The sequence below is a fragment of the Phyllostomus hastatus genome, unplaced genomic scaffold, assembly GCF_019186645.2.
Source record: "Phyllostomus hastatus isolate PE091 unplaced genomic scaffold, TTU_PhHast_1.1 phas_scaffold_78, whole genome shotgun sequence".
NCBI classification, from domain to species: domain Eukaryota; kingdom Metazoa; phylum Chordata; class Mammalia; order Chiroptera; family Phyllostomidae; genus Phyllostomus; species Phyllostomus hastatus.
The window spans coordinates 103,576,908-103,698,803 of record NW_025334041.1 but is presented as its reverse complement, the minus strand read 5'-3'; the positions used below and the strand labels follow the sequence as shown (position 1 = coordinate 103,698,803).

General features: G+C 41.2%; 1 protein-coding gene across 1 annotated transcript; it reads right to left on the bottom strand.

The window, feature by feature from the left end:
• Positions 1-2,348: 2,348 nt before the first annotated feature.
• On the bottom strand, positions 2,349-56,156 carry LHCGR (luteinizing hormone/choriogonadotropin receptor). Its single transcript, XM_045828468.1, has 11 exons — positions 55,993-56,156; positions 34,693-34,764; positions 31,971-32,045; positions 28,845-28,919; positions 26,977-27,051; positions 26,811-26,888; positions 17,478-17,546; positions 12,177-12,251; positions 10,611-10,796; positions 7,856-7,936; positions 2,349-3,495 (listed from the first exon to the last, which is right to left on the bottom strand). Exons 1-11 carry the CDS (start codon positions 56,154-56,156, stop codon positions 2,349-2,351), a joined length of 2,097 nt encoding a protein of 698 aa, XP_045684424.1.
• Between the last annotated feature and the right edge of the window lie 65,740 nt (positions 56,157-121,896).

The following is a 121,896-nucleotide window of genomic DNA, read 5'->3' as shown; positions in this document are numbered from 1 at the left end:
TCTCACATCACTGAGACAAATTCTAGAACCCTAGCTTACAAGAGAAAGGACTGAATCTGAGTAAAGAAATGTAACTAGTTATGGAGTAAAAATGTCAGAAATGTGAAAAACGTATTACAGAGAAGTGATATTTGTAACATTTGTAATCTTTTATAAACTTATTTAGAGTCACTGCACAATGGCATAAAGATTGAAAGCAGGCTAAATGTGTAGAGAATCTAGTTATGACTGTACATTTATTTAATAAAATGTCAAGGAAAAGTTATTTATTAATGGGAGAGTGGAAAACATTGTTATATTTATATAATGGAATCCTATTCAGCAATGAAAAGGAGTGAACTACTGATTCAGGCAATAACATGGATGAATAGCAAAAACATTGGGCTAAGTTAAAGAAGCCTTACACAAAACAGTATATACTGTATGATTCCATTTATATGAAGTTCTACAATATATGAAACTAATCTATGGGGGGGAAATCAGAATTATTGTTACCTCTAGGGAGCAGGGGTGAGGGAATAACTAGGGAGGGGCATGAGGGAACTTTCTGAGGGTAATAGTGTTCTATATCCTCATAGAGGTTTTGGGTTCACATGGGTGTATTCACTTCTCAAAACTCATTAAATGGTATGCTTAGGATGTGTCCATTTTACCATATAGAAATTTAACCTGAAAATGTAAAAAAATGTTGAATCTTGGTTAATGATGTGCATGCTGAAGTGTTTAGGGATGACAAGTACTAATATCTGCAACTTACTTTAAAATGCACCAGAAATGATGCATGGATAAATAATGGATAGATAATTATATAGTTTATAATGGAACCAAGATAGTAAAATGTTGACTTTAATATATGGGTGTGTACTATATAATTCTTTCAACTTTTCTGTATGTTTGAAAATATTCACAATAAAATTTGGGGGGAAATTTAAGGAACTTTGAATGAACCCATGAAACAAATGTTCAAAGGACTGTGATTTGCTGATAGGGAAGCTGGGGTTCTGAATCAGAACTTTGAGTTTGAATTTTATTAGTTGAATATTTTATTAGTTTTGAGAACCTGGGGAAATTGTCATTGGTTTTCTGTACTATAAAATGTGAATAATATCTGCATCATAGAGTTTTATAAAGATTAAATGAGTTAACATATATAAAATACTTATTGTTTAGCATAGCATATGATAAACTTTCCATAAAGTTTATTTTTAAAAGTTGGAGGGACATACAAAAAATATCGCAGTTAAAAACATAATTTCTTTGTCCTATATGAATTAATTCTGATAGATTAAAGTATTTTCTAGCAAATATTGGATATACAAGTATATTTCTTTGCCACCCTCCAAAGGGCAGAAAGTGTGAAAATTAAATATTTTTAAATATTTAAGTATTTCCTTTTACTTAGGTAAATAAAAAGATGGGACCCTTGAAAGGGAAAAAAAAACAATTTTTTCCTTATAGATTTTGTAACTTCAGTGTGGTTCAGCACATTTATTACGTACCAGTGCCAAGATCTTGAACTTTAAGAGACAGGAAAACAACAGTGAGATCAGTTCCTACCCATAAGGAGACTCCATTTCATTTACTCTTTTATTGGTCTTGAGAAGCTAAATACTGAATCAAGAAAATAGGCTGAAAAGTGCCTTTAGATGCTTAACTTACATTAAATGTTAAATAATAGAGCCTAGACAGGGGATGAATGAAAGTCTCTCTAACAGCACTATCCAGAAGAACTTTCTCTGATGCTGAAAATGTTCTGTATCTGTCTTGTCCAATACAGTAACCACTGGGCATGTGAGGCTACTGAGCGTTTGAAATGAGGCTAGTGCAACTGAGGAACTACATTTATAATTTAATTTAATTTAAATTTAGCTACATGTGGCTAGTGGCTACCAGATGGAACAGTGCATCTCTAGAGTGTGTTTCTCAAACTATCTGAAGAAAAGGACGAGTTATTTTAAATTTCAAATCTGTTACAGCTTAATATTTTTTGTAAAATGCAATAAAAACTTGCTACAAAGATTTTGAAATGAGAAAAAAATCAAAGATATGTAAAATGTCACCTAATTTTTTTAATACTAGAGTCAACAGACATAAAATTACTCTGTCAAAATTACTATAAAAGTTTCTAACACTCATCTTCTGTATCATGTATTATCGTGTACCAATGGCAAGTAGTTTTTGGACTGGTAATTGTTATGGACTATACTTCGAACTAGTTCTAGGTCTTTCTTTCCTTAACATGCCTAAGAATAAATAACTTCCTTAAAGCCACCTCTTTGTTAAAATTAGTGGTACAGATAATGTTTTACATATTTAGGTATAGTTCAATGTGGTTACTGATGGAAGAGTTAACACTCTTTACAACAAGTTTCATCAACTGTATAATGACAGTGTAATGTCGTCAGCTTCAAGGTGGACTGGGAAGGCTTATTTGATTCAGTGAAGCCATTTTTGCAGTTGGAGGTATAAGCTAAAAAATCCTTTTTTCTATGAAGTTCAGCCCGATGTCTACAGCAGCCAAATTTGCTCAGCAACAGAAAGAAATCCCTCCGGAATGCCTTTGTGAAAATCGCGTACAGAAATGGATTGGCACAAGAATTGACAGGATAAAAAAGAACCAGTAAAACTTTAGAGTTGGTTACTGTGATAAGGGGCACTTTGAAGGCAGCTGAGATGGCAAAAAAAGAGATAGGTGCCATGCAGGTGAAATCGGTGAAGACGAGAACTGCCATTTTCTTAGCAATCTTTGTATCTTTGTTGGCAGCCATCAGCTCTGGATTTTGAACTGCAAAATAAATTTTAATATAGCAAGCACAAATGATGATGAAGGCCACCACATTGAGTATCAGAATGGTTAATATGTAGACTTGTGAGAGAGTGGTTTCCACATCCATGGGGAGGCAAATGCTAACCTTCATGTAATTGCTCACACCCACAAGGGGCAACATGGCAATTAGAGTAGCAAAGAGCCATCCTCCAAGCATAATCAGAATGGCGTGTCTTAATCGTAGCTTGTGGTCCAGCCGAACAGCATAGGTGATGGTGTGCCATCTTTCTAGTGTGATGACCGTGAGGGTGTAGACAGAAAGTTCACTTGAAAATACAGTGAAGAAGCCAGCAGCGCTGCACCCACTTCCTGTCTGCCAGTCTATGGCGTGGTTATAATACTGGCCTTTGGTTTGGAAATCAACTGAGGCAATGAGCAGCAGATAGATCCCCATGCAAAAGTCTGCAAAGGAGAGATTGCACATGAGAAAACGGGGCACTGTCAGTTTATAACGACTGGTCAGGAGAACAAAGAGGACAGTCATGTTTCCCATGATGGCTAGGACATTAATCAGCCAAATCAAGACCCTAAGGAAGTCATAGCCCATAATATCTTCACAGGGATTAAAAGCATCTGGTTCAGGAGTACATCGGACTGTCTTGGGTGAGCAGATATCATGGTCATAATCCCAGCCTCTCAGTTCACTCTCAGCAAAGATGGCAGAATAACTGTAAGAAGAATATTTAGGCTCAATGTAAACTTAAGGGATTTTCTATGATTCTGATTTTTAAAAAAGAATTTAACAGTCATCCTTAGTGTTTTCTTGAAGCCTAAGAAACAAAAGGAAACAAAGCCACAATAGTCTCAGTCTTACATTTATTTGTTAAATTATCCGAGAACTCTGAATTGATGTAGGAGTTTAAGAAGGGAATATAAAACCATTTAGACTTTTTTTTATATATATAGATTGTATACATTGATGCAAAGACTTAATGAATCTGCTTACAGAGGTGGATTTTCTTTGGAAAACAAATTTATAGATGACAAAGTATACTTGCTTAATCAAAGAGAATCCTTTCTTGGCATTTTCTTAGTTATTTATCCCATTCAGTTGCCACCCAAACTGCTGTGAAGCTGTTTGTGGTAGAACACAAATGGGATTGGAAGGCTCACACTTTTGAATGTAGTCAGCTAGTGGTGCACTCGCTTGCACCTTAGTCCCTGCTAACTGAATAGCCCAGAGAGAAACAGAACCAAGGAATGGATTGCTAGAGCCCTAGAGGCAGAGGAAAAGTATAGTCATGGACAGTAGGAAGAAATTGTGAAAACAGATACTCCTTAGGGGAGTATAAAGGAAATTTAGAGAGTGGATTGAAGAGGGACTCTATCCTGAGTAATGAGACAGTCCCACCTCTGCCACTCCCTTCCTCCCAACCCCCTGCTACTGTTTGAGTTCAGGTTTTCATCTTTTAAGGGACAGTCACATCTGTTTTCTTCCTGGCATCTTTCCTCCAATTTGCCATCCCAGTCCATCTGTACATTCCTCCTGGAATGGCCTCTCTTAAGTACATCTCTGTGCCTCACATTCTTCATTTGCCACGTGAGGATAATAATATCTTCCTTGCTAGGGTCATGCTAAGGATTAAATGCATTAACACATGTAGAATGTTTAGAATAAATCCTGACATATTAAGTGCTCAGTGAACATTAGGGATTCTTATAATTATCTTGTAAATACCCTGTGCCATTGTCCTTTTGGTCACATAAAGTAACTAGTGGCTCTCAGAGTAAGTTCTACTGTTTCATCCTATGTGCTGTTTCTCCTTCCCTTCCTCTCATCTTTCTGATGAATCCCTTCTCATCCTTAAAGAGAAGCTTCTGTTTCTTGATTTTACACCTTCAAGCAGTTTATTACCCCTTCTCTCTGCTATGGTTGTGCTTAGGTATCACTGTAATTGTTAAACCGTATTGTCATTATGTTGCATATGATGCATATCTGTCTTCTTTAATATTTACTAGCTCCTTGAAGGCAGGGGACTAGATTTTATTTATTCCTGAAATCTCGGTGCCTCACACAATTTTGGCTCAGAATATCCATTCAATAAATGTTTGTGGAGTGAGTAAAGCAGAGTAACCCTGGCTCTGAGAGGAACGGAGAGGACACAAGGACACTCACTGCATACAGTATGATGCATGTAGGCTCAACACATTTTCTCTGTGCCCACAGTCTGCTACTATAATCTTGGGTGCTAGAGATTACTGAGCATATTTTTTTTGTCAGGACCATTACAATTACGTATTTCACCTGACGGTTCCTCACACATTAAAAGTATTTTTCTATACTTTCAAAGCTTTAGCTTCTCATGTTCTGTATAAGGAAGTGTGTACCTAATTCAGTGAGTAGATGGAATGATGTATTTGAGCAGTACAGTTACTGAAGGGAAAGAACACAGATTAAAAAAAAAGAAGAAAATAAATCCATGACCCAGGATTTAAAAAGGTGCTGGGAGTCGTAGAAGCCGATTTGGAACTGGGAGGGAAGCTACTGTGCACAGAAGACTGCAGCGGAACCTCCCCTGTTTTATTGTTAAATTAAGTAGCACGTTTGTTTGTCCTCATTTCATGCACATCGATCTAATGATCTATTTTTAATCTTTAAAGCAATAGAGTGGTTATAAACAATGAAAGAAAATAGGTTATTTCTTCACATTAGAAAGGTCTTTAAGAACATCTCATTGAATGCATTTTATTGGCAAGGAAACCAAAATTAAAGCAGGTAAGTGGCTTGCCTAAGGTCCCTCAGGATTAGGCGCTAGTGGCATTGCGAGGTCTTCATACCCACGGTCCAGGGGCCTTCCCTCTGTTCACCATCTCCTCGTCAGTGTTCACCAAAGTGTGGTCCTTGAACCACTTCCATCAGAATCACCAGGGGGGTTGTAAAATACAGATTCCTGGCTTTACTTCAAATCCTGAAACAAACTTTCTAGGGGTAGAGCCCAGGCATCTGCATTTTAAGCAAGCCTCCTAGATGATTACTACAAAATAAAGCCTTTGTTAAATCAAGTGAAAACTTTCCAACTACTGCTGCCTTAATTTTCCTTATTCCTTTCCCCTTTCCAAAACTACTTCAGCTTCTAGAAGCACTAATTCAAATTTCTAAAGCTTCTGCCAGGATTTCTGAATAAATTTAATATCAGTAAGAGGTCAGGCATATCTTCTCTCCCACTCCCCTGGTCCTTTGCCCTTTCTTTTTTCTTTTTGTGTCACTGGGTATATATGTAGCAATTTTCTCCTTGGTGATTCATCTTCAGGCCAAATACCCATCTGCTGCTACTTAACATTTGTGTCCTGGGATGGCTCCTGAGGGCAGCAGCATGCTTACTGACGAAACCCAGCCCGGAGCTGTGGTTAGTACTGAAGCCTTATGCAGGGAATGTGAATGGACTCACAGAGGCTTAACAGTATTGAGTCAAGGGAAGGAGAAGCAGTAGCACCACTGCTCCAGTCACTATGAACAAAGAAAGGAGAAAAGACTAGACAGAATTTTAGGAAAACAATGGGGCCAGCCTTAGCAGTGAGAATACATGGTATCTTGGGGAGAGCAGGTAAGGCTTACTGGCTGGCTCTAAATGTCTAAATTCTAGAGACTCAGGAAGAGCAATCTGGTGGGAAGGGGTGGGAGGGGATTTATCATAAAAATGATTTTGCAGGAAGCACACTTTTTAAAGTTAAATGATATATTTCAGGTAGTTTTGGAGATTCTGGAGATTAGGGGATTTGTTTTAAAGCAGTGTTAGCAAACTTTAAGATTTTATGCTCATCTGGGAAGGCTTGTGGTGGGGGCTAATGAGGATTATTGAGAGGGAGCTGAAGTCTCCCCATTCCCCAAACCATCCCTTGGTGCTACCATCGATTGTACCCAGAAGTGGCTTCCTGTTGAGATGAAAAGCCATACAACTGCAAAAATAGTAATGTGAAAGGAGACTGGTGGAAGGACTATTAGGGAAGAGTGGGAAGGACGAGGAAAAGGAACACTGGAGGCCAGATGCGGACAGACCTAATTAAAAGAAAAAAAAAAGAAGGATACAGGATATAGTGTTCTTTTTTTAGCAACAACTTTCATAGTTCTGAAAGGCAAATAATATTTCTGCTGTCCCTTAGAGATGAGTAAAAAAGGCTCAAAAAAGGCAATTCTTGTCCTGGAATTCCCAGCATTATAGGAACATTTCTGCCAAGGATTCACACCCAAGTCTAAGGAGGCTGGAAGCCCAGGGTCCTGCCATCATACTTCCCTGCTGCCTTTATGTGACTTGTGGATTGATAGGGGGGAAAAGAAGAATAAAGATATACAAGAGGGAATGGAGATTGGGAGGATTTCTTAGGAGGGAATCTGGTTTTGTAGCCTGAGGGACACATGGGGGAAATGATAAGATTTCTAAATTGCAGTAAGCGTGACATGGGGACACGGGGTTATTGTTTGAGGCACGCTTTTTTTTTTTTTTTTTTTTTTACACAGAGGTATGTGAGATGCCGAGGCAGCTAGGAAAAATGTTAAAATATCAGTCAGTAGAATGGAAACATAGCTCCATTCTATGGAGTATATTAGTGATAGCATTAAGGCTGAGTAATTGTAAGCTCCAGAACAGAGTAGTCAAGGTGGCCTAAGTCTCTTTAAAGGAAGTGACTACTTCTAGAAGCTGTGTTGCCATCAGTTAATCTTCATGGAATGTTGACCATATGACTAGTGAAAATTCCTACAAATGAAATTATCATTTAAAGAAGCCCTTAATGACATTAAAATACTTGCAAGTGTAACTTGAATTTCTGAGGAGAATTCTGTATAATTGTAGAATGAACATGTAGGTACTTAGAAAAATTTTTTTCCTTCAACAAGCTGAATGAGATATCTGATCAACTGGATGCCACTTGCAAAGAAAAGTTCTGACTTTAAAGCTATTAAAAATGCTTTGCAAACACTCTCCCCCCAACCAAGACTTTTATCAAAAGAAAATTGTTGCCACTGATAATAATAAGAGGCACATAGAATGAGATGTGGCTTCCTGGGTTTCTTTGCATGCAAATACTTACAACGTTTTATTGTCTGGTTTCCGTGCTGTGCTTTCACATTGTTTGGGAAAGTTTTCAAAAATGGAAAATAAAAAATTCTGCCTGAAAGAGAAGAGGTGGGAAGAAAAAAAGCAGTTGAGCTTTTGGTCTTTAAACTAAATTTGATCATGTCTATTTATGCTTTGTTCATCCAAATTCTTTACCTATTACACCAACTTTGTGTTCTGTACCATTGTCCTAACTGAAATGCTTCCTGGGGAGAGAATAAAGCTTCTGAATTGTCATTAGAGTGCTTCAAGCTTTGATAAAATGCTTCTGAATGTTAAGTGTTTTGTGCAGGCTCTAGAGAGGAAAAAAACCTTAAATTTGTCATATTGAATCACAGGCTTTTCAATGCTCATTAAAAGCCGTCTTTATGGTATATTAAGGTTTGCTCCTCACCACTCTCCTCACTCTCTTTGAATTGTAACTGGGAATCTCTTTTGTAGGGATTTGAAGATACTGGACCTGACATCATTATGTGAATTTTCTGCCTTTTTTTCAGTTATGTGCACAAATATATGTAGGTGCTCCCTTTTCCTTCATCTTTCCCTTTAAGCCTTTAGCCAATAGAAAGGGGGAACATGCTAAGGAATTAAAAGCAGGTCTATACTTGTATTCCTAAAATAAAACCAAGGGGAGGAACAAAGAAAAAGCTGATGAAAAAATAGAAGGGGGAGCAGGCTGTGAGAACCTCAACGTTGCCTAGGGAGGAGAGGAGAAATGAGGCAATCTGAACCAGACATTTCTATACCCTCTTCTTCCACTATATTAACAAGACAATTCCTTTTAGGAATGACTTTGTACAGAAGCAGGGAAGTGGAGAATATATCAGAACTATTCGACCTACTGGACTCACTTTAAAAAATTAATCAGCTTGTTATTTGGGGTGAGGATTACACATCCTGAAATTTGGATCAAATTGTGTGTGTGTGAGAGAGAGAGGGAGAAAGCGAGAGAGATGCTGTCTCTAATCTGACACTGAGAGATTCTTTGTGAACCAATCTACAGTTAACATGAAATGTGGTTGTTTGTGTCCTTCAGATAATAGCACTGGGTTCCGTCTACTCTGTCTTTTTTGAAATTTTAATCAGAGATTGCAAGGAGGTCTTCGGGGCCCTGTGCCCAGGCAGCTGTGAGCATTATCCAGACTTAGCAGCTGCAGGGCAGAGGGGTGATCAGGGATTGCACAAACATCCCACTGGCCCAGCTTCAGGCTCTGCATCCTCACTAGCATCCAAGGTCTCGAGCTTTAGGGGTATGGAAGGAATCAGTTAATCCTAATCGAGACAACCCCTGTGTGACATTCCCATTACACTTTGATTCTGGCCCACAATTGCATAATTTATTTTTTTAATACTCAGAGACAGTCTCTCTCACCAGCTGGAATAAAAAGCCCCTGAAATACAGTTTTCGAAGGCCAATAATTTCAGAAGGGATGTGACCTCTTTGCTACAAAAATGGTGTCCAGAACCTGTGTCTGTATTGTTCTTCTGGTTGGTCTCTCACCAGCTTCGCTCACTTCCAACCCAACCTACATCCTGCTGCCAGAGTGATATTTTACAAAAGGAAATCTGAGTAATTTTGCTTTGAATTCTTCAGTGGTGGCCCATCCTCTGAACAACTGGCCTGGCACTCAGAGCTCATCATGGCCCACCTCTCCCTAATTTCCTCTCCTCATTCACCTTCTTCCCTGTACCCAGAAGTCTTCTGGCTCCAGTTTTTCTGGATCATTTTCATCGCACTGTCTCTTGCCTTTGTGCCTTCACAGGAACTATTTTGCCTTTTTTGCATGCTTTTCCCCCACACCTGTCTATCCCACCTGTTCTTCAAGGCTCAGCAGAAGTCACTTTCTCAGGAAGCCTTGCATAAGCCCTGCTGCCATTTAGAAACTCTTCCTCTGTGCTCCCAGAGCACTCCCAAACAACCAACCAACCAACCATGAAATGAAACAGACTAAAATAGACAAGACAATATCAGAACATATTACACGTAAAAAGTTAAGTATTGCCTTGTTGTATGTCAGTTACATATGTGATGTGAACTGGGTTGCAGTGTAAAAAAGGTATTTTTTACTATGCATCTCAGGAGAAAAAGTGTAAAAAATAATGCTTGAAGGAAAGAAAGAAACACTATATACACTGCCATTCCATTGTGGAATGAAATGAATCTGTCGAATCAGTAAGATGCCCCTCACTGGACACAAACCAGCCAGGAGCTTGTGCCCTGTTTGTTCCCTAAGCCGAGCCTCAGGGAGCTAGGATTTTGTCTGAAACAGAAGATGGTCTGCTGCTGCAAGAGAAATAGCTTAAACAAAGAAAAAAAAAACCCTTCTGTAGGTTTTTTTTGGTCTATTTTTAATTAAAGGTTTAGACATTAGGTAAAATTTGCCCTCTTGAGGCCACTTTCCCACCTCTTTAGAAATTATGCTGTCTGATACGGATTAGAGCTAATTGATCTTCGAGATGCCAGTTTTGTATTCATTCATAGCCTAATAATTTGAGGCTATAATTCAATTAGCTCAAGATAGGATGCAAAGGTCTTCTAGCTGCAGGGTAAGTTGACTATTTGAAATAATTTTCAGGAGGAACCCGGATGGTTCATTTGCTTCCTGTCTATCTGAAAAGGGTCTAGAAGGCAGAGAGTGGAAAGGCGGGGAGCTGTCGGCCAGTTGACTGTTTTGATGTCTGAATTTCTGCCACAGCTCGGCAGGCTTTACCGTTTGTTTTTTACTTACTCTTTTGCTGGCAAGTTTCTAAAAGCACAGCAGTGGCTGGGGTAAGTCAATATGGCATCCTGGAGGTTGGTGAATTTTTCTCTTGGTGGCAATTTTTTTAGATAATAGGATGATGTGGCAATTAGCTTCTGAATGGACTCCAGCCCATAGCTAGGTAGGGTCTGCAGTTCGGTGGAAGAAATATCTCTGAAAAATAAAAGGGAGAAAGGCTTTTTATTTATTTATTTCATACATTTATTTGATTCATAGAATGAAACCTCCTCCGAACAATAGCACCATTCTAGGTTCTGAGGAATCTTTTCCCAATCTTCTTTCCCCTAATTTTGCATTTTAGTTACTACTCTCATTAAGATTTAAATTCAAAAGAGCTAGTCTGTGTTTTTTTCTTATATGCATCCCACTATTCTTTTCAAGGTTGAGTATAATTCCTTGTACCTGCCATACACTCATTAGCATTTCTCTCTCCTCTCCTGGTTCCTTTCTCCCTCTCTTTCTTCCTTTCCTTCTCTCCACTTAGCAGGAGTAAAATAACTACCTGCTTTATGAGACAGCAGGTGCATGCAGTGACATCAGCTTTTGTGCTCTACCCCAGGGGGAATACTCGGGGCTTCAGATGCCTTGTCTTTGATTGATCAAGCCCTGCAGGGTGGGCTTCCATGAAGCACAGGCTGGTTATGTTATTAAGAGCTGCTGTGCAATGTTAGTCATCATCTGCCTGGGAAGCAGAATGCACGTTCTGCAAAGGCAAACTGGATTCAGCAATCCAAAGCGAGCGAACTCAGACATGCAGGCAGACCTGTGTGGAAAGCTCAGGTTTTGTAAACAAAGTCCTGAACGCTTTGGTTTTTCTAGACTTGAGGCCATGTCCAAGAAAACTCCAAACAAGTTAATTGTGTGGGGGAAGAGCCATCAGTGGAAATTTAAAGTCTGCCCATCTTCTAAGTGGCTGCTGCTGATGCCCCATGAAGCTCTCCCAAGCAGTGCAGCTGCCTCCTCTGCACATGAGGCGGCCCCCCACAGCTAGTGTTACAGGTTGAATTGGGTCTCCCCAGATCCATATGTTGAAGTCCCAGCTCCCAGGACCTCAGAATGTGACATTATTTGGAAATAGGATCTTTACAGAGGTAATCAAGTTAGAATGAGCTCATCAGGATGGGCCCTAATCCAGTATGACTGGTATCCTTATTAAAAAGAGGGAAAATCGGGGACACATGCACATACACACACAGAGTCCTGTGTAGAGATTGGAATTATTCTGCCACAACCAGAAGGTACTACCAGCAGTAAGAAGAGAGCCCAGGGACAGACACTTCCCTCATGGCCCTCAGAAGGAACCAACCCTGCTGACACCTTGATTTCAGACTTCCAGCCTCCAGAACTGAGAGACCATTCATTTTCGTTGTTTAAGACACCCAGTGTGTGGTACTTGGTTACAGCAGCCCTAGAGGCTGATGCCCCACAACACAGGCTGGGGGTGTTGTGGCTGGACACCCCTAAGCAGGCCTGTTGGGGTGCACTGGGCAGTGTGCTCTGCGAGGGGAGAGGAGGCAGCACTACTGTACTCACAAGATGGCAGGCCCCGTGGCCCCCTGGAAGGCTCCATTGTGTATCTTCTTCAGGCGGCCATTTCCCTTCAGGTCCCTGTGGGGAAGGACAGTGTCCTTAGTAGAGTTTGCACCGCCTGTGTAACCAGTCATAGCTGTGTGCACTCAGGTTCGGATCAGCCTGTGCGTGGTGCTCAGGCTGAGAGGGCATGAGGTGGGACTGTAGGTAAAGTGGAAAAAGACATGCTAGTGTTTGGCAAAATTGTGAAATGGTGAGTGTGTGTTTGGCCCCACCTTTCCTCTGTGACACCCCCTACTCGATGGAACTCTTGGTCCTACAACTAAAAGTACTCACCCCCTGTCCTGGAGTTATGGATGATTACTATCAGGCAGCTGGGTGATGATGAAAACGCTGCTCCAGTGTTCAAGGCTGAAGGGTAGATGTGCAGCCTGCCCTGTATCAAGGCTCTCAGCTGTCCTGACCTTGGAGGTCTCAGAATTTACTAGTGATATACTGAGGTTTGCAAATACTGTACTTAAGAAAGTAGGGTTCATTCAAAGTTACTCCTTTCATCATGCTAATTGCACTCTTTTTTTCCCCCCAAATATGCGTTTCTACGTGGGTGAGAAAGGGAAGTACAGGCTGTGCAGAAAATTGTCCCATAACCTGAGTGCCCTGCTGTTCTGTGCTGTGTGTGTGATGATCACCAGGTGTACATGTTATGGAAACAAAAGGGTTTAGGGCCATGGCCCTTAAGCCGGTGGCAGGAGCCCAAAGCTGCTAAGGCAGTGGCTACCTGGGGGCTTCTGTTCCCTTTGACTCAAAGTAGCTCAGGGTGAACTGCTCAGGAACAGCTCAGGCTGGCCCTGCAGAATTGCCTCCTGCCTGGGCCCGGATGCTGGCATCTCCAAACACAGGCTCTTCTCTGGGTGGACAAGGGAGCCGGGAGAGGAGTCCCTGGGTGCAGACTTGCCAGTCTTCTTTTCAGCACTTTCTTTTTATAAGAGAAGGGTGGTGACTCAGAGATCCTTCTGCAAACTGTGGACACTGGGCACAGTACACGTCCATTATTGGTATGATTTTGCACATGGCAACGTGATTCTTCTGCATCATGTTACAGCATTACATGGCAAACCGACACACCGAGACCCAGGCCCCCTCCCTTGCAGGGTGCCTAGGTAATTACTGGGCTCACCTAGTGGTATTACATCTTCTCCAGCATCTTTCTGCACGTCTCCATAGCACACCTGCCATTTAAAAACTGCAGAAGCCCCTGCATTTCCCTCTCTGGGTAACTTTTCCACATGCTTCTACTAAGCGTTCTCCTTGAAATCCCTCAGCCCTTTAATCAAAATGCACCTGTCAGTCTCACATTGTCTCATGCTCTGGGTGTATTTCCATTTTCAAAAGGATGAGGCTGTCAGAGACAATCGCTGTTTAAAATCTAAATCAAAAGAATTTTTTCTTCCTGAGCTTCCATGGCTCTTCTTCCTGATTTGGTTTGTTTTAATTATGTTCAGTTATGGTCACAAATCTTTGAAACTGGGCTCCGTGAACAGATAATCCTCATGTCGGCCAGGTCAAATTAATTTTTCAAATTTCATGACAGTACTTTGCATGTTATATTAAAACCTGGATCTTTTGGTATACTGATGACTCTGCATTGTGCAACTTGGTCAAAAATAAATCAAATTTGTCTGCCACATTTTTTTGGGAGTGTCATTTTTGGGAACTTTCCCAGGTGACGTGATCCTCTGGGGGTAAGAAGCACAGGCAGGATGACCTTTTGAAGCACCATGGGAGAACCACCAAATGCCACCCAAAGCTTTCCAACTGGGGTGCTCTGAGAACGATGGGAACTGACTCTCAGACCCCTGGAGGTGTCTGAGGACAACTTCCAGTGCTGCTCCTCACCACCCTGTCCTGCCTTAGTAAGTAGTGTGTTTGAGAACTTGGCTGAGCTTTGGTGCCATTGTTCTGAACAACTTTGGACAGGCTTATTTATGAGGAAGGTGTTAGGTGCTGGGCTGAATGTAGATTTTGAAAATTTTGCTTGACAATCTTGAAAACTCCTCTTCCTTCTGTGTTTACACCCTTCAATGGGTCTTCTTGTTCTTAGAAGACAATTTGGACTCCTTTCCATGGCCTTTCTGTTCTGCATGATGCGCTCCTGCTCCATCCCCAGGTCTGTCTCACACCAGTCTTCCCCTTGCTGACGGCCCTCCAGTACACTGGCCTCCTCTTAATTCCTGGAGCTTATAAACTTCTTCCTCCAACCCCAACTCAGGACCTTTGCCCACGCTGTTGCTTCTTTCTGAAACACTTCTCTTCATTATTGCCATGGTGGACTCCCTGTCATCTTTTAGGCTCAGCCTAAATGTCTTATTCTTGTTGGGGCTATGACCTATCCTATAGTCAGTTGTCCCTCTGTATTCTCACAGGTCTCAGTGATAAGTTTTCTTCATAGTATACAGGGTCTGGCTGAAGTAACGCCATTGAGTGTGGTTGGTGGGGTACGTGAATGTACTGCATGAGATGGACAGCAATTTGAACATGTCACCTAAAATGCCATGTGGTGTGCTTGAGTGTGGACTTGTTATGTTACAGAATGACATGCTTATGATTTTGTGATAAAAGATTTGGTATAGATTACCAGCTCATAAAAAGGGGTGTTATTTGTGCTGGACCCCATATATCACTACCTGCAAGAATTTACTTTTTGTCTGTCTTTTATTCTAGAACAGAAACTTCATGAGGGCAGGGACTGTTTCTACTCTACCATTGCGACCCAGCACTTAATGTATTGGTGATGCTTAATCAATTGGTGATGCTTAATATAATATGTACTGACTGAGTAAATGAGTGAAATTGGTTTGTGTTCTTGGTTTCCACTTTCTCCCAACAAAGGGTGGAGGACACAGAATCTTGACTAATTGTACTTTTTGAAGCCCACACACATTTTGGTTTCTCTGAAGCAGCTGAGACACTGCTGGCCCAGGCCCTTCCTCCTGCAGTCCTGTCTTTCTGACCTCCCAAAGGATGTCCTCTGCTGGTTTTCCTTCCACCTGTTTGCTTTTGCTTGGCTTCTCTTCCCCGTGCCTTGTTTTCCCTCAATTTTATATTCAGTCCTCCTATTTTTCCCCCTTGTCCAGGTGACCTCAGTCACAGAGGACTTCAGCTGCCCCTCTATTCAGATAATCCTGATGTCTGTGTCTCTAGCTCTGAACTGCCCTTTCCAACCTTCTGTCCTTCCTGCTGAAAGACGACTCTTCTCTAAGCACCTCTCTCATACTTCCCTTCCCAGAACTTCTCATTTTCTACAGAAGAGAGTCCTAATTCTTTATTCTGACACCTAAGACACTTCTTGCTTTGTCCCTATCCTATAACTAGAACTTTCTAGAAGGTACTATTTGCTGGTCTATGAATGTATCTCAGGCTTCCTCCCTGGGCCATTCTTTCTGTTGTCCTCTACCTGGAGTGCATTTTCCTTCTGTCTTTGCATGGCTAAGTCAGGCCCAGCTCAAGGCCTGCCCCTGTCACAAGGCTTTCTCTGATTTTCTTCTTCCTGTCTTCTGTTTTGGTTACTCCTTGGTGTACAGTTTACATACCATTTGGAGATGGTTCTTCCTAGGCTGTCAGCTCTTGTGGGCCAAACACCAGGGCTTATTCATGTTCATTTTCTCTCAAAATACAGCATGGTCCCTTAAACACAGCTGTTGCTTGGCAGACACTTGTTGAGTGAATAATGGAATGAGGCATCTGAGAGGACTGTGCCAGGAGAGGATATGCCTCTGATTTAAATTTGTCAGAAACAGATTCAGTTGGCTAGAGCGAACCCTTCATTAAATTCAAGTCAGCAAGAAAATGACAGAAAATTTACTCCATGATAGGAAGGACAACTTTTAAAAAGCTACTGTTTCTAGAGTGCTTAGAATGTGCCAGACCTATACTAAAAGCATAAAAATATAATATTATTATATTATTATTTATTCATTCATAGTTAATTAACTATGTAATGTACTAAATAATAAATGAGCACCTACTCTGTGCCAGGTACTGTATTAAGTATAGAGGATGCAAAAATAGACCTTTTTATTTTGGGGGGTTATCCTCAAAACAAGCCTATTAGTGGCTCTATTTTATGAATGAGAACACTGTAGCTTAGATAGGTTATGTAGCTTCTCCAAGATAGCTGATAAATAGTGAGATTAGAGATCTGTTCTCTTAGCTACCAAACTATATAGCATGGTATCAATATAATAGGGTCTTTGGTTGATATCTATAGTTAAAATAAATATATAGTATGAGAGTATTAGATAGACTTATGCTTTTCAACTTCAGACTGGCAACATCAGCATCTCCTGGGAGCTTGTTAAAATCTCTATCTTAGGCCCATTGAATCAAAGTCTCTGAGGGCAGGGCTGAGGAATCTGTGTTTTAAGAATTCACGTTATCCTTATGTGTGTTAAAGTTTGAGATATACTGGTGTAGACCATAGTTTATATGATCTATTTATCATAAAATTCTTTTTACTTATTTTCCTTAATTTTGACTTTAGTTGAGGTTTTCATGTACTCTTAGTTTTTATGACAGAGAGTGGTAGTGTGATCATCACTTCACCTCATACCTGTTAGGGTTCAAACAGTCCTCGCCCTGCATGCCTTGTGAATGAACCACTCTTGTACAAATGGAGCCATACAAATAGAGAGGTTGAGAGTAATGAAGGAATCAGTTGGTTGGGATGCTCCTCTTGATTTAAAAGCTGTTAACACTGGGGACTTGAGTAGGGTGTGGTGAAAATTCAAGGTTCCTTCACTCCGTGGAAAATAAGCAACCTATTTCCTGTTCCTTCTGTCCAATCCCCCCCCCCCCCCCCCAGGCCCCCACCACTCAGGCAGCAGGGAGATGGGACTCTGAGTTGGTCTGTTGTGGCTGAGTAGCTGCTAAATGGTGTTACCCAATTTCTCTGCAGTGGGGCCAATGGGAAGACTTCCTTTGCTAAAATCATGCTGCCTCTAATGCACCCTCCACCTGTGCAAGGGGCCTAGAGAGGGAGACCGTGAGATGGCAGAGCCTAAAGTAGGGTGTCGAATATTTCAGTGAACTGTCAACTTCAGTGTATGCAGGCTGCATCTATCTTTGAAATCTGGGTGCTCTGGTATCTCCAGCCGACCAGTTGCCTAGTAACATGCATGAAACATGGAGGACTAGCCACTTGAAAGTGTATTTTTGTCCTGAGTTAGTTGCTGAAAATTGAATGTAATCTGGTAGCCAGAGCAGTATTTCATTTGTATTCATGAGCTCAGAAATAAGCATACTTACAGGGCAATCAGCGTTGTCCCATTGAATGCATGACTTTGTATTTCTTCAAATCCGTTTTCATATAGTTTGCTGAAGAGGGAAGAGAGAGGGTTTAGGATAGAAAGAAACAGTTTGGAATTACACATTCTTCCTCATGTGACATTTATTACTAAGATAATTGCTGGTATTCATAATGTCTATCTTTGTTTCTCTAACATTTTAGATTCTAAATGTTAGAATCTGGTAAAATAAAGCTATTCTTTTTGCTCCAGTTTTCCTCCACCTCCACCATTATTACCTCCAACCACCATCAATTTTAAGTGTTTGTTAAGTATCAGATACTTAACCAGCCATTCTACATATATTTTGTGATTTAATCTTCATCATCATTTCCTTACTATCCTGATAAGTAACTCAAGCCTCACTGTTCTTGTGTAGCTTGCTTAAGGTCAAAGAAAGCAGGGGCAGAACTGGGATTTGAAGACAGAGCTAACCAGCAAGTCTTGTCTCTGGTTGTGCAGGACTGTGGGCATTTGGGCGGTGTTCTAGGATGCTGAAAGCTGAGGGCAGAGGAAGGAAGGCTCCCGTGCGGAGTTACCTATCCTTTTTCTTGAATGAGTATGTGGCTTTGGTGATGTCATATCTGGCTTCACAACCAAGAAGATTTCAATATCTGCAAACAGTTCTTTAAGACCCATTAGTGGATAATGAAATCAATTTAGTTGGGTGCAGTCAGCATTTAAAAAAACAAAATAGAAGTGATTAGAACAGAATGGAAAATATTAGCATATTGCATGTAATTAGGACAGTACTGTTTATGAATTTTTCCATAATTTTGCATGTTATATACACATAAGTATATATACATATGTACATATATACACATATACATATGCATACATGTCTACCCAGAATAAGACATCAGAGGCTTCTTAGAACACAGATGCTGGGAAATGCTGGAACCAGAAAGGACTTTGGAGAGAATCAAGCAGCACGCCTTCATTTTGCAAAGAAGGAAATAGGATCAGAGAGTAAAGTGACTTGTCTAAAGCCAACAGGTGGCAAAAATGGGACCAGAACACACTTTGTCTGTAGCTACTTCTTGCTCATCAGTTTTGCTGGTGGTTTTTACTTTTCTTCCCTGAGGTGACCCCCTCTCCTTCTTCCTGCAGGGCTGTGTTTGATTCACAGCGTAACCTTTCTTGGCTGCTCTGTTTAAACTACCAGCCTCCTGTCCCCCAGCATCTCAGCATTCCCTAGCTCCCTTCTCTGATTTTTCCTTCTGTTGCTTTAGCATCGTCTGACCCATGATTATATTATACTTGTTCATTGTCTACCTCCTCCAGTAGAATGTAAACTGTTCTGTTTGTTGCAGAATCCTCTGCATCTGGAACAGTGACTGGCATCTGGGATGATGACCGTCAGTATATGTTAAATGAATTGGATGAATAAGTGGGTCTATGGAAGGTGAATTTCTTAATATAAATTATAGTCAAATGCATTTGAGAGCCAGTCTTACATAGAAATATTTGTGTAAATTCTTCATGAACAAGGATGTAAGGCTCAAGTGAGAAAGAGCTGTGGTAAAATAATTTAACTCCTGTGTCTGGCAGGACCCTAGCTTCCCTTCCCGAGGTTGCTGGCAGCTGCGTGGCCATGTCAGGAATGGTTTGGGGAACGTGACTTGTGAAACAGTTTAGGCACATTCTCCACCTGCTCTCACTCCATATGGCTGTTAGCTGACTGGTTCCCCTAATCTTTGTTTAATAAAACAACTGTGGAATTTTATCTCGGAATTTATGTATGTGTGTAGTGTACATGTGTGTAATACTTATGTACTTTTTTTGTGTGTGTGGCTTCTTTCCATCAACCCAGAGCACACCTGAGACAAACCAGCATGTAAATAAATAGAAGTGGGGCTCATGTTGAAGCATGGTATTTGAACACTGAAATTCAGAAAGCACAGAGGTAATGAAATACTTTGTAAAGTCTCCTTATTAGATTGAGTTCAAAGAGGGCAGGGGAACATGTTTAATTCATTCCATGAAACCCTCAGGCCTCTCATAATGCCTGCTGCCTCGCAGGAGCTCCGTCGTCAGGCCGGGTAGAGCAGGAGCTGAGTCCGGCCATGGGAGGAAGAGCCTTCCCCGGCTCCCCCCATTCCCGTGTGGTTTGTTCCGGGAGTCTTCTGAATTTGAACTTCACTTGCCAGCTCTTAACTATATTCTGTAGTTGATTATTGTATGCCATTTTTTTCAATAGTTTTCCTTCTCCATTTGTATTGTACCATCTGAGGGGATACATAATTGGTTTATACTTGTTGTCTTATATAATTATAAACAACCTTCTGGCCTCTTTAGCACTGAGTTGCATGGGAATTGTATTTTTCATTTTATACTTAGAATATTATTCTTTGGCAGTATCTTGTCATTTAGAGCAATCTCTATTCGTTAACAGAATCATACCTGTCTTTTCTCTGAACCTCTTTGAGACTGGATTTCTTAGAGTCTAGGCTAGGCTTCATCAAAGCATTCTCTTCCATCTACTGAATCAGAGTCACCTGGATGCTTGCCAAAAATGCAGACTCAGACCTACTGGCCAGGGGCTCCACAGACCTTCAGAATCACACTCTGGTAATGGCATCCAGGAACATGTGCTTTTTAGCAAGCTTTCCCAGTGAGCCTTGGGTGTGCCACTTTGGGACCCCTTGCCCTAGGGTATGTCATAGGCTGATGCAGTTCTCATCATTTCCACAGTGCACGTCGGGTAATCTGTTGGCCAGAACTGAGTTGAGTCTAGTCTTCTTATTGCTTCCTCTGCCTTGCAAGTGAGAAAGCTGCATGTGTAGTGGATCAAGGAAAAGTAGCCCCTACTTTGATTTTGGCACAGCAGTTGTCTGGATGCCATTTCCCAGCACTGCTAGGTGCTGCCCTGATGATCCTAGTTTTGATACATATTAGGACTTTGTACTTTTTTTGTACAATGTTCTTAATACCACCTCAAAGTTAAGTCTGCAAGCTTATGAGCTGAATTTACTTTGGAGAAGCTACTTAATCACTCTGCGTCTCAATTTCCTAATCTGAAAATAGGGGTGATAATAATAGTATTGACCGCAAGGCTATTGTGAGGATTAAAACAGTAAACATGTTGAAGACTTAGAAACAGGTTCTGGAACACAGTAAATACGTAATATGTTCCTCCTATTACTCTTGTATTTGGCAGTGGCCTCCAGCTTCCTGACCAGAATGGGGTAAACAGTCTCCCTTTCTATGTTCTGTACAGAATTTTCATGAAATGCAGCCACCTGTTTAAACGAACTCCACAGGGGTAGGGTCGTTCTGTTCCCAGGTGGAGCAGGTCGGTTCAGTGGCCAGGGCTGCCCCAAATGTACTCACTCTCTGAAAGCCCTCAGCCACCTTCAGTCTGGGTTGGCATCATTGACATTTTTGCATTTGGACATTGTTCATGTCTTTTTTTTTTAATAGCTTGAGTCCTGTGTGTGCCAGTTTTCCAAAGAATATGGCTCATTGTTTCCTTTTCAGCAGCTGCTCTGCATCTCCGTTCTTACCAGACTCACACAATAGAACGCACTGCATTGTTTTGATTAAAAGACTGGCTTCCTTAGTCCAGAGAAATTACAAATGCAAGTGGGAGACCTCATGTTGTCAGGCCCGTACAATGCTTTATGCCCTTTAAAACATCTGGAGAGTCACTTCAGATAACTTTTTTCCCAAAACCTCATGGTGTTGGAAGGGCCTCCTTTGCCTTGAGGATGCTGTCACAGGCACAGAAATGAATTTCCCCCTCCTCTCCTCTATTATAACAGTTGCACTTTACTTTAAAGCATTGTCTGGGTTCTCTATTCAAATGTCAGTAACTGTGATTCAAACAGAGAGAATGGCACCTTTTTATTCAAAATAATATTCAGATTTTAGAACTTAACCACAGATGACACTTTCATTCTGAACGCTGCCTTGTAAAAAACTCCAAATATTCATGGGGCTGTGAAAGCATTTCTGGGGTGATATTAATATTCTGCCATAGTTCTCTCTTGGATTATGTAGACACCTAGTTTTGGGTGATTTCAAAGAAGAAAGCTTAATTTATGTTTACAGCCTCTCAGGGTCTCAAAAAGTGGCCCCCATTTTTGAAGGGCAAAGCATACTATTTTAGAATATATGCCCCATGGTGCTATATCTATAAGCAAATTTTAATCAAACAACTATACAAACACAATCTCAAAGAAGGGAGATCCTAAATTCCCCACGGTCTTCTTCATGTGGTACTTGGTTGAAGTCCTTTTATATTTGAATAATTCCTCATGCATAAAAACATTTCTCTAGTGGCTACCCTGGCAGTGGTTTTATGGATAATTGTCACCGGTCACTACTATCTGCTGCCAGGACACTAGTTCTGAGTGTTCATCAGAACTCCCCTATTTCTGTGGGGTTTGCAGCCTCTATGGCAGGAGATCTCTCTATGATTTGGTGGTGCCTCCTGCTTTTCAACAGCAGTTGAATTCTTGTGTTTCCTTCTGCCTCAGTCAAGTCCTTGTCAACTTAGATGACTTTGTCATATGTAATAGTAAAAAGATGACAGATATTCAAGAAATGCTGACAACAATGGATTATAATGTATTGAATAAAATTTTTTTAAAAATCCACATTCCATATTTAAAAAGAGAAAGCAAAAGAGAGTGAGAGATAAAAGGAAGGAAAAAGAAACCTCTTTTTTACAGAAGAGTGCTGGCTAATAAATGTAGAGGAACGGCATACTTTAAAATTACCATCTTGTCATTCCATATCTAATAGCTGAATAATCAGTAGATGCTGAAACCATTGCATGAAAGGTTTTTGGCCATGGCATAGTCACACAAACTCAAAATGATCCCAGCACAATTTACTTAGTAATGACAAAGCGAAATATGTACCCTTATGATTGTGGGACTGTCAGTCACTAACTACCTTAACTAAATGGCCAAGAGGTGGCACAGGGGGACATGATGTGCCTCCTGGTTTGATGCAGTGGGAGAGACATAACATCTTTGTTGTGTTCTTGCAGAAATGTTGACCTGAATCTAGTCATGACAATATAGTCAGATGAGGCCAGACAATTGGCCTGGGCCCCTCAAAGGATTCAGTGTCATACAGAACAGAAGAAGGCAGGGGTGTAGAGCTTGGAGGTAGGGTGGGAGGTGAGGTTTGGAGGACTAGGGACATATCAGTGAAAGTGCAATGCAAAAGCTTTGATTAGATTCTGAGTTTAACAAACTATAAAAGACATTTTCATTTGAATATGGACTGTGGGTTGGATAACGCCATTAAATTCATGTTGATTTTCTTAAGTGTAATGGCATTGTAGTTATGTAGAATGTCCCTGTTTTGGGGAGATACATGCTGAAGTATTTAGGTATGTGGCATCATGATGTCCACAAACTTCTTTGGATGGCTTGGCAAGAGGGAAATGTGTTGTATGCAGTGACATATAAAAAAAATGGAGCAGGTGGGGCAAGCTCTTAATAGTAGGTGAATCTAGGTAAGGTATATAGAGAAGTTTATTGTACTGTCCTTTCCATTTGTCAGTGGGAAGACATGGAGAGAGACTCCAATTATCAGTTAAAATTTCAAATAAAAATATTTAGAATGAGATGATGTGATGCAGTGTTTTCATGATGGTCTAAAACAGCCCGGCTTGCTGAATGTTGGCTTTTAATTGTGATGGTGCAGTGTAGACGTAGATGGTGATTGAATTTGCACAAGAAGGTATTAATAATCCTGTTGGACAGACAGAGACAGAGGTATGAGGTGATATGACTTGACTAAGGCTGGCTGCACACAGAGCCAGGACCAGAACCCAGGCTTTCTATTGCAATGCCAAGTATTTTCTCTACTGTGGCTTGTCACAGGCACAACCTGAAATCTTGTCATCTTCACCGGTCATCTTTTCTCTAAAGGGCTTTAGGGAATTACTTGCTGTGACCTTTCCTTCTCTTTGTGGAGTTTAGATGTGAATCAGGGTTATCAACTTTTTGAGATTGGTATGACCAGTGATCTAGAATATTTTAAAGGCTGTGCAGCCAAACAAATCCTGCTTACCCAGGAGGGCATTTCAAAGTGGCCTCTTGAGGAGATTCAGTGAAAGGCCAAACGGCTATAAAGGGACACCGGAGTGTAATGTGTAGTTTTAGCGTTAGCCCCACTCAGCTTCTCCGGCATCCAGTGAAGTGTTTTGTTTTCATTAAATAAGCTCACAGCTGGTACAGATTTGGGTCAGGGAGGGCAGGAAAGGTTCCACAAAAAACAAAATCTTCAAAACTACTACTCACGAAGAGAGAAGGCTTGCCTTTTTTTTTTTTTTTATAATTAGGGAGTAGAACTTCATTAGGTGAGAAAATCAGGCTTTCCTCTTTAACTGTAATAACCTTATTCAGCAGGGTGCTCCACATGATTCTTTGCTTACAAAAGGGCCCATTCAGCTGAGAACAAGTGCCAAACAAATGACTGACCTCTCCCCTCGAAGATGCAGGGTTGAGAGTGAGGAGGGGATGTAGCTCAATGCCCCCACAGGCTCTTTGGGGGAGAAGGATGCACAACCCTCATTAACTTCAGAGGTGGGGCAATTACACCCTGCTGGTAGGCACTATTCATCTTAAAATCATTACTAACATAACGCAATAGTCCCAAAATAAAACTACTATGTAGCTGTTGTTTACACATGCTGAAATGTGATGTGTGAAAAGGAATCTTTGGTTGTTCTGTGAAGTTCGGTGGGTGGCCCAGTCTTGTGAGCTTGTCAGTAAGAAAATAACAATCCACGGGGGTATTCCTCCAAGTCTTCTGCCCTTTCATTCCTATTCCACTCCACTCCCATCATTATACATATGTCTCCTCACCTATTAGTTCCTGATTATTTTTAGGTCAAAATCAAAGGAAGTCATGGCTATTTGTGATCTTCAAATAAAGGCTATTCTATTGGGTGGTTTCTTCTTAATACCTTTTTTTAAAGACTATTATTTTTAGAAAGAGGGGAAGGGAGGAAGGGACACATCAACATATGGTTGCCTCTTACACGCACCCTACTGGGGACCTGGCCCATAACCCAGGCATGTGCCCTGACTGGGAATCGGACCAGTGATCCTTTGCTTTGTAGGCTGGCGCCCAGTCCACTGAGCCACACCAGCCAGGTGTTCTTACTACTTTTATTCGGTTGCTTCTAAGCCTTTAACCCCTTATCCCAGCATTCAAGACCCTCTGTAATCCACCTCCTTTCTACTCCTTTTTATGTATAGATATTTATCTAAATGTATTTCCCATTCCTTAAGCAGGATGTTTACTCCCAGTGAGTATGCCTCATCCCGTTTTCCTCCTCCCACAGCCATGCTTTTGCTCATGCTGTCCCCTCACTTGGATTATTTAACCTCTCAGTACCTTCGTTTCTGCATCTAAAAATGCGGGTAATAGTCCCTACCTCAAAGGGTTGCTGTGAGACTTAAATGTGTTTTTTTAAGTAATTAAAAACAGTGCAGATACTTAATAAATGCTATCTAAATACTAACAAAGGTTGTTGGGTCTATGAGGTCTGAGTCAAGTCTCAGTTCTACTCTGCAGTCTCCTCTGATTTCTCTAGCCAAAGAGGACTTCTCCAAGATTTCTTATTTCTGTGTACCACATACTGTAACAGTGAATATCTACTGGCTTATATTATTCTTTTATTATTTCATGTTTTTTCCCCATTGAGATTATGAGCTACTCAAGAATAAGGATCTTATATGTCTTTTGTGTTCTCAATAAAGACATTGGGAAGACACCCAATCCTAACACATGCAGTACACCTCCACTCAGTATTTTCTCTGTGATACCCGTTTCTAACAGGAGGCATGATGGAGACGAGTAGTTGCAGATCCACGTGTAACAGTGAGTCAGAGACACTGTAAACAGCTAGAAGAGCTGTGGTGTGTGAGGGAAGTGGGGGAGTAGAAAGACTGTGGAGAGGTTTTTCCAGGATCTACAGTTGCCTTCCAGGTGTTTAGGAACTATAGGTAAAAAATTTTACTTACTTTGAAATTTTTGTTTCTTTGCTCTGTATTCTTTTCATTGAAATACTGAGCTGGGGCCACAACTTTGTAGCATAACAATTATATGTGTTGGATTATGCCTACACAAAGTAAAACTGCTATACAACTGCAGCGTACCATTGATACCAATTTTTAGAATCCACTGATATAAAAGAGAGTCCCCTGAGACTGTCTGTCCTCTCGCTTCACAGCTACTTTATTTCAGGGTCATCCAATCCATTCTCTCTGTCTGTCCGTCTCCCTCTCTCTAAGGGCAAGCTCACTTATTGCCTCATTACAGTCCTGCCATGGGCTATAACCACAAAGTGAGAGAGAGGGATATGGATGTGTAGAGCAGAGCTGAATATGGGTCCAGGGCATTGGAAATAAATGAGAAGTGGTGTCCAGGATGCTGCTTCTGAATGGTGGGTCAAAGGAAGGCACCCTATGTGAAGATGGCAAGGATCACAGAGGGAAGGAAGTCAGGCAGGTGTACAGTGAAGAGAATGACTTGTGTTACCTTAGTACAATGCCCACTCAAACTTTAATGTGCACATGAATCATTTGGGATCTTGGGAAAATGCAGATTCTGAGTTAGTAGGTTTGGGATGGCCCTGAGAGTTTCCATCTTCTGAGTAACCAGCCCTCAGAAGATACTGATGATGCTGGTCCATGGACCATACTTTGAATAGCAAGACCTTAGGAAAGAGCATGAAAGGGTCAGGGCCTTTGGGCCTAATAACTTGATGAGTGATGGTCAAATAAGAAGATATTATTTTCAAATGTAATATTAAGGGGTTTAGGGAATGGGCATGGATGGTGTTGCTTCACAAACCAAGATATCCAGGGGGTGAAAAATCAGAGAGAGAGGGAGAAGAAAGAGAGCAGGGTCCATTGATCAACTACTCTACCTACTTGGAGAATATCTTTCCAAGTTCTTCTCTGATGAAACTTGAAATTTCTGTGCTCTCTTTTAAGCACTCCCCTTCAGGCTGTCTCTTTGCAGCTTCAAAGCATTCCACTGATGCATGGAACAATTTCATCAATTGGAAATGCGGGTTCTGTAAATCCTCAGGGCCCATTTGATTAATTTGAAATGGAATGGGTTGCTTGGTTATCATGTGAACATATGACCCAGCTTCGATTCCACACAACTCCTCTCACCTTTGGCACTTGAGGTCAAAAAGAATGTCACCCGAGAGTGAGGGACATGGTAAAAGACAAGAAAGAGATCGCCTTTTGCTAGAAATGAGAATAGCAGGGGGCTCTGTGGCAGAACATGAATCTGGGAGTTTACTCACAGTGTTGTGGACTCATTAGTCATCCCTTGAAAAGCATTTCCTGGTATGGTGGTTATGTGTACATTATCACAAATTTCCCTTGAGGAATGAAATGAGAAATATTTACTTTCCAAATTTTAGCTGCAAATAGAAAACTGTTATGTATAGCAATCAGCCTGGTACTTACAGAATGAAATTAAATTCAGAAGAGAAGATCTTTGTAACATCTGGAAGCTTTCGAATGCCAGTGTTACAGATGCTCCTGTGATTCGGGGGCAAGGTGGGGATGTGTGCAGAGAATGAGTACAAGCCATTGTTATTAAGGCATGAAGATAAAAACACAGAAAGGCATCTTGCAAATACTATTACATTTAAAAATATTGAGTTTGACTTCAGTCATGCTTTTAGCTGTGGAAGGCTGTGAGAATTTAAAAGCCCAGGACACTGTGGGACAAGTTGCACTAATGATTCCTATTTAGAGGCCTAGGGGCTGAGACCAAGCTTTCAGGTCTTTTTCATTTATATTTACTTCCACCCTGTTTTTACCTATCACATCACTTGCACTTTCACATTATATCAGGAAGTTCTTCCTTGTATCTCACTGAAATCATTAAACATTCTTTGATTATCTGAGCTACTCAAGTCTCCTTTTCCCTCCACCTTTTACTTAAACTTCAAAGAAGAGAGAGGCTGCAGTGGTAGGTCAAATTGGAGGGTATTTTATCATACAAGAATGGGATTCCTTTAGGGGAGCCTTGGCACCTGAATTCCCCCCAACCAAGTTTTAAATTCACCAGTCATGGACTCTGGACAACTGATATGCACCGCCTGGCATTTTGGTGACGATGAAGGGAAGCCTGGGTTCTCGTTCAGCTCTCTCTGGTCCTCCTCCTGACCCATTACCCCAGATCACACTGAGTCCTTACCCTGTCTGTGGCTTGTGGTAGCAGCATGGGCTTAGACTGCAGTGTGTACTGGGGTTGAGGGGATGTCACTTTTTTAATGGGGAGGTGAAAACGCTATTTAATAAAGACACTGATTCTTAGATAGCAAGGGGCTGTAGTCAGTAATTTCTGTTCCAGCATTTCCTTATATTTTTCCAAAGTGGTTAATGCTGAGGTGTTTATGTGTGCTATAGACCTCTTGAATGTTTGGAAAAGCAAAACACCTGGGTTTGGAGTTCTCTAGCACTGGAGCTGCCAAATGAGCCACCCTACTGCCAGCAGCAGCTCCCCTAGGGGCTCCAGAGCCAGACCGCACAGGTGGCATTGAACACCAGAGAAAATGTCCTTCTTCTCTCTTTCCTTTTTTTTTTTTTGTAGATTTTGTGTCCTCTGGAGATTTTATGAAATTTAACTTATCAGGAAGAAGAGACAGAGGACATCTATATCAGAGGGATTTAAATTTTTCTGTGTGAGTACTTGATATGTGAGAAGACCCAGAGTGATATATTTATAGATTGTATCAGATTTCAGGAATTTTGGTTTTGTTGGCAAAGCAGTGAATCTGCAGGGCTACAGTGGTGCTCACCTGACAATTCTACCTAGTGGACTTCATCAGACTTACTGGGAATTAGAAAATAATGGTTTAGTTTATATGACACAGTGCCTACCTGAAAGCAATACGTAAAATGTTTTCGCTTATGAATGAATGAAGAAATGAGATAAAGGAGATCAGTAATTCTCAGTCAGAGGTCGGGGGTCAAATCAGGACTGCCTTTCCCACTTTCGCCTATCCTCTTTCCACATCACCACCTTGACTTAGGGATTCTGATTCACCCTTTTAAAGTGTCATGACCCCTCGCCCCCTTCCCACCGCCCATTTGAAAATGACTGCAAAGAGTGATTCGGCACAGACAGTGTTGAGAACCACTTACAGGTATGTCAGCATAGTGGCTGACAAGAAATGCTAAATTAACTCGGAGAACTGAAGACGGAAATGCAAATAATGCTAAGTATATGGTTAAAAACTTTTTTTCCAACCTTGGAATTGTTCTGATTTCTATCAGATGCCCACCTTCCCCTTCCCAATTGCTTAAAAAGGGAAATTCCTCACAAGTATTTTAACCGGGGGAGATTCGTAAACGCTCCAGGCTCGATGTATGCCAGGTTTTTGGTGTTCTGGATCAGTCTGTAAAGAGAGAAGGGAAAACAGGCAGCGGTTTACTAGATATGTATTGTTTGGCACACATGACAGCATGGTCACCAGAGGTTGCTGGCTGAAAACAGCATCAATAAAATCAAGTGCTTGAGAGGAGCTCCTGAGACCCCGGGATGGAAACAGCATGGTGTGAGCCAGTGGCCATTTCCAGGAAGCTCTGCTCTCAGTATTCTGCCAAGGCAGGTGCATCATAGCTGGGAGTCTGTTCAACTCCCCTTCACCCTGGTTCCACCTCCTCCTCCCCTCTTTGCCTCCAGGAGGCATCAATATCCAGGGCTCCTGGCCAAGTAGGTCCTGTCACACCGTGGAGCCCACACACTGGGGCGGTGGGAGATTCTGCTCCTAGGAGAGATGAGCAAATTAGCTACTCTCCCCTGCAGGTAACCCTGTGTCTCTTCTTATTAGACTGGCAGCCACACTGACCAGTTATCCAGATGGTCACCCAATCTGTGGAACAGCAGGGCAGAGTCCAGGGGCTTGGATTTTGGGAATTTTATGTTCATTCTGTAGATAGTTTGTTGTGTGATGAGGCGCAGTCTCCTAACTTCTCTGAGCTAGTGTTCCCTTCTGTAATATTGGAATAATAATGCACACTCTTTGTACTTCACAGGTTGATAAGTAATAATAGAACTTGTAGAGATAATGTACAAGGCAGGGCTTTGCAAACTGTAAAAGTAGAGCCATAACATCACAGTGGTGTTACTGTCCTTCTCCCTAGTTCCACCAGTGATTTTGACCCTTGAGAGGAGGCCACAGTTGCTGTGTCCTGTCTACTCTGGATTCAATAAAAGGCCAGTAAATGCCATTGAACAACCACCTGAGGAAACAATAATTACTCTTGTGTAGAGGAAATATGGTTAGGTGGGTAGTTTCTGGAGTTAATTTGCTTTCACACCCTGGTTTTACTAATTGTATGACCTTGGATATATCACTTACATCACAGTTTCCTCATAGGGTGGTCAATGATTTAAAGCACAGGTGGCAAACACAAGGCCCGAGGGCCGAATCCAGTCCTTCACCTTATTTTATCCAGCCTGGCACCTTGTTTCTACCTGGCGGTAGCTCTGAGCTCTCACTTAACTGTTAAGGAGCAGGCTCTGAGCTCTCACTTAACTGTTAAGGAGCAGTTACATTTATGCAGTCCTAAAGTTACATTCGGCCCTTTGAAGGCAACTGCGGGGCCGGTGTGGCCCCCGGTGAAAATGAGTTTGACACCCCTGAATTTTAAAAGAATCAATGTGTGTGGTTCACTATAAAGCTTCAACCAATGTTCACAATTATTATCATAGTTAATGAAGTCAGGAAATTGAATGATTTGTCTGAGAAATAGCAGAATTTGGAGGTGAACCCTTTTCTTCTGAGTCCAGGTCTAGTGCGCATTCCTTTTTACCATATTTACCCACCATTGGTGCCTAATCTTGTATGTCCTTTTGATTGTTTAAAGGTGAGTGACATTTTGTTGTACTTATTTTTACAATGGAATCAAGCAATTGTGGGCCATATGTGGGTGTGATGGAAGGGACTTTTATCTTTTAAGGATGTTTTGGGGTTTGACCTTAAACCACTTATCTAACCATTCATTCATTCAACGAACATTTATTGAGCTCCCGCATGCGCCGAACACTGTTTGGATGCTGGGGACCCAGCTGTGAGCAAAGCGAAAAGGACCTGTGCAGAGCTAACACCCTAATCTCAGGGCCTTCCTTGGGAAGTCTATGCAGTTTCCCTTAGAGCACTTCATTTTTCTTCCTGTTGATAAATGTTGCTTTGCCTCATGAGAAGCTTTGTTTACCTCATGTTGTTTTTGTAGTTCTCAATGTAAGCTGTGTTGAATCAGCATCACTTGGGAAGTGTGTTTAAATTGCAAATTTCTAGGTCTGGGATAGGACTGTCTTCTACAGTTGTAATGTGGACCTCACGAAGTTCTACCCCACAGACAAGTTTAGACTATACCTTTAGTACTTAAATACCTATTATTTTGGATTTCCCATAATTGTTTGGTGAGTTATTCTCACTTCCCTGGCTACACTATCATCATACTGATCAATTAATTCTCTTCAGATAATTGCTAATTAGACCATTCACAGTGAGGTCTTCTGGTATAGTGGAAAATGCACAAGCATTGAAGAAAGGCAGGCTGGGCTTGCATCCAAGCCCGGCCGTTGCCTAAGGTGCTGCATTGGTCACGTTACCTCTCCGAGCCTTCTAGAGAAAATAAGTACCAAGCACAAGCACTTAAAAACTATTTGTTGGTAACATATTTTCCCCTTCCCTTAACTTTCCAAACTCCTATGCAGGGGAAGTTTGTAAGAGCTCAGGTTTGGGCCCAACCAGGCAGCAGTAAGAGGTCCAGTTTAGGAGTTACATGACCTGATTTACAGTCCCAGCTGACTTGCTTACTGTGTGACATCAGGTAAGTCAGTTAACTTCTTTGGGATACAAGTTTGTCAACTAAAAAGTGAATTAAGCCAGTCTTCTCCCATCCTTTTTGTAAATTGGAGAAAGAGGATGATTTGGAAAGGATACTTTTTAAGAATCAATTTTAAAACATCACAATAACAACAACAAACCCTACAAATGCATGTGCAATACAGGGCTTTCACGTGATAGGTGTTCAAGAACCATTTACTGAATGAATGAATATGTCCAAACAGTTCCCAATGAACTAATTCATAATCTCCAAGCTCCTTTCCCAATTTTTCCACTGGCCCAAGTATTTCATACCCTCCCTTCCTTAAGGTAAGAGCTACTTGGCAGGACTCCACAATGTCAATTTTAATTTCCATCTTGGTGTTGTGATGTTTCAGAGTTTATACAACTCTCAGGGAGAAGCAGTTGTCACCATGGCAACCTCGAGGCCACTGCAGTGAGAGAAATTAGTGCCTGCCCAGACCTGGTAATTGCTGTAGTCTTTTCCTCTTGGATTCCTAGCACTGGATGCTTCAATACAAAAACTGAGTGGGCTTCAGCCAGTGAGAGTAATAGCGTATAGCAGTGAATGATCTGTTAGCTGATGCTTACATTTCAGACAAATTGAGGAGGTTGTCAAAGGCATTAGCTTCTATCTTTTCCAGGGAATCACTCTGAGAAATTTCACTAGGGCAGAGAGAGAGGGAAAAAAAAGAAGAAACATGAAATAAATGACTGTGTCTGCATCATAAGGAGTTGTGCACGTGGCCCAACAACTGGGCGCTCCAGTGTGTTCCTTTAGAAAAAGAACATGGGTGCCTTCAGCTCTCCTCACGCCACACAGTGCTACCATCTCCCTTTAGGAGCACTGATGGGCACCTACACCCCAGGTGCTGTTGAAATGCAAATTTCAGTAACCCCTGTTTTTTTCTTCCTTGTTCATTATGACACAGCATCATAGATTATTAGAAGTGGACAGTCCCTTTGAGAAAATGTATTCAGATTCTCTTGTTTTGCAGCTCTGAAACTTGAATGTCTAAGAAGAGAGTCACCTAGTGTTTTTCTTCCATCTACATTTTATTTATACCCATATATTTCCTTTAAAATTTTTTCCGTGCAGTTTATGTTCAATATTATTTTGTATTAGTTTCAGGGGTACAACACAGTGGTTAGACAATCATATACTTTACAAGTGTTTGCCCCCACCCAGCACCATACATTGTTATTGGAATATTATCAATTATATTTCTTATGCTGTACTTTACATCCCCATGACTATTTTATAACTACCAATTTGTATTTGTTAATCATTTCACTTTTTTTCACCCAGTCCCCCAACTTCCTTTCCTCTTTCAACTATCAATCCATTCTTTGTCTCTGAGTCTGTTTCAATTTTGTTTGTCCATTTATTTTATTCTTTAGACTCCACGTATAAGTGAAATCATATGGTATTTCTCTCTCTCTGGCTGATTTATTTCACTCAGCGTAATACCCTCCAGGTCCATCCACACTGTCACAAATGGTAAGTTTTCATTCTTTTTTATGGCCAAGTAGTATTCTACTGAGTAAATGTATTATACAGCTTTTTAATCCTCTCGTCTATTGAGAGGCACTTGGGTTGCTTCCATATCTTGGCATTGCTGCAGTAACATAGGGGTGCATTTGGATGTATACCCAGAAATGGGAACGGTAGGTCATAAGGCAGTTCCATTTTTAACTTTTTGAAAACCCTTCTACTGTTTTCCATAGTGGCTGCTCCTCTAGCATCTAGTGTTTTTAGGGTAGTTTCAGGACCAGGATCAGGCTATCTGGGTTCCCAACTCCATTATTCTAGGGAGGTTTTAATTTGGGTTGAATTTATTGTTTCATAACATCCCCTTCCCCCAAATCCTGTTCTGAGGCAATTGCAATGCTGTCAACTCCTGCACATAGTGTCCTCCTTGGATTCTATTTCTTTGACTGTTTTTTTTTTCCACTCTTTTAGCAAACTGAGGACAAGGAGTATGTCCCATTCACTTCTGAACCCTGGTGGCATCATAATGCCTGGCACAATGGGAATAAATGAATGAATGGATTAATGAATGAATTGATTTTTTTAAAAAGACACAAAGTAAAGGAAACAGTTTTGCCATATACCACCCCTGAGCATGTAGGTAATGTCAATGTTATTCTAAACCCCTAACATAAGCTACCATTTACTGCCAGCTGAGAAAAAAGTCTCAAATTCACCAATTGTCCATTTGCACGTTTTTAAGGTTAACATTCACGGAAGGCTTCAGACTTGATGAGAGCTTTAGCTCACAGAAAGGCCGAGCCTAAGGCAGTTGATGTCTTTTGTGACAACACAGTAATGGATTGGTTCCTGGGCTGATTCATCCTATTCCCACTAATGGTTTGTTCATTTAACCGTGGCTGCTTCTCACCAGGAGGTCTTAAAATTCCCAAAACTCAACATTTAAACTTGAGAAAAGAAGAGTAAGAATTAGGTTTAAGCAGACTGATATTTCTGTAACCTGCAGTGAATTTCTTATAATATACACTAATTCTTAGGGAATTATTTTTTTCCTATGCTCATTGCTTGCTAATATCCTGAAGAGCAGTCAGAGGTTCCTGTAGGAGCTACAACTGCTTTGAAAGCCCAGTGGATTGTTAAGATCAGAGATGTTCTCTGGAAACTAAAAGTCCCCTTACGTTCCTTTGACTCAGACTGACATTAAGGAGGATGCAGGAGTCCTGGAGTACTGAGAGAGTTCTCTCTTCGTGTATGGAGTCTTAGGCCACAGAACCTGAGCCCCAGGGCAAAGGATTGAAGTTACATCTGACATGAAAGTGAGATCACACTGCCTTATTAGGCTGCTCTACACTTTGATAAATGCCTTTTATCAGTAAGGCTATAAATATTGTATTTTTGTCTTGCGCTTATTATATTTTAGATACAAAGATTATCTTCTCATGCACAATAAACTTCTGACACATTTTCTTCTATGTGGGTGTTATCTAAAAATATGACACAAGGGAATAGCTGCTCTAGCAGGAGAATTTTTATGAGTGGAATCTCTCATCTTTTCTACTTGAGAAATTTATCATCACTTAATCAAAATGCATTCAGTTCATTGAAGCAAGGTTAATTATCTAGATTTTAATGACTCTTGAAAACCATACCTTTCTTTAAAGGTCCCTAGATATTATTTGTATTAAAAAAGATAAAGTATTAGGGGTTTCCCAAATACAGTTGCTCTCCTAGAAAAATTATCCCCTTTCAAATATGATTTCTCTGAGAAAAAATGTATTATTCCAATTATGAATGTCTTTTGATATGCAGTAGCTTACTTACATTTTTATGACCTCATTAAGTCCTCTGAAAGCTTGAGGTGGAATTACGTTGATAGGGAGATAGCCAAGTGATCTAGAAAAGAAAGAAGAAAGGCCAAGAGTTTAAGATTTAAGATTGGGTGCCTTTTACATTCATGAATAAAATGTGGGGTGTGTATGTGCATGTGAGACTACAGAGTTCTCAACAACTGAATTTAGCTTGAGAATTTCCAACTTACATCCATAAAAAGATGTGCTATGACTTATTCTTGCTCTCTATCAGTGTGTGATTTTTGGATTAATATCTTGAACTTTGGGATCAGACACACCCACGTTCAAATCCCCACTCTCTACCTGGCTATGTGACCTTTAGCATGTTATTTAAGCACTCTGTTTCAGTTTCTTCATCTGCAAAGTGGAAATAATAATTCCAATTTCAGAGGATTGTTATGATGATTAATCAAGGTAATGCATTTAAAGAACAGGGCTTGGTACTAAGTAAATAGTTAATACGTTGTTCTATAGCAGCCCTATAGGTTTGGCTGGGAGGATAGAAAAGAAGCTTTCTTGGGTAGAGTGGAGAAATGAATGGTGAAAATACAATTGAAAATCAGGCAGACAGGAGAAGGGAAGATTCATTGAGAACATGGTCTATCCCCTCCAGGTGGCCTATTTCCATATTATCCCAAGAGCACTTGCTAATATGGTTAAATCACATAGGCATCTCATGCCATTTTGGGGGAACATCTATAGAGCATTTCTTTCAGACCCTTACTTATATCCAAAAGAACAATCTAAGTGTTTTTGAATTGAGACAAAAATCATGTATTACATAAGAGTTGAGAATAGAGTGATTACTTGGCAACAGCAAGAACCTGAACAGGATGATGTACGAGTGATAAAGGAATGTGGGGTTAAGATAAATCAGGAGAAAGCGTCTGCCAGGAATGAATGTTCAGCCACCATTTATTAAGCATCTACAATGGTTTACAGTTTTAGCTCGAGGGCTGGGGGAGAAAAGGGGACTGGAGCAAGACATTTCAGGTGGGACATGAATATCATGAGTATGAGAACAGAGGTGCGAGTTCTTCCTTGCTCTTCATGTGTCTGTGCAGCAGAGACTGCCTTAGCTGCTAGAGAAGAACACCTCCATGATGTGCAGATTTGAGTCAGTGAGATGCCTTATATCTCCAGAAGAGACTTGCTGCTGGTATAAGGTGCTATGCAGTGATGCACAGCCACCTCTAGCCATGTTATATACACTCAACAATGGAGTGAGGTGGGAAATTCCCCTTTGATAGCAGAAGGAACTGGATCACAAAAAGAGTAACTCATTTGAACAAGGTAACATGACTAAGCAGAATGAGGCCAAGTGTCCTTTCCACTGTTCAATATTGGGCCAAAGCATGTGATTTCTAACCGACTTTCTCTTTGTTTTTTGTTTCCCTCAACTTTATTGAGGAATTATTGACAAATATAATTATATATACTTAAGATGTACAATGTGATGATTTGATATACACATTCATTGTGTAGTGATTACCAAGATAAAAATAATTAACATGTCCCTCACCTCGCATAGTTAACTCTTTTTTGTATATGTGGTTGATACAGGGTGCAGCCAAGAGAGGGGCTCCAAATAGGGATTTGGAATGGGGTCCAGAACTCAAGGTGTCTAGAAAATATTAGAAAGACATATATGATGTCTTCCCCCCTCCCCGCTCATGTGTGAGTTGGGGGAAGGGACACATGGAACAGGAACATGTAGAGCTGTTTTGTACAGCAACAGCTTTGCAACTAATCCATGGCATGGCCATTTAAGGTCATTTAAGTTCAATTAAGGTCATTTAAGGTCACATCTATAACCTTTTATTTATTTATTTATTTATTTTATTTTTTAAAATTACTTTATTGTTGTTCGATTACAGTTGTCTGCATTTTCTGCCTGGCCCCCTGCCCCAGCCAAACCCACCTCCCTCCCTTGCTTCCACCCTCCCCCTTGGTTTTGTCCATGTGTCATTTTTTTTCTTTTTTAAAAATATATTTTATTGATTATGCTATTACAGTTGTCCCATTACCCCCCTTCATTCCCCTCCACCCTGCACACCCTCTCCCACCCACATTCCCCCCTTTAGTTCATGTCCATGTGTCATAAGTTCTTTAGCTTCTACATTTCCCATACTATTCTTGCCCTCCCTCTGTCTATTTTCTACCTACCATCTATGCTACTTATTCTCTGTACCTTTTCCCCCTCTCTCCTCCTCCCACTCCCCTGTTGCTAACCCTCCATGTGATCTCCATTTCTGTGATTTGTTCCTGTTTTAGTTGTTTGCTAAGTTTCTTTTTGTTTTTGTTTTAGGTGTGGTTGTTAATAATTGTGAGTTTGCTGTCATTTTATTATACGTGGAAAGACGTATTCCAAGTCATGAAAGGCAAGGACCTACATCCCAGATTGCTGTATCCAGCAAAGCTTTCATTTAGAATGGAAGGGCAGATAAAGTGCTTCTCAGATAAGGTCAAGCTAAAGGAGTTCATCATCACCAAGCCCTTATTTTATGAAATGTTAAAGGGGCTTATCTAAAAAAAAGAAGATAAAAAACATCTATAACCTTTAACTGGCTGCATGGATAGGTTAAATAGCTGTGGCCATGCTTTGAGCCAGGGAGATGGAAGTGACTTCCACCCAAGATGTAACTGGGAGGCAACTCCTCCTAGTTACAGTGCCTGCAAGAGAGCTTAGAGGTGATTGACTCCACGCCGTGGCCGCATCTGCCTAGACCCACTATGGTAGCCCAGTAAAGCTGGAAGGATATGAGAGTGCTGGCAAATGTAGCTGATTGTGGGAGGAGTTGGAAATGGGGCTGCAGGGGAAGATTGGCTCGGGGATTTAAACCCAGACGTGGCAGCCATTAGAGAGAGGACCATGCGGCTGTGGCCATGTAGGACAGAGCCATGTGCTTCTGGCAAGAGTGGGGACCCCCACAACTTGGGTAGAGAGGACCATGCAGCTTTGCCAGAGTTGGGGTCCCTGCAGCTTTGGTGGAAGAGGACCACGTGGCTTTGGGGTGCTCCCTTAGGCTGCATGGCCCAGGAAGCAGGAGAGACTTTGCCTGGAAGAAGGGTGAAAGAACTCTTGCCAATAGGCCATGAGAATGTGCCACATGGCTTTGGATTAATTAGAGATCCTGCCTGGACAGAGACAAAGCTGGTGGTGCCAGCAGCCTGAAACATGGACATTTGCTTCTTTTCTGGAGTTATGGTACCCCAAATTAGGGCAGGGGGAGAAGGAAGCCCTGTGGGCGCCTGTGGGTATCCTAAAGGACTTTGATATTTTTATGAAGACATTAGGTCACTACTTTAAGTCTGTATAGCTTTAAATAAACATTTCCTTTCCTTTTCACAAATCTCTGGCATTGAGAGATGTCTTTCCTAAGGTGGCAGACATGATGAATCTGGGGGGGTTCCTTTCAGTAATAGTATACCGTACCCCCCTTGGACCTGTGTGTGGGCCTGTTCTGTAACAGTTTTTAGCATCCCTGGGTGGGCCAATAATTGAGCCCCCCCACTTGGTCTTGTTCTGTAACATGGTGGGAATACTTAAGATCAACTCACAGAAACTTTAAAGTATACAACACTGTGTTGTTACCTATAGTCACCATGCTGTGCAGTGGATCCTCAGAACTTACTCTTATAACTGATATAACTTTGACCTAGGTCTCTCCATTTTTCTCTCCTCCCAGGCCCTGGCAACCATTCTATTCTCTGTTTCTATGAAATCCATTTTAAAAACATTTTTTAGAGTGCACATAAAAGTGATATTGTACAGTATTTGTCTTACTCTGTTTGGCTCATTTCACTAAGCACAATGTCCTTCAGGTTCATTCCATGTTGTTACAGATGCCACTTTTCTTCTTTTCTTTTTATGGCTGAAAACCATTCCATTGTGTGTGTATATACACCTATGAGGTCTGTCCAGAAGGTATCCAGCCATGTAACATGAAAAATAGACATTTATTGAAGATACAAGAAACATTATACATAGGACAATGATGCCTTAGTCCCCATCAAAGTAGGTACTTTGGGACCTCACACAGTTCTCCCAAGGTCTCTTCCACTATTCAAAACACTCTGCAAAATCCTTTTTTGGAATCACCATTAGCTGCCCTGTCATACTCTCCTGAATCTCATCAATGTTCTGAAGTCTCTTCCCTTTCAAAGGTGATTTTAGTTTTTGGAAAAGCCAGTAGTTTTTGCAATCCCCAGATCAGCTTCTGGTTCTCACACTGTCAGTCGCTGATCTTTGTTGACTGCAGCCTGTGCATGCTCAACATTCTCAGGTGTCCTGCTTGTTGCAGGCCTTCCAGAACATGCATTACTTTCAACAGGTTCTCAACCATCTTTGAAGCATTTGTGCCACACTTTTATTTGCGCTGTACTCATTGCATCATCCCCAAAAGCCTTCTGAATCATCCAAATAGTTTCTGAGGAGGAATATTCAAGCTTAATGCAAAATTTAATGCAGATTCATTGCTGTTCTTAGTCATTTTGAATGTGATGGCCACTTAGCACACATGCTCACTCAATGGCGTCTACTGCCCCCACTGACTAGTACAGTGAAGTTGTCATTGTTCATGCATGTGCATTCCAGTCCACTCTCGTTGGCTGCCAGGTAACATCGATGTCATGCAAACTGTTCTTGTCATATTAACAAAGGACATTTAGATTGTTTCCTTATCTTGTCTATCATGAATAATGCTGCAGCGAATGTGAGAGTGCAGATATCACTAAAGATAGTGATTTGATTTCTTTTGGATATATACCCAGGCAACCCACTTTCTTTCAGTGAGCATGATGGAGGGGCAGGTCTGTAACCTTGCTTATCTTGAGAGGAGGCCTGTCTCGATATTCCTCCTGCAAAGCACCTCACCAACAGTTCCTCTCTTGGGGCTAATGCAAAGAAATTTTATTTCAGAAAAATTCATTCACTCAACAGTCTCTTAGAGATGGTACAGTCTTGAGGAAGTAATCCAAACTTGGTCCTCTGAATCTATTCCTGAAGACAGTCCCCTCAAGCACATTGTTCAATACCTGAACTTACTTAACGGGGCATCCAAGAAGAACAGGGACAGTGGGGGAGAAATATTCTTATGATGGCATGTTTGTTTCCTATATTTCTTCTGGAATCATGTCTGCTTGGTTTACTGATTAAAAACACAGTTTTATTGCTCTCTGCACTGCCAAGTCAATAAATTTCCAGAAGAGAAAGCTGTATTCTACTGTACCCCATGCAACATCAATAAAACTGACAGCCAAATTCTGATTCCAGAATCTTTATTGCTGGGGATAATGCAGTGCAGAACATATTTTGGAGAGTGTTTACATAAAAGCTTCAACTGAACCCTTCAGAGCCATTTATATGCAAATGGAGCCCAGAAGCCAGAGCCTCTCGGCAGGCAGTCTCCTCCTCCAATAGGGGGCACAGCGTGGCTCCCAGAAGAGCAGTTTGGCTCAGATTTGACCAGGGAAGTTGTTTGAGCTTTTGATTGATGTAGGAATGAGGGATGAGGAGCAAAGGTCAGACAGAAGTGAGAGAAGCAGTAGATCAGGCACTGGCTGTCCCCAGTGACTACGGAACAGCCCTGTGCAAGATGAAATTTTGCAGTTGATGTTGATGCTGCAGAGCAGGAAAGGCAGAGTGATTGAGTTCCAACCGTAATAGAGTCACTGAGCGAACAGCAGGGAGCTATGTGGATGTGCATGGGGGAAGATAAAAGCCTGGGAGCCAGAGAATGGGGAGAGAGGTTGGGTGAGGCAGGAGCACTGAGCTTTTCACAACAGATGTATTCTCTTGAAGCCATGTGGAAAATATGGTTCTATGAATCCAAAGCCATTTTTTTTCACTGACTTATGTTTTTATTTTAGAGATGTCATGTCTTTATTTCTGATGCATCTTCAATTGGCAGCAGTTCCTAAGCATTCAAGTGCCTGTTTCCTGTGTTTAAACTTGTTTGTTCACGTGACCCATAATTTGTTCATAATCATTTGAATGTACTTCCTTTAAGGCACTCTGTTCTTTGATGGATGCTTCTATGATTCTTTCCATGAAGCCAGAAACTTTTAGCAATGTGATTGTCCTAATTACCCTGCTGTTCTACTTCTGCATATGTCCCAGAGAAATTCTCACACTGAAACTTAAGGGCAACTGCACAGGGATTTTTTTTCACAGCATGTGGCATTGGGTGGGTTGGAGGCACACTGGGTGTCTATTACTGAGTGAGACAATGGTAAAATGTGGACAGTAGACACGTAACTAATCGGTCAGCAGTTGGCAGTGAGAGTTTAAAGACACACAGGGCAGCATGCATTGATCTTAGAATCATGGTACTGAGAGAAAAAAGTAAGAAATTAATGATATACATAAAATACTACTTGCAGAACTAAAATACTTGCCCATCAAATATAGACATTTTAAAAGAGAACATATAAACATACATTAGGATTGGGTGCCCGAGGTGAGTGAGAAGGAAGTGGAAGAGGATAAAATAAATTACTAAAAACAGAAAGAGACTTTGAATGGACCAATGATAATGTTACTTGAATAAAGAAATATGATCAACTTAACCCTCTGTACCTATGAGACAAATGGAAAAGAAAAAATGTTTTATTTTGATGTATTGAGTCCTTCCTTCACTTTCCTCTCTCCTTCCTTCTTCCTTTTCTTCCTTCCTTAATTTTTTTTGAAGTTAGACCTACATGTATCCAAAAATTTTGTGAACTTCAGGGACTCTGTGAAGAGGTCTAGTCAGTATCATTAGGTATAGAGTAGAAGCCAAGGAGAACTGGAGAAAAAAGGTCAAGGCAAGGACAGTTCGGCGACTCTGCTGTCCAGGGTCAAAAAAGACATGAAAACTATGCATAAAGCAAAGAAAAAAATAAAAGAGAGACAGAGCCTGTTCTGTCTCAAAGACAGCGGTACTCCCAAACTGGGCATCATCTCAGATGGGTGGTAGAGAGCCAGGCTTAGTGGGCAGATGGGAGTTTGAACTTGCAGGGTGGGGAGGTTCCTCTGCTTCTTGAACAGTGAGATGGCTGTGGAAGAATATGACTGGGAAACCATGTAGCTGCTTACATTTATTACATTTTCACAGTCCTATGTACAGTTTTAAACTTTGATGTCTACATGAATGAATGATGTAACACAGGTGACACCTGGATTATGGCCAAATCCCATCTTGCCCAAGTGCCTTTGGCGCAGATGTTGAAACAAATACTTAGATTGGATGATAAAGGTTGACTTAATTTCATCATTTCTGGAACTTCCATCTGTTCAAGAATCCTGCCTGCAAGTTCCTCAACTCTTCCAGTTATGCAGCTGGGGTAGAAGTAGTCTCTATCCCTTAGGATTAGAATAAAGCACTCACTCTATTTTTGGGATCGTGTAATTGGTTATGACTCTGGTGATGGTCTGTGTCTCTTTGCATTGTCTACATTAAGCCCAACAATATTTGGAGTGTAGGAATGTGCCTGCAGTGCCTTGGATTATACCTGCTTCCCCCCACACCATGTTGGTGCTTGTTTTTGCCTTGATTCCTTAACCTGTAGCTTGTTGTGTCTTCCCAGACTCCATCTAGGAATGGAGCCCCTGCCCTGCCTTCTTCTCAAAAACAAAACAAAACAAAACAAAAACAAAACCCCTGTATTCCTGTATCTTGGCCCCTTAGAGGAGCCAAGACAGACTGATGATCCAAACAGTTCCTGGTTGCTATCTGGTTAGGATCAATGTAGTTTCTTTCACTGCTGGGTTCTGACTTTTAAACTGGGCCCCCTAACACAGATGGGGACCTTGTGTAGGGTGTACCCAGTGTAGCTGGGTTTCCTATAGTGTATGCTGTGGTGAGCTGCCAAAATTACCCCAGCACATGGGAGAGTGGACAGCTAAAACTTCCAGCTGAGTTGCTTTCCTGGAATTACCCAGAGACCAAAACACCACCTCAAACAAGGTCACATCTTCTTTCCTGGGCAGACCACATCCAGTGACTTGTCAATGCAGTCTCAAGGTTGGACTACTTAGAAGGGCTATCCCACCTTCAGAGCTTCTTCCCATCAACTTTTGCACCTGGGTGCCTGACTCAGGTTCCTTCCCAGCTACCCCTAATTGCCAAGCACCCAGCACTGGAGGCTTTGCTTACAGAGAAGAAAATAGCTTTCAAATAAACCCCATCACCTTGAAGAGGGCGATTCCACATTATCAGGTCCTCCCTAATTGTTCCTAATGTCTCTTAAGTACTCAAGGGTGGGCCTTGAGCCCCTCTTCTTTTTCTCTTCTGAGTTTAATAACACAGATGGCCTTCAGAGGAGCTAATCTGCCCAGTTTACTGGACTGTTAACCCTAAAAACAAAGTTAGTTGGAGAGTTTCAGAGTTCAGAGCGCTCTGTGTTCCCCTTCAAGGAAACCCAAGATTTGGAAATCCTTGCTTACAAAACCTATCAATTGGGAGACATTTGCATTATCAAAGGGTTCTTTTTTCTATGAAAGGATTCCATGCAAAGTTCCCTTAAATAGCAAACTCTCTAGGTAAATGGAAAATATGGTTCAGTGGGTACACTCTCTCCTTTTAAAGATGGGCAGAACATAAAACCAATAACAAATATATGTTCCCCACTTCCCCTTGGCTTTTAAGAGCTTAGAGTACACAGATGGTTCCCAGGGCAGGACCACTTCTGAGGCCCACAGGCTGAGCAGGGTCAGAGGGAGATGAGAGCCGGGGAAGAAATGCAACACCAATCTGGAGTCTTCAAAGCCTGGGTAAGGTCTTTGGTCATTTTGCTGGAGCTCTCACCTTTCCTTCTGTTACTAGTGGCATTAGGTCTTGGTTCTTGAGTTCAGCAAAGAAAGAATTCAGAGCCAAGGACTCTAGCGCAAGAAGAAGTTTAATTAGCCAGCAAAGCAAAAGTACACTCAAAAAAGAATTGAGCCAGCTGCTCAGAGAGCTGCCTTTGCTTTTTAGAAAGAAAGTCATAGAGGTGGAAGAAGTAAGCCAGCTGGGCTGCATGGATTCAGGAAACAAGTTACAGAGGCAAAAGGAGGGGCCTTGGAGACAGGTTCAGGGGGTTAGTCCGGGGCAAGCTATTGCTGCCTGCTGCTATTGCTGCCTGCTGCAGGTCTCATGGGGACACATAGAGCTCAGGAGAGAGAAAACAAAGATGTATAACTGAAGAAAGAAGGCATGGGTGTGCTCTAGAAAGTGTGTGTGCACTGAGTCCTTTGTCTTAAGTGTGTTTACACTCTTCCTAAAGGTGGGAATTTTAGGGGAGTTCTCAGGGGAGGATCTCAATGTTGTAGAATAGTTATCAGCTCTCCAGATGTGTCCTTTAATATCCTGATTCATCAAAATGAGCCTATAGGGTTAGGGACATGCCCCTACTGATTGGTTAATGACTGGCCATTGCATCTGGTCCTGATGCCAGCCATGGCATCTCTTTGCCTGGTTTTGCTGCTTTTCTGGGCCTAGAACTGAAATAAAACTGAGGCCTGGATGTTTTCTCTGGTTTGACCAGAATTCTCTCTTTGTGGTCAGCAGACCCGAGGCTTTGTTCCTAAGATTATTTGATGCTGATCAGAACCTAATTGTTCTGAGGGCTTAATGCTTGAGGGAGGGAGTGGTTGTGCAAGAGAGAAGGAGGCAGGTGAGTCAGGGTGCTGGATGAGACCAGTGTGAATCAGCTGTGTGTCTCAAGTTCCCCATTCTACTTGCCAGTGAGTTTTCCCAGCTTTGTTCTATCCTGCCTCACTTCTGCCCAGTGTGGCAGCAGTGAAATATTTTTATTCACTTCCCTCTAATTGTTTAGAAAAGCCATCTATATTATTGATTTAGGAAAGCTACACAAACATCCATTCATCTGTTACAGATGATTAGTTTATTGTTGGAGCTACACATTCTGAATTTTAAAACACTACAAAATCAAAGGTGGGGAGGAAGGAGAGAAATCAGATGGTCAAAGGTTTTTTGCCTAATGAACTAATTGAAATGGGAGGGAGGAGCATTACCTTATTTAAAATCAAAAGAATGTTAATGTTTTTGTATTTATTATAAACGGAGCATGTATTTTGTATACATTTAACAGAGACTTAAGAATTTTTGTATTCTTTTCAGCACTGTTCAGTTATTATAGTAAACTTGCCTTCATCTTGGAATAAAACAAAATTGCTTTCCTCTTTCCAAATAATTTTAAATTTTCATGATTTCAAATGCATTGATCTATCTGGTAAGTTTATTACTGGGTATGTCTTCATTGGTTGACCTCTTGTCTTTAGCATTTACCTTGAGGGAGGTGAGACTTCAATGTTAACTGAAATATGAAGTCAGTATAGATGGACATCCAATATGGTAAGTTTTACATCAGAAAATTTTGGAACATGCCTTAAAAATACATCTAGGTAGTTTTGATTATTGTTTGACTACCTTTAAGCACTTACTGTATTAGGCTCAAGGAACCCGAGTGAAAGGGCCACTCTTCACTTTACAGATGAAGAACCTTACGTAAGGAAAAATGAAATGACTTCTTGACTTGAAAACATGTGGCCATTCAGTGGCAGATCTGGATTAGAACACAGGTTACTTCATTCCTGGTCCAGTGCTGTCCTTCACTAATCAAATCACGTCAGTACTCTTCCTTTGAGGGTTTGTTCATGCACCTTGCTACATGATCCCCTGGTTCTTCTGCAACAATTTAGCCTTGTGACGGAGCCATCACCTTCTCGATGGCACATGCTCACAGTCTTCAACATCAAAGATGCAGCTCAAATTCCTCTTCCTCCATGAAGCACCAAAGCCTACCAGAATGGGTTTTCTTTCTCTCCTCAGTTCTCCTCAGCACTTAATAACTACACAGGTATTGTTTTTAATGCATTGTTGTCTGAAATTGACCAGATGCCCTGTATGAACATTTCTTCTGTTCTACCATTAGGCACCCAGTCTCTGATAGATTCTGCTTCACACATCTCTTGCTTCTAGCCCTTTTATTCCTTTCCCATTGCCACTTTTCTTGGCCTTTCTTTTCCCCACCTTGACTATTCTATGCTCCCCAAATTGGTTTCCTCCCACCCTGTCCTGGGTTTCCCTGCTCAGTCTAGATTAATCTTCCTGACCCCTCCTACTGTGTCCCTCTTCTACTCAGATATCTGCAAATGTCTCGGCCATGCACTCCAGGGCCTCCAGGTAAAGGCTCAAGCTTCACTTGTGAGTCCTATCACCCTCCATTCCCCTCATGCAACTGGTACGCTGAACTTGTGCTGAGCACTTGAAATATGGCCAGTCGAAACTGAGATGCACAGGAAGTGCAAAATACACACTAAATGTTGAAGACTGGCAAGAAAAAGAATGGTAAGTATCTCATCAATAATTTTTATATTGATTACATGTTGAAATAATACTATTTTGTACATATCGGATTAAACAAAACATTTTCTTAAAACTGATTTAACCTTTTCAAAGTTTTTTAAATGTGGTTATTAAAAAATAAAAATTACCCATGTGACTCACATTATATTTCTATTGGACAGTGCCTTCCTAGGTGCTCCAGACTGCTGTGCTTCCTGAACTTGTCTCATACTTTCCTGCCTTCAGTCACTCTGTCTCCACCACCTGGCAAACCTGCACTTCTCTGCTGGTCACATTCTACATGGTTAAAGGGTTATCTCAGGTGCTTCATTCTTTAAGGAAGGTGCCTTCACCATCAGCTGCATGCTTGCTCTCTGGAAGCAGCATAGTGGGGCAGTGAAGCTAGTCTCTGCAGCCAGGCCTCTTTCCATATCTGTAAATGATGATGATGCTAACTCAGAGAGTTTTGACATTAAATTAGAAAATGTTTATATAAAATGCTACAGCATCAAGCACAAGATAAGAGCTCAATAAGTACTTCTAATTCACAGCTGCTTACTGTGAAAAATTCAAGCTGCTCCACTTGTGCCTAATGATAGATAACTCTACTTCCTTGTCGGGGGCGAGGTAGGGTGGCTTCAATACTTTGGAGTGTACTCTTCAATTTGTCACAAATCCTTAAGCTTATAAAGCTGTGACTTGTCCCTGACATTTGACTATCTTCTGATAATACATAGACAACTGAGAGGAAGGGTAAACGGTCCCAAGTTGGCACCTTTCTTTTGGGTTCAGGTATCTATTATAGGCCTTAACTGATAGCTTTTAAGAAATGACCAAAAACAACTTTCCATTAAATATTTCAACCCTAGGGAGCCACTCTGCAGAATTTACATTTGCTCATTGATTTAAAAAAGTCTACTCAGTTGGAACTCGCCCCTTGGAAAGTACAGTTTGAGTGACTGTCCTCTAAGACAGCCATTCCAGAGCACCCAAGATGCTGCTAGGTATTTATGAATTATAATGTGAAGCAAGATGTTCAAGAAGATTCCTGGATAATGGATTTTCCAAGTCACTTGTGCTACAACTAAATTAAAAATATAAAGCCTCAAAGGAAAATGGTAAAACATCTAAGCGCTCACTCAAAATTCATGTAAAGTTTCCTAAAAATGCAAAGCAAAATGATCCAGTCTTTATCCCCAAAACTAGAATTCTTCTAGCAATAATATAACATGACAAGAATAATTCTGGTAAATAAAACTGTATGTTGAAGTCTTCCCAGGGGAATGTTGGTGTCATCTGTAATGATTTCTCAAAAATAGTTTTTAGAAGCAGAGAATATTATGCTGTCAGGGCAGTGACATCACAGATATGCTTCAGGAAGCTTTTTCATGATAAGATTCTGTTTCCAGAAACTTAAAAACTCTTTTACTTTATTTTATTTTAATTTTTAGTGAGCCTGTGAAAGGTGGTTGCAACTGATATACCACATATTTTAATTAATCTGAGGATGTACTTGAAGTGCCTGAAATTACCAGCATGGGTGTTTTCTGGTAGATACATTTGTGGGGTTGCCTGGCTCAAAAATGCCCCTTCTTTCTAAGCATCTCATTGCTAACAGCATCAGGGTAGAAGCATCTGTCTCACTGACTGTGCTCATATGCTTCTGTCTTGGGGATGGGGGATAGCGGGGAGCAAATCAGATTCTGTCCTTGGGAATTTAAAACTGTAATGGACACACAGGAGTCTACAGAGCTGATTCATTGTAAAAGTAGAATCTAGAAAGGAGTTCCCTGACCTTTTACTGCTAAAATGCCAGATTCTCTCTGGATTTTGCCTGCATTCTTCTACCTCCTTATTCCTCTAGTAGATTTATCTCATGATTTTTCAAAGTTGATTTCCAGTGCTTGCAAATGAGAGAAGCCTCCACCAGAGCCCAACCCAAGGTTTCTAGTGGAAGTAGCCCACTGTCCCATTGGTGTGCCATGGCATGGCCAGGGCATGTGCTGTGGTCAGTGACAGCAGAAGACCTAGAGTAGTGATTTTCCAGTAGCTTTTCTAGGTTGGTGTCAAAGGCCAGGACTGACCTTACAGGATAACTATTAATACAGCTGCCCCTATAGAGAGTGATGCTTAAAATACTACAGCTCAAAAGATATCTCCACCAAAGTTTCTTTATTACTCTGGCTAGAAAGGATGGCTCCCTTCTCTGAACTCCTGTCAGATTTTGTTTATAACCTTTATCTGGCTTTTATCACTTTCTATTGTTCCCTGTAGCCACCTGAGAACTGTAGTCCTCTCTCCTAGTTTGGAGACTGTCACTGGGTCCTGTATGTTCACCTGTTCTTTTCAGTATTTAGTTCCTGAGTGGTCAACAAATCTGAACGTAAGGTTTTTTGTTTCCAACCTGAGGCTTAGGGATGGGGAATGGGGAAAAGAAAGCATGCAGAATGGGTTTGGGTGCTCTCTGTGGGCAGATAGGAGTGAACCAATTGAACAATGGAAAATAGCTTATAATCAGGTGTTAGCTGGTGTGTCTGAGAGGCAGCTCAGTCTGGGCTGGAAAGACCAGCACATCAGACTCTAGGCAATAATGAGCTCTGCTATTTTGGGATTCTTATTCCCCTTTGAGGTTGAGAAGACCTAGTAGGTCATTCTCTGTAATTAACACCTACCAGGAACTAGACTAGTCCATTATGCTTGCCCCTGGATGATAGGTATGGACTGTTCAACCTCATATATGGCCTATGAGGTTGAACAGTAAATGCAGTGTTCTCTGCACATCAGATTGTTATAATAAGACTTTGTAGCTACGTGAAACCTTTATTTCCTGGCACTTTTGGCTCTGCTGTCTTGTTTGTCTTCACCACAGTCAGACTCACTGGGCAGTAATCATCACATACCTTTTACAGACAGCACTGAGGCTTTCTCAGTAGCCTGAATCCACAATGTAAATTAGAGAGAAGGACCTGGTGCTAGAACTCAGGTCTGCCTCGTCTTTGTCCTGGTCTTTGATCAATTCAGATAACCTGGGGGCTGTGTTGGACCCTGCCCTGTCATACCAGAGCAACCCCACCCCTGTGGGCTCAGAAATGCTGTCTGCTCTTGCTCATGAGATAGAAGTAGGGACCTAGGAGTCACCTCATTTCATCAGAGTTGAGGATGATTCTGAATTTGGCTCAGGTGGCATTGCAGAGCCACGCATTCAGGGCCACACAGAGCAGCTGTGAACGGTTTACTGGCCAGAAGGGGGTTTCAGCTCCCAGTGAGGCAGAAGCTGGGAGTAAATGAGGACCATGCAGAGAAGTTGCTAGAAGCTGCCCACCAAGTCAGAGAGCCCACCTGTTTGGTGGGCGGGATTATTTTAATTCCCTTCTTTAAAAAATAGTTGGTGGGAGACTTGCTAAAATCTGCATTAAATGTGATTTTTCACACACCAAGGGGAGCTGCCAGAACAGAACACATATGCTCCCGTGGAGCCAGCCCTCTGGGCTCTGGAAGTGAGCGGCAGGGCCTCTCCCCACCACTGTGGCTCAACTGGCCTTAAAGGTCCTTGTGTGAGATCAGAGTTACACACGGCTGAGACACTGTCTGATGCAGCCACTCTGGGGGATTATATTTTGGAAATAAAGCTTTTGGGCCTCATTTTAGGACATGAAAAGAAACCAAACTGAGGGGCTTGGAAAGAAGATAGAGATGGGTAAGGGAGCAGAACTTGAGCCTTGAATTAACCTGAGACTGCTTTTGAAATTTTTTTTTTAAAAAGGCAGGAAAAAAGTCAAGGAATTATTGCTCTCCAAGGCAGGAGCTGGGTCCAATGCCAAAGGGGTCTGTATGCAAACCGTTTGGCTCTACACTTCCACTGAGACTTTGGGAACTCTGTTGCTTGCTTTTTAGTGTCTCTCTAGGGGCCATCATTCACTTTCCCCAAAAGGATGATTTTTAAACTAATAAAATCTGGTTCTTGCAAAGCTTCCCCCAAGGAGCCTGTTTATAGGCACAGCCATGTTTAAGAATTGCCTTGAAGCTATAGCTGGGGGAGCTGAGTCAGAACTAAGGTTCAAGATCAACCACTATCTGGCCTTTGGTAGGGAGGTGGGACGTGAGCTTCTGAATTCTGAGATTTTTTTGGTCTGGCCAGGTTTAGGGAAGCTGAGGATAGGACAGACTGTCCTATTGGCAAGAATTTGGTAGGCTTCTCCTCTGTCATGTGGACTCCTACCTGGTTTCTGGACTAGAAATCCATTGGTCTCAATTCAGGCTGCCTTGGTGGTGGTTTTGTTTTGTTTTAATGAATTTTGGTCTGGGGACTGATTTTTTCCCAATTAGTAAGTTAAATAGACAATAAAAATTAAAATAATCTGGCTGCAGTATATTAATATAGGTAAGCTTCCAGTCTTACTTCCCCGAAGCTTTCAAAGGACAGACCGGGGGTTGCAAAATCTGGGACCTAGATGTTGACATAACACAGTGAACTCCTTCCCATGCCTACAGTGCCCTTTGCTTCCCTGTTCTCTAGGATGGGGAATTTTAAAATGACATGCAGATAGGGTGCATGCTATAGCATGTGGGTTTCCTTTTTGCATTGGTTCATTGTTATTATTCCGTGATCTCCTCCATCTGAGCTCCCTATGTGTAGCTCAGTAAACACTTGAACCACACTGCCTGAGAAATTCTGGGAATCTTGAGTTGAAAAGACCTCTTCAATTGGTTCTTACATTAACACAATGATTCGAAACCAAGGGAGGCAGATTTTACCCCCAGGGGCCACTCGGCAAATGTCTAGAGACATGTTTGATTGCCACAGTTTGGGAGGGCAGCACTGCCAGCATCTAGCAGGTAAAGGCCAGCAGTGCTGGATGCTGCTAAGCATCCCACAGTGTGCAAAATAGCCCTCCCCAACAAATACTTGTCTATCTCCAAATGCCAGTTGTGCTGAGGTTGAGAAACCCTGCTCTAGCAGAAGAGGCACCCATTGAATAAGTGGTTACGTTGTGGTGGGATATGTGCAAAAACGTATATAAGTCCAGGGAATCAAAGCAAGTATGTTGTTGGTGGTGGAGGGGTGGGGGGGGGGGGTACGCTGAGGGAAGCTTCATGGGGAAATGACTCCAAATCATGATTTTTACTTAATGTCTTTGCAGTTAACTGTCCAAGAATGATTTTGAAAGTTTATTAGTCAAGAACTACATACTGGAATTTTTTCTTTTTGCACAACTATCTGTTAATCTACTCAACTGTTTTTGGTGATGTTATTATCTTCCCTTAAAAAAATTCCTCCAAAGAGCCTGAGAGAGTATAATAAGAGAAAAACCCATTCAACCTTATTCTGTGCTTCTCTAGTCTACTATAATCTGTGGTTCTTCTATCTGGACTCTTCTTTCCTTTTCTCCTTCAAGGTTCAGCCTCATGTGCCCTGGCTTGTGAAGCCTTCCTTTGGAGATTTCAGTCCATAGTGATTGGTCTATTCTTGAATTGCCTTAGAGCCTTGTTGACTCTTTCCCTGTGTACATCAGTCTCTTGGGTATCTTTCCGGGTAGACTGTGGGCTCCTCAAGGTCAGGGACCACACCCTTCTCCTATACATGCCTCTACAACATTAAACACTATTCTGGACCCTGATTTCCACTGCAAGGGGAAGAAGGAGAAAGATATTTAGGAAAGATGTCAGGATACTGACATCCTCTTGTGAAGCTGGACTCATGGATATGGCACATTTTATCTTTCCAAAGTCTCTGGATCGTGTCTTATAATAAAGTCTAAAAGTTTAATCTCTGTTCAGTAGGAACAACATGCAAAAAATAAATTTCCATAATTATTATTAGCATTTTCTTACTAACAGATTTTTCAGAAGCTGTTTCTATATCAAGCAGATCAACCTTTCTGTTGTCATAGAGACAAAGATCTTTATATAACCATAGGCAAGGTGAGATTTTTTTCTTTCCCTTCCAGTTGTCTGGAACTAATAAGAAAAGGATAGAAAAATTTTTAAAATCATTTTTTCTATTTTTTATTCCCCAATTAAAACGAGTGAAAAGTGGGAGGCTTTTTTTTTTTTGCATCACATTTTAGATTTTAAATACTTAAGTTTTAATAAAATATGGAAGGGATGGAGAGGTATGAAGAACTGAGCAATGCCATCTTCCAAATTTGCAAGTAGTGGGCTCGTCAATGATAAGCATTTAAAATCCACAGTTCCCCTCCAACCTTTTAAACCAAGTAGTGAAGGTTGGTTGGAGGTCTTAAAAGAGAGGACTAACAAGGCCTGCAATAATTAAAATATACACTAGTACCTACTGAGGGGCTGCTGGTGAATTCTGAGGTGTTCTGTGGCACTCTCCTTCTCCAACCCCCAGAATGGACAGTGCTCCTCTTCTCTCCTCTCTGCTGCGTAAATCCTGTGGATGACTCAGCGCAAAACAACATCCCTCTTTTGCTGAGAGTCTTATCTTATAATTCCAGTTCTCTTCTTTTTCAAACTCCTGATAACTTGTTATTCATAGCATTTGTCTATCTTGTAATTACCATTTACCATTTCGTTCATTCATCATTAAGAAAATGAGGACTTTAGCATGAACCTGTACATATTTCCTGTCCTTTTCCTCAGTGTTTTTTAAAATACTTTTTAAAGTATTTATTTATTTATTTTTAGAGCTGGAAAGGGAGGGAGAAAGAGAGGGAGAGAAACATCAATGCTCAACTAGGGACCTGGCCCACAACTCAGGCACATGCCGTGACTGGGAATTGAACAAGCGACTCACAGGCTGGCACTTAATCTACTGAGCCACACCAGCCAGGGCACCTGAGTGTTGAATTATACCTTTCCCCAACCATTTTCTTGCCCCAGGACTCAGAAGTCTCCCTATTCTTTCCAAGACCAACACTTCCCCTATCATCTGAGACTAATACTCTCCTCCCACCCACACTGAGACACCACTCCATCGAGCATTACTCCTCCCCACCCCTTGTATCATCAGTGCCTGTCCTCCATGGATTCCTTTCCCTCTTCTTCTTTAAAGATTAAAAAAACCCTTTTTCTCAGGCCTGTTTTTTTCCACATGTCTTGGAGTTCGGGGTTTTAATTTGATCACAACTGCCTTTATAGTAAATAAATATTGTGGATGTTTGTGGGGGGCGGGGCAGTGGGGATGGAGAAAGGAAGTGTATGGCACAAGGAAGTTTAAAATGTACTTCTTGCTTTTCTGAAGATTATATGCTCTGTGGAGAGCAATAGCTTGGTTCTCACACTTCGGCATGCATTAGAATCACCTCAGGAGTTTACTGAAACAGACTGAGGGACCGTACCCTCAGAGTTTCTGATTCAGTGATGGGGCTGGGGCCCAAGAGTGTGCATTTCTAATGTTTCCCAGGTGATGCTCATGCTGTTGGTCTGGGACCGCACTTTGAGCTACATATTGCCTTGAAACATTTACTCTTCTGTTTTTTTTTAAAGATTTTATTTTATTTATTTTAGAGAGAAGGAAAGGAAGGGAGAAAGAGAGGGAGAGAAACATCAATGTGTGGTTGCCTCTTGTGTGCCCCCTACTGGGGACTTGGCCTGCAACTCAGGCTTGTGCCCTGACTGGGAATCCAACCAATGACCCTTTGCTTCGTGGGCTGGCGCTCAATCCACTGAGCCACACCAGCCAGGGCTACCCTTCTATTCTTGTGAATCTCTTTTGTCATATTGATGTTGAGGTCACTACATCCTGATAAAAAAGTTATCCTGTTTGGGCCTTTACCGGCTCCACCCCCATAGGGTTCTCACCTGAAGGATGAGGTCAGCACTCAACTGTCTGATTCTCAGGAAGTCCGACCTTGTGAGGGACAGCACACTTGTTGACCTAAGGGGTCTACATGTCTAGGAGAAGATGCTCCTGGTGTGGATGCCAACATAGTGCATGTGAAGGGAGGAAGTTAAGGATTCTGCAGAACCCCACAGGGATGGCAAACGGCTTCAGAGCCTGGACAAATAGCTCCTTTTTGAGAGTGAGACTAACCAGCTCCATCATGCTGGCAGTACTTACCTTGTCTCACACCCCACCCTCAAACCTAATCAGCCCTTAAAATTTTTTTGAGGGGCTCTCAGCTTCTTTAAACCATGGACAACAAGAAGATTTTTGTTTTGTTTTGTTCTTTTCACTTTAGTCTTCTCCAGGGAAGGGATACATTCCTGAGGCCACCATGGCTGTGGCAGCAAGAATTGTTGAATGATCTCAGGAAAAAGCTGAATCTGAAAGGAGCTGGGACTTGGTGCACTCATTCCTGCCTCCCACTGTGGGGGTCTCTACTCAGTGCCAACTTTGGAGAAGCTGGGAAAAAATTTATATATATAACAGGGGAGTTTTCTTACTAAGAAAGCAAACACAGAAAGATCATTAATAGATGAAGTGTCTTTGCTACTCATTAGCTGTGGGACCTTGGGTAGGTTATTGCATCTCTTTGGATCTCAGTGTGCTGTAATTTGTATGATGAGTACCAGGCAAGTGAGAAAGGCCGTTAGTGGCACAATCATTCATAAGAGCAAGATGAGAGGCTTGTCAGAGAAGGACAAGGGCTGGGACTTTGAAGGCAGAGTCCATGGATTTGTTGATTGATTGAAACATTCTATCATCATGGTCCTCACCTTCAGGGAATTGAGCTGACAAGATAATTAATGGAAACTAATTAATATAAACCCCTCAACCTTTAAACTGTATCTGTCAACCACAAATATTCCCTGAAGGCCACTAACTCTTCCAGGGGAGAAGTCCAGATTCTCAGGAGGGAGGGGACTCCCCTAGTGAAGTGGGCCTCTGACAGACTGCTGGGACCCAAGGGATTTGCAAGGGGCAGGGAGTGTCTCTTTCCTCCCCCAGCACGGAACTGTACCACCTCTAATTGTTAGAACATAACAATTAGACCTCCACCAACTTGGTGCCTTTTGAATACTTTTGAGAGCACTACTATTCTCTTGTTTTATCTTCTAACAACTGTATTAAAATATAATTCATATATGATGAAATGTAACCATTTATAGTGTATAATGCAGTAGTTTTTAGTATATTCATGGAGTTGTGCTCCCATCACCACCATTTAATTTTAGATCATTTCTGTCACTCCCCAAAGCTGCACCCATTAGCAGTCACCATGCCTGTATTGCAGTCTGGCAGCTACTAGTCTACTTTCTGTGTGTCTGGACATTTCATATAAACACAATCACATTATGTGTGGTACCTTTTTCTAAATTGAAGAAAGGAGACTGGGCAACACTCTGTACTAAAGGCCCCCCTTCTCCTCTTCACCCTATCACATCAGCAAACGACTTCCTCCACCCGCCTGCCGCCGTGAGTGTGGAGGTGGTGGTGGTGTGCCCCAGGTGGGACACGAGGGCTTTGGTCGATTAGGCCTTGACTGAAATACAAGTAAGCATGGGACAGGGGTGGAGCTCAGTAAAGTGTAGGTTGGGGGAGGCAGCTTCCCAGCAGTCTGGGTTGAGTGACCAGGTCACCCCTGGCCATAGGGCCTGAACACTTCATTCCTAGAGGACCACAGGATGACAGGGGTCACAGTAACTTTCTTTCACCAGCCTGGCAGGCCCAAGGCTCAAAGACCATGCAAGATTCCCCTGGAAGAGAGAGCGGTTACTGAGGAGCATCAGCCACACTGTTCCCTATGGCTTCTGGGCAGTTCCACACGCCCTGCTGCAGCCCCAGCCACAGAGAAAGAGGGGACCTGGGGCTGCCAGGGGCTGGAGGCTGCACCAGCAGGTGGGGTCCAGGTCCAAGGCGCAGCACAGAATGGTAAAGACAGACCCCAAGCTTTGGCTTCTCATCACCCTAAAAGGTGGTGGGTTTGATAGGATGAATGGGCTTTCTTCAAGATTCCAGGTAAAGGGGACCAAAGAGCATGGAGGCAAGATGACCAGGAGCCAGCGAGGGTCCCAGGGTGGTGGTTTATACTCACAGTTGGGTGAGGCCAGCCAGCGGGCCAGGACAGCGCAGCGCTCCGTTGGTCGGGCAGCTGCAGGGCACGGGGCAGTGCACCCGGCTCAGCGCCTGTGGCAGCGCAGGAAGCGGCAGCAACAGCAGAGCCAGAAGCAGCCAAAGCGCTGGGAACGGCCACCCCATGGCGGGAGAGCCTGAGGATGGGCTCTTGCAGCTGGGCGGGTGCCCTTGACAGCCCCGGAGTGCAGCCTGCACCCATCTCCCCGCCCCTAGGTCTGTCCTCCCACCTCCTCCCTCCTGCCCGTCCCTTCAGCCCCATGCTGCTCCCTGCAGCTGAGTTTCTGTTCTGTGACCCCATCACTTCCTCACTGCAGCTTTCCCTGGACTATCCTGTCTGCAACATCTGCAAACAGCCCTAGCTGTAGGAGGCAGAGGTAGTAATGGTGCGTGCTTTGGGTGAGGGGTGGGGAGTTCTAAATTCTGGCCCTGGCTCCCCTGTGACTGTGAGTGTGAAGTTGAGTGAGTTGTGTCACTCACCTTAACCTCTCTGATTTCATCTGTGAGGGGCAGACCGATACTCAGACACTTGGATACTGCCTTGCCCACATCTGAAGGGTGAAAGTGTGCAGCTGCGAAGCTCCTCTCCTTCAGTCTCAGCCCTAATTCCTTTCTCCTTCCCCACAGTTTCCCTCCACACTCAAGTACCTCTGTCGCCCCAGCTTCCCCAGTCCTCTGGGGAATATTCCTCAATATTCTGCTGGTAGTAGCAGCTTTCCTCCTTATAGAGATTTGAGTCTGTTCTAATGTCCACTGTAGATGGTGAGGTACTAGCAAGCAAAATACAGTTCAGATTAATTTTTGTATTCCTCTGGCTTTACATGGCAAAGATTTGTTGAATAAATGAAACTGCTCTAGTAATATACAGTGGTTATTTAAATGGGAGGCTAAACTTCACAGCAAACTAGCAGGTGTTAAACCAGAAGAATGATGTCCCAAGAGGTTACATGACTTCCCCAGAGTCACATAGCTCACAAGTAGCAGAAGCCTGTTTGAAGTCATATCTATCACCAGTTTTCTCCCACCAGTGCAAGATATTACTGTATGATCTATATACCAAGGACTTCGACAGGAGGCAGAACTTTCCCTATTTAATTTCATCATTAAAATACTTTTTCTGCCTTCCTTCTAAGGACTCTATTTGGACTCTGGAAATCCTGCAAGTCTTTCTGGAAGAGCTGGATTTTGAGAGCTGGGAAGGTATCTAAGACTGTACAGACAGTAAGTAACAACAGTTTCCTTTCCTCTGTGTTGAAGCCAGCTCTCACAAGCAGACTGGCTCAGCGGCCAGTCTCTAGTCTCTTGTAGTCTTTTGCCCAAGAAAGGCAGAGTTTTAAAGGTTATTTTAGAAAATCATTGGGCTTTGCTAGATGACAGCATTGTGCTAGATGACCTGAAAAACAAAGCTTATGGCTATAGGATTGTCTTCATTTTCTGGCTCCCTGTCTCCAGCTGTTTACCTGGCTACTCTTCACCCTTTCACACCCCTGCATTTGCTGTTCCCCTGACTTGGAATGATTTTTTCCCTCCTTTTCCGTATTCCATTACATAAACTCCTAGTTGTCCTTCATGAGTCATCCCAACATCATTTCCACTCTAAAGCCCTCTCTGATTCAGCCTATCTGAGTAGTTGTGGCCATAGCACCTGAGTCTATAGCCATTGATACAACACACTGTAATTACGGTTTTAATTTTGCCTCCTCCTGTCCATTCATCTTAGTATTGCTAGGGCACGTCATAGCCCCTAGCTCCTAGTAGGTGCTCAGCATATATTGTTGAATAAAAGAATGCATAAATGAAAGCCCATGCATAGACCTATAGCATGTGCTCAATGAATCAACTGAGAAGAGATTAACAACCTTGCTTGATTTATTTCCATCCACATTGGATCTATCTGGATTGGTATCAAGCAGTTATCCCTGACTACTTTGGGGTCACATTTCCTTCTGTTTTAGCTTTGTCAGAATTTGGTAGGGAAGTTAGGGTAACACTGGGATTTTGAAACATTTCCACCATATATCCTAACTTGCAGGAAAAAAGGAGTGAATACTTCAAGGTGGTTGAGTGGCACCTATTTCAAATCTTGTGTTTTGTGTGGCCTTTTCTTTTTACCCCAAAGGCCATCTGTTATAGAAAAAGAACGGTTGCTCCCACCCACCCCTGAAGAACCATTTGATTTTGTGCTTGTGTATCCCTGGGGGCTCCTTAAACGCCTGTAAGAAAAGGAAAGGGCAGTCAGGACACCTGGATTTTTCCTTTCTGTTCTGTCACCAACCATGTGACTTGGTTGCTGATTTCCTCATCTGTAGGAGGAGGGGTTGGAGTTCTCAATCCTTAGGCTCTTCTAGCTCTAAAATGCAAGGCCTTTCTGGATACTGGTGGAAGGAGCAGGATTGTGTATATTAACTTCTTATTATGTTGGATTGGAAATAAAACCCAGTTTATGAAAAGTTAAAGTTGTTCATCTGAAAAACAACTTATAACTATAATGAGTTTTCATAAAATTTTTACATCTCTGATTAATTTCAATTGTATTTTAATTATCACATCAGTTCTTGCAATGTACCTATTATAACAAAATCAGCATTGATTGTTATAATCACAAAAGTTTGTTACAGTGGAATTTACCTATTCTACTCATTAATATATAACCTATTTAGCGTGAGTGTTTTTAAATATGAAGAACTTCTATGTCATGTAACTATACTTATAGTTATTTTTGTCACAGACCTTCAAAAAAGCATGACCCATAAGGATTGCTAATTATATTTTGCTGACAAACTAAAGTTCATGGAATTCACAAGAAGTTTATTCTACCTTAGAGATATAAAAATATCTCACATTACAACTCAGAAATTCTAGAGCAGGGCTTCTCATATTTTAAGGTGCAGAATTGTTTTTTGGGAAGCTTTAAAAACAAGGATTCCTGGGAACCCCCCTCTCCAAAAATAGCCTAATTCAGTTGATATTGGATGGAGCCCAGGAGTCTGTGTTTTAACAAGTGCTCAAGCAACTTGGATGTGTGGGCTTCCCAGAGCACAATTTGTGAAACACTATAATGGAAATTCTAGAATTAAATTTTCCTTGAGAAGACAAAGCTCACGAATCCTTACAATGAACTCTGGTGTGTGTTAGCACATGCATACAAATAATATGTGTGTATGTGTATAAAATCACTCAATTGATTGTAATAGATTTAAAACAAATTTTAAGGAGCAATCAGTTTACTTATTTTAATTTTGGGGGGTGGGGAATGAGCAATTTCACAAGATTAGAGATCCTATTTTTCTTTATGACTCACTAGATCAAAACTCAATATCATTTCATGTCACATTAAGATAGCAAAGTAATGAGAAAACCTCAAGCAGGTTAGGTTAAGATTTTCTGATTCTTTGACATATACCCTATTAGTACCATAACTGATATTTCTTCCTTCCTAAAAGCAGTGTGTTTACCTTTTCCTCAGAAGGAAAGTAGGGCAGAAGAAGAAAAAGTGTAAGAAAAGAAAAATACAGTTGGCCTGCGAGCTATCTACTTTGCCACCTGGAACAAAAACAAACAAACAAAAACAAAGAAAACAAAAAAGATGACCTCTAAAAGTTAACACTGAAATTTCATGCAATCTCCCTGTGACGTGTTTGGAAATTTCATCTCCCATTTCACTACCTACATGATGTGAAGTCAGAGATGTGACCAGCTCTGTCCATCTCTGGCTCTGCCCTGGGGTTCCTGTAAGCTTTAGGAGGAGCTAACTAGAGCAGCAGGCTGATGGGCACCAAGCGCTAGGGATGGACCTGTGAGGGGAGGCTTCAGGATGGTCTGGGGCATGAAAATCCTTCTCCAAGATTGCTGGAGAGAGCTAGAGAAGGGGCTTGCCATTTAGGTCCTATTGCTGGAAGGACATGAATGAGTTGGGGGCTGCTGTCTTCCTTGTCTTGTGAAAAAAGCCTACCTGGCCTGGCAGTGATTAAAACTGCAGAGAGAAAAACAGATGTGAGAGACAGATGTGGGCAGAGCCTGAGGCCAGCACCTCCCTTGAACTTCCCAAGTAATGAGCCAATACATCCTCTCTTATCCTTGAACTAATTGGAGTTGAGTCTCTCTGACTTGCAACCAAACTTCCTAATCTCTACTATCAGCCTTGCTGTGACTTTTATTTGACCTGCATACTACCCCCTGCCCTCCCCAGCTAGGAAAGAAGTAGGACTCTTCTATTCTTATCTCTGTGGTAGGACTCACTGTTCCCCTTTGATTGATAGCATTTATCACTGTGCTGCTGGGAGTAAACTGGTCCGGTGCGTGAATGAACAAATGAATGAATGTGAATGAGTGAAAAAAGAGGCGACAGTGTAGAAATACAGCATTCTTTTTAGAGGAGCTGTATTTTGCTAAATAATTCACCAAGCATGCTTTCTACTTCAGGGAAGGACTCCTAATAAACTACAACCTTGGTTTAGAAATTAAATTTCAAACCAAAATATTAACCAAAGCCTACACAGGAAGAGAGACTTTCTGACGTGATAAAATAAATAAAAAAGGAAAGAGGATTTGATTTTAAAAAGACTGATGCACAACTAACCAAAGTGTGCACCACAGGATATTGGTCGTCTGCCATGTTAATTGGCAGTATTTAGGGAAATGGTGTGAAGACTCAAGAAATTTGGGAGAAATTGGGTTGAAGTTAAACAATGTTTTTTACAAGACAATTTCTTAGAACTTTTAATGTGCATTCTGAACCTCTAAAGAGGGCCATAGTACATGCACGGGACTGGTGTTTCTTTGGGACATGCTTTGAGCATACTGATTTGGGAATACAGGTTGAGAAAACAGGAATTTGTGGCGAAGAACCCCTTCACTAAACTGGAAGCCAGAGCCGACCTTGGTGTGGTGATAGCTTACTAATATTGCACTTGGTGGTGATGGGAAAGATCGCCTGGATCCCTGTTCTTGTCCCCGTAGCCTTTGATGTGGACAGTCAGGGTCTGGAAATCCCAACGTTGTCAATATCTCCTTTCAGAGTAGCATTGCCCTCTGCAGTCTCCTTTTTCAAAATGAAAATACAGCACAGGGTGGGGACATACTGATTTGATTACATTGTCATTTGGATTGTTTATTTAAGAATAATTTTTGCCCTGGCTGGTGTAGCTCAGTGGATTGAGCGCAGGCTGAGAACCAAAGTGTTGCAGGTTCGATTCCCAGTCAGGGCACATGCCTGGGTTGCAGGCCACTGCCCCCAGCAACCACACATTGATGTGTTTCTCTCTCTCTCTCTTTCTCCCTCCCTTCTCTCTCTAAAAATAAATTAATAAAATCTTTAAAAAAAAGAATAATTTTTAAGGGCCCCTGGGTGGTGTGGGACCCAGGGAATATAGTATAGGAGGTGGATGCACCTTGATGGAGGGGAGGGAGGAGTACGCAAGAAGCTTCCTCTCCTCAGAACTATGCTGGGAACGAACCATATGACTTGCCCTCCAATGCATTCAGAACACAGAGATTGGGGTCTGGAGAGTGAAGAAAACCTCTGTTTTCCTCCTGGCTGCTTTGTGCGGAGGTGGTGGCCCTCTTCTCTCACCCTCCTGCTCTCATTCTGTCCCTGCGGTCAGGCGTGGGTCCCACTGATAGACCCTCTTGCTCTCCTGTCTATTAGAGATGCACAGAAAGCCACACTGTCTGATGGTGCTGATAACACCTGTCACATTGAATTATGCTTTCTGGACATCATGTCACACGTAGACAAACAGAAAGGCCAGTCATTACCCTAGGGCCTGCAAGGCGTTTATCAAAAGGGGAATCTCCTTCAAAGAATAGTTTGCAAATAGGCGTCAGTGCTGAATTGTGCAGCACAGGGATGACAGGCTGAGGGAATGGTACTCCTGTTTTTTGGCAGAGGGGAGGCAGCAGGAGCTGATTTGCAGCAGTGCCAAAGGCACTTGGAGAGGTGGCTTGAAGTGACAGCTGGCTGGAGAGACCCAGGAGGCAGCTGAACTGCACTGGCACGGAGCAAGGGAAACACTGAAATGGGGAAGACAATTTTGGGGATCCTAGCCTAATGGCTGTCATCTCTTAGAATCACTTTTGGGAAGTTACTTAAGAGATGGATTCAAGGGGCTCCTTGGGAGATTCCGCTTCTGTACATTTGGCTCAGGACAGGGAATGTGCATTTTAAAAGTGTCTCAGGTGATTTTTTAGGAAAAGGAACTCCAGTACCCCCTCTGAGAAACACTGTTCCAGAGTGGTGGATGGAACCCAGAAAGAGAATGTCTGAAGGGAAGTGGGCTTAGGATGGCATGGGGGCTTACCTGTGTTAGAGAGGATGAGGAATGGGAGGGAGGAGCCCTCAGAGAAGTTGGGAATGGGGTGAAATTGGGGGAATAGGCTGTTCACCCAAGGAATAAGACAAATGATAGGCAAACACAAAGGAAAACTTTATTCTACCTTGAAATTGGGATATGAGAATTAAAGAAAACCTGATGTATAACTACTTTTACTAAATTAGCCAAAAGAAAAGTTACTTAAAGCAAACACCAAATGATAGAGAAATAATTGTAAAACAAATACATCTGTGCATTTAAAATGAGTTCAACTTTTTGGAAAGCAGTATGGTAATTCCTATCCAGATCTAGGCACATGGGCACGAGAAAGAAGATCTCACGATAGTGGTGTCTGTCTGACAAAGCCGAGATAACCTGAATGTTCAGCAGTATTGCAGTGATTTAAGGGAACTGACTCAATAAGGTATTGCAGTAATTTAAAATAACTGGACTAATTAAAAGACATAGAAAAGTTGGATATGTTAAATAAAAAGTTAGAATAGAAAAGTTGGATATGTTAAATAAAAAGTTAGAATACAAGTTAGTAATATTTACATCGTAAGTGCAATAATATAAACATGTTCCTTTGTGTTGCGCGTGGGTCACCGGCCAGCAGTGACCACGGAACGCTGTGGATGGCTCGACAATACGCGAGAAAAAACACACATGCACAGAGACAAACTAGTTTCTGTGGGGAAGTAGGGACAGAATGGCCACCCCCCTAGTGGGGGAGCGCGCCGATTTACAGTCCATACCTGCTTTTATTGGGCTCATGCTACACAATAACTCAGGTAAAGTACAATACTCATTAGGGGAAGTAAGGAACTATAGAAAACAAAGAACTCTGCCGGTCTATTGAGTTGGGGGTCAAAGAGCTGTAAGACTGAGGAACAAACTTCCTTCCTCCTAAGACCCTTCTCATTCAACTGAGAGCATTCCAAACAAAGAAGGTTTCACAGTAATTTACATGTTCTTTCTTAGGCCTGATCACCCCGGGAAATCCGCACTTCCCAGTACTGAGCTGTACTACCCTGTCATTGTTTCAGGCTTAGGTGGAGCACGGGAACTAAGGCCACCAAGAGATAAGGAGATTTTCTTCCGGACGCTGAGAACTCAGACTTTGTCAAAGCCGAGGAGTGAGGGTCCATCACCCCCCTTTTGCTGCAGCCCCCCAAGTCCTTCTTTTGGGGGGCCTCCCAAAGTGATCGTGCCTGGCTTGGGTTGTTCCCCCCCGTGGGGAATCTTACCCGTCTTTGGCTAACCGACCAAGCTTTTTGGGGTTCAGCAGCAGAAGCAGCATTCCTGCCAGGGAGATAAGCTTTTATCTCCTTGCCGGCTTACGGTTCCAAGGGCGTTCCCTTAGCCTTAGCTAGGCGGGGGTTTCAGCCTCTGATACCAGTCAGGGCGGTTCCCAACACCTTTGAGGAAAAGAAAACCGAAATTTATTTTCTGTCCCCATTCTCGCACCTCTAAGTCAGCTCAACTCCTCATAGACCATGTGCCTGGTAACTTATAAAGCCAGCCAAAGATGCTGGTTGGTTTTCTGAGCAGTTACACGGTTCTCAGATGTGAACATTGTAACCCTAGTACTCACCAGTTACATCAATGGTTTGTTTTCCAACTCTTCCCTCTCCTTTATCGAGCTTAGGATGCCGCTTCTGGCCCTTTGCACTTTATATTCACATCTGGTTTTCCTCGGTCCTGACTTGCACCTTCCCCTCAGACTCTGCTGTGATGGACTCTCCCGGTTTTAGACAGTGTCAATAGTAACACCCAACATAAGAATCCCACAAAGTGTATAAGGTTTTACTTAAAATTTTTTTTGTGTCAAAATAATGTTCCTGCTAAAATGATAAAAAAGGGTTTAAAATATTGAATATTGAAAAACATGATGCTTTTTTATATTTCTGCCCCATCTACAGCCATGGCATTCCCTTCATTTCTAAATAATATACTTTTATCGCTACCTGTTTTAATTACTTATTGCTATGTAACAAATTGACACAAAGTAGGCCGCCTACAATAACACATATTGCACAGTTTCTGTGGGTCAAGATTTGGGGCATGATTTAGCTGGTGGAGGGTGGGCAGAGTTGGGAGCAGATCTGGCAGCCCAATCTCTGTGTATTAACTTTCACTAAATTCTGATGCTAACTATGTTCCAATTGGAATGTTGGCGCGATTGAGGTCTCTCTGTGAATCTGCTTGCAATGGTCAGCCTGCAATGAGCACTGACTTAGGTATCTTTGGGTAGGGTGGGAGGGGTGCACCATGCAGTGTTGCCTCTGTGGTTCATGAAGTTCTCTCCCCCAAACCTTTCTCTGCCTTCTGCACAGGTCTGTGATTCTCCCCCAGAATGATGTCCACAGAAGGTATCAATATTTAATAAAAACAGGATGGATTCTTTAAATGGGGATTTTTTGATAAATATAAAATAATTAGTTGACAGTAATTGAATTCACATATAATTATGAGAATTATGTGTATATTAGTGTATAGCTATCGGGTTGCCAAAAAAGTGTTTGTTTTTTTCCATAAGATGGCTCTAGTAGCACTTAACTTTAACTTCATGCAAAACAATTTTGTTAGATTGTATCATGACAGCTGCCATATCAGTGTGCATTTAAAAAATACTTATCAAAATTGGTGAGTTTTTGTGCAGCCATTTTAATACTGAAGATGAAAGAAAATGTGCAATATTTTTGGCATATTATACTTTATTATTCAAGAAAGGTAAAAACTCAACTGAAATGCAAAAAAGTTTTGTGCAGTGTATGGAGAAGGTGCCGTGACTGATAGAACATGTCAAAAGTGGTTTGTGAAGTTTCATGCTAGAGATTTCTCACTGGACAATGGACACTTCCCAGTCAGGTAGATCAGTTGAAGCTGATAGTGATCAAATTGAGACATTAATTGAGAACAACATTATACCATGTGGGAGATAGCCCACATACTCAAAATATCCAAATCAATAAATTATTGGTGAAAATGAAAAATGTGCCTTTTATTTTATGGAAAAAACCATACGGACTTTTTGGCCAACCCATAGCTTAGATATCCCTTTATACAGCAATGAGGTATGTTTTTTGGAGTGAGATTCTTGAACAAATCTCAAGTTTCCTTCCATGAAAACTGATAAAATCTTTATCCTTAAGAGAACAGTCTTGCTTTTGGTCTATTATTAGTTTTCAGGTGGCCTATTCTTTTCTATTCCCACATAGTCTGCTCTGGGGTGATCATTTTCATATATTAAGGCTTGTATTATTTTTCTTCAGCCAGCTCTTGGTGTTTGCATCTGCAAGTGTTCCAAGTTCATTTTAAGAATTGTTACTTGTGTCATTAATATTGATGAGGATGTTTTGCTTTCCTCCACACACAGTGCTCTGCCCCTGGCAACTCATTACCTGGAAAAGTTCTCTTTTGTGTGATGGGCACTAATCATTTGCCTACCCATCAGGCTCTTCCTTTGGCAGCAGCACCCTGCTTTTCTTTTAGGGGAACTCTCTGCCCCCTCTTCAGTGCGTTTTGTGAACCTGTTGACCTAAGCACTACTTGGTCTCCAACTGTCTTGCCCCAGAGGTGTGGAGCACATGACCTAATGGGTTAGGCCCATGAGACTCTCCCCTGGGAGTTTAGACTTCACCGAATTACTTGTTGACAGAGGTGGCTAGAGTTGACGCAATCTTCTTTCATCTGTGAGTTCTGACCGAAATTCTTGGAATTGATTATTTCCCCCTGTCCTTCTTGATGACTGCTTGTTCATATCTTCCTTCAGTTCTAGAATATTACTCAATGTTCTGTCATCCTAATAAATTATTATTATTTTGTCCATACTTTTTAGAGTCAGTTTCAATTGCTTACAACCAAAGAACCCAGTCACATACAAAGTCTCTCTTCTTTTCATGTGTGTTTTTTTTTGGTCTTTTTGCTCTACTGATCACAAGCTGATGGACTGCTTCTTACTTGTTTTAGCAAGCAGATGGACTTCCTGATTGTGTTCTGAGTAAGAGCCTGTCCTGACTCAGTGGTATCATTTAAGGGACTCTGGTGAATGCCATGGAGAGCAACAAGAGGAGCGGGAGAGGGATTTCCCTTCGAGTCTTAGCAAGACAGGGGAGGAGGTAGTGAGAAAGCCTGGCAAAGACTTGGGCTCAGCAATGTGAGAGTCCCCTGCCTAAAGCGGTGGCAAGATTTCAAGGAAGGGTGAGAAATAAACCAAGAGACTCTGACATTAGGCCCCTTTGCTCTCAAAGGCAAAAGCTCCTTTTCTTATGGGCTTACCATTGTTTGGGACAATAAGGATGTCAGCAGTGGGCATGACAAGAGGAGGACAGAGGCTCTTACTCTGGTTTTCTGAGCGCAGTGGAAGCCACCTGAATTCTAGGGACACCCTGAGGAGGAAAGATACCTCAGTAAGGCCTGAGATTGAAATTCTTACAAGTCCAGGAAGATGAGAACTCAAAATGAAAATTAATTTGATTTAATGAAAATAAAGAAGTAATTTTTTTTGCCTGTCTCAACTTGTTGATTTAGATTCATAATGATTATAAGCCCTTAAGAATTCTCATCTATAGATTAATTAGTGCACTGAGTTTCAGTTCTGTTCAAAACATTAATAAGACTGAGGATGAAGCAAAAACATGGGGTTCTGCTTCCACCTTCTAAGAGCATACAGCCTAGTTGGAGAGAAATGACTCGAATACCGTTATGAGGGCTGATTATCAGCATCTGACAACAGTTTAAGGGCTATACTTGTGCTTAATTGACAAATGAGTGGCTGGTTGAATAAGCGGTAAGAGTTCAATGACTGTAACATTAAAGGAAAATGGAAGGAAGAAAAATAATTTAATACCTTTTGTCCCAGTAAGGGTAAGATTGCAGGGCTGCTTGTTCTTAGAAAAGGAACAGTTTGTTCCTGCAGCTCAATTCTTCTCAGGGAGCTCGTGTTTTGCCAGCCTGTGGTCTCAAGGGTCCGTCCTCCAAAGATGGGAGTCAGGCTGTCTGGAACAGCCAGCAGAAATCAAGTAGGCTGTTAATACGCTTGAAGATGTTTTCTGCTTATCCTTTTTCTCTGACTTCCCAAATACACAGCACTTGTCCAGGCCAGTGTCAGAGGAGCTTTTGTCCCCTTGCAGCAATAGGGCCTGGCAGGCAGGGGATTATGGAAATTCAGAGTGGCTTTGTGTGTCAGAGACAGGGTCCTCTTCTTCCATGCCTGTATCCAGCACAAGGTTGTTTGAGAGTCTTGCTTAAAAAATTGTCAAATTATGGCCACCTTGGAGCTTTGGGCTCCGATGTAGGGAAGGTGAAGAGATCAGATGAAGCTCCTGAGAGACCCAGGCTGTGAGGTTGGGTGGGTAAGGAAGGGATTAGAGAATCACAATAGGGCTGTTTGTCCAATGGTGCTCTTAGAGGACACATAACTCCCCTTTGGAACTTGGTTTTACTGTCTATAAAATGACCATAAGACTATAGATAAAGCTTTAATGAAAACCAAATACGAACATCTATATATCCTACATTAAAACAGTAAGAAGTGATCATTCACTTTGCAAAATGGATGGCCCCCTTTATAAGCATTCACAGTAAAATCCTTTTACAGGGAAATAGCCTTTCATTTAAAAGTAGAATTTGTTTTGCAAAATGTGACTGTATTTTTCAGCATAAAGGGAGTTTTGCATGTTTCCTTGCTCTGTTCCTTCTGTACCCCTCCACCCAAGAAAGCAGTACTTAGCAGATGTTTATGATATAAGCTGAAAAAATCCAAATTGGTGGTGGATTTCTCAGCAAAGATGAAGTAAGGTTCATCTTCCAGTGGCTTCTGGACTGGCAGTGGACAGATCTGAGTTCTGGTCCAAGGTCCAAATAGCTGGGTTCCTTTGGACAGGTCTTTGAATTATAGAGCCTTTGTGTTAGAATTAGGGATCATCTAATCCACTACCTTGCTTCTTTTGACAAAGGTGTTTCAGCATCCTTGACTGATAAATTTTCTGGGCCTCCGTATGCCCATCTGTATGATGAGGGGAATTGATCTTTAATTCGAGTCAGGGTCCCGGATGGGAGTAGGAGGTTTGAGAATGTAGAAGTCAGGACTCTGAAGTCTAAAGGTGATATATCACAACCTAGCAGAGGCTAAGCTCTAGATATAGGGTCTAAATAAGAATGCTTGGGGAATTGAACTCTATACATTCTCTCCCTCTTCACAGGGCCCCCCTCCTGTGGTCAGTAGTGAGGAAAAGTTCTGAGACCTTGAGATACTTGCACGTTGACCTGGAGCTGCGAGCAGCTCTACCTGTACATTTTCAAAGGAAGATGAAGTCAGAATGTCAAGTGAGCTATTTTCATACTTCAGCTGAGCATTATTCCAGGGCCGAGCAGCCTCACTCGCCTCTTCTCCTTTGCTTCAGGCTCTCTGTCCTTCCTACCCACCCCCAACCTTTTTTCCTTCTTTCTTTTTTCCTCTCTCTTTTTAACAATATGCAAAGCTCAAGGGCATGCAGTTGGGTCTGGCTGAAATCAGCTGAGTGTTTACAGGATTTATTCAAGGAAGAGCCCTTGGGTCATTGTCATGGCAATTTTGATAATCCTGACAGCATGCAGATGGGCTGTCCAGGGCGGTCTGAGAGCGGCTCCCACCCTGCAGCCGCAGTCACTGCTTGGGGCACATGGGCTTGCTTACCCTCTTTTAGTAATCTGTGTACACAAAAGAGTTCTCAAAATTTTAGTTATGAAAACCCTGGACCAAAAATATTTTGTCAAAAACTTCATCTGGAATGAGAAAAAGGTTCTGCAAAGGCTGGGTGAATCACCCGTAGGACTAGACAAATAGGCCGTTTCTGTGTAACTACATTGCTTCTTTATTGTCTAACGCATCTATTTACCCTCTTCAATCCTGCTTCCCCCTTCTGCTCCCAGATCTTGAATATGAAGTCCTCAAGGCCAGGGATCTTTTCCAATTCATTTCTTGATGTCTCCAGTGCCTATCATTGTGCCTAGGAATGGGGAATGATTGCCAATGTGTATGGGGTTTCTTTTGGGGGTGATGAAGATGTTCTAAAATTAAATAGTGGTGATGGTTGTATAACTCTGTAGCTACACTAAAACCCATTAAATTATACACTTTAAAAGGGCAAATTGTATGGTATGTTAATTATGTCTCCATAAAGCTGTTGTTAAAAAATAAAAGAAGCAGTTATCTGACCTAAGGGTTTAAGGGTCTCTTGGGCTTTGGAGAGAGGCTGCAGGGGTTCCAGAGAATAAAAATGAAGCAACAGACCCTTGCAGCAGGCTGTTCATGCTGATAAGTAATGTGTTTGTGCAAACCAATTCTAATGTCTGCAAGTGGCCATCTCGTTTTATTTCCATTTATTCTGAATGTGGGCTGATGCAAATGTAGCTTGGGTGGGGTCCACTTGATTCTGCAGAGCATTCTACAAGTCCTCCCAGTTCCTGCTAGCTGCATACCAGTGAAGGAACCCAGGGCTGTCCTGTACTCTTGCTCCATGTTGCTCATTGATCCTTATGAAGTAACTGTTTCAGGTTTCACCTGCTCTATAGCCCCCTTTTCTCTAGGACTCAGTTTGCTGGAGGACACCATTCTATCTTCATTGATGCCATTAGAATGAGAGGCTTTCCCAGAAGCTGCCAGTGCTGTGCTGGTAAACAAGCTCTCCTGAAAAGAGGTGAAGTATCAAATGGCAGAGCTGGGACTAGAGCCCCTAAAAGTGGGTGCATTTAATGACTGGGCCGCTTCACTCGCTTCTAAAGCACTCACATTAGTTCCCATGATCCCTAGCTGTAAGGTCTTTGAAAGGAAATGGCCCACGTCAAGGGATGTCTTGGACTAAGTCAAGCTAAGAAAAGGGATGCCATTCCAGAACCTCCAGTGCGGCTGACCTCACACTACCAATGTGAACATAGGGCAGGGAGGAGAGGAGCATGATTGGCTCTGGAGAGGTGGACTGGGCCAGCCCCAGCGCACCATCGCTCTCAGGGCAAGCTGCTCTGGTGGCTCTTTCACCAGTTCTTCAGGCACATTCAGATAGGTGTTAGGGTACTCAGGACACATGAACGGTTTTCACTTTTTTCCCCATATCAACTTATTTGACATTTGTGCAGAGACAGAGGACAGGAATGAGTTATTAATGAGGAAATGATATATATGTTTGATATGAACAAATGGCCCACCAGACTACTATGGACTCAAGTTTGTTTGCTCTCCTGCCAAGTTGAGAAAACATATGACTGTGCAGGGTAGATCCATATAGATTATGTGGGGCTTCAATGTAAAATGGTGGACTTCTTTTTGTGCATGCTGTCATGGTTTCTAGTCTTCAACCTGGAGGGAAAGTACCATACCACCAACAACTTTTCTTGGGTTTCCATCTTTACTTTTGCATTCTTTCTAATTTTAGAACATTTTCAACAACTCCCAGAAGAATCTCCAAATGCAATAATAGTCACTCTTCGTTCTCACTCCCTCCTCCCACTGTGCTGACATCCCCAGGCACTGATCTACTTTCTGTTTCTATGGATTTGGCTCATTTTGGACGTTGCATATAACTGATATCACACATCACGTGGTTTTGTTGCGTCTGGCTTCTTTCTTTCAATTTAATGTTTTCAAGTTTCTTGCATGTCATAGCAAGTATCAGCACTTTATTCTTTTTTGTTGTCAAATTGTATTATGTTGTATGGGTATACCACCTTTTGTTTATCCATTTATCATTCAGTGGACATTTGAGTAGTCCACTTTTTGACTATTATGAATAATGCTGCTATGAACATTTGTGTAGAAGTTTTTATTTCTCTTGGGTGTATGTATGTTTAGGAATATAATTTCTGTTATATGAAATTCTATACTTTCTCTTAGAGGAATCTTTAGAGGAATTACCAATTGTTTTCTATCATGTTTGCACCATTTTACACTACCATCAATAGTGTCTGAGAGTTCCAAATTTTTCACATCCTTACCAAATACTTGTCTCTGTTTTTGATTATAGTCATCCTAGGGATGGGAAGTGGCTTCTCATTGTGATTTTGATTTGCATTTCAGCAATGATCAATGATGCTGAGCATCTTTTTATGTGCTTATTGGCTATTTGTATATCTTCTTTGGATAACTATTCAAATTCTTTGCCCATTTAAAAATTGGGTTATTTGTCTATTTATTGGTGAGTTGTAAGGGTTCTGAATACAAATATGTTGTCAGATATGTCACTTGCAAATATTTTCTCCCATTCTCCAGGTTGTCTTTTCACTTTCATGATAGTGTCATTTGATACACAAAAGTTTTCAATTTTGATGAAGTTCAATTTATCTGTATTTTATTTTGTTGCTTTTATTTTTGGTGTCACGTCTAAGAAACCACTGTAAACCCAAGGTCATGAAGATGTACCACTACATTCTATTCTGAAAGTTTACAATTTTAGATCATACACTTAGGTTTATGATAAACTTTGAAGTAACTTTTATGGATGGCGTGAAGTAGAATTACAGCTTGGATATCCAGTTTCTCTAGCACTATTTCTTGGAAGACTCTTTTTTCTTCACTGCATTGTCTTGGCATGTTTATCTAAAATCATTTGACCATAAATATAGTTTATTTTTGGACTCTTAGTTCTACTCCATTGATCTATATACTTATCCTTATGCTAGTCCCACACTGTCTTGATTACTTTGTAATAAATTTTGAGATATCTTATTATGAAAATATCTTGGATTTTTTTCAAAGGCTTTTTCTGTCTATTGAGGTGATCATGTGTTTTTTTTTATAATTCATGTTATTAATATGGTGTATTATAATGCCTGATTTTTGAGTGTTAATACAACTTTGCAATCCCCTTTTGCTTTTAACTAGCACCATGAAAAAATAGGAAAGCCTGGCTACTGTCTTCTGTTGCTTTGTGGAGGCGGGGTTCCTTTTGAATTAGGTTCAGCCTAAGTGTGACTCACTAAGCCTAGCTTTAGGATTTATTCACAGGAGAAACTGGGGTCCGACAGCTATATATCCTTTGGGGATGTTATTGACTGAATGTTTTTCCTACCACTTCCAAAATCACATGTTGAAATCCTAACCCCAGTGTGATGGTACCAGGAGATGGAGCCTTTGGGAGGTGACTAGGTCATGAAAGTAGAGCTCTCACAAATGGGATTTGTGCCTTTATTTAAGAGACTCAGAAAGCTCTCTCACTTTTTTTTCATTCATGTGAGGACACAAGAAGATGGCTCTCTATGAACCAGGAAGCAGGTCTTCATCAAACACTGAATCTGCAGCATCTTGATCTTGGGCATTTCAGTCTCCAGAACTGAGAGAAATAAATATTTATTCTTTAAGCCATGCAGTCTGTGGTATTTTTGTTGCAGCAGCCTGAAAGGACTAAGACAGGGGGCAATGAAATGGCATATTTTCTGTCCAGAGGAACAGGAGTAGAGGTAGCAGGGCTAGATATGGGGCATGATCAAAGGTATTGGAATTGGGAAATCATAAATGGCCTGAGGCTCATGGCTGGACAGGAGTGGGGTTCATAGGCAGGTGCACATAGCTATGTCTTAGGTAGGGAACAGAATGGAAAGAAGAATAAGCAGACTGGAGTGGGGCACACATGATGAAGTAAGAGAAGGCAGGCCCTAAGGCAATGTTGTTTTAGAAGTTTCATACCACTCATGTGTGTGACTGATCACCCCTGTTAGGCTTTCAACATATGTGGCCCCAATCACTCATGTACAGTGATAGTGGACTTCTCTCAATACCCTCCCCACAAGTGGGGCTTTTCCAACCCATGAATACGCCCTGCTGCTGTCTTCCTGGAGCTGGGCTGGTTTGCAGCTCAGTCAAGGACTGGGCAGGAAGAGGCAACTTCTTCCAAGGCCTCAGATTGTTGATAGTGAGAACTCTCTGGATTCCAGAAGGTGGTCCTTCTACCTAGTGCCCAACATGACTGTGAATGGATTTAGAAAGGCATCAACATTCTTGACTTAATTTAGCTCCAGGTGCTGTTTTGCTTAGGACAATTCCTTTCTGAAGGGTTTACAGCCAGGAATCATGTGAACTAATGTGAAGGCCTTATGAGTGAGTGGGCAGTCCAGTGATAAGGAGTATCAGCTCTATTTTTAATTATATTTTATTGATTATGCTATTACAATTGTCCCAATTTTTCCCTCTTTACCTCCCTCCACCCAACACCTGCTACTCCCTCAGGCAATATCCACACCATTGCTTGTGTCCAAGGGTGATGCATAGGTTCTTTGGCTACTTCCTTTCCTATACTATACTTTACATCCCCATGGCTATTCTGTAACTACCTATTTGTACTTCTGAATCCCCTGACCTCTTCATTCATTCCCACATATCCCCTCCCATCTGGCAATCATCAAAATGCTCTCCATATCCATGATCCTCTATCTGTTCTTTGCTTAGTTTGTTTTTTAGATTCAATTGTTAATAGATATGTATTTGTTGCCATTTTATTGTTCATAGTTTTGATCTTCTTTGTATTAAATAAATCCCTTTAACACTTCTTATAATAATAGTTTGGTGATGAGAGCTCCTTTAGTATATTTTTCTTGTCTGGGAAATTCTTTATCTGCCCTTCGATTCTAAACAATAGCTTTGCTGGGTAGAGCAATCTTGGCTGTAGGTCCCTACTTTTCATGACTTCAAATATTTCTTGCCAATCCCATCTACTCTGAAAAGTTTCCTTGGAGAAATCAGCTGAAAGTCTTATGGGAACTCCCCTGTAGGTAACTAACTGCTTTTTTCTTGCTACTTTTAAGATTCTCTCTTTGTTTTTAATCTTTAGCATTTTAATTATGATGTGTCTTGGAGTGGGCGTCTTTGTATCCATCTTGTTTGGGACTCTCTGTGCTTCCTGGACTTGCATGTCCATTTCCTTAACCAAATTAGGGAAGTTTTCTTTCATTATTTTTTCAAATAGATTTCCAATTTCTTGCTCTTTCTCCTTCTGGCACTCCTATGATATGAATGTTGGATCACTTGAAGTTGTCCCAGAGGCTACTTATACTATCCTAGATTTTTTGGATTTTTTTCTTCTTATTCTGATTGGTTGCTTTTTGCTTCCTTATGTTCGAAGTCATTGATTTAATTCTTGGCTTCATCCACTCTACTGTTGTTTCCCTGTAAATTGTTCTTTAGTTTAATTAGTGTATCCTTTGTTCCTGGATATTTTTTATGCTGCTGAGGTCCTCACAGAGTTCTTTGATCATGCTTATAACCAGTGTTTTGAACTCTGCATCTGATAGATTGCTTATCTCCATTTTGTTTAGTTCTTTTTCTGGAGTTTTGATCTGTTCTTTCATTTGGACCACGTTTCTTTGTCTCTTCATTTTGGTAGCCTCCCTGTGTTTGTTTTATGTATTAGGTAGAGCTGCTATGACTCCCTGTCTTGTTAGCATGGCCTAATGTAGTAAGTGTCCTGTAGGGTCCAGTGGCACAGCCTCCCCTATAACCCAAGTGGGGTACTTGAGGTATGCCTTCCTTGTGGGCTAACTACACCTTCCTCTTATAGTTGAGCCTTGATTACTGTTGACAGGTCAATGGGAGGGATTTACCCAGGCCAGTCAGCTGTAAGGACCACTGACCACTAACCTCAGCCCTCTGTGGAGGGACGAGCTGTTCAGGGGCAGGGTGGTGGTGCTGTAATGTGGTTTGTAGCTGTCCACAGGGTATACAGGCTCTGGGGATTCCTGGGTGGTGTAGGCCATGGTTAGCCCTAACCTGTGTTTTGCCCTGGGCCACCCTGCCTGAGCTATAAAGCAGTCTGAGATGGCTGCTACTTGTGCTGGGCTTGGAGATTTCAGGTGAAGCCAACCTGGGAATCTAGGTTGTTTGCTGCTAGTGCTGGGCCTGGGGTCCCTTAGCAAGAGGTACGAGGGGGCTGGGTACTCACTGAAGCTGGCTGTTGCTTGTTTGAGAGGATTTAGGAAATTGTGAAGCATGAGTCAAGACAAGCCATTCATGTTGAAAAGCAGCTTGGGTGGGCTTGTAAGTTGGGTGGGACAGAGTCTCAGGGGATCTCCAGGGATGGGCAGACAGTGTAAGCCATCACCAGTGTTGGTGGAGTCTCAGCTGTGGCACCAGTCTGCCAGCTGTGTGGCACTGTGGGGGGAGAGTTTAGAAAAGGGACAATGGCCCACCTTTAGTCTGGGAGAAGGCTGTCCCCCAGCTCTTGCCTTGATGCCAGACACTTCAGTTCCTCACTGGATGCCACTGGTGCCTTTCAATCTGTGACCCCGCTGCTGGAACTCAGAGGGAGTGAGTCTGATTAAGTCAGTGTGTGGGTTCTTTAAGAGGAACTGCTTAGGATTCTAGAACTTTCTTCCATCAACTCAGCCCTCACTGATTTTTGCAGCCAGAAGTTATGGGGGCTTGTCTTCCTGTCACTGGAACCCTGGACTGGGAGGACCTCATGTGGGAGTAGAACTCTTCACTCCTAAGATATCCCTCTTGAATTTTTATCCACCACAAGTGGATGTGGGACCAGCCTGATCCACGTCTCCACCTCTCCTGCTGATCTGGATGGATATTGTTGTCAGACTTCCATTCAACGTGATTTCTGATGGTTCTGAGTGATGGTTGTTCTATATTTTAGTTGTAATTTTGATGTAATTGTGTGAGGAGGCGAACCGTGTTTATCTATGCTGCCATCTTGACTGGAAGTCTCAAGAGCACCAGCTTTACAGTCAGAGAGGCAAGAGCTCTGTCATTTGCTGCTTACTTAATCTCTCTAAATCTCAGTTTCCTTATCTGCCAGATAGAAATACTATGAATACCTACCTTTTAAGTTTTATTGACCACGTATAGGGAGTCTGTAAACAGTACCTGGCCCATGAGTGTTCAACAGCAGCAATCGTTATGTATAATTAATGATGTTTACTGTGGTATAAATTCTCTGGCCCTTTACTCTCCCCTGATGATTATCTGTCAGTGGATCTGGCACATTTTGGAGAGTACAGGAAGTACTCTAGCCTGGAGATAAACTGTGAAAAACAAGAAAGGAATAGAAAATTTATTAACAAGTTTGTTTGGATGTGCATGGAAAAATGAGCTCTTATATTTGCACTTGATTTAGTGTTTCCAGTGGAAGAAATGCTAATGAGTGTGATTAAATGGCTGTGTTTAATCCTGCAATTTGAGGGGAAAGAAGTCACTATCAGGTTGATTATTATTATTAATATTCAAGGTAATCAGGCTCATTTGTAGAGACTGATTAAAAATAAATGTCCAAATGAAAACACTGCATTTAAATTAATGATAGTTGGAACCCCAAATATTTAAGACAGTAATCTGTGGTACCATAATAAGATTAAAGCAATTAAGTTATTGGTGGTATTTGAGCAAGAACATGTGTATGTTTTGTTTTTACTCTCTAAGAATGGGGAGTAGAGATTTCCAAGTCTTATGCTTCAATAAAAACATTTTCTCACTCAGATATAAACAGTTTTATTCATTAACTTTCATACTTTCTCTGATGGGCTGATAGAATTTTATAAATTCTGACAGGACCAGATAGATATGCTTCAGTGAAGGCTTCTTTGAATCAGTTCACTATTAGTCATTCTTCTTTTTTTAAATCCTCACCTGAGGACATTTTTTCATTTTTTTTTTTTTTTTAAGAGAGAGAGGAAGGGAGAGAGGAGAACATCGATGTGAGAGAGTGACAGAGAAACATCGATTGTTTGCTTCCCATATGCGCCTGGACAGGGGATTGTACACACCTGGACTGGTATGTGCCCTGACTGGGAATCAAGTCCACAGCTCTTTGGTTAAGGGATAACACTCCAACCAACTGAGCCACACCAGCCAGGATGTTACCAGTCATTCTTTACTGGCTTGTACTTTTACATGAGATTAAAGACTTAGCACACACTTGCACTTTAGATAGCAGATCCTGGACTCTAGGGCAGTAGGACTCTTGAAAGAAGAATATGGCCTAATTTTTGTCCATGCTGCCCTTTGTTCATCTGCTGAGACATCAACCCTTTTAGTGCTGGCATATCTTGCTTTAAGAAATGTTTTCTCCAGAAAATGAAATGTTTGCATTATATTCTATTTTAAGTGTTGAAAGATAGCTCTCCTTTTAAATTCATTATGTGGTATTTCTATTTCTTATGCCTCCAGTTCCCTTTCTCCTGCCTCTTCTGCCTGTGAAAGTGCTCAGGTGATGCCAGTATCCCAAAGTCCTTTTCCTCAGCCCCTGGCAACCACAAGTCAACTCCCTGTTTTTATGAGTTCAGTTTTCCTTAGATTTTGTATATAAGTAAGCTGATACAGAATTTATCTTTCTCTGACTTATTTCACTTAGTGTAAAGTCCTCAAGGATCATCCATGTTGTTGCAATGGCAGGATTTCCTTATTTTTCTTTTTTTAGCTGACTAATATTTTCTGTGTATGCATTTTCTTTATCCATTCCATTTGTCAATAGACACTTAGGTTGTTTACATGTCTTGGCTATTATAAATAATGCTGCAGTGAACATAGGGGGCAAGTACTTCTTCATAATAGTGATTTTGTTCCCTTTGGACCTATGATTATATCCAGGAGTGGGATTGTTGGATCATATGGTAGTTCTATTTTTAGTTTTTGAGGAACCTCCATACTGTTTTTCTATAATGGCTGTACCAACTTACATTTCTACCTACAGTGCAAAGGCCCTCTCTTTTAACACCCTTGTCAGCATTTATCTCTTGTATTTTTAATAATAGCTGGCTTAACAGGCATGAGGTGATATCCCACTGTGGTTTTGATTTGCATTTCTCTGATGATCAGTAATGTTGAGCACCTTTTCACAAACCTGTCAGCCATTTGTATATCTTATTTTGAAAAATATCCAGTTCCTCTGCCCATTTTTAAAAGCCAGATTATTATTATTTTTTGCTATGAGTTTCTTGTACATTTTAGATATTTGCCCACATTGTTATATGATTTGCAAATACTTTCTCCCATTCCATAGGTTGCCTTGGTATTTTGTTGATTATTTCCTTTGCTGTGTAGAAGCTTTTTAGTTTGATGTAGTCCCTCCCACTTATTCATTTTTGCTTTTGTTGCTCATGCTGTTGGTGTCATATTTAATAAATCATTACCAAGTCCAATATCAAGGAGCTTTCCTTTATGTTTTCTTGTAGAAGTTTAATGGTTTCACATCTTACATTTAAATCTTTATTTGGAGTTCATTTTTTTGAGTGGTGTAAGATAGGGGCAGCCCATTTTCCTTTTTCTGTGTTTCCTTGCTGTTCTAATATCCAACTTTGTGACCCTAGGCAAGTCATATAAACTCTCTTAGCCTCATCTCAAAAGTAATAGGCATTATATTAATGATCTCCTGGGTAATTGTGAGTATTAAACATATTAATCCCACATAAATATGTGTATAACATGTTTAGCACAGCATTAACCATATAGTACACACAGTAATTGTTTATTTCCTTGCTTATTTCCTTTTCCCCTTTAAAAACTTGCTATCCCAAAACATTCCATGCTAATATAAGTGTTTAATGAGTTATCATTCTTTGTGGTATTTGTATTTTATTCTAGGTAATTAGCTCAGCCATTCATTCCTTTATTCCACATCAATAGATATATTTTGTGGGCCCCTATGTATTTCAAAACTGTTAACTTTAACAGCTGAAAATTAAGCAATAAAATAAAAGGGTCTGCTGTTCCTAAAATTTTACATAGTGAATTTGGACCTAATTGTATAGATATGGTAAGATACTTGAATTATTTAACTAGTATGTGATTGCCCAGGGTATCTTTCTTCTCTGAAAATTTCACTGTCACTGGGGTGCCTAAAAGTGGCCACCAACACTGAGAATGTTATCATCTCTGATGGCCCAGACAGAAAGAAAGAGGCTCAGGAAAGGCAGCATGCCAAATACCACCATCTTCTCAAATATTGCTGTTTTGTCTTAACAAGCATGTTTTTGTAGCAAACCTATCTGACAGAGGTGAATTTGGCATCACTCTCTAAGGATTCTGGACCTCATGATAAAGTGGTTCAGAATATTCTGTGGTGACAGGCACTGTGTGAGGAGCCAGAGATTTCCTTGGGACCACTTTAGCCATAACACAGATAGGACCATATGCAGAGCTAGGGGAATGCAGCAGACATGACTCTGGACTGGGGCTTCAGGGAGGGTATGGGTCATTAGATCAGGGACACAGTCCTGCCAGATTTCTTAGCACTTTTGAATCCAAAGAGCTTAAAGCACCTTCTCAACCTATGTAGGAAGAGAAGAACTGTCCTAATTTGTACCCACTTTACAGGCGAGTAACTGAGGGGCATGGAAAGATTCAAGGTGTCTCTTACTTGGTTCCAGCTTACCTGTTTGTCTTTATCTTTAGTACTCTGGTGTCATCTTCTGCAGCAATCACACTACCGTTTTAATCATTCCCCAAGTATACCAGGTTCCTCTCTCAATTCTGGTGTAGAGGAGGGAGATATACTGATCCCAATTTACAGCTGAGAAAACTGCAGCTTAGAAAGCTTAAATGACTGAGCCCAAACTCATCTGGTTAGTCATGGCAAGGCTGGGACTCCTGGCTGTCAGTTACTTTATTATAAAATTTCGAGAAGTAGAGGTCTGAGGAAGCTGCCTGAGAGCATGCTGAGTCTCTACATCCAGGACAGCAGACAGAGAGAGCAGGGGGTAGGAGAAAGGAAGCATTGCCCATCCATCAACTCCGTCCATGTGGTCCTTACCCAGGGCTTCTCCTTCCGGCAACCTAACCACTTTCTAGAGTCAGCATTTAGTGATGTTTGTGGAAACACAAACAATTTAGCCACAATACTCTGAACTGTAAACTCTGGTAAATAGGATTGGGGGAAGATTTAAGTGGAAGGGACAACTGCTATAAAGACTTAACAGAAATTCATTAAGTTCCACAGATAAAGCAAATAAAAGACCCAAAAGCACATGTGGGAAGTGAAAGGAAGATCCTAAATCATTAAGACGCAATGAGGTCCTGCCACAACTTATTAATCAGCTCATGCTCAGGGGCACTGGCGTGGTATTCAAAGGAACCTCAAGAGGGAAGGCTTCTTTGCACGCCATTGTAGATGAGAGCAGCGTCCGACTGGCACACAAAGACTTAGTGTCACCTGCCTAATGCTATCATTTCTTCCTGTTTCTCTATGCGATTATTTGCTTCCTTGCTCTTTTGCCTTTTGTTCCTTCCCTTTCTCCTCTCTGCTGTCCCCCTTCCCTCCCTTTAAAACAGTTCCTGCTCTTTTTCTTTCACTACCCACCTCTGCCTTTACTAGCTCACTTCCACCTTCTCTCTGGACCTTTTCATTTCCCTCCCTCCTCTCTAAGGACTTGCCTTCCTCCTCTTCCCGTACCCCCACTGCCCTGCACACTCTCCCTGCAGGATTCAGTCCACTGTGTGCTGGTCAGGGGTGGGGGCGGGATTCACGCAGCCCTCCTCCCTGTCTTTCCCAGTTACATTGCTTTCAGCACTGCATGTGACTGAGAGGAGCGGAGGGTGGAACAGCAAAGACAGTTCATCTGGTCCTACATTGTTTGCTTTTATCATTAAATCAGATGTCCTCGGATTTCTATATAAAAATCAAACATAAGTAGGCTGAAAAATATCTCCCTGTGTCTTTGGATTTTAAAAGGACATAACTGAAAAGAATATTAACTGTTATGAAAAGCGAGGTGCCCATTTCTCACCTCATGCTGATCAGCACAGATTTTTCTAAAGCAAATGCCAGTGTGGCTTCCCATCCTCCTATTCTCCGACCTTCCCTTGGAAGAGATGTAACAGATTCTCAAGAGCCGAGCAATATCTTATTGCAATTTTTATATAATTTTTTAAGTAATTGCTTGTAAGTGAAAGAGAAGAATTAAAGAACTTTGGAGCAATGCTGTGTCACTTTCAATAAGTCAACAAGGGAGGGTGGGTGTTGTTAAGTGATGGGGGAAGTACTCAGAGAGCAAACTGTGTGTGTGTGTGTGTGTGTGTCTGTGTGTGTGTGTGTTCATCTCTGCAGAGTCTTGGAGATTCACTCCAGTCTCATGGGTTTTCTAAAATTGCTGGTGACACTGTGGTATGACGAATATCTGTGCTCCCTTCCATAATAAGGCTCTGGGTGTACCCTTCACACATTCAGTCACAGGAAAAAGCAATTTTCCATACACCGGGGGGTGGCGATTTAAGTACTGTAAGCATTGAGTTGTGGGTGACTCCCTGCTCACTTTGTATATTAGATGGTAAAAAGGGCAGGGAGCAAACTTGGCAGTGCTGGTTGATTGAAATTCTAAGAGAAACTTTCATGTAGATAAAATCATATTGAGAAAAGCCAGGGTGCTGGGAAATTCAGGGTGAAAAGGAGAGAAATAGAAAGAAAATAATGATAATGGAAAGGCTCCCCAAAGTCTTTCTGATTGTGAATAATGTTCACACATTTTTTAGGCTGTTTGGTGTATTGATTCCATATTGAATGGGTTTTCAGCTCCTTCCTGGCACTGTGTTCTCTCCTGTCCTACTTCTTCTCCCCCTTACTTTCCCCAACTGCTTCTTTTTCTCCTCCATTCCTCTTCTTGCCTTCTTCCTTTTCCTCCAGAAAGAAGCTGTAAAATACCTTCCAAAGAGGCTGACTCTATAAAGGTGACTTGTTGTCATGGAAACACAGATTCTAAGAACTAGAGTCCTGCTGGAGTAACCCAGTTTCAGACACTACCTGGGTAAGAGGGCAAGCCTGTCCCTAGGATTTCTGGATAAGGAAAACCAGAAAACTGACTTATACCTCAAACGACCTTGAGGTATAAGTCAGTGCCCACAGAGAAAAGCTTGAAAAATGGCATCTAAATAATTATTCCTTATGTTTCACACTATCCATAATTACATTTGCTGTAATGTAAGTAAATAAATGTATCTGTGTTTAAGGGGATGAAAAATAAGAATAATTGCAGTATTATTCTGATGTTTCCTTATTATTCTTTATTTATAAAATGATATAGTTCATGTCTCTGGGGAAGGGATCACAATTTCAAGGAATTTTTGCCAACTCTTTCATATCAAACCTGATGCAAAGAATTACTGTTTTAATAAAATAAAAAAGTTCAGTTTTATAGATGCCAAAGTCACCTTTGTGTTTTCAAATCAATAACATCACATTTTACAAAGCACATCAAATTTTACTGAGATTATTTCATCTTGGCCCAGTATTTCAATCTAGGTAACAGGGGACTAATCTCTAACTCAGATCCAGATTTCTAGAATGTCCAGTTTTCCACTCTCAAATCTAAACACAGGTCTGAGGGCTTTTTCTCCATTGCCTCATACAGTGTTGAGGGTCACATGTCTTTTGGGTGTTATGTACCATCCTGCATAGGGGCACAAGTAATGGCGAGGAGTGAGCAAAATTCACTAAATTTTTGACCTTTATTTAGTTTGGGAGAAATCATCTCTCTCTCTCTTTTTTTAATTCTCAAAGACATTTCTCCTTTCCTTAGTTCACCTCCTCAACCCCAAACTGATTCTCCTGCAGTTCATTCACAATAGACTCCAATGAATTCAGAAGCAGATTCTAACTCATTCAAAACTGGTCCTATTTCCATGATGACAAGAGAGTTTTCCTTTCAGGTCATCCTAGAAGATGAGCAAAGTATTTATATTCTACCCTTTAGGGAAACAATAAAAATACAGTCATGTCTGCAATTAAAATAGATCACCAATTCTTGACCATATAGTCTATATAAAAATACTCTTTTCTTCAACTTGTGCACCTTGCAGGCTGATTGATAAATGCATATGGTAAATAAGTGGTGAATGCTGCTGTAGTTGACATAATTAACTAAAATTGGGATTTTTAAGGCATGTAAGATTTTGTAAGGTTCCCATCCATGTCAGGCTATGGTATCTTAACAAGGACTTAAACAAACCACCTCTAACACATCCAGGATAGATAAACTTCAAGTGTCTGCTCTGATACCTTCTTTATCAGTTGTCTGTCCTGCTTCTCTCCACCCCCAGTACAACCCCCTTCAAAGACAACCTATTTAAATTGTTCAGCTTTTGTTCATTCACCATATTTCTAAATCACACACTGATTTGTTGACTTTTCCACATTAGACATTGTATTGATTTCACACTGTAGCAGATAAAGACTTGATTCTTATAAACTATTATGGAAGATTGTTGGAAAACATGGTCACAACAAATTCTCTCATCCCTTTAGGAATACCCCTGGCAAAATGCCTTTGTAGCTTTTTCTATCAAGAGGTAGGTCTGTTTCCCTTACCTTGTGAATCTGGGCTATCCATGTAACTTCTTTGTTCAACAATCGTGCTGACAGTGCCGTTGTGGGACTCACAGACCTAGGCTTTCATAAGCCTTGCACCTTTCTCACTCTCTCAGAACACTGCCCTGGGGCTCTGATGTGGACAAGCCCTATCTAACCTGCTGGTGGGTGATGAGTCAGGAGAAACACGTTTGAGGTGTTCTAGCTGAGGCCCTTAGACCTGCCAGTGGCAGACAGTCCCCCAAATTGAGTGTGAGCCCATTCTAGAGTGGCTTGCGTTTGTTGATATCTCATCTACCAGATGGCAGTAATCAGATGAGTGAAGAACTGCCCATTTGCGCCCAGTTCAAATCACCAATCTACAGATCTATAAGCAAATAAAATTATAGTTGTTTTAACTCACTAAGTTTTGGGTCAGTTTACTACACAAAAATAGATACCTGATATAATCATCTCTCACTCATACATAATTCATCTTTCTCTATCTTTCCATTGTAATTTATCACAGTTTGATATCCAGGTTCATTATTCTCATAATTAATACATGTTAACATTGTTCAATTTTTGAGTCAAAACTATGTTATGAATGCCTTTTCTTTCTTGTTCAAAGTTTAGTTTTCCTGAAAAACTAAACTTTTTGTCTTTTGAAAAAAAATTTACTTAGCTTTCTTCAAATCAATCTTTTCCTATATCTGACAATATTTCTGTAAAATGACTCTCAATCCAATTTTTCTCACCATAAACCTGTCATAAGATCTACCAGTTTTATTTTCTTCTGGAAACTTCCCTCTCAGAACCTTTTATCTTCTGTTTTAATCTGAACTGGTGGCTCTCTAAAATGTCTGCTCAGCTGTTGTTATGGGACTTACTTTCCTGTCATACCAGGGATGCTACTTACCACTCTTTTCCTGAGTCCCCAGTCATGGCTCCCACATTTCCCTCTTTCTTATTTTGCAATAACTCTTTTGTTTTTTAGGAACTTATCCTCTAGAAGTTTCTTGAGAAAGCATGCATAGGAAGTATGTTTTTTGAGACCTTGCATATAAACATCTCTATTTTTACTCTTCTTTCATAGTTTGGCTAGGTATGGAATTATAAATTGAGCATTATTTTCTCTGACTATTTTGAAGATATACCTATCTGTAATTTAAAATATTGCTGTTGAGAAGTCATTTGCCATTCTTATTCTCATTTCTTAGTATGTCATTTGTTATTTTCTTAGGATCTTTTCTTTATCCTTTGGATTCTGAAGTTTCATAGTTATGACCTTGAGGTAAACCTTTTTCTTTAATTATTGGGCCTTTGTACTTTTTAAAAAAAACTTTATATTTACTGTTGACATTACCTTTGTACTTTTCAACCTGGAAAGTCATTTTCTTCTATAATACATATTTTACATTGTATTTTTTCCTTTGACTTTTTTTCACTGTATTTTCCCTGTTTACTAGGAGTTTCAAAACTCCTAGTTTGGAATGTTGGACGTCTTAGATTTCTTAGTTTTCATTATTTTGTATTTTTATTCACATTTTGTGATATATATTGTGAACTGAATGTTTGTATCCCTCCTAAATTCCTATGTTGAAATTCCAACCCCCAATGTAATGGCATTTGGAAGTAGGCTACTTGGGAGGTAATTAAGGCTGTCATGATGGGATTAATGTCCTAATAAAAAGAGGAAGAGACATGAGATGCCTCCCGCCCCATGTGCATGCACCAAGGAAAGGCCATGTGAGGCTGTAACAAAAGGTGGCCATCTGTAAACCAGAAAGTGTGCTCTCACTAGACACTAAATGTGCTGGCATCTTGATTTCGGACTTCACAGCCTCTAGAACTATAAGAAAGAAATATTTGTTTTTTTAAACCACCCAGTATATTATAGTAGTCCTAATGGATTAAGGCAAGATGTTCTCAACTTTGCATTTGAACTCTTTTCTTGACTTGAACTCTAGACCCACATATCTAGCTACCTGTTTAACATCTGCATGTGATTGGTTTTTTAGACCTAACTTCAAATTCAACCAATCTCGGACTGAATTCATCTTTGGCAAAACCTCTTGGTCTCTATTCTTTGAACTGGGGGATGGTATTACTGTCTTTTAAGAAAACCTAGCTATAATTGATAGGTACTACCCTTCTTCCTCATCCCCCAATCCAAGTCCTTAATGGTTATTAACTCTATCCACTACTCTTTACCCCCACTACCTTTGTCCTAGTTCGTGGCCATTTACAAACCTTTCCTACATTATGGCAATGCATTCTCCACTTGAATCTCTGATTTTTAGGTGAACACAATCTAACAGATTTTTCATTTTGCAACCAAGCTTTAAGGTTAAACTCAGTTAAGTGTTGCTCCCCCTACCTTCTACTCCTCAGGCTTCCATCTATGTTTTTCTCATCTCTATTATACAGTTCTTCACCATGGATATTACAGTTACCTATTCCCTTAGTTGGCTTCCACTCTAGACCTTGGATGACTTAAGAGTAGGGTAATGTTTGTTACACAACAACTTTACAATATATATTTATTGTAAAAATCTCTATCTCCTAAAGTAGCACATTTAGTCTTTGGATAGTTCTTTCTATTAAAATATTTCCCTTCATACTGCATTGAAATTTATTATCTAGAATTTGTACTCTTTCATTGTAATTATATTCTGCAACTATAAGTCCCAGATTTTCTAGAACATAATGTCTGATTTCAAATATTTACTACATCTATAAAACATCACAAGGTTCTGAAAATTTTCAGCTTTCAGTATTGAAACTGCATGCCTTAGGTTGCCTCCTATACTTGGAAGTGGTGCAAATACTCTTTGTTATGTAACGAGTCCCGAATTTTGGTTTGGAAAGTTTGGAAACTGCACTGTAGGGAACCAATCTAATGTCTCTGCTTGGTACTCCCTTCAGTATCTCTTTTTTCTAAATGGCAGCTTTTCAGGCTGAGTCCCATGGATTATTCTTACACTCTGGATCTCTATACCCCTGTTTAAAGTTTATGGTGACACTAAATAATCTACCTGTACAGGACAGATGAGACAATTCTGTCCATGCCTCTAGAAACGGTCTCTTACTAACACAGCCAAGTTTGCTTTTGCTATACATGGGGGTAGCTACATTATAGTTGTGACTCCTGGTGTTTACTGTCAGTTATCAAGCTATATTGTTCAGTCCTTTCACTTAAAGACTGTTTTGTTTTCTGTTGAAATATGTAAGGTTATGTTGTAACCATCACACAATCTTATATTTTACTTTGGATGCCAATTCTGCTACCCAGTATACTCTCCAATCCATCTCAGACTAGGGACATCCAAACAATGTCAGTTTTTGGTCTGTACCCCATGTGGCTGGAACTTTGAAGAACAAAATTAAAATTCTCCTCATAAGCTGTTTTTCCTATGATGTCATTTGCCTGCTGAATAGCTGTTTATGTGTTTGTATTTCACTCAGTATTGTATTTCACAGCAGGAACTTGGGGTCAGAAAAAAGTATCCTCTGAGCTAACACAATTAAGAAATACAGTTTTCCTAAGAAATAATTTTCCTTCATAATAGAATGGCAGAATTTAGTCCTATTCACATGCCTATTGAAATATTTGCTTATCGTTTTTCTGATACATAAGTGTTTGCAGGTGCATTGTAGTAATAAAATTACTAGTTACGAATCCCTTTCTTCTGTCTCTAATCTGATTTTTTAAAAAATCTATACATTTTAATGTTCTCAGGGGGAGGGAAAATGCTTTATACTTCTCTATCAGACTATACCTAAAAATACATTCCCCAAATATCAAACAATTTTCTTTCCTCCCTTGCATGTGACTTCTCCTTTCTAGAATGTCTCCCCCCCACCCTCATGGGCTAAGATTCTTATTGTTTTTCAAAGCTTAACTTAAATTTCACATCCTTTGAGAAGCCTCTCTGGATTTTTCTACACCTAAAATTCCTAAGGTATTCATTATGTCATCTACTTTGTTTTTGATGCAGGATTTATATATGTGTTATTTCTAGAGCTGGATTAGACACTCCCTGAGGCTGGGGACCATATCTTGTTTTCCTATGTGACTTCCTACTATTCTTTGCAGAGTGCTAGGCACATAATATAAATCTAGTTGAACTGAATTTCAGAAAACTCAGGGAAGGGAAATGTGTCCAGGAAAGCAGGTTTAGGGGATCATTACTTTTCTTTAAAAACAGATGAAAAAATAATAGGCTCTTTGAAATTGCTGCAGCAGTGTTCCTTGGTGCTGCTACAGTTCCCCACACAAACATGCTAAGTCTAACCTGAGCATCTGTCATGACAAGCATTTTCATACCCCTCGGTGGAATCTTTGTGCAGGGAAGGGACTGTGCAGGAGAGGCCGTGATGGATGGCCCAGGCCCGGGGCCAGGCCGGGAACCTGCATGCACTCTCCAAGATCTGGCCAGGCACATTTGGAAGCTCTCCTTGGTGTCAACACAAGGGACACATTATTTGATTTTTCCCATTTTTCTACCTTTTTTTTGCCAGAAAAAAAGAGAATCCTTGCCTATTTTAGGATAGATTTATCAGCTTTTAGTTGAGACCCATCATTTGGTTTCAAGATAGCAATACATGCTTCTTTCTTCTATTTCCCCGCATCCCTCCCAACTAACTAATCTGGGAGGTCAATGCTGAAGGACTGGGTTTGACTCTTCTTTAAAAAAAACTCCAGTATACAGTTAACTGAACCAGTTCCCTCCATCTCGCAAAGCCCTCCTTATTCAATGGAATCATCCACTTTTTTTTCCAAAGGATATTTGACATTTATTAAAATTCTAAGCTGTGCTATGCATTTCAGCTTCCCATCTGTTATCAGTGATTTATGTTTTTTAAACACAATCCAGACATTTATTTATTTATTTATTTATTTGCTAATTAGGTAGTGAAGAATTAAGTATATCCAAAGAGAGGTCTGGTCTTTGTTCCTCTAAAGGCAACGTCTAAAACCTTGGAATTTCCAGGATGATGGGAGAATCTTTGTTGTTCATGCAGGGACATCACAGTAGGCCAGGAGGTAGTTTGTGCTAGCAGGATGACTCAGGGTAGAGGCTCTTGGCCACACCAAAAAGACCAAGCATGTGGTTAGAGGCTTGGGGCTTTGAGGCAGGTGATTTTAGCCTGACCTCCAGGTTGGGGAGAGGGGCAGGAAATTGAGTTCAACCAAGAGGGCAGTGACTCAGTCAGCCTTGCCTACATGATGGAGTGTTAGTAAAAACTGTGAACACTGAAGCTTGGTGGGCTTCCTGACTGGCAAAACTCTGTGCAAATTGCTGCACATCAATGCTGGGCGGGTAACCCATCCCTGAGGATGATGACAGCTTTGTGTTTGGAAATTCCCCAGACCTCACTCTATGCTTCTCTTTTTTAACCTGGTTCTAATTTATATTCTTCTGTTATAATAAAACCATCATCATAGGTACAGCATTTTCCTGAGAGTTCTGTGAGTCATTGTAGTAGATTATCAAACCTGAGAGTGGATGTGAAAATCCTGGAATTTGTAGTCAGCTGGTGTGAATTTAGGGCAGCCCTGAAGACCTCCTAACCTGTGACCGGTGCCGGAGTGAGAGCAGCCTTGTGAGGGCTGCGTCTTCAGATCATGCAGCTTGTCCGCTCGTTGTAGTAATCTATCCAGAAACACAAAATTAAAGGATAACAGAAGAAGGATAGAAAACAAAAATATTTATGACAAACAATGAAACCCAGGTGACTGAAAAGAAGTTCTTTTTATCCTTTTTCTCCTAAAACAAAGTTGGGTGAAGATAAAAAGGTATTTTTTTCTGTGTTTCTTCTGTTGCACCTTAAAGCTTAACATTTTTGAAAGAATGACCTTATTTTTCTAGGAGAAGGAAGTAACTCACACCCTTTAGATACTTAGGGTCAGAGGTGTGGGAGTCCTGAGTTGGTGAAGGTGGGGATGACTGTGAATCATTTCACATCTCCTCTCACGATGGAGTTAATTGGACTTCTGGTGTTTTTTTTTTTTTTTTTTAATGGAGATGCCATGGGTGTCACTGGATCAGCAGGCTCTTTAACAAACTGAATATTCAACAAGAGAGGGTGAACTGAATTAAAAGAGAACATTAAAAGAGAAGTTGGGGTGGTGAAGGATGAGTGGGGCAAACCTTTTTCCTGGGGTTCCCTGCTTTGTCTTCTCCCCTGTCAATTGCTGGAGAAACTTGTTCCCCTTTTGTCCTCCTTATCCTTGCCCTCCACAAAACAGGGCTCTTAGCACTTTGCTCTTCTTTCCCTTCCTACCACCCATGCAACTCTAATTCTCCGTTTGTTGATTCTCTATAACGGTGGAACACTTGACAGGGATGTTTGCTTTTTTTTGTATGGTGAAAGGCTTAAACCTAGAGGTCTAACTTGGAGGATGGAATTTCATACCTCACTGGAGGTCAAGGTGTAGATTCAGAGGCTGGAGAATTTGATCTGTGGAAGTCTCCTACCCAATTTGATTTCCATTCTACTCACCCTAATGCTGCCTTTCAGTGATAACCTCAGGTTTTGGAAGGAGGGGCTGTTATTCCCCTTTGAGCTGATCTTTAAAAAGTAAACCATTGTTTCACTTAGCATAATGCTCTCCAGATCCATCTATGCTGTTGCAAAGGGTATAAATAAGCTGGGAGGTGAGGGACCAATACCATATGATTTCACCTTTAACTGGAACATTATCAACAAAAGAAAAAAATAAACAAAATATAACCAGACACATCGAAATTAAGAACAATCTAACAATAGCGGGGGGCGGGGGGGGGTGAGGGGACCGTGGGGAGAAGGGTTTTCAGGAACTACTATAAAGGACACATGGACAAAACAAAGGGGGAGGGTGGAAGCAAGGTAGGGAGGGGAGTTTGGCTTGGGGAGGGGGCAGGGGAGGGGAGAAAATTCAGACAACTGTAACTAAACAACAATAATGTTAAAAAATAGTAAACTATTGTCCCTAGTTGCATTAGGGGATGTTACTTGAGAGCACCTTGAGAGCGTTGCATTTAGGAAGTTAGTAAGTGATCCATGAATCACTTTCGCTCTCAGCAGCAGAATTTGGAGGTGCTTCTGGGGAGCATGACCTTGAGTAAGTCCTTGAGAGAAGGTGGCTGAAGGCCATAGTTAACTAAATTGATACTGAGTGCAATCAGGCCAGGATGGATGGAATCCAGGCTTTGCAGCAGCAGTTCCTCTTGTGTGAATACAGAGAAGGGTCTTTTTTTCCCCCTGCAAACAACTGCAAAGTTCCTTTTTGTATATAAAGATGATAGTGATTTAGAAATTCTTTAAAGACATTTTAAGATCTAACAATGTTATTATTTTTAGCCTAGGAATAAGGTTAGGAATAGGAGAGAGAACCACCAAGCAATGAAAAATTTGCATGGGCACAGGCTACTTTGGAAGGACCGATTTTATGCCCTCTAAATATAACCAAACATGATTATGCTGCAGCACAGAACATGCAAATGCCAGGATAGTTCACTCATGAACTTCTGGTAAAAATGTTTGGGATAGGTTCTTTCAATGTGGAGACTCCTATATATAGGTGTCAGGAAATTCTTTGTGTTATATCTTTGATTGTTTTTTTTTTCTTTCTGATCTTTCTGGGCTTGAGTTTTGGAACTTATGTAAATCTGATAATGCTGGATCTTCTGGATTTTTCTTTTCTATTTTTTTTTATCTCTGTTTTATATTTGGAGATATTAACCCAACTTTTTCTTCTATTGTGTTTTTAAAATTCTGTCTTTACATTATATGACATTTTATTCTTTGTTCATGAATGCCTTATTTGGACATTTTTATAGCTTTTGATTATTTTACATTGATTGTCAGTTAAGTACAGGGAAAAGAATATCATAAACAAAAACAGTACAGTACACAAGAGGGAAGTGCTAAAAATATGACTCAGAGATGTGCATGAGGGAAGGGGGACTTTACAGTGATGAGTAATCACATGGGGACTCAGCTATTTCATTGGAGGACTGTCCCTGTCTGTCGTTCTTTCTTCTTGGACTGGTCAGTTTCTGCCCAGCAATCTTCTGTATTTTCTGTGTAGAGATATAAACTTGGTGGCCAGAGTTCCAGGAACTGGGGATGGGGTCCTCTCTTACCATTTAGAATGCTAATTTTCCTTTAATCCCCCATTTCTGTAGTCCTCCTCCTCATTTGACAGATTACTGAGGTATAATGAACATACACCCTTGCATTTTAGCTCGGCGACTCATCCCATCCTCTTTTGTGCAGGCATCTCTCTTCTTCTGTCCTGGAGGAATCTTTAGAGGTCCCTGGTGGCTTCAAGTCTGTCTTTCTGTGGTCTGCAGCACAAACCAGATTGCCTATTGGTTGAGGTTCAGCTTTTATGATCTGCTAAGTCATTTACCACTGCCCATCTGTTTTCTAGCTTCTACAATTTAAACATTGATAACATTTTAATGGGATTTGAGAAGAAGAGGAGGAAAATGCATGTGTTCAATCTGTCAAGTTTAACCGTAAGCCCTATCCATTGTATTTTACCAGCATTAATACTACCAATTCCTGCTTAGATGTGGGATCCTTGAATTGTTTAGGGGCAGAGGGTCAGGAGTAAAGGATATATGTGTATGTGTGCATCCTTGCATTTCTTTGAGTACGTGCGAGGCTGTATGTGGTAGGGTGTGTATGCATTGGTTAAAATGAGAGCAAGTATTTTAGCTGAGGAGCTATAAATAGGCCTAGAGTGGTGAATTGTTGGGAGAAGGGCCAAAAAGAGGAGGAAGAAAACCTGCAAGTTGTAGAGTAATATTCTACCTCAATGAACAACTTCCTTCTTCTTCTTTTTTTTTTTAACCTGGCCCTTCAGCTCATCTCCTTAAACCAGAAACCCTGGAAGCAGGGTTGAACACAGGTGAAGTGTGAGGTTTAACTTTCTTCCCTCCCTAACACTTTATTAGCTTTTGCTACTACTTTACTTAGTTATGTTGGACTTAGAGTTCTCTGATTGCTGAAACTTCCACTTTGTTCTTTCCTTCCATGTAGTGCCCTCTGCTTCTTTGCCCTCTTTGCATAGAATTTAAAGGTAGAGATATCTTCTTTATATGAATTTGGTATCTCATTATAATTTCTGTACTACCTTATGAGGCAGGTCTAGTTTTTCCCATGTGATAGATGAAGAAACCAACACTTGGACGGATGTAGTCTCTTTCCCACAATTACACAGAGAGCGGGGAGCAGAACTATGATTTGAACTCAGCTGCTCTGGTTTTAAAGTCCATGCATTTACCAACTTATTACGCTGTCTCAGTGTATTTAATTACATGAGTATTCACTGATAATTCTGCATGAAAACCTCTATTTACGACAAGAATGGATTAAAATCAATTTGATAAACACATATTGGCATTTGATTGTGTACAGCACAATACAAGTCCTTACTGAGGTGGAAGTGCTGCTCCTAAGAAGGAAGGCGTAGTCCCTGCCTTTAAAGAACTTGCCCTCTGGAATAATGCTACCCCTCAATGTCGACGTCCTGGGATAGGCGAAGGCAAGACTTTGAAACTTCGGGTGGGCATAAAGTATAGGTTTGAATAATAACTGGGTGACCAAGAGCCAAACCTCTTTTGGTTTCACAGGTGTAAGGGTCAAGATATAAAGTGGAAAAGGAGGGTATACTGCAACCTATGATATAAGTAATGCAAGCATCATTATATGTTAAATATAAGGAAAATGAAGACTGTGAGGTTGAGAGGCTTGCCCAAGGTCACGTCACTGGAATCCAGTTTTCCGAAAGTCAGCCCAAGCTTCCTCTCTTCTCCCTGACATTCTTTTCAGTCCTGTGTATTTTTCAAAGATGTCACAGCACTCTTATGAGGTAGGTAGAGTATGTAATATTTTTACTTTGTAAGTGGAGAAACTGATGGGAAGAGTAAAGCTTAAGACTGCTTTTAATAAATGCTATTTTAGGGTAGGTATGAATGGAACTCCTGGTTTCTGAGCAATTCGAGCTGATAGGATAGGAGGACAGGTATGAAGACATACAGAGGAAAAACCTACAGTTGTTGAGTATGCCAGATAGCCAGGGACTGAGCAAGGGCTTACATATGATCTTGTCTAATCTTCAAAGCAGTACTCTGAAGTCAGTATTTTTATCTTCATTGTACAGATGAAGCTCGGAGAGGCTTTGAACCTTTCCAACTGTCACACAGACCATCTGGCTATCACTAAATGGGGTCATGTTTCATGTAACACCTGATGAAGTTGATATTTGGTCCAGGAATGTATAATTTTAGAGCCCACAAGAGTGTGTGTTGTTAACCTTTTCCTCATTGTCTAAGATGAATCATTGAAATTTCTGTGGCTTCTTTGAGCTGAAACCATTGATAAACTTTTCTGCAATCACTTCATAGAGATTCCTCTAATTTAAAGAGCACGCTCATGTCTTTTTCTTGCTGTTTTGGGAGATGGATAAATAATGTGTTTGAGGAGATGTTTCTTCAGTGACCACTTTAATAAAGGCTTTTCTTGTTTTCTTCTTTCTGAGTCCATAGACAATATTTTTAATTGCCCTGCCTTTCCCCTGTGAGTTATAAAAGCTGTGCTATGAAGGTTATACATATTAGAATTTTATTCATTTGCTAAAATTTCTACCTCAGAATATATTCTGTTGGTTGGATATACACAAAAGTACTATGAATAAAAGATTTAAATAGAAAATATGTTTGATATGAAAATTCAATATTTAAGAGGCCCACAGAATTTTCTGGATGTTTGTGTGAAAAGCTAGCAGTTCAGTTAGATAAGTATTTATTGCTTCCTATAAGATAATATGAGCCACTTGGGAGCCATGAAGTAGAAGAAAGAGACCCTTGGCTGTACAGGGGCGAGAGTGTGGTGGCACTGACTTCATAATTAGGAAAAAACTAAATATGAGGCTATACCAACACACATCTCTCCTGTTTTGAATTATCTTCTTATTTAAAGTATCTTTTTCGTTTGCTTATGATGCTATTTTTTTCCTAGGGAGTTCAAACACGTTGCTTAGAAGGTGACCTCTGGGGAAGGTTTCCTGGACATGAATTTTATAGTCTGTGAATTCCAGGCCCATTTTTGGAAGCACACACTGGCTGTTATCACAGATGAGGCAAATGAGGTGCTGCGCACGTCCAAGCACAGCATGAGCCACTCAGCCGCCTCTGGATGAGTAACTCTTTGTGAGATCCAAGTGGAAGTGAGTTCTACTCCCTCTCACACTTCACAAAGCCCACCAAACACATTCCTCAGCTTATCGCATTAGAAAGACTTTCCAGTGGACTCATTCTCTTGTGTCTTCTGCTTCACAAAAACTAAATGTTTCCATATGTATTTTCATTATTCTAAGTCTTCTTTCTCAGTGTCCTGAAATGACAGCTGGTTCTGGATTTGCCTAAATGTTCTTGTTTCTTTTTTTTTCTTTAGAATACACAAGGCACATTTTAACATGTGGACATTAATTGATACTCTGCCCAGGAATTGGTTTGGCAGTAGGAGAAATACAAAGGAAGTGAAACCAGCATGTGTATTAGAGTGAAGATATGAATAAACTCTCATAGTTGGGGAAACCAAGGACTAAGTACAATGGATACTCATGCCTGCAATTAGCAGACACTCAAAAGCATTTCTTGGTTGGGTAATTGAGAGAAGACGATGATCCAGGAGTCTGAAGGAAACAGAAGGAGATTCAGGGAGGAGGCAGGATTTAAGGTAGATATTGGAACCTCAGCTACAGTTAGACAGGTAAGAGGGAAATCCTGCCCACTGTGGGGGAACATTGTACAAAATGACTTAAGCAGCAGCTTTATTTATGAGCAGACAAGTGAGAAGCTCTGTCTGAACCAATTAGAGTGCCATCTTGCAGAGAAATGAGGAGCGATTCTTAAAATCCCATACATCCCTGCTTCTCTCCAGCTATATTACTCCATCCCTTGTTACTCGTTGTCTGTTAGCATTCCTAGGTTGTGGGGAATTCCCTCTTCGCTTCATGTATCCTATACGAAGTAGGGTCAGAGACACACTTGTTTAAAAAATAGCAATATATAAATAGTCTTTGAGTCCTATAGGGTGTGTGTGTGCTATTCATAGAGAGAAATTATCTAATCCTTAAACCTCAGCACCAAACACTGGATAGCTTGTGTCAGCATTTCTTGGCATGAATTTCCTCATTGCAAAGTCTTGCATTGTATTTCAAAATTATGCAAAGAGGATTTTTAGCAACATAACAGAGTTGTTTAGTTACTCCTTTATTGGGGAGTAGATTAGATGGTTATAAAGTTAAATAAAACCCAGAAAATTCATATTGCATTTTCCTAAAATCCTTTGTCAAAACAAATAGCCTTGAAATGAACATAAAAATTTAAATGGCATTGACTCTAATGAAACAACATGAAGCCTAATGAAGTTGAAGTGCTCTGAGAGTACTGGGAAAGCGGGGCTGCTTTTATCTTATTGGAATGTTTATGTCGTGCATGTCTCCTAATCACACTGTGATAACATCATTTGGAAAAAATGCTTTAGGAAAGATTACTAATGAAAAACAAAAATGACATAGCCTAAAGTTAACAGCGCAGGGTCTCCCAAGTAGTCAGACTGAATCAGGTGTCTAGGACAGAGGGCACCAGGCTGGAAGAACTTGACTGGAGGTGGCACCCATCTGATATTTGGTGCCATTGATAACAGGATCCTCAACTATAAACTGGGACAGCACCTCAAACTCTACACGTTAGAAAGCAAAGTCTTCCAGGTTCTTGGAAACCGGCTTTCTATCCACAGTTCCTTATTTCTATGAATGAGTAGTCATTCTTTCAGGCATCCAGGGTTGAAGCTTTGAGTTATCCTTGGTTGTTTTTTCTTTCCTTCCATATCCTAAGGTTATTAAATTTTTATCAGTTCTTCTTGCAACATCTCCAGAATCCCTGCCATTCATTCCATGGTTACAGCAATCAGTTCAACTTATTTGCTTGATCCTCATCACTGGACTAGAGCTCTCTCTCATTTCAGGCTCACCATCTTCCACCTTATGCTGCCTCAGCTGGTCACATAAATCATCCTAAAGCTCATGTCATTGTGTCATTCACCTGAGTACTTCCCCACAGCATAATCCTGATAGTCAAGGACCTTTACCACCCAGTTCTAACTGGTTTTTCCAGCTCCATCTTCTGATACTGCCTTAGATGAGCATGTGACCACTACTACTACTCGTCTCATATTGCTCATTTTTCTCTTAACTGGTTTGTTCCTTCCCTCACAATTCCTTTGTTTGTTCCCCTATTTATGATGCTGCTTTTGTTCCTTCTTACTTATGTCATTTCTTGCAAGGTAATGTTACAGAACAAACAAGGGGGGCCTGGGACGATATACTATTATTGAAAGAAGGCCCTGGGTCCGTTATGTCCGCCGCCCAAGGAAAGACGTCTCTCAATGCCAGAGATTTGTGAAAAGGAAAGGAAATGTTTATTTAATGCTATACAAACTTAAAGTAGTGACCTAATGTCTTTACCCAGATCCCAAAGTCCCTTAAAACACCCACAAACAGACACAGTCCTTCCTTCCTTCCCCCTTTGCCCAGTCCAGAGTACCGTATCTCAGGAAAGGAAATAGAAGTCCATGGCTCAGGCAGTCCTCTGGTTCTTCCCAGTTAGTACTCCATCTCTACTGGGAGACCTCCCTGGATTCCTGGCACCCTCCGCTGAGTCACCAGGATCTCTGCTAAAACCAGGTGGTGGTTTCCCCTTCTAAAGCTGCAGGGGTCCCCACTCTGGCAAAGGCACATGGTCCTCTCTCAGGGCTGCGGGAAAGGAGAGTCCCCACTCTGTCCAGGCTGCGTGGTTCTCTCTCTCAGGGCTGCGCATGGTTCACCTCTTCAATGGCTACTGCATCTGGGTTTAAATCCCCGCACCAGTCTTCCTCTGTAACCCCATTTCTGACTCCTCCTACACTTGGGCACACTTGCCCTCAATCTGCTGTCCCCTCCAGCTTTTCTGGTCGCCATCATGGGTCTGGGCAGGTGTGACCCCATGTCCTGGAGCCAATCTTCTCCCAGCTCCCACGCAGGCACTGTAACTCAGGGGACCTGCCCCCCAGTCCCATCTTGGCGGGGGAGATCCCGTTCTATCCCTCTGGCCTTGAGCCTGGCCATAGCTATTTAGCATATCTAAGCAACCAGCCAAAGGCTATAGATATGTTAAATGACCACACCAGAGGTTAGCTACAAGGCTGTTGCTATGCAAAACAGCTCTCAATGGCCCGGCTCCATTTGTCCCTTCCCCCAACCCACACCCTGGGGAGGGGGGGTGAAGACATCCTAAAATCTCGTAGACACTTTGAGTTCTGGACCCCATTTTAAATGCCCATTTGGGGTCCCCCCTCTTGGCTGCACCCTGTAACAGTAATGGCTTATAACTTTTGTAGTCACCTCTTTCAGAATCTGGTGAAGGCCGTGAAACTTCATCCCAGAAAAGTGCATATCCAAAGGGCTCATTGGCTCCTGCAGCTCCATTCATGTGCCCCTAAGAGAACATTGACTTAAATTAAGAATCATTGCTCAAGATCAAGTTGAAATTTCGAATCCTTCATCAAGCCTTCTTAAATCACTATGGTTTATGATGAGAACTTTCCCATCCCTTCCTCTCTTACCTAACTCCACTGAAACTGTGTATTGTTTGTTTTTTTTTTCTATGCACATGCTTTATATCCTCAAATAAACTAAAAGCTCCTTGAAGGTAATGCCCTGCCATATAACTCCTGGAATTGTATATAACTCAGTGTATGTTGTTTTGATTGGACAAATAATATAATTAGATACATAAGGGCATCCAAATGGGCAATTTTTTCTTCTTCCATGTTAGTTGCTGTAGAACACGTTTGGCAGAGGCCTCTGGTGTCCAGTGAGTTGGTCACAACCTGATGACCCTGGAAGGCCTCTTGATCTGAGTAAGTTTACTGGAGTTGTTGCTAGAGTGGTCACTGGCCGAAATTTCTGACCTGGAAGAAATGAGGAAAACTACAGGTGTATAATATTTAAGGGCATTTTGGGATACAGTAAAGGGATTGATACTTACTACAAGATCTCAGCAAATTTGGGAAGATAATGAATTCCTTCTTGGTGTCCTCTCCTCTCCTCTCAGGGCCCCTTCTTCCCTGACATTATATGCCTCAGCTATTTCCTTTCCTAACCTGAATTTGTACTCAGCAAAATCTCTACTATAAATCATTTAGACCATAGTCTGAATGGCAATCTCTCTATTCTTTATTTCAGCATTAGTTATAGTTAAAGTTATTTCTAATTATGGCATGACAAACTTCATTTTCCAGTAAAGAGAGTCTAGGCATCTAATAATATGAAAAGAATTTAGGGTGCTAATGACTTATACCTAAAATCACACCATGCAATTTAACATGTACACCATCCTTCCCTCCACCTCCAACATGAACACATAGACACACATATGGGCACACATGGCTGGGACTAGCTTCTGTATATGAATCTATAAAGTCCTAGTAACATTAGTTATTAACTGAGGAAACCCTCATTTTCCATGTTCCCCAAATAATCTGAGCTACAAATGCTTTACCACACCCTCATTATGCTCTCCAGTAGAGAAAGAAGAAGTGATAAGAAATTGGGTGAGTGACATGTTGTAGATTCAAGACCAAGAGTTGTATAGGAGTAACAGCTGTGGGGGTGCTTGAGTTATAAAGCCCAACAGCAGCAAAGGCTACATGCATATTATAGGCAGTTGAGAGCAGTGCCCTCAGACTAGCCTAGGTGATAGGGTGCCTGGACAAGCTTGTGCTCTTTCCTTACATCATGCTCTTTGTGGAACACTGTAAAATATTGATATATTTTTACCCCAGTAGGCAAACAAGAAGCATTTTGCTAGCGTATATTATACAATATATGTGCAATAAAAGCTCCCTGTCAAAAGCACACTTCCACCAGTACAAAATGAAGCACAATACCTCAGTGGAGAGGAGAGGGAGGAAGATTTCTCTGGCCTGTTGCCATACAGGAAGAAGGTCTGGAGATAGCACGTATGCTTGAAACTCTTCAGAGCAGAGGCCCTGAGTAGAGGGCTGGTGGTCAAGTCAGTGGCCATGGCCAACTGAGGACAAAGGGCCTTTGTTTTTTTGATTTTTGTAAAACTACATAAGCTTCCTGGTTCTAATTCAAACAAGGAAAGGAGGGGGTCTCCTGAATAACTGTGACTAGATTTCCTGCTCACCAGGTGGGACTGAACACAACTTAATGTGATTTACACAATAAGGAAATGTGATGTTTCTTGCACTCAAGTGCCATGGACCAATTCATATCATTATAGGATTTTAGTTTTTATTTTAAAGTTGGGACTACTTGTTCTCAGGAATGCCTTTATAAAGTCTTGAGTTCAAGAATTTCTCCTACCAGGAAGCCAACTTGGGACAATGGGGTGGGGGCAGGGATGGAGAGACTGCCTTCTTTGCCGTGGTTCAATGGAACTGGAGAAGCGCCAGGACAGCCAGACAGGACTCCAGTCAAAGGCTAGATGGAGCTCTGTAGTAGAGGAAGTGCCCTGGAGGATGTGCCCCTTGTCCATAAGCGAGGTCCTTCGAACTAACATTAAGATTTAATATGTTCAGCAGTCGGCCAAGAATGGAAGTATAGGTGGAAACGCTTTGCTTCCTCACACAACCAAAAGAAGTATAACAACTAATTTAAAAACAAAAAACAACCAGAATGGCCAGAAATTCAAACTGCATGGAAATCTGACAACCAAGGAGTTAAAGAAACATTCATCCAGACTGGTAGGAGGAGTGGAGAGGGGCAGCGGGGACAAGAGGGGGTGACAAGACAGCAGCTGGTGGACAGGTTGGTCCCACATTCCTGCACCAATAAACTAGGAAGTACAATTGGGGAATGAGACAGACTTCAGAACCCAGGATTTCAGTGTGGGAAACTAAAGACTCAAAACCCCAGGCTATAAAAACTCTGTGGGGGCTGTGGCAGTGGGAGAAACTCCTGGTCTCACAGGAGTCTGTTGGAGAGACCACATAGTCCTAGAATGTACACAAGCCCATCCACCTGTGCATCAGCACCTGAAAGGGCACAGTCCACTTGTGGGAAGCAAGGGAAATGTTGGAAAATGGATTCAGAGCTGAGTGAGTGGTATTGTTACCTCTTTTACCCCTCCCCCATATACAGCACCACAACACAGTGAAGAGGGTTGCCACACTATGGCAAGTACCTAAGGCTCCACCCCTTACAATGTAATAGGGGTGCAGAGACAAAAAAATATGGTCCAAATGAAAGAACAGATCAAAACTCCAGAAAAAGAACTAAGCAATGAGGAGATAGGCAACCTATCAGATACAGAGTTCAAAATACTGGTAATTGAGATGCCCACAGAAATGATTGAGCTTGGTTGCAAAATGAAGGAAGAAATGAAGGCTACACAAAGTGAAATAAAGGAAAATATACAGGGAAAGAACAGTGACAGGGAGGAAACCAGGACTCAAATCAATGATTTGGACCAGAAGGAAGAAATAAGCATTTAACTAGAACACAATAAAGAAGCAAGGATTCAAAAATATGAGGAGAGGCTTAGGAACCTCTGGGACAACTTTAAACACTCCAGCATCCAAATCATAGGGGTGCCAGAAGGAGAAGAGGAACAGCAAGACATTGAAAACTTATTTAAACAAATATGAAGGAAAACTTCCCCAGTCTGCAGAAGGAAATAGACTTCTAGAAAGTTCAGGAAGCCCAGACAGTCCCAAAGAAATTGGACCCAAGGAGGAGCACACCAAGGCACATCATAATTACATTACCTGAGATTAAAGATAAGGAGAGAATCTTAAAAGCACCAAGAGGAAAGGAGAGAGTTACCTACAAAGGAGTTCCCATAAGACTATCAGCTGATTTCTCAAAAGAAATCTTACAGGCAAAAAGGGGCTGGAAAGAAGTATCTGAAGTCATGAAAGGCAAGGACCTACATCCAAGATTACTCTATCCAGCAAAGTAATCATTTAGAATGGAAGGGTAGATAAAGTCCTTCCCAAATGAGATCAAGTTAGAGGAGTTCATCACCACCAAGTCTTATTATATGAAATGTTAAAAAGGGGACTTATCTAAGAAATAGAAGAAGATCAAACACTATGAACAGTAAAATGACAACAAACTTACAACTACCAACAAATGAACCTAAAAAACAAAAACAAACTAAGCAAACTAGAATAGGAACAGAATCACAAAAATGGAGATCACATGGTGGGTTTTTTAGTGGGGAGGGGGAGAAGGAGGATGGGGGCAAAAGGTACAGGGAATAAAAAGCAAAATAAGTAGGTAGGGGGATAATAGACAGGGGGAGGTTAAGAATAGTATGGGAAATGGAGAAGCAAAATAATTTATGTGTACAACTCATGGGCATGAACTAAGGTAAGAGGAGGAATGCTAGAGATGGGTGGGGTGCAGGCAGGAGAGGGATAAGGGGATAAATAAATTGGGACAACTGTAGTAGCAAAATCAACAAAATTTACTTAAAAGTAAAAATAAAAAGTACATTAAGAAAAAGAATTTCTCCTACCACTGTGTTGGAACTTGGCTTAAGTGCACACCCTACTGTTAAGCTTCTGGTGACCATGCAAGCTGCCCTCTGTCTGCGTGTGCTAATAGCACACGGGAATAGTTCTCAGGGTTTAGAAAATGAAGAAACACTTAGGTCATTTTTTTCCTATGAATTGAGAAAAGGTCATCATAGATCAAGTTCAGGTGAGGAATATCTGGGTTCTACTCCCATTGGGTGACACAAAGGTTGAGATATATAGAGCAGCATTCCTCACATTTTAATGTGCATGTGTATCACCCAAAGAAGTTGTGAAAATGCAGATTCTGACTCAATAGGTCTTTAGTGGTGCCTAAGAATCTGAATTTCCCAGATGAAGCTGTGCTGTGGATCCATGGACTGTACTTGGATAGCATTTATCTTAATATCTGCTCTACCTCTACCTCAAACTTCCTCTTCGATCTTTAAAAGTTATTTAACTTTTCTAGATCTTACCTTCCTTAAGTGTAAAGAAAGAGAATTAACTTGTATATTCCTGATATGCACAATTTTTAATGCCAACATTGCCTCTTCCTTATAGCCCTTTGATTTCCTTTTGAGGAATTTACTTTGTGATTTTGTGTGCAGTGTGATAGGTAGGTAAGCCTCAGCATTCACTGTCCAATTATGGAAGCTGATGGAGACCCTCTTGGCTCAGTTCTCATGACTTTCCTCTTATAACCCAAGTATAGTAAGAGGCAGGTTGCTGTCTCCTAGGACTTCAGATCTTGAGTAGAGTGAACCTAGGGTAGAGGAACTGTTGAAATTTATCCTTCCAGCTGTGGGGCCAGGACTCAGCTGTCAGTGAAACTTTCTGGAGCCTGCTCATACCTGTCTGTTTCAAGCTTGGTTATTTAGTCTTCCCTTCAATTTGTGAGCAGCTCATAGTTTTCCAGAATATTCCTTTTTCCTTAAGTTACCCAAAGTCCAGAAATTGTTGCTTTCAACCAGAGGCTATTACAGTTCTCTAAGCTCCTTCTGACTAGAGCATTGCAAATGCAAGACCTGAGCAGCTTGTGGATGAGTTTGCCCACTGTTCCCTGTAAGAAAAGGAAAGGTACAAGAATATTTTTCCTAAGGAAGCTCAATTGCTTTGAAGTCTTGGACATGGCATTGGGTATAGGTTATTGGTGCTGGTGAGGGATTTAGATTATTTTCTAGCAGATTGGTAAATGTAGTAATGTGATCAGGATATTTCCTTGAGAGTCACGTGGAGACTGAGGTGCATCCTGTGTTTCAGAAGTAACAAGGATCCCCATGAGGCTTCTTGGACCTACTTTACTTGAGAATGTCAGGAGAGATTTACACTTTACTTCTTTTGACCCTACCCATCAGTGCTTGGAGTTTTTTTGAGAGGCTCCAGAATTTCCTGTCCATAATTGGGAACAATGGCTAAAAGTAGTCAGAGAGGATTCTGAAGAGTAAGACCACTGCTAAGCAGTAACAGAGCTCACAGCTCAATCACCTTTAATGACTGTGTGAAGAATGAAGACACCTGACACCTTGCCCTCATTACCAAGACTGTAACAAAAATAGGAAATGGCATATGCGTATGTCCCTTCTTCTAACTTGTGCCAGAGCAGCCAGCCGCTCATTAGCTAATTTAAGCCACTCTCTTCTTGATCTAAGGCTGTTGCTGCTGTGACCATTTCAGGTTGTTAGAGCCTACCAGGAATAAACTTGCATTCCATGAGCTCATGCTTCATTTTTGTTATCCCCATCCTACAATGGGGACGTTGTAGGATGTATGGTATTTACTGGCCTCCTTTTCAGGGGCCAGTAAATACCATATTTTGTGATGTATAATGTGCATCCATGTTTTTGTGCACATTATACAAGGGATTATTATACCCATGGTATGTAATCACTATACCCATGTATAACCACATCCTTATTTTTCCCTAAAAATTTTAGCAAAAAAAATGTACATTATACATAGCAAAATGTGGTAACACTCTTCTATTCTCATCCCATTCTGAATCAGAAAGATGAAGTTCGCATGCCTCCTTATTGAAGGGTGCAGCTTACACTACTGGCCAGTGGGCATTTCAGAGCCTCACTTTGGTCCCAGTCTGGCTGTAGGCCCTGTCCACAAGGGCAATACTTGTTGTGCTAAGATTCTTCTTGGAGAGGAGCAGAATGTATGTATAGCCTGCAAAGAAAGATAAGGGGGAATGCAGTCATTGTGATTCTGAGCTGAATTATGGTAGGGTCTTCTGTTCTATAGCCTTCAGTGACAAAAGAGATAATCCCCCCCTTTTTTTAAAATCACTTTTTGGTTATTAAGTTGACCTATTTACTTTTTTAGATAGTTTCTTCCTACTTCCCTTAGTCTCATCATCCTTGCTACCCCTCCATATTTAGAATCCCAAGTGTACAAAACAAGTATCTACCCTGGATGTCACGTTACTAGCATTCCTGACCTCAACAGCACATGGCCAGCCTGCATGCCAAGGACTTACCAGCCATTCGCACTGTGCAGCAGGACGATCTGCACAACCATTTGCTGAGGAAGGTACTTGGTGCTGCACAGCTGGTGCTCCCTTAGTGGGGGGCAGGGAAGGGTGCAGTCCTGCTTAGGTTCTTCAGTTCTCATAAGAGAACGTCTTTTATGAAAGAGACATGGGGAGAATGTTCCCCCTTGGTAGATTATTAAAGGATACAGAGCTTCCCCAAGATAATCTATATTCCAGACTTCTGCCTGAGACATGACCTTTACTCTGTTGTTTAGTTCTTGTCAAAAGCTCAATTGTGAGGAATAAAGCTCTTAGAGGATTTTTAGAAGGCTATCAATTCCTCCAGAAACTCAAAATTTATCCCTAGATCAAACCAGACCATCGAAGAACTGTGTACTTAGACCACACTTTTTTGGTTTCTTGTAAACTGCTTTTACTGAGCTGGACTTTGGGGTGATGCCATGAGGATGCCATAAAAAGAAACCATGTGAAAGTTGCTTATTGTACTTCTTGATGGTGTTGCCAACTAATTTGCACCATACCTATTTGGACCCATAGGAGATATTTTTTTCCCCAGACTTAACTATTTGGAAAATCTACCTTTCTCCTAAACAAATGCATATGAAAAATGTTATGTTCACTTTGATTCCTGTAATCAATAATGCTTCCTTTTTAGCTTTGGCTACCATAATATTTCAGAGTGAACTTGTAACATTTAACCTTTGTATATGGCATTTTGACATCCATTTTTGGGGTACCTTCAATTTGCTTATAGTTTCAAATATTATTCTATCTTGTGTTCTTCTTTGCTCTAATTCCTTTATCTTTTTTTTTTTTACCAAATTGTCGTATATTTTATAAGCTGTTTCAAACTCTCTTTAGTAAGGATAATTAGAGTATCAGTGAATTAATTAATTAAAATAGTAAATATGGAGTTATATGTCCTCCACAGAAGAGAATATTCTTAGCATTTGTCTACACAGTAATTTCTTACCTTGCTATCTCAGGTCCATTTCTGCCTGTGACCCTCAGGCCTCTGATCTTGGCCTGCTTTGAAGCTTACTTGGTCCATTCTCCTCCTTAGGTTGCCTCATCTCCACCCCACACCACCACCAGTCTCTTCCCTAGGCCATTTCATAGTGTCCAGTCCTGTGGGTGACTCAAAAATCCACATTTCTAAATTTCAAATCTGTGCCACAAACCTGTAGGTTGTATCATTTAAGAGCTCTAATTCTGAATTTGCATTTTTGCCTCAGATCTGTACCTTCTCATGTATCCCTGATGGGGTGAATGGGGCCACTATCCTTGAAGATACCTTCATCAGAGAACTAGGAACCATCTTAGACTTGTCTCTCCCTTCTGTTTTTCCATATCCAATTCATCCCCAAATCCGATAGATTCTTCCTGTTAGATATGTTGTGAATTCCAGCAGTCTTCTCCACCTGCACCACTAGCTTAGCTCTCATTATTTTTAGCCTAGACTGTGGCCATGCAGAGCACCACCTCCAGCCCATTTTCCACACAACTCCCAAAGTCATGTTTCTGGAGAACAAATCTGATTATAATAGCTACTTAAAAACCTTCAACAGAATCCGTATTCTGGGGAGATAAAGTTAAAACTTTGATGCAGTATATAAAAATGGTACCACAGGTTGTAAAGAAAATGATGGTCTACCACGCTAGTCTCATTTCCTGCCACTCTTTTCTTCATGATCTTTATACTAATATTTGACTATTTGGGATCATTCCCTTGGTTTTCTTTTTAAGGGTCAACATCCTAGTGCTAGTTTTATATAAAGGCAAGTTGGTAGCTCACTCATAATGGGACCGGGGGGCAAGGAGTACCCTCACCCCATTTTCTGTTGGGATGCTTAAGATTTCCAGGAGGAATAGTAGTTTAATTCTTCATTAACCTAACTATTCTGTGGTGTGGTAAATCAATTACATCAAATATGCACTTGCCTAAAGGTGTGGGACCAAAAACTAGATACATTTCAATGACAGAAGAGGAAGGGAAGGGAAATTTCTGGGCAACTCCATTATATCTCCAAATTGAGGTTGCCTAGTATAAAGGCAAAAAAAGAAAGAAGGAGGCTCACTTACAGGCAGTGAAGATGAACATGGGTTGTGCCACAACTTTTCTAAAGATTAGAAATGATTCTGATGCTTTTTCTATATCCTAGCAGAAGGTTAGTTATTTGATGGAATGATTCTATTCTCGCTGTGAACTGTGAAGAACAGATGGTGTGAGGTTAGGGGTAAGAAGGTATGTGTTGAAGGGAACTTAGACTAGTCATCAGCTTTACATCATAGATAATGGGATAATGGAAAGCCATACCTCTCTACAGAATATCTTCTAATTTAACGTGGCTCAGCAAACATTTGTGGAGTAAATATTTTACTAGGCTTTTCTCAGTGGCATATGCATTGTCAAAGTGGTAGAAAGTCATCTCTAAGAAAAGAAGGGTGTATCAGTATAATGTGCTAAGTTAGAAAAAAAATCATTTTGAACTCATGGCCTAAAAAAGAAATACCTTTTCTAGTTCCTTCAGCTCCCTAAGTGGCCCAGCAGCAGAAACATCCCTTTTGGCCCCTGCTGACCCTCATACACAGTCCTAGCCTAGGAGCCAAAGGGGAAATGATTCCATGGAATAGGACGATTTGAGAATATTCTTGGTTGGAAAAAATGTAATTTCAAGGATGTTGGGTGGAACTGAAAGGGCAAAGGAATCAAGGCTAAACAATCAAGTTGTAACAATTTAAGCATCAAAAATTCAGAGGGATGTTTATATATATATATATATATTATATTTTTTCTATTTTGTTTCTTCTATTAAGTGTATATCTGTTGTTATAGCATCTTAGAGATGTTAAAAATACATTCCCAAATAGTCTGGGGAAAAATAGCAGAAACTACTAGGACTAGGAATAACTGATCAGCATTCTTTGTCTCACACAAAAATGACATAGAAAGAGGGTTCAAGATTTAATTGGCACAATGAGAAAGAGGTTAACAGTCTATGGGCAAGGTTTTCAATTGTCCAGGTGTCTTCAGGAAAAGAGATAATTGCACAGACTCAATCTCTCATCTCCTAGGAAACAGAACCCCTGGATGGCCTCACTAATCACAATAATATAGTAATCAGGAATATAAGCTTTTCTAAAAATGCTAATAATCCAGGTAACTGATAGGACAAAGGTTCAGGCTGACCGAGAGACACTTAGAGTACAGTACATTATTTTAAAGGGAGATGCTAAAACCTGTGTGATAAGTGTAATCTTAGAATCTTATTGACATAACAAAGGAAGTTTTCATTTCTAAAATAGCTTAACCATATCCCAGCTTAGACCAAAAACAAAAAATAAAACAAAATGAATAGCCAAGATCTGGAAGCAGCCCAAGTGCCCAGCAGTAGATGAGTGGATAAAAAAGCTGTGGTACATTTACACAATGTAATACTATTTGGCCTCAAAAAAGAAGGAACTATTACCCTTTGCAACTGCCTGGATAGACCTGGAGAATATCATGCTAGCTGAAAGAAGCCAGTCAGAGAAAGACAAATATTGTATAATTTCACTTGTATGTGGAATCTAATGAACAAAATAAACTAAAAATCAAAATAGAAACAGACTCATACAGTTACAGAGAATAGGCTGACAGCTGTCAGGGGGAGAGGGTTGGGGGGCTAGGTGAAAAAGGTAAAGGGATTATGAAAAACAAAAGCAAAAACAAAAACAAAGCTCCTAGACACAGAAAACAGTGTGGTGATTAACAGAGGGAGATGAGGGTAGGTGGAGGTAGAAGAGGGTAAAAGGGGGATTAGATGGTGAGGGAAGGAGACTTGACTTGGGTTGGTGACCACACAATACCGTGTACAGATGTCTTACACAAAATTAAAGGCGTTCATCATCACCAAGCCATTATTATATGAAATGCTAAAGGGAATTATATAAGAAAAAGAAAATAAAAATAATTAACATTAAAATGGCAATAAATTCACAGCTATTAATAATGGAATCTAAATAACAAACTAAGCAAAGAAGCAGAACAGAAACAGAATCATAGGTATGGAAATAATTTGGAGGGTTATCAGTTGGAAGAGGGAAGTGGGGAGAATGGGGGAAAATGTGTAGGGATTAAGAAGTACAAATTTGTAGGTACAAAATAGACAGAGGGGTGTTACGAACAGCATGGGAAATGGAGTAGCTGAAGAACTTATATGCATAGTTCATGGACATGAGCTATGGTAGGGGGATTGGATTGCTGGAGGGAATGGGGTTATTAGGTGGAGGGGGGCAAAGGGGGAAATTAGGACAACTGTAATAGCATAATCAATAAGATATATTTAAAAAAAATAACTATGTGCCTGAAACCTATGTGATTTTATTAACCAAAATCACCCTAATAAATTTAATAAATAAATTTAAAAATAAAATGTTTAAAGCATGCATAAGAATATAACACTAGCTTTCTGATTGTAATTAAATATTTAGGAGAATTTGAGCAAAAATGTTTGTACTCAATATTTGAAAATTTAGGAAAGTCTAATTTGTTAGATCATAGGTATTGATTTATTATTTGTGTAACTAAACTGTAAAATTTGAGTACTATTGATTCCTTAATATTTAAAGGAATATTTGTTATCTCATAGATTTATAAATGTTACATACTGGTCATGAAACAAAGTTGAAGTGGAAGTTCCTCTCCATGAACAAAACCCGTGAAAGAATCTTTTGTCATAAAGGCATAAGTCATAGTTACTGCTCTCAAAATTCTCTCAGACTTATTAGGGGCCGTAAGAGTAGTCTGCAAGTAATTATGTGGAGTTCAGCTGTGGTGACAAAACACAGAGTTTGAGGCTTGAGGCAGGTGTGAGAGACACTGATACAAGACAAAACTGTGCTGGGTGCTTTTTTAGGCAACTGGGTCTATTATAGAAACTTGTATTTGTCTGAAGTAGATACCTCAAAACCCAGCTCTGCCAGTTGGTTGAGAGGAAAGTGGACACTGGCACTAGAGAGACTCCCAGGTTTGACCAAATCTCCAGCTCGTTGGGGCAGAGATGCAGCGTGAGTCCAGGCCTCCTGACCGAGAGTGCAGGGCTCTGTTCACTCTGCCAGGACACGTGGGGCCATGTATGACATATGCGTGGTCAGCAGCCAGTAAGTGGTATTAGTAATGATAAAAATAGAAATAACATAGCACTAATATATCCACTCATGAGGACTTAGAGTTAAGTTGGGCAGATGAAACAGTCTTCTCAGGAAGAAAAAAGTAATTGTAAAAACAAAGTTCTAATATATGTAGGGGAGAAGGTAGAAGAAAACATTTCTGCTCTTTCAAATTACTCAAATGTAGACAAAGGATCTAACCAAAAAGTGGACTGAAAATAGCAGCAGACATTTCACAGAATAAGATATTCAAATGGGCAATGAACATATCAAAAGACAATCAGCTCCACTAGTAGTCAAGAGAATAAAAAATGTTATTTCTCATTTATCAGACTGATAAATATTTAAGAGTGTTGTATTCATTGTGGGCAAGGATGGGAGGAAATAGAGCTCTCACACAGTGTTGGGTGGAGTGGGCTCTGTGGTAAAGACTTTTAGGGGGCTGATTTCTGAATATTTTTCAAAATGTAAATTGTGTTCATGGTCGACTCAGAAATCTAATTATAGAAATTCTAAAAGTGAAGATGTTTAGTGCCACATTATTTTATGATAATGAAAAATTGATATTACTCAGTTTCTTTATAAGAAGAGATTAAATAGGTTATGGTGCACTCACACTATGGGCAACTGAGTGGCGATTAAAAATTAAAAATTAGTCCTGATCAGTGTTGCTCAGTTATCTGGGCATTGTTCTGTACCGCAAAAGGCTGCTGATGGATTCCTGGTCAGGGCCCATGCCTGGGTTATGAGTTTGGTCCTGAGTCAGGGTGCGTAGGGGAGGCAACTGATTGATATTTCTCTCGCACCTAAATCTTTCTCTCGCTTTCTTTCTCCCTCCCTTACCCTCCAAAAATAAGTGAATAAAATCTTTAAAAAATTAAAAATATCTCCAAGGGCAGACATAGGCAGATCACTGATACATTTTGTTAAGTGACAAAAGGCATGAAAAATGTGTATAATGATCTCATTAAAGCTAGACACAAATGTGTATATGACTATATATGATTGTAAATACATACATAAATCATTTGAAGGAAAGCCTTAATTTTTACCGGTGGTTACCTTTGGAAAGAGGAATGTGTTTGGAGGTGGGGGTAAGGGTAAGAGACAATGTTCCATTTTATACTCTATTTCTTTTCCTTTTCTTTCTTTTTTCTTTTCTTTTTTTTTTTTTTTTAAGATTTTAGTTCTCCATTTTTGGACAGAAAGGAAGTGGGGGAGAAAGAGGGAAACATCAATGTGTGGTTGCCTTTCACACACCCCGTACTGGGGACCTGGCCTGAGACCCAAGCATGTGTCCTGACCGGGAATTGAACCAGAGTCCCTCCAGTTCTCAGGCTGGTGCTCAATCCACTGAGCCACACCAGCCAGGGCACACTCTATTTCTATATTTTTAACTGTACCTGTGTCTGTGTTTGTGCCTACTGATATATATGTCAATGTGATGTTAACATCTATATCTCTATTGTTTCAACATTTGAATTCATATAGTGCTAATCTAATCTAAATTATCTTTTAAAAAAAATAAAGACAGTAATTTTAAAGCTCTGGCATTCCAGTCCAGTTCTGGTTCCACTGTAAGAAAATAGTCACTTATGGTGGAGTAAAAGGGATGGCCTGAAAGGGCTTGAGAGGAACAAATGGCCACTTCTTGGCCCTGGTTCCTTCCCTCCCTCCCTCCCCATATTCTCATACTGCACGTAGAGGCAGAGAGCATCCTGCTGCACCTGTGTGTGTCCCCCCAACCTTTACCCGACTTCTAGAGTCAAAATACACCTGAGATTAAAACTCTATGAAGTAGATGATGCCAATTTGAAATGTTTTTTTACCTCATTGTCTAGTTTTCCTGTGCTTGGCTGATGTCCTCAGCACTGCCCGTTGTGGTTGCTCCAGGTGGAATAGCAGCTTGTCTCAGCTCTGCTTTGTACTTGCTTTGTGGAACCACAAAGGATAACTGGCCTCATGCTGGGGTCAGGACTGCAGACCGTGAACTCAAAGCCTGTACTTCGTTTATCAAATGGAACAGTTCCACCAAAGGAATCTGTTGGGGATGTTGGCCTTGGTTCCCAGGACAAAAGATGAATAGTTTGCTTTGAGCACTTGGCAGTCCTTTGCATTGGCTCATGCTAATTAGAAGTTGGTGCTGGGACAGCACCTGCATCTCTGGGGATATGAACCACAGCGCTCACACAGGAAGGCCGTTCGATAAGGCACCAGCCATCAGAAGCTTGAGACTGTTCCCCAGCTTTTCGACTGATTATTTCTTTATTCGGCAAGCATTTATTAGCTTTTTCAACTCTGGTCTTCTCATGGAATCCTTCACCAGGCACAATTTCAAAGTCCATAATTTCTGTGATTTTTCTCACACTGCCCCCTCCCCGGCTTGTTTCGACTTGTTGTCTCCGGCTTTCCTTCATCTTCGCTGGCTCTCTGCTCCCTTGGTCCTGTACTCCTGCTCCTGAGAGTGGTTGTTCCAGGACCCACTTGCTTTGAGAGACTGCCTAGACACAATTTGCCTGCCCTAACCCACAGCTCTCCCAGGACTGTGACTTGCCTTTGATTCTTCGGCTCTGTTGTGGCGGCAGAAACCAAATGGGCTTGGCTAAGCCTTTAGGATTTTCTAAGCAGCAGAGGTGACCATGTAACTATAGTCCGTCACAGGAGAACCTGGAGTATTTCTTTACTGGCCTTTGGTTTACCAAAAAATAAAAATATATAAATGCCCTGAGACATCAGACTTGCCTGCAAAGAATGAGTTAACTCTAAAGGAATTTTCAACGGGCATCCAGAGGAGGAAGGACATAGCCATGGAGTCAGTGTGTGGCCAAGTGTGCAGACCTTTGTGGTCCTGTGTGAGGACTTCAGCTTTTCCCTGCCGGTGAGCTGACGAAACAGTCACTGCTAGTGGGGAAATCCCTTGAGTAGGGGTGGACACACCCTCTGTGCACTACACGTGGGCCCTGTCCTTCGGTGGTGGTGAAACCAGGGCTGTGCCCAGGATGATGGGGAGTGGCCAGCTCTGTCTGGGGAAGCTGGGGAAGAGCTGAGTTTGGAAGTGTGAGTTTTACAGGCAGAAGAACTAGCACGAGCAAAGGCTGGTGTGCGTGACATCATGACAGCTTCAGAGAAAGGAGGACAGTATGCTTTGGCTTGAGATGGCGGTGTGATAGTGGAAAGGTGGCAGGCCAAACGCTGAACAGAGATGGATGAGGCAGGGGATCCCAGTTTAGAAGAGCCTCATATGATGCAATAATGTGGTCAGATTTAATCCTAGAGTCATAGAAAACCACAGAGGTTTTCAAGTAGGGAAGTGTGACATATTCCTCTTGAAATAAAAATAATTTTCACCCTATGCCTCAGTTTCTACATCAACTAACAGTGGGTAAGCTTCGAATCTAAAGAAAGAAGTAGAACTGAGTTCTCACTTTTCACACAATCCCTACTTTCTTGATCTGTAAAGTGGGGGTTTTATCTGCTTTATCCAGCTCACCAGGGTTCTCTAAGGAATAAATGAGATAATGTATATGAAAGAAAGAGTACTGCAGTCTGCAGAAGGCCCAGGGTTGCCATAACCCCAAAGTAGCATGGGGTGGAGTCAGCAAGAGTGGGCAGCCTGCTCAGGTGGGAAAGGCGTGGCTCTGGAGTTGGACATCAGTTGGAATCGTGGCTCCAGCACATACTGACTGTGTGACCTTGGACCAAGCTGACTGGCTGGACCACTTGGAGTCTCAGTCTCCCCATTAGAAAAAAGTGTTAATTTTTACTTTACAGGATTGATGTATAGACTAGAAACAATGTGTATGAAATACCAAGCCCTGTGCATGGTCCAGAGGAGAAGTTTAGTAATTGACAGTTATTTTTCTGAGATGATTGTGGTGAACACAATTGGATGGATACTCATGACAGCCCTACTGTGGGCAAGACACCATGCCTAGTGCTGTTTTAACAGCACTACTGATGCTGGTGGGTTTGCATCTGAATCTTAGCTGCCTCTTTAGTAGTAAGGATGGCTTTGTGCTGATCCTTCACCTTATGTAGATCCATTTGTGCCATGGCATGCTGCATATCTGTGGTTGGAGGCACCATCTGGACCCGTGAAGGAAGTGTAGCTAATGGGCCCCCAGGAGCACCTGGCTCGTGGTTGGCATGATATAACCTCTCGGCTCTGCCCAGCTAAGCTAACTGGCTGCAGCTCGACCTAACAGCCATCGATTCAGACAGGCCAAAAGGAAATGGAGGCTGAAACATAAATTCATAAAACTAGCTCATAATTTTATCCTTTTGAGAGAAGAATGGCTGATTTTTGTCTGAGTTTAGCAGAACAATTGTCCACATTGTTTGAATTCTTCAAATAACTTCTTATCTCCCTGCTGTATTTTGTTTCAGAGCACATGGCTTCACATTTAAAAGAGAGAAAGAGAAAAATTACTGACCAGCTGTAATTTCTCATTTGGCAGGCGCCCAGCCATCTTCTCAGGATTTGATAGAATATAACCTCGTATTTAACTCGTGTCCTAATACTGCCCCTGGGCTGGACTGAACTGAATCGGACCCAGTGCAATCATCATCTTGGCTGAAGATTCGCACCTACAGTTCCTCCTGCAGACTTCTCAGGGCAGCCGCAGTAGACTCGGAGAAAAACAATCAGCAAACAGTGCTGTTGCGGAGTGGAAACCAGGCTCACTGCTGTTTCCGACAGGGCCGCCTTACTTCTGCCTTTTAACAGTTCTCCACAGTCATTAATTATTCATTCATTCACTAATTAATTAAGCACCTAGAATGGTGCAAATGCAAATAGTATGATCTATGATCTTTTCCCTCAGGGATCTTACAATTTAGTAGAGAAGATAAGATGTACACAAATAACTCGGCTTTCATACAGTAGCACGCAAATGGGTGACAAATAGTAAGAGTAGGATTTGAGAGCAGAGGAGGTTCAGCTTTGCCAGGAATTACTTCATGGAATGGGCAAAATGGTTTGGGTGGTGAGCTGAAGGAGTGGGGTAGGCAGAGATCGAGATGAGGGAAGTGGGTGAGTATTCCAAGCTGAGAATGTGAGAAATAAGAATGGTGTCTTCTATAATTGCTTGGAATTAATTGGAATTGAAGTGAAATAAGTATCATTTGGAGTAATGCAATAGCAATCCAACAGCTTGCAACTTTTAAAGAGCCTGCAGAGAGGGAGGCCAGTTAGGAAGCCAGCATAATACTCCAGGTGAGAGAGAAGGTGATTTATGAAGGTGATAGTAATGAAGGTGGCAAGAATGGGTGGGCTTCTAAATATATTATAGACTTTCCAGTCTCATTTTGACTTCTATGTGTGTTGCCTTTCTAGAAGATCCCTGGCTTTCAAATTTGAAAAAAGGATACTATTGAGGGCAATTTCTGTCTATGTGTGACCAGAATATCTTCCCTCACCTCCCCACGGCATGCCTGCCCTTGGAGTTATGGCTTTGCCCTGTTGGTAGCTGTGTTCCCTCAGGGTCATAGAACCCCAGAATGAGAGAACTGAGGACTAGGGATCCTCTAGTCTAGTCCCACATTTTACAGATGAGGAAACCAGGGCTCAGAGTGAGGTGAACCGGCTTCCCTAAGACGTAAAGGCAGTTAGAGAGGCACTGAAATTGGGTGTCCTGATTCTGACCAGTGGGCTTCCTAAATCACCACTTCCTGCTTCATGTAGAAGACAAGGTGTTCTTCTCCCTTGTGGCAGAGACTGGCTGGTTGTACCCCAAACTCTATTCCTCTTGCCCAAGTTAGTCTATACTTCCCAGTTTCTCTGGCTGTTAGGTGTGGTCGTATGATCTGGTTCTGGCCAGTGGAATGTGGGTGGAAGTAGGAATTGCCTTCCATAGGTTTTTAGCTGGTGGGAAAATGGAAAGGAGTCTTAACTATGGATGAAGACAGAAGTGCAGATTAATAGAATGAAAACTTTCTCAGTTGAGTGTGTGTTTTAATACTTAAAATGACCAAAGTATATTTAGTTTTCTAAGATGGATGAAAACTATCAGAGGGCCTGCCATGTTTTCATCCAGGGGAAGGGGCAACACTCTCTGCTGGCAAACTTTTTAGGAGCAGCGGGAAATAAAGAATAAAGGCGATTCATTCATCAAGTGGTGCTTACTGAAGGTAACATGGGTGGTTCCAAGCAGCCTGATAAAGTCTAGAGGCGAGTAAGGGCTGAGTGCTAAGGAAGCATGTGGGAGGACACTGAACCCAGACCTGCTGGAAATGACATCAAGGGTAGAACCTAAGGGAGGAAGCAGGCTTCGAGGTAAAAAAAGGAGTATCCCAGACAGATAAAAACAGTGAACAAGATGGAAACAGAAAGAAACTGAAAACAGGAAAATGACTGCCACGTAAGAAGTAGGGTGGTGCAGAGGCTGGATTAGGAAGCCAGCTGCTGGCGAACGTGTTGAGAGGTTTGGAAATACCTAAGAGACCCTGGGAAACCTTGGGAAGATTTTGAACAGAAAAATGTCATGGTCAGGTTTATGTTATAGAAAAATCACTCTACTGTTGTGGAGAATTGATGAGAGCAGGATGGGGCTGAGGTGGGAGACAGAATACGAGCCTCCACTGGTGTGTGGTTTTTCTCAGCAGTGCTCCATAGCCTAGGTGTAGGATGCTTAGGGTTATCTAGGGTGAATAATCGGTCCAAGAGGTGTGTTGTAAGAATGAGGGACATGGGACACTGTGAATCCCTATCTCTGTGTATTAGAGAGTGACAGACTATGGCCCATAGGTCAAATCCAGTCTGCTGCCAGTGTTTGCATGGCTCACAAGAATGGTTTTACATTGATTGATTGATTGATTGATTGATAGCATTCCCTCCCATTACCATTTATCCTCCTTATATCCTCCTGGTTTTTACATTTTTAAATGGTTCAAAAAAATTAAAAACCATTTTCTTTCTGAAAATTATGTGAAATTCAAATTTTAGTGCCTATAGGTAAAGTTTTAGTGGGGCGTAGCCACACTCATTTGTTTTTATATTATCTATGACTGGTTTCATGCTTCAGTGGCAGAGTTGAGTAACTGTGGCAGAGACCTACGGCCTACAAAGCTTGAAATATTTCCTCTCAGGACCCTGACAGAAAGTTTGCTAACCCCTGCCCTATATCCTCAGCCTCTACTTAAAACATTTCTTCTTTCACTTTCCTGTTGTGATTTATTGGAATCAACCTTGGCTCAGTGTTGCACTCGCCTGGGGATCTTAAAAGGTTCTGAGGCCTAGGACCCATTTCTGAGACATCGTGATTTAATTGCTCTGGGGATATGGCCTGATCATGGGGATTTTCAGATATTCTCCAGGTGACCCTCACGTGTATCCAAGCTTGAGGACCCCTGAATAGCTGAAACCTGCACCTAAATGTATCTCTCAGGTGGATACTGCCTTGTTCCATGTCTCTGACACACCTCAAGGCAGGAGATGTTAGTATCTGTCTTGCTTTCAGGCCATTAATTTCTTTCACCATTGCAAAAAATGCTGTGATTGGAGATTTGATGCCTAGCTCTGTAACCTCTCCATGGGCTGATTTATTGTGGACTGATTTCTTACCTCCTTTATTTATTATCTTTACTGCTTGGCTCATGGTTCTGATTCCTGATATAATTCTTGGTCACTTCATCTTCTACATTGAATGAACTACCCAAATAGTGAGACCTTGAGTGTGTAAAGCTACTCATCTTTAGTGAGCATTTTCTTGTCTCCTCCTCAACCACAAAATCTCACAGTTACACCTTGGACTCTGTCAGCTCTCAAAACTTCCACCACGTATAAAATCTCAATTTCAAACATCTTACTCCCCAAGTGTTATCTCCTATCTTTCTAGCTTACTTGCTGAAGTGTGCCCACTTCTTCCATTTTCAACCTCACCGAGACCCTCAATCTATTGATTCTCCCTGCCAATTGTTTACTCTCAGTCAAACCTGAGGCTTCCCATTCATCCTTCTTTGGCCTGCCCATATTCCACGTTTACTTTTATAATTATGCATCTGTAATTAGAAGTAATGATGACAGGGCATCTATCTTTTAGGGCTGTTATGAGGATTAAAAGAGTTAGCCTGTTTAAGTGCTATGACAGTCCCTGGCATACAGAAAGAAAGCCAATAAAAGTTAGCTGAATGTCTCTGGAGAAAACACAACCCCAGCTGACCAGTTTTACTTAAAACATATGACCATGGATGGCCCTGGCTGGTGTGGCTCTATTGTTTGGAGTGTTGTCTCCTAGACTGAAAGGTTGCAAGTTCAAATCCTGGTCAGGACACATACTCAGGTTTTAGGTTTAATCTCCGGTTGGGGCATGTATGAAAAGGCACTCAATGGATATTTCTCTCCCATGTGTATCTCTCTCTCTCTCTTTCTAAAAGCAATATAGAAATGTCCTTGGGTGAGGATAAATATATGTATATATACACAAAATATATATATACACACACATCCACATATATATATTATATATAAAATATATATATATAAAACATGTGACCATGAACCTTAAGTGAACATTTCTCTCCCACCCGGTGGTCCTTTTGTAGTTTCACTGGTAAATTTGCTTTTCTGCTCCCTGAGAGGACTCTTCCAACCATCCCTTTTCCCAAACTCTCACCTGTCCTCACTTCTAGCTGTGAAATACAGCTAGATTGACTTCATTGACTACAATGACTTCATTGTATTTCACTCTAGAATACATCTAGAACAAAATTTAAACTTTTAAATATGCCCTGCCTGACCCACCTACAGAATCTTGCCTGGTTTTCTAAAGTGTATTGTATGCAACCTTCCCCTTTTTCTCTGAACTTGAGCTTTAGGGGTCTGCTTCCATTCCAAAAAACATGCCAAGCTGTCTCCCCCTTCATGGCTTTTTGCACACACTCTTCCCTCTGCCTGGAACATTTTTCCTCCATTTATTGTATGACATTTACTCATTTTTAGGGGTCTATTTTAAATGTCAGGGCTGAGTTTCTGTTGGGGGGCTCTAGAGAAGAATGTGTTTCATTTCCTTTTCTAGCTTCTATAGGCCACCAGGATTCCTTGACTCACTGACTCCTCCTTCCATCTTCAAAGCAAGAAACTGGGTCAAGTCCTTCTCATCCTACCATCTCTTTGGTTCTCTCGATGTTTTCTTCTATCTTTAAAGACCTGTCTGACTACGTTAGGCCCACCCAGGCCATCCAGGATAATCTTCCCATTTTAAAGTTAGCTGGTTAGCAGTATTAATTCCCTTTAGCCCTGTAACCAGCACATTCACAGATTCTAGGAATTAAAACAGAAATTTCTGGGAGGGGTTTCTAGACTTAAACCCCTGCTTACCACACTATTTAAAGTAGGTCTCCCTCTAACTTTCTTGCTTAGCATTTGTTTGCTTTCATGGCACTAATCACAAATTTGAATTTCTTTCTCTTCTTGTTTTCTTTTGATTTCCCTCATTAGAATACATTATTAGGGCAGGAAACTTTTTGTCTTGTTTGTCTTTGTGTGCCTAACAAATAATAAATCCCTAATAAATATTAGTTGATTTGACAAATGAAGAGTTGTTGAAAGGCTGGATCATGGAATTTAGGTTGGAAGAGAATTAAAGTAAAGCTTTGAAGAGGTAGTGGAGACCCAGCCATCAGAGGAGTAGCTAAGGAAAGCAGCTGGAGAGATGGGAGGCTATGAACTGAGAATAAGACATTGGAATGTGTGATGTCACAGGTGAAAAACACTGAGGGCAATTTTAGTATCTGGGGAAGTTATTCTTAACTCTCTTTGGGGAAGGTTATGTGGTCCCTTGAAAATAAAATAAAAAATATATAGGCCTTCAGTCAAGGGAAATAGTTAACTAAAAAACAAAATTTTGCATCAGTTTCAGAAGGCCCCATTGTCCAATACTTTGGCTAAAGAAGGGACAACTTGGAGCTTAGAAAATGACGATGTAAGGGGGATAGAGCATTATAGAGGTTAGCAGCATGAGCCTCAAAGGGTATTTCCTCCTAACATTCATTTACAATACCTTAATTTTACAACACTTTAACTCATGCCAAATTAGTACCAGCAAGAGGGTTGCAAGCAAAAGACACGGGCCACTTGGAATTGGTTATTGGGGTAAGATGGGGCAAAGGGGAGTGAGACTTCCTCCTCCTTTTTATTTTAGGGTGGTAATTATCGCTCATGCTATTAAGGTGATTTTGAAAAAGCGACTGAGAGAGGGGTGTAAAAGAGGGAGAAAGGGTAATGGAAAAAATTTACAATAAATTTTTTAAAAGGTTACTCAAGTTACCAACACTGTTCACTTGGAACCACACGCTCTCTGAGGATGAAGCTCTGAGGGGAGTGGGTGAGACAGCTGCCACCGGAGGCTCCTGCAGGGGGCGTGGTAAACGTCAAGTCTGGGACCAGGGGACATTCTTCTGACAACTCTTCTGACAAGCTCATACCTCATAATTCTCACCCCAAAGCAGGGAATGCGATGTGAAGCTTTTATGTGATGATGATGAAAGAATCTTTTATTGTTCATTAATTTAATAGAGTAGTTTTCTGTTGCTTGCAACCAGAGAATGTAGGATCCATAAATTACAAAGCAAACACTAGTGTCACACCTGTTCTGTGAAGTTCAGTTACACTCATTTTACTGAGAAGAGAGCCATATGACCATCTAAGGCCATCCATAAAATTGGGGGAGCCAGCACAAGAATAAGGTCTTTTGACTCTTCGTTCAGTTCTCTTTGAACTGGTTGGTCTGTGTTATGCTCAGCCTGCTTCCTGCAATAAAAATACAGGCCATTTGTCTTTTTCTTCAAAGCAAAGTGAATACAAACATGATGGTACAGGTTATGAAACAAGGGAATATGTGAAGCATTTTTTGTCCATATTTGACTTGCAAGCAAATGAACAACAAATAATAATAATAAAAAAAAGAAAACAAAACCTTCAAGCATTGATTAAAGACAGAACAAATTGTCCCCAAAGTTTCCAATGTAAAACAAGACAAATTCTGAAAATTAAGTTGACAAGCATACACAGCAGTGTAATTTTTTCTTAATTAAACTGACAAAGATTCCCAGTTCCACATAAATCAACAAAAACAACAAACCTAGAGTGCTCAAAGGAAGGACATTAAGAGTTGCTAAAGGGGAATACAAGGAAAAATGTAATAAAATAATCTATGCTTTGCTGACTTGCTTTCCTGGGGGTAAGTGATCAGTTGGGGGTGGAGAGGGTAAGTGAAGAGGAAAAGAGATAGCAAGTTGTATGTGTTAATTTTTGCTTCTTGTGGAAGGTACAGCAGACAGGCAAAGTGGCTGCCTTCTTCCACCTTTTGAATAAAGGAAGTATAAAATTAAAGATTAAAAGAAGTATTGATTCTTGATTTTGGGGAGATTCTCCTGATGGATTCTTTGTTGCTACATTGTACAAGTATAACTGTGTTCCTTTAATTTTGTCTAAAGTGAATTTTTACAAATTAAACCACTTTTTTTCATTTCCCATAATTATACAAGGGGGAGCTGCACAAAACCCATAATTTATTTATAAAAAACTGTGTATTTATTCTTCCATGTTTAAACTTCAGTCACCTTCAAAGTACTCTCTACTTGATGCAATACACTTATCGAGATATTTTTTCCACTGCTCAAAACAGTTTTTGAACTTGTCAATTTTGATGCCTTTTAGTGCTTCTGCCACTTTTTGTTTCACCTTGTCCATTTCAGCAAAACATTTTTCTTTGAGGACTTTTTTTCATCTGGGGAAACAAAAAAATGTGGCTTGGGTGAGATTGGGTGAATAGGGAGGGTGGGGCATAGGGGTTAAGCCATTTTTTGGTCAAACACCGCTGAACACTCAGCATAGTATGGGCAAGTGTACTTGTAAATCACTCATCATGAAATGGGCAAATGTGTTGGAAAAGTCTTCAGAAAAATTCACTGAAGCTGAACTCAGCTTCTCGCAACATGCCAGCTGGTACATTGATACACATGGGTTCCTAGAACACTCACCTAGTGGGTGAAGCTTGTATTACGAGGGACTCACCTTCCAGAAAATAATTTCAGGGGTTTTTTTTTATCTCCCCTCATATGTAAGAAATGGC

What these genes read in the sequence shown, in the direction of transcription:
- LHCGR (XM_045828468.1), bottom strand. Translation starts at nt 56,156, where the DNA reads ATGGGGTGGCCGTTCCCAGCGCTTTGGCTGCTTCTGGCTCTGCTGTTG. An exon ending in ACTAATGAGTCCACAACACT is followed by an intron (nt 17,547 to 26,810) that starts GTGAGTAAACTC and finishes TTCCCTCTTCAG; the next exon opens with CAAACTATATGAAAACGGAT. An exon ending in AAACCAGACAATAAAACGTT is followed by an intron (nt 3,496 to 7,855) that starts GTAAGTATTTGC and finishes TTCTTCTTACAG; the next exon opens with TTATTCTGCCATCTTTGCTG.